This window comes from Tyto alba, unplaced genomic scaffold (genome assembly GCF_018691265.1).
Source record: "Tyto alba isolate M040663 unplaced genomic scaffold, T.alba_DEE_v4.0 Super-Scaffold_12, whole genome shotgun sequence".
NCBI lineage: Eukaryota > Metazoa > Chordata > Aves > Strigiformes > Tytonidae > Tyto > Tyto alba.
In genome coordinates, this window is record NW_024881274.1 from 1,107,061 (window position 1) to 1,244,729 (window position 137,669).

The window sequence follows — 137,669 nt, forward strand, 5'->3', positions numbered from 1 at the left end:
CATGGCATGGTGGTACCAACGCTACCCATGGTAGCAGTGGGACTACAGGGGTGGTTTCTGTGAGAAGATGACAGAATCTACCCCTATGTCAGACAGAACCAGTTCCATCTGGCTCCAAGACAGACCCATCAATGGCCAAAACTGAGCTAATCAGCAACATTGTTAGTGTCTCTTTGACAATATATTTAAGAAGGGGTAAAAAATGTTGTACAACAGCAGCCAGTAGAGCAGAGTGAGGATATGTGAGAGAAACAACTCTGCAGACACCAACGTCAGTGAAGAAGGAGGGGGAGGAGGTGCTCCAGACACTGGAGCAGATATTTCCCTGTAGCTTGTGATGAAGACGAAGATGACACAGCTTGTCCCCCTGCAGCCCATGGAGGTCCACAGTGGAGCAGATATCCACCCTGCAGCCCATGGAGAACCCTATGCCACAGCAAGTAGATGTGTCCTGAAGGAAGCTGTGACCCCATGGTGGGTCCACACTGGATCAGGCTCCTGGAAGGTACTGCAATCCCATGGAGAGGAGCCCACGCTGCAGCAGGTTTTATGGCAGAACATGTGGCCCCAGGGCATACCAATGCTGGAGCAGTTTGTTCCTGTAGGACTACAACCTGTAGAAAGGACCCACACTGGAGCAGTTCATGAAGAACTGCAGCCCATGGGAAGGACCCACATTGGAGAAGTTCATGGAGGACTGTCTCCCATGGGAGGGACCCTGCGCTGGATCAGGGAAAGAGAGTGAGGAGGAAGGAGCAGCAGAGACAATGTGTAATGAACTGATCACAAACTCCATTCCCTATCCCTTGTATCACTTGGGGTAGAGAAGCCCAGAGTAAAGCTCAGCCCAGGAAGAAGGAAAGGGTGGGAGGAAGGTGTTTTTAGATTTATTCTTATTTCTCATTATTCTACTTGGATTTGATCGGCAATAAATTCCATTAATTTCCCTAAGTCAAGTCTGTTTTGCCTGTGATGGTAACTGCTGAGTGATCTCAACGCACAAACCTTTAGTTATATTTTGTGCTCCTGTACAGTTTAGGAGGGGGACTGATAGAGCAACTTGTTGGGCACCTGATGTTCATCCAAGATCAATTCACTACAATTGGCTAGAATTCTACTGAACAGAGGGGTGACTCAGTGAGATGAAAACCTCTGTGCTATGAATACACTTCCACAGATGGAGTTGCTCCTATGTTGTGCACCTACTAGAAACAAGGAAGCCACACGTGGGAAAGGATCCATCACTGACCACCAGGCTATATGCCTAGTTACTGGATCAAAACACAGACTTTCAGCTGCTCTGCTTTTGAAGTCCTGAAATACCTCTGGCCATTACCTCTTTGCACCAAGGAGAGAGAAGACCACCTGAGCTGCAGGCTGATCATTGGCAATGGGGAGCTGGACTGATCCCCAATAAGACTTCTGCTCATGTAATGAGGCAGTGTTCTTCACTCAAGAACACTCCCAGAGACCTTGGAATATGCCTAGAAATTACCACTTCTGAACAGACAGATGTTTAGGTAACTCTGGCAGTTTGTCTGTGGGGAAGGAGAGGTAACAACCTATTTATCCAATGTAGGCTCCTGAAAACTAACTTTCTCTTCTGCCCAGGAACAGTAGCATTTTCACAGATTGAATTAGTCGATGGAAATCCTGGATTGGAGGACAGTTTTACCACTGTAAGAATGATGCCCTGCCTTGATCACATGGCACCCAAAGACTTGTTCACCACAACTGCTCCATTACAGCAGCAGAGACCCCCATAAGGTTTATGATGGTTGGCACTGTGGATCCTGGTCTCCAGCACTTCAGTAGGTGTCTTGGGAGCTCGAGAGGTTATTTCCCTGCTTCTAGTGAGTCGTAAATGGACACTGTATTACATGGCCATCATGAACAGCAGAGTGTGCCTCTGCATGGTAGCACCTTATTAGGGGACTGGCCCTGTCTTCATTTTAACCTCTCTAGTATTCAGGGTAAGGCTGCCAGTCTGGGGTCTCATTGTCATCAATCACTTCTTCTGGGACAGCAGCCCCTTGATGAAGCTGGTCTGTGCTAGCTTTTCTACACACTCCAGAGGTTGTTGCAAGAGGAGCCCATCAGGTTTAGTGGTGAGCCACAACCCCTGTTGACTGCTCTCTGTCCCACAGCTACTTGGTCCCAGGGCAGCAGCAAGAAATGGCCCTTTCACTCTCAACTGCCCAGGAAAGGACTGATGATGCCAAAGGCTTACAGCAGCCTCCTTCGGCTCCACATGCCCTGCCTGGATGCTGCACCCCAGGGACTGTGCTGGGCTGCTTGCTATTGGTTCATCTCCTTGTTGTGATCCCAATAAAGAAGCAGCCCTGTTTCTTCCCAGTGTGGGGGTACCTTTTGTTTATGGAAATAATAAGTGTGAAAAATGATGCCTGTTAAGAACAGGTTCGTCTGGGGGTGGAATGGTTCCCAGGGTTGTCTGCAGACCAAGCTAGCCCAGAACAATCAGATCCAATTTTTTTTGTTTGTTTGTTTTAATTCCCAGAAAAAGCCAGTATCTCCAATGGGCCCCAAAGTCTGAAGCATGGAAGAGAGCTTTAGCCAATCCAGAGACATCCTGGGGTAAGAAAAGACACCTGCTCTATGGAGAGCTTGCATCACACACCTTCTTTTGTCCTGGTGCTCAGCTGTGGCACCCTCTATCCCCCTCCCTCAAGACAAAGTGACAGAAGGAAGGAGCCTCCAGGCTGCCCAAATCCTTTCCAAGGGGAAGCTGCTCTCTGGGGCAGCACAGCTGTGGCCTCTCCAAATAAGGGGCAAAAGGAGGTGACATAAATAGACAATATGTCCAGAAGACAAGTAGGACTTCTGGGGAAAGAGGGACATGCATTGGCCCAGAGGATAGGATTCCACCCATAGCACAGGACTTTCGTAGGAAGTTGGGGATGTGGCACCTGTGACTTATTGTATGTAAAATTTGCTCTTATACTGCCAATTTTCTCCAGTGTTTTATTCTTTAATATTAAAAACAGAATTACTGAGACAAAGGAGTACAGTAAAAATCTGGATGGTTTCCTTTCTGGCCAGAACCTTCTGTGCCAGGTGGAATATTTTGTTCTCTCCCTCCACATGTATCAATGACTCTGTCAGCATAACCACCCATGCCAGCAGATTTATCCTGTTGCTTATGTCTGCAAGCTGCATAACCGAAACAGAAAAGTTGTCACAAAAACATTCAAGTTCTTCTAGACACAGGGAAACACTCTGTGGCAGGCTCTCTTACAAATGCACACACCACACACCGTTGCTACAGATATCTGCAAGGAGCTGCTATTGAATAATGGTGAAATACTGTGAAATGTTGGAACATATGTGGGTTTCTGACTTTTCTCGAAGTGTTGTTACTACTGGAAAAAAAAAAAAAAAAAAAAAAAAAAGAGAAGACAGAGAGGAAAAATGCATTTACTCCCTGATCCCAAAAAAACAATCTTCTTCTTCCCTTTCTCCCTCCATCCCTCTCTCTCTTATTGTCTCTTCTGATGGACCTGGGACCAATGTTTATAGATGTTGTATTGAGCTTATGTGGAAAGGTTTAGATAGTGAGGGGGGAAAGAAGGGAGAAGGAGGACAGGGGATTCTGTAAGAAGCTGTGCTGGGTAGAGCCAGTCTTAGCCTTCTCCAAGATGGGCTGCCACTGGCCAAAGCTAGCTCAATCAGTGGCTCTAGTATCACCTCTGTTATAACATATTTAGGAATGGGTAAAAACAGTTGTGCAACAGTTGAGAGAGAGAGAGATGAGAAAAGATGAGATAAACAACCCTGCCAGTGTCTCCAGTCAGTGGAGAAGGCGAGGAAGGAGGTGATCCAGGCACCCACGCTGGAGTAGTCAGCTCGTGAACAACTGCAGCCATTAGAAATGACCCATGCTGGGGAGCAGTTCATGAAAACTGCAGCCCGTTCATGAAAAGGCCCACACTGGAGAAGTTTGCGAAGGATTGTCTTTCATGGGAAGGACCCCATGCCAGAGAAGAGTAGCAGTGTGAGGAGGAAGGAACATTAGAGACAAAATGTTATGGCCTGATCACACACATTCCCTACCCCTTTACACAGCTCAGGGCAGTGAAGGAGGAGGTAAAACAGTCAAGAGTGAAGTTGAACCTGAGAAGGGAGTTGGGGGGAAAACGGCTTTAGGTAGGTTTTATTTCTCACTATCCTACTCTTATTTATTGGCATTCAATTAAATTATTTTCTCTAAGACAAGTCTGTTTTGACTGTGATGGTAATTGGGAAGTGATCTCCCTGGCCTTATCTCAATCCACCAGCTTTTTCATCATCTTTTCTCCGCCTGTCTTGTTGAGTAGAGGGACTGATAGATCAGCTTGGTGGGCACCTTGTAGCCAGCTGAGGTGTGCTGAGTTGGTCTGCTGGGGTTTTTGTAGCAAGGGGGTGCCTACAGAGGTGACTCCTGTGAGACACTTCCTGCAGCTCCCCCAGCTCCAAGTCAGACCCACCTCTGGTCACGGCCAAGCCAATTAGCGATGGTGGATACATCTCTGCTATAACATGTTTAAGAAAGGGAAATTGAGAGGAGGAGGAGGAGTGGTGAGGGACATACCTATGAAAACAACATTGTCAGTTGAAGAAAGGAGGAGGAGAGGATGGTGCACTGGAGCAGAGACTCTCCTACAGCCAGTGGTGAGAGGGCCGGCTGTGCCCTGCAGCCCATGGAGGTCACCAGTGGAACAGATGTGTCCTGGGTTGAGTGAGTGGTGGAGTTTTTTGGTGGCAGGAGAGGGGGCTATCAGGGAGGCCCCTTGTGAGAAGCTTCTCGAAGCTCCCCCAGCTCCAAGTCAGCTCCACTTCTGTTTGTGAAATTGAGCCAATCAGCTGCGCCTCTGCGATAACGTATTTAAGAAGGGACGTGGTGACGGGCAGTCGGACTGGTGAGGAGGAGTTGCTGCAGCTGCATGAACACCAAGGTCAGTGGAGGAATGGAGGAAGAAAGGAGGGGGGAGGTGTGCCAGAGCAGAGACCCCCCTGTATCCTGTGGGTAGATGGCAGGGCGGCCCCCCCCTGCCACCCATGAAGATCTACGGTGGAGCAGACATTGATTTATGGCCTGTGGCTCCTGCTCAACTGATCAAGGTGCTGTGCCCGAAGAAGGCTGGGGTCTCATGGGAAAAGGCAGCCCCGCTGCTGTAATTCAGTGCTGGGAGGATTGCAGCATGCGGGGGAGTCCCACACCGGAGGAGCTCGGGAAGGGCTGCAGCCGTGGGAGGGAATCCAGTCGGAGGAAGTTAGTGACCCATGACGGAGCACTGTGGGGAACGCTGCAGCCCGTGGGAGGAATTCAAGTTGGAGAAAGTTTGTGGAGGACTGTCTCCTGTGAGAGGGGGACCATGATGGAGCAGGAGGAACAAGTTTCGGACACTCCCCTCACTGAAGATGAAGGAAGTGGCAGCGCTGACTGCACCCCCCATTCCCTGCCCCTGCGCCACTGGGGGAGGAGGTAGAGATATCAGGAGCAGAACTGAGCCCGGGAAGAAGGGAGGGGTGGGGGGAAGGTGTTCTCAAGATGTGGCAATGCTTCTCACTGCCCTACTCTGTTATGTGTTGTTAGTGTCTGTAATAAATGTATGGGTTTTTTTCTTCCCCTAACGAGTCTGCCTCTTGCTCATGATCATAAAGGGGAAATTTTTCCCCATCCCAGTCCTATCTTGAACCCCAATCCTGGCTCTCTGTCCCTTCTCATTGCTGGAGGGGAAGGGAGAGAGAGCTGCTGTATTGTGGTTGGCTGCCAATCAGGCCTAAACCACGACAAGATGCCACCTCCAGCCTATGGAGGACCCCATGCCAGAGCAGATGGCTGCACTTGAAGAAGGCCAGGACTTTGAGGGCAGACCATGCTGGAACAGTCTGTTGCTGTGAAGATTTCAGCCCTTGGTAGGGGCATGAGCTGGAGCACTCAGGAAGAGCTGCAGCATGTGGGAAGGACTCATGTCAGAGAAAGTTCATGGAGGACTGTCTCCCGTGAGAGGAACCCCATGCTGGAGCAGGGGAAGAGTGTGAAGAGTTCTTCTCCTGAGGTGGAAGGAATGGCAGAGACAACAGGTGACAAACTGATCACAACTCACATCCCTTGCCCCCTACACTGCTGTGGGGAAGGGGGTAGAAACTGGGACCAAAGCTGAGCTTGGGAAGAAGGCAGGGGTGAGGGGAAGGTGTTTTTAAAATGGTGGTTGTATTTCTCACTGTGCTATTGTGTTTGATTGTTAAATTAAGTGGTCACATTTGAATCAAAATTATGTTCCTTTTCTTCCCCTATGGAGTCTGTCTTTTGCCCATGACCATAACGGGTGAGTCATCCCTCCCTGTCCTTGTCTCAATTCCCAAGGCTTTTGTTGTATTTTCTCATCATCATCCCTGCAGGGGAAGGAGTGAGCAAGTGACTTCGGGGTGCCCAGTTGCCCTCTGGGCTTAAATCACCACATGAGGTTAACCCACTACAAATGTGTATCACTGTGGGAACTCCCTGTTGTCCTGCAGATGTGAATTTTTCCTTTTACAACACAGATACATCAGCATTCTGCAGGGATAGCAGAAAATGGAAAGTCTTTTTCCTGATAAAAGTATTAGGATATCCCAATTTCTCTCTGTTGTGGTTTAGGCCTGATTAGCAGCCAACCACAATACAGCAGCTCTCTCTCCCTTCCCCTCCAGCAATGAGAAGGGACAGAGAGCCAGGATTGGGGTTCAAGATAGGACTGGGATGGGGAAAAATCCCCCTTTTATGATCACGAGCAAAAGGCAGACTTGTTAGGGGAAGAAAAAAAGACATACATTTATTACAGACACTAACAACACATAACAGAGTAGGGCAGTGAGAAGCATTGCCACATCTTGAGAACACCTTCCCCCCACCCCTCCCTTCTTCCCGGGCTCAGTTCTGCTCCCGATATCTCTACCTCCTCCCCCAGTGGCGCAGGGGCAGGGAATAGGGGGTGCAGTCAGCGCTGCCACTTCCTTCATCTTCAGTGAGGGGAGTGTCCGAAACTTGTTCCTCCTGCTCCATCATGGTCCCCCTCTCACAGGAGACAGTCCTCCACAAACTTTCTCCAACTTGAATTCCTCCCACGGGCTGCAGCGTTCCCCACAGTGCTCCGTCATGGGTCACTAACTTCCTCCGACTGGATTCCCTCCCACGGCTGCAGCCCTTCCCGAGCTCCTCCGGTATGGGACTCCCCCGCATGCTGCAATCCTCCCAGCACTGAATTACAGCAGCGGGGCTGCCTTTTCCCACAAGACCCCAGCCTTCTTCGGGCACAGCACCTTGATCAGTTGAGCAGGAGCCACAGGCCATAAATCAATGTCTGCTCCACCGTAGATCTTCATGGGTGGCAGGGGGGGGGCCGCCCTGCCATCTACCCACAGGATACAGGGGGGTCTCTGCTCTGGCACACCTCCCCCCTCCTTTCTTCCTCCATTCCTCCACTGACCTTGGTGTTCATGCAGCTGCAGCAACTCCTCCTCACCAGTCCGACTGCCCGTCACCACGTCCCTTCTTAAATACGTTATCGCAGAGGCGCAGCTGATTGGCTCAATTTCACAAACAGAAGTGGAGCTGACTTGGAGCTGGGGGAGCTTCGAGAAGCTTCTCACGGGGGGCCTCCCCGATAGCCCCCTCTCCTGCCACCAAAAAACTCCACCACTCACTCAACCCAGGACATTGAGGGGAAGGGAGACTCGCAGGCTGAGATAAGAACAGTTTAATAATGGCAATAAAATGAAAACAATAATGATGATGGGGGAAAACAAAAAGAAATATATAAACATTCAATGTACAGCATAATTGCTCACCACCCGCTAACCAGTATCCAGCCCATTCCCGGCCAGCGACCCCGAGATACCAAGATCCCACAATCGCAATCCTGGAAGCGAGAGAGCTCATTCCCAGCCACCCCTCCTTTATATAGTGAGCATGACGTTCCATGATATGGAATATTTCACTGGCCAGTTAGGGTCAGGTGCTGTGGCCGTGCTCCCTCCCTGATCCCTGTGCCCTTGCGCATGGGTAGGACATGGAGAGTCGGAGAGTCCTTGAAGTCTCAGTAGCAGCTGAAAACATCAGTATGCTATCAGCATTTTTCCCATACCAAACCCAAACCTAAATCCAAAACACAGCACTCATCTAGTCCCTGAAAAGGAATATTAACTCTATTTCAGCCCAAAGTAATACACTCTCATGGCTTACACATGCAATGGAGCTCACTTTGGGTACCACTTTCTTCCTGCACATCAACACCTCTAGGGCTTTCTGTTCCCCCCCTTCCTGCTGTTCTTTTTGAGTACTCAGGGACCCAGGAGAAACCCAAGATGACAGGGAATGGAAAGTGAGATTTAACTTTCACAGCAGCTCCCGATTCTCTCACCCTGCTGGAGGTGTCCTGGTCCCAGCACGCAAGCGCCAGGCACTACATGCTGTTCCCTGGGACTCTGGGCAGCAGCAGATCGGGGACCTGGAGCAGGGGCACAGCACAGCTTCCCTACCAGGCCATCCTGTTAGCGGTCGCAATCGCGAAAGAACTTATCTACACACAGCAGATAAGCAGGCACTTCTTTATTGCAGCGCTGGGGAACACAGGGGATAACTCCGCCAAAGACGTGTTCGCCGACAGGTACAAAGCACAACATATTTATACACTTTTTCAGCAGTCATAGTTACATGAGGTCAACAAAATTCATAAAGTTTAAGTTGACCTTAATAATGGTTGGCTTTCAGTTACCTCACCTTACCTATATTCCTATTCTACAGAAATCATTGGTCATCTTTACTGATTGATTTAAATAGAATGGGGGGAGGACAATGATTAGCATATTCATGTCATTTCCTGGAAATTATTATCATATGCAAAAGTCTGTAACGCATGCGTGGTTATATTGGACGGGGGTCCTCTGGTGGTCGTCGATAGTCTTTCTCACTGTGTCTGCTGATTGAACTCCATTCTTGCGCATGCTCACTCCATCTTTGGCTAATGCTCATTTCTCCTTTGGCCGATCTTCCCAACCAAAACCAGTTTCTTCTGCTACCTATTGTTTCAAGTCAACATCCATAACCAGTACTTATTGTGTTAATTCAGAGTCCATAACAATTGCTATAGTGTTCAAGGCACACAGCATACTAGTTGCTTAATCCTAAGGGCCTCAGTGTACTTTATATTCTCAGAGCTACTGTAGCTTCATGTTAAATGAAAATCATACTTTTAAACTAAAATCAAAATAATATTCTAGTCTTCAAACTGTTTTATTAAGGTATTTGCAACAATCCTACAAGAGGTGATGCACATTATTGTAGTGCAAGATGCACACTGAGCCAAGAGCTCTGAGCTTTTGCCCTAAAGTGATATAATACACTTCACATTTGCAGCTGGTCATAGTTAATAATTGATAAAAGTATACTCCACACTTGCAGGTGGCTATAGACAATAGTTTAGTATACATCAAATTTGATGGTAATCATAGTTACAGCACATATGGAGACAATTACAAAGCTTTAAAAATTGGTCAAGCAAGACTGAGAATCATGACCAAGACGACCCTGATTAGGTATAAGGAATTTAGGAGGAATGGACTTTGATCTCCAAACTCTGGAAAATAGGTAAATCATAAGATCATAACAAGAATGCCAGGGATTTATTGTGTTAAGGGTGAATTATTTGACAAAGTGACTAATCAATTAATTAACTTGGCAGGATAACTAACTTTTTAAATGTCCTGAGAGTGAACTACCTTCATTATAATATTAAAAACACACCCAAAGGTCAAAACAACCCCTGCCCAAGTTAAAGACCTGTCCCCTGAGTATGTGCAGTGATAAAAGCATTATGTAATCTGTATTGTAATCGTATTTTAATCACTAACCAATCAGTATCTAATAGGCATGTTTGGAAAAGTACTAACCTCTGATTTTTGTATATAAAAGAAACACCTAAACCTGCCGCTATGTGTGTCTGATTTGTGGAAAAGTCCACCAAGCACACAGGCCTGAATAAAATACAATACCTCTCCTGAGGGTCTTAAGATTGGTTTATTTCACGCCAGGCATGAAACTAATTTTCAACTAACAAAACCACTGTCCATCTTGCTGTCTCCAGCCTTCCAGATCTTGATGCAGAATCAAGAACATGTTGCCTTCTCCACATGTTGCCTTCTCCAGGATCATCTGGATCATGGAGTTTTTCTCTGTGCCACCACTGCCTCCCACGTTTTCCAGATTCCATGACAAAGACCACTGTCAGTCATCAGAAGGGACTAGTCATGGTGGAGGAAAGAGGTACCTTCCAAACCACTTGGTCTTTTCAGATACGCAACTTCTGTTCCGTGCTCTGTTACCAGCAGAGGGGAGGCCAAATCCCACATCTGTTCTCATATCACACATCAGCTGGCCCCAAGTGGAGCAGGCTACTTACCACCTGGCTGAACATCATGGAGAAATACAAACTCCAGTGGCTGCAGGAATTTGAGGTCTCAGATGCTGGTTTGTGCCTCTGTGCTGTCCATGATACCCTGGTACAGGGAGCTTTCTTGGCCGGGCAAAAGCCTGGAGAAGGGAGGAGGGGTACCTGTGCAAGGCTGAGATGTGGGGACAGGTGTTCCCTTGTTGTGCTATTTCACCTCCACAACCAGGCATGTCCAGTCAATGAACCTCTCTCTGAAAGTCACCACTCATCAGAGGATGAACAAAGTGGTGAGAAAGACTTTGCACTGGAAGTTTTCTCTCTCTACATCCCACATTAGGACTATACTCATTGTAGGCTACAGAGGGCTATTTTGACTCACTGGTCTCACTGCATGGTTCTAAGGGTTGAAAGAAACTGGTAAAGGCTCCTGCAAGTTCAGCAATCCTGTCAAAAACTTTTCAGGCCTCTGCAGAGGACTTTTTCCCACCACACTGTGGGGGTTTATGTGGCCCAGTGGCCGTATCAGGACCTATGATAAGAGTCACCGAGGCAACCAAGGACACAAGGAAACAAAAAGTGATGGTTCAACACAAGGAAACAAAGAGTGATGGTTCAACATTTGGAAACAAAAAGTGATGGTTCAACATTTAGAGAAGCTGGCAATGGACTGGGGCAAACAACAACCAATCCTCTAAGGCGCGTGAACAGCAAGTGGTCAGCCTGCAGCACCAATCACAAACTAACATATGTAATTAGTAGCCTATAGTCGTAATGTAGTATGCATGCTCGGCGCATGTACGGAACACAAAATAAGATAAATATGTATCACTGAGGCTTAATAAACGAGCGCTTTCTGCACACCATATAGGCATCTGGGACTGGCTCTGTCAACGACACGAGACCATGCTCTGCACGGGCATGAGAATTCACCACACACACAGAAGGAAGGGATTGTTCCCAGATGGAGCATTTATGCAGAACGAAAGGGGTCCTGGCACGCAGCTTCCATGGGAAGTAGGTCTCCAACTCACAACACAGTGGAAATTTTGTGTCATGAGAAGGATTGCCAGATGTTGACCAAGTTATCTTGGTGCACTGGAGAAACACAGTGTTGCTCTGTGCACTTTCCATCCACAGTTTAACATTGACCATGGATGTCATTCAGAGTAAAATCCATTTTGAAGCTGGAATATTATCAGTCTCCTGGTTCTAGAAATGTCAGACGTGATTAGAAAGTGAGGTGCGGAATCATGACTTTACAACCAGTAAGGTTATAAAGTCTGTTTATTCAGCGCTGGGCACAAGGGGGAATAATTTCCTCCAAATTCATGCCCACCAGGAGCCAAAAGGGGCTCCCTTTTATTGTATAAAATGTTACATATTCATTATCTATCCTAATACATATGCATCACTACTCCGAGGACAGGGAGGGAAAATTACAATTAGTTCTGAGAAATCATTAACATATCCACTCCACCCCAAATTCCTCCCATAGCACTTGTGCAGTGCTTCCTGGTGGTTGTGGGCAGAGGTCTTCAGATGAAGGCTCGTAGTCTTCTTCACTGTGTTCGCTAGCTGACCCTTACTTCTGCTCAAACTCAGTCCTGTGGTCACATTTGCAGCTCCTTTGTCTTTATGGCTCAGTGGTTTTAGTTCCCCACATATCTCAAGGACAAGAGATACCAGAGATGGCCCATCCTGTCTTCCTTCCATTCAATCACAAGGGAGTTACCTTACTTTGGTATGGACCATCAATGGCCCATCCTGTTCTTTCTCATTCCATTGCAAGGGAGTTACCATCCTCTTATGGAAGGAGGCCATCTGGTGAGCATCCCAAGAAGAGGGGGGCTATCAGGCTAGTGTGAGCATCCCCTTAAAGGGGGGGCTATCGGGTTACTGTTTCCTCAGATCAAAAGTACAGAGTACCCTAAAGCATTACAAGGCAGACTACATGCAAGCCTATATTAACAGTCACTGCACAACCAACCCCAAACACCTCCTACCAGAACCACCTCTGAGCAACACCTCTCTACCTGGGCACTTTGGGTCAGTGCTTGCAGGGAAAGGATGACACAGAGACATGGGCTGGGATGCAGCACAACTTTAAAGTGTGAAATGATGTAAATGAGGTCAGTGTGAGTGCTGTCTCCACGGAAAAGAGCAGTGGGGGCAGAAAGGAGCGTGCCCACCATGGCTGTGGCAGAGATCCCAACAGGTGTCCATCTTCAACAAGCCCGACAGAGGGAGCAGGGCCTCCCTAGGCTGGCTTTGTGGGGCTCCCAGCTCCGGGGAGCACAAGGCAACAAGGACACGGGAGGGAAAGGAGAGAGTGGAAGAAGGGGAGGGCAGCCGTGGGCCGTGATCTCAGAGAGCCTGGGCTGGCCCCATTCTTTCAGAAGGGGTGCTGATGTTGCTCAGCCGCTCTGAGAGCAAGAACCCAGTGCTCCGTCCGCAGTCCGGTAGCATCTTGTGGGTCCCTGAGGCCCTTCCCCAGGGCCGTCGCCGGCAGCTTTAGCAGGGGAGGCACCTCCTGCCGCAGTAGCGACTGCCCAAGCCAGAGAGGCCAAAGCCCCCGGAGGAGATGGGCACTCCCTCAGAGCTGAGGATGCTGCCGACGGCGGCGGAGGTGGAGGAGCCCATGGCGGTGCTCTGCGGGAAGGAGCTGAGGATGGGGCCGGGCAGGGTCACCACCACGGGGGAGGGCTGGATGACGACGGTGGAGTCCTGGCACTGCCTGACACAGGACTCATTACAGCTGTTGGCCAGTGGGGTCGGGCCGCAGGGCTGGCATGGCACGCAGGGCAGGCACTGGTTGTAGCAGGACATGTCTCGACAGTGGAGATGAACCTGGCAGCAGGATCAAGGGAAAACATAGCACAAGGTGTGTTTGAACAACAACGAGTCACTCCACCAGAAGAATGGAAAAATCAAGAAGTGGTGAGAAAAGGTGGGAGGATTGTAGGGAGGCCCGTGGGTTTCTCCTTCCCACCGGCTCAAAAGTCCCCTGCCAAAACTGACCAATTCCAGTGAAATCCCTTCCTAATTTAAGGCTCACTGTAGCCAAACCTCCGTCTCTCTCCATGCCACACCTTGTCCCCACCTCCCTCTTCCCTGGTAAGCAACACCACAACCCAGATAAGAGAGGAACGAGGAAGATGAGGAGGGAGAAAAGAAAGGGCTTCAGAGTCACCTTGTTCCCAAGGAGGTGGAGGTGAGAAGAGTGAATGAGAGAGTGAGGAGATGGGCCCGCTTTTATACTGCTCCAGAAATGCCCCAGGACCACAGTCGCTGCACCCAGGCAGTAATTTTCCAACAGACTCACCTCCAGAGCAGAATATCCTACCTGATGGCACAGTTTGTGTTTTGGCTTCTGTCACCACTGACATTTCATTTCCTCATCTCTGGCATGCCTGGCCTGCCATGCTGGCTCCTTTCATGTGGGAGGATGAGAGGCCCAAGGATTTCCTGGAGAGGGTTGTTTCACTGCGGGCACGAGGTGTTTCTGAAGTGCCGGAGGGGTCCATGTGGCATTGGTTCTGGGACAACAAGTGGAGGGCAAGAAGAAGTTTTCCTTCCAGGCTGGTCAGCACCAAAAGCAGGTTTGGTGAAAGGCAGTCCTTGGTGCTCCACAGAGCAGCTTCCCTCCGGACAGGCGTTATAGTGATGGTGGAGGTAGTGCAAGAGTTCTTGGCCTTGGTCTTTACTGGCAGCATTTGCCGTTGAGAGATCAGGCTCCTGACATTCCTTGGAAAGTCTGGAGCAGGGAAGACATGCCTGCTGTAGAGGAGGGTCAGGTGTGGGAGCATTGAATGAGCTTGGACTGACAGGAGTGCGAGGAACCAGAAGTCATGCACCCAAGGGAGTTGGTTAGTGTCACGACAAGGCCACTCTCTACTCCCTTTGAAAGCCACAGCAGTCAGGGAATGCATGTGAGGGCTGGAAGAAAGCCAGTGGGCTGCCTGTCTTCAAGAAGGGCACGAAGGAGGCTCCCGGGAATTACAGACCAGTCATCCTCACCCCCATCCCTGCAAAGGTGATGGAGCAAATCATCCTGGAAGCCCTTTCCCAAGATGAAAGGACAAGAAGGGGATTGTGAGTGGTCAGCATGGATTTATGGAGGGGAAAGCAGGCCTGACCAACCTCCTGGCCTTCTCTGATGCTGTGCGGGGCTCCAGTGCATGTGGGAAGTGCAGCAAATGTTACCAACCTCATCTAAAGCTGGCCTTTGAGTCTGTCTGCTATGAGAATCCTTGCAGGCGAAGTGTCAAAATAGAGTCTGGGGAAGATGGCAGTGCTGGGGATGGAAATCTGGCAGGGCTGCTTGTCTCCATGGGTTGTGACGAGTGGCACAAAGTCCAGCTGGTGCCCACTGTCTCCTGGTGCCCCGTAGGGGTCTAGACAGGGGCCAGTACTGCTTAAGCCCTCTATGCAAAGTCATGCAGTGGGGGAGGAAGAATTTCCTGCACCAGTACAGGCCGGGCCTGGTGGACTGCCCAACAGCTTTGCAGCAGAGGACATGGGTCCCGGAGGACACCATGAGGCAGCCTGGACCTCCGGAGAAATGGCATCTGACAGTGTCCTGGTCTGCATTAAGAAGATTGTTGCGATCACACTGCAGCAGGTGAGCCGTCTTCTTGGCTAAGCACTGCTGAAAGCACAATTTCTGTCCAGTTCGTGGCTGCTCAGTACGAGGGAGTCACAGCCATGCTGGCATGAGTCCAGCAAAGGGCCACAGAGCCCACGAAGCAACTGGAGCCCCTGAGGCAGGAGGGGCTGCGAGAGGTCTTGGTTGTTCACCCTGAAGGAGAGAAGGCCCCGGAACACGCTTCGTAGCACTGGGTTAAAAAAGCTGATGGGAGAGAGTCACGATCATGGTGCCAGACCGTCCCGAGTCCTATCGTCTGAAGGGACAAGCGGTAAGAGGCGCATACTGCAATACGGGAGATTCCACGAAAAGACGAGAAAAGACTCTGTTAGGGTGAGAGCGAGAAAGCACCATCTGGGATTGCCTGAACAGGTTACGGAGTCCTCATCCTTGGAGGTGTTCAGAGCGTGAGAGGACATGGCCCTCAGCATCGTCCAGGGGCTGACCCTGCTTTGAGCAGGGACGTTTGGACTAGACGATCTCCAGAGGTCCCTTCCAACCTGAAGGATCCTGCGATTCTGTCCTGGGCCAAAGACGGGTGAGGCACAGCTGCCCCCACGAGGGAAGGAATGATTTGGAACTTTGGAATCAAGGGCAGCCTTGGCTCTTGCACGTGAGAAACAGTGGAATGCAAGACCTGAAGGGAGGAAGGAAAGTGAGCAGCAGAGTACAGCCTCTGGACTTCAGGCATGCCAGATTTGGCCTATTCAGACAGCTGGTATGTAGTATGCCATGGAGGCGGCTGTGAAGTGCAAAGGAGCTCAGAAGAGCTGGCAGCACCATAGGCACACACACAGGCCTCATCTTCCTGTCCAAAGAGACAGGGCTGCGGTGAGGAGCTCTCCTGAATTCCCTGTGGAGGGAAAAAAAGGGCTTCAGAAAACTCCCCCCCACGGGCTTGGACTCATGATTGCGTGCCGCGTGGTATGTCTTTTCCCGACATTAGGGCTACATCACACCTCCCCTCCCGTAACCTAAAAGACTCCTCGGCGTGGAGTACAACCCAGCACCACTGGAGAGGCAAGGAAACTTCCCTCAACTCCCCAAGGAGTGAGGGCCGTCGGGACCCTGCAGAGCCACGTGCCGGAGGATGCTCAGGGCGGGGATGCGCTCAGTAGGGCCCTGGATACAAAACCACCTCTCAGACTACATCAAGTAGGCGATGTACTCCCCTGCCCTGCAGACATGGAGACGGCTGGGACGCATCCCAGGAAGGCAAGGGAATGTGTTCAGTAGGCAAGCTTCCTGGGATAGACTCTCCCTACCCATGGCGAGTCACGCTAATTTTGGATGGGCCATGTGTCAGCCTTTTGGTGTGAGGCCAAGCCAGGAGTGTGTGCTGTCTGCAGGTCCGTGTCCCACGCAGGGCTGAATTGCCCTGCAGCCAGGGCAGCTCCATCCCTGCCCTAGAAAACTATTCTCAGGCATTGGGCTGTATTTGAGTACACTGCTCGAGGCAGCCCCAACGGCCACTGCCCTCAGCATGACCTTGCCAGCACACCCACATTTCAGTGGGGGGATCACTTGCCCATCAGCTTGTTTTGGAAAAGTGGCCAGGCCTTTATGTCTCTGAGTGGTCAGAATCCGTATCGTTCAACCAAAGAGGATGGTGTTTAGAGGAGAGTGGGAGGACCTCAGTCACAGGAGCTTTTGGGCACCCAGGAGAGGACTGCTTTGTTGGGAAGAGAGGCCTACCTTCCTGCAGAGGGGTTTGCAAACTAACTCACCAGATTTCCTCAGACCCATGTCCTCCACCTGCACAGACCCCTCCAGTACTCGGAGGCACATCTTCTGCTTGTACTGACATGGTCGGGCTCAGGAAATCCTTGGGCCTCTCCTGCTGGTACTTCAAAGGAGCCTCAGCGGCGTAATGGTGATGTCAGAAATGAGGAAATGAAACAACAGTGTTGATGGAAACCAAAACACAACCTGTGCCACTAGGTAGGCTATTTTGCTTTGGAGGTGAGTCTGTTGGAAAATTACTGCCCGTGTGCTGCGACTCTAGGCCTGGGGCAGTGTAGTAGCAGTATAAAAGCAGGCCCTTCTCCTCACCCTCTCATCCATTCCTCTCACTTCCATCTCCTTGAGAACAAGGTGAGTCTGGAGCCCTTTGTCCTCTAACGCCTCCTGTTACTCCTTGTCCTCCTCTGCGTTTTCTCAGCGCACAGCTTGTCTCTTTCTCCTATGCTGGGTCTTGAGGCTGCTGCTATGGGAGAGGGAAGTGAGCAGAAGGAGAGGTTGGGGCTTGGCTGAGGTGTCTCCTGAGCTATGGGCTAGGTGGGGACCAGTGTGGTCATGGTTGCCCTTCGTTGGGCTCTATTAAGCTGAGGGTAAGGGTATTCCTCATGCTTGGGTACAGGCTGCTCTTCAACCACATCTTGTGTGCTGATTTCCACTGATCCTGCTGCCAGGTTTGTCTCCACCGTCAAGACATGTCCTGCTACAACCAGTGCCTGCCCTGCGTGCCATGCCAGCCCTGCGGCCCGACCCCGCTGGCCAACAGCTGCAATGAGTCCTGTGTCAGGCAGTGCCAAGACTCCACCGTCGTCATCCAGCCCTCCCCCGTGGTGGTGACCCTGCCCGGCCCCATCCTCAGCTCCTTCCCGCAGAGCACCGCCGTGGGCTCCTCCACCTCCGCCGCCGTCGGCAGCATCCTCAGCTCTGAGGGAGTGCCCATCTCCTCCGGGGGCTTTGGCCTCTCCGGCTTGGGCAGTCGCTACTGTGGCAGGAGGTGCCTCCCCTGCTAAAGCTGCCGGTGACGGCCCTGGGGAAGGGCCTCAGGGACCCACAAGATGCTACCGGACTGCGGACGGAGCATTGGGTTCTTGCTCTCAGAGAGGCTGAGCAACATCAGCACCCCTTCTAAAAGAATGGGGCCAGCACAGGCTCTCTGAGAACATGGCCCACAGCTGCCCTTCCCTTCTTTGACTTTCTCTTTTCCTTCCCGTGTTTCTGTTTTCTTTACATCATTTAATTTATTAAAGTTCTACTGCATCCCAGCCCACGTTTCTGTGCATCCTTTCCCCTGCAGATTCTCTCCCAAGATGCGCTATATTTCTCGGGTTGTTTTTTGGGAGGGGCTCGATTGGCGATGTTTATCCGTGATTACCAGCACAGGCTTCCACTAAGCCTGCTTAGTCATGTATCAGGTGATTTTCTAATTTCTAAATGTTTCTGTCAATTTTGGACTGAACAGAATTACCCTATGCAGTTCAGTGAATACCATCCACTTTGTTGTGCACACCTTTTCTTTTTCCTCAGTAAGCTCAACACTGTGATGCAAGGTGTCAGGCGGGAATGTGGTACTGACAAGGCATGTGCTCTAGCTTCCCAGGAGATGCCAGGACAACCCACCCTAACCGCAGCATTCTGAAAGGGAGGGACACAGTGCAGTGGGCTGCCTTGTCACAGAGTTTTATTATTATTATGCAATCCTAAAACGGTTTTGGTTGGAGGAGACCTTTAAAGACCATCTAGTCTGACCCCTCTGCCTTGGGCAGAGATATCTGTCGCTACATCTCATTACTCAGAGCTCCGTCAGAAGTGACTTTGATCACTTCCAGTGATGGGGCATCTCATCATTCTCTGGGCAACATTTGCCAGTGTCTCGCCACCTTCATCAAAATAAATTTCTTCCTTATGTCCAATCTACCTCTACCCTGTTTGACGGTAAAAGCGTTGTTCTTTTACTACAGGCCTTGATAAAGTCTCTCTTTGCCTTCCTTATAAGTCCCGTTTATATCTCTGAATGACTGCAAGAAGGTCTCACCAGAGCCTTCTCTACTCCCAAGTGAAAAAACCCAAGCCCCTAGGCATTTCTTCATAGGAGGGTTGGTGTATCCCTCCCATCATTTTTGAGGCCCTTCTCTGGACCTGCTCTAAGAGGCCCGTGTCTTTTCCATACTGGGGACCTGAGACTGGGTGTAGTTGTGCAGGTGGAGCCTAATGAGAAGGGACTAGAAGCGGAGAAGCTGGTGGGTGCTTAGTGCTTGCCGGGGTCAGGACCCCACACAGCCCCCCGGGCAGTGAATGTCCCCCTTGCCCTGCTCCTTGCCGGTCTGTGCCCGGGTCTTCGTGGGAAGGTTTCTGGAGAGAGGGAGGGAGGGAGAGACGTGGGGCAGGTGCTGGCTGGGTGTCTCAAAGGTCTGTCCAGGAGCTCTCCAAAGCAGCGCGGTGACCAGCAGCAAAGGCTTCAGAGAGGCTTGCAGGGGAGGAAGGGGGAGCTGCTGAGGTGCTGCAGGACACAGCTGGGCAAGATGACTCATGTGCACCCAGAGCCCCACATGTCAGCTGGCTTGGGATCAGCCAGCCCTGTCTCCCCACACGTCCTTCAGCCCCTGACAAGCACAGTCCCAAAGCAGGGCCGGGGAAAGGTGCTTTTGCAGTATCCCCATCAAAAGAGGTGTGACTGCCAGCACTGTTCCCAGGCACCACGGACTCTCATCAACATCCTGAGCTACCAGAGCCACACCGTAGCCAGGAGACCGATGGGTGCAATGATCCCACTCTGCTTCAGCACTTGGCTGGTGGCATCTAGAACACTGCGTCGAGGTTTGGGCTGTAACGCACAAACATCCTTGACCAAGCGGTGTGAGTTCAGCTGAGGGTGCACAGCATGGTGAGGAGGCCAGAGAGCTTCCTTGGGGAGGAAAGTCTGAGGGCCCAGGGCTGGCGGAATGTGGAGAAGTGAATGCTTTGGTGGGAGAGCTCAAAGCATCTTTGGGGGAGCTACGTCCATCAAACTAGCATTGGGTGATTGTATCCAGCCCCAGACAGGCAGAGAAGTTTGGAAAGCAATCGGATGTCCACCAGATGAATGACTACGTACACTCAAAGCAGGTCTGTGTCAACAGTCACTGCACAGCCATCCCTAACAACCCCTTCCCTAAACCTGTCCTGTGCACCATGTGTCTCCCTGGGCATCTGGGGAGAGCCTCTGCAGGGGAAAGGATGACACAGAGACATGGGCTGGGATGCAGCACAACTTTAATGTGTGAAATGATGTAAATGAGGTTAGTGTGAGTGCCGTCTCCATGGAAAAGCTCAGCGGGGGCAGAAAGGTGCATGTGCACCACGGCTGTGGCAGAGATCCCAGCAGGTGTCCATCTGCAACTAAGCCCCACAGAGGGAGCAGGGCCAGCAGGGCCTCCCTAGGCTGGCTTTGTGGGGCTCCCAGCCCCGGGCAGCACAAGGCAACAAGGACACGGGAGGGAAAGGAGAGAGTGGAAGAAGGGGAGGGCAGCCGTGGGCCGTGATCTCAGAGAGCCTGGGCTGGCCCCATTCTTTTAGAAGGGGTGCTGATGTTTCTCAGCCTCTCTGAGAGCAAGAACCCAATGCTCCGTCCGCAGTCCGGTAGCATCTTGTGGGTCCCTGAGGCCCTTCCCCAGGGCCGTCGCCGGCAGCTTTAGCAGGGGAGGCACCTCCTGCCGCAGTAGCGACTGCCCAAGCCGGAGAGGCCAAAGCCCCCGGAGGAGATGGGCACTCCCTCAGAGCTGAGGATGCTAGCCGACGGCGGCGGAGGTGGAGGAGCCCACGGCGGTGCTCTGCGGGAAGGAGCTGAGGATGGGGCCGGGCAGGGTCACCACCACGGGGGAGGGCTGGATGACGACGGTGGAGCTCTGGCACTGCCTGACACAGGACTCATTGCAGCTGTTGGCCAGCGGGGTCGGGCCGCAGGGCTGGCATGGCACGCAGGGCAGGCACTGGTTGTAGCAGGACATGTCTTGACGGTGGAGACAAACCTGGCAGCAGGATCAGTGGAAATCAGCACACAAGATGTGGTTGAAGAGCAGCCTGTACCCAAGCATGAGGAATACCCTTACCCTCAGCTTAATAGAGCCCAACGAAGGGCAACCATGACCACACTGGTCCCCACCTAGCCCATAGCTCAGGAGACACCTCAGCCAAGCCCCAACCTCTCCTTCTGCTCACTTCCCTCTCCCATAGCAGCAGCCTCAAGACCCAGCATAGGAGAAAGAGACAAGCTGTGCGCTGAGAAAACGCAGAGGAGGACAAGGAGTAACAGGAGGCGTTAGAGGACAAAGGGCTCCAGACTCACCTTGTTCTCAAGGAGATGGAAGTGAGAGGAATGGATGAGAGGGTGAGGAGAAGGGCCTGCTTTTATACTGCTACTACACTGCCCCAGGCCTAGAGTCGCAGCACACGGGCAGTAATTTTCCAACAGACTCACCTCCAAAGCAAAATAGCCTACCTAGTGGCACAGGTTGTGTTTTGGTTTCCATCAACACTGTTGTTTCATTTCCTCATTTCTGACATCACCATTACGCCGCTGAGGCTCCTTTGAAGTACCAGCAGGAGAGGCCCAAGGATTTCCTGAGCCCGACCATGTCAGTACAAGCAGAAGATGTGCCTCCGAGTACTGGAGGGGTCTGTGCAGGTGGAGGACATGGGTCTGAGGAAATCTGGTGAGTTAGTTTGCAAACCCCTCTGCAGGAAGGTAGGCCTCTCTTCCCAACAAAGCAGTCCTCTCCTGGGTGCCCAAAAGCTCCTGTGACTGAGGTCCTCCCACTCTCCTCTAAACACCATCCTCTTTGGTTGAACGATACGGATTCTGACCACTCAGAGACATAAAGGCCTGGCCACTTTTCCAAAACAAGCTGATCGGCAAGTGATCCCCCCACTGAAATGTGGGTGTGCTGGCAAGGTCATGCTGAGGGCAATGGCCGTTGGGGCTGCCTCGAGCAGTGTACTCAAATACAGCCCAATGCCTGAGAATAGTTTTCTAGGGCAGGGATGGAGCTGCCCTGGCTGCAGGGCAATTCAGCCCTGCGTGGGACACGGGCCTGCAGACAGCACGCACTCCTGGCTTGGCCTCACACCAAAAGGCTGACACATGGCCCATCCAAAATTAGCGTGACTCGCCATGGGTAGGGAGAGTCTATCCCAGGAAGCTTGCCTACTGAACACATTCCCTTGCCTTCCTTGGATGCGTCCCAGCCGTCTCCATGTCTGCAGGGCAGGGAAGTACATCGCCTACTTGATGTAGTCTGAGAGGTGGTTTTGTACCCAGGGGCCCTACTGAGCGCATCCCCGCCCTGAGCATCCTCCGGCACGTGGCTCTGCAGGGTCCCAACGGCCCTCACTCCTTGGGGAGTTGAGGGAAGTTTCCTTGCCTCTCCAGTGGTGCTGGGTTGTACTCCACGCCGAGGAGACCTTTTGGGCATAGGAAAGGAGGCATGATGAAGCCCTAATGTCGGGAGAAGTCATACCACATGGGACCCAAGCATGAGTCCCAGCTGGTGGGAAGCCTTTTTCTGCATTCCTTTCTTTCCCTCCACAGAGGATTCAGGAGACATCCCCATCACAGTCTGATCTCTTTGGACAGGAAGATGAGGCCTGTGTGTGTCTGTTTCCTTCCTCCCTCTCAGTCTATCCCCAAGTCTGACCCTGCCCTTGGTGGGAGACCTACCCAGAGGAGGTTTGTGGGCTCTAAGATCGTAACATAGTTCAGTCCCCGATCTGTACACATATACGAGTTTTTTCCTTTCCAGATCTTGGATAGACTTGCCATTTGTCATTCTTGAATGTCATGAGGCTCCTGTGTTTCCATTCCTAGAGCCAATCTAGGTCTCCCTTTACTCATCCTTCCTTGGAGTACACCAACTGGTGTGTACAGGTCAACATATTTCAGGCGGTCTTTAATTTGATGCCCACCCATGGTTAGGAGGGCTTCTCCTCTTCCCCTCAACTCTTTCAGAGGAAACAGCAGCCTGAGACACCTTGTAGGTGAAGATTGAGAGAGAGAAGACATTGACTCCCCCCAAACCTGTTCTCTATCCACTGTTCAGGAAATAAGCTGCGCCAGTCAGCAGTGGGCCCACATTTTCCTCCATTACTCTTGAGGTACTCATGTAGGCATGGATTTTGCTCTTTACATTTCTTGCCTGTTGTTCTTTATTCCCCTTGTAACCAGATTCTTTTTGTTGCCCAACATGCTGTCCAACACCTTGCCCCAAGGGTTCAGGCTGCCTTATGGTGACCACAAGGACTCACGTCCTCTGCTGCAAAGTTGTTTTACAGCCACAGTCTTTAGTGGTGCATGGTAGGTTGCCTTTCACCAAGCCTGCTTTTGGTGCTGACTTGTCTGGAAGAAAAACTTCTTCTTGCCCTCCACAATGTTGTCCCTGAACCAATGCCACATGGACCCCTCTGGCACTTCAGAAACACCTCGTGCCCGCAGTGAAACAACCCTCTCCAGGAAATCCTTGGGCCTCTCATCCTCCCACATGAAAGGAGCCAGCATGGCAGGCCAGGCATGCCAGAGATGAGGAAATGAAATGTCAGTGGTGACGGAAGCCAAAACACAAACTGTGCCATCAGGTAGGATATTCTGCTCTGGAGGTGAGTCTGTTGGAAAATTACTGCCTGGGTGCAGCGACTGTGGTCCTGGGGCATTTCTGGAGCAGTATAAAAGCAGGGCCCATCTCCTCACTCTCTCATTCACTCTTCTCACCTCCACCTCCTTGGGAACAAGGTGACTCTGAAGCCCTTTCTTTTCTCCCTCTTCATCTTCCTCGTTCCTCTATTATCTGGGTTGTGGTGTTGCTTACCAGGGAAGAGGGAGGTAGGGACAAGGTGTGGCATGGAGAGAGATGGAGGTTTGGCTACAGTGAGCCTTAAATTAGGCAGGGACTTCACTGGAATTGGTCAGTTTTGGCAGGGGACTTTTGAGCCGGTGGGAAGGAGAAACCCACGGGCCTCCCTACAATCCTCCCACCTTTTCTCACCACTTCTTGATTTTTCCTTTCTCCTGGTGGAGTGACTCGTTGTTGTTCAAACACACCTTGTGCTATGTTTTCCCTTGATCCTGCTGCCACGTTCATCTCTCAGGAATTCTAGACAAATGCCATCTGGAAGCCCTGTCACAGAGGGACTTTGACATGTTGGGTGCTTTTCCTGTTATATATTAGCCCAACCACCCACCCCAGTGGGATCCATTGCCTTATGAGGCAGCTAAAGAATTGAGGAAGTCAGCCGAAGAATAGGCCCTGCAATCAGCTTTCACTATCAACTTATTGCAAGCCATAGCTGATGCTTATATGATGACCCCTCATGGTTGGAAGTCACTACTCCAAATGATTATGACCCCTATGCAATACACGTTTTTTATGACAGAATATCGAAATCTTGCTACTGCTAAATCTTTGGATAACTTACAAAATCTGCTAGCTATAGGAATGGATGAACTAATGAGAGAAGGAGCCCAGGCTACTCCACAAGCTCAGGCACAAATCAACAGAGCAGGACTTGATCAAGTGAAAGACTTAGTGCTAAAAGCAGTTCAGCAAGTGCCTGTCCCCAAATCATCTGAGTCCTCATTTGAGACTATTCATCAGGGCCCCCAAGAATTATATTTAAGTTTTTTAGACTGATTCAGAATGCCCTTGAGCGGCAGAGAGAAAATGAGTCAGCAAGAGATATACTGCTTAAACAGCTAGCATTTGAAAATGCGAATGCTGACTGCCGAAATGCTCTTCAGTTAATTAAGCGAGCTAATCCCACAATTACGGACATGATCAAAGCATGTCAAAATATTGGGAATGAGTCACATAAAGCAACTCTTTTGGCAGAGGCCATGCAGTTGCAGCTAACAGTCACTGCTGTTCAGAAGCAAACTTGTTACAACTGTGAGAAGCCAGGGCATTTTTGTAAAGATTGTAAAGAAAAGAGGGGTGATTGCTGAGCTCCTGCCCTACCTTGCCCATGCTGTGGAAAAGGATTGCATTGTTTGAATGAATGTCATTCTAAATATAACTCTCAGGGTAAATCATTGGGAAAATCAGGAAACGGGAGAGAGAGTGTGAGGGTGTGCACTCTGCGCTCGGACAACAAATACACCCAACCCCCCACAGCAGCTGCACAGTGGGTCTCTGATTTACAGCCAGTAACCGTTGGAAGTGCAGGGATGGACCTGGCCATCAAAAAGTTAGTAACCATAAAAGATTCCCCAATTCACCTCCCCCCCACTGGTGTTATGGGGCTAATTGGCCATGGGAGAAGTGCCCTTCTTTTAGGGAGATCCTCCACAACATTAACAGGACTTTTAGTCCTCCCTGGGTCATTGATTCTGACCACCAAGGTGAAATCAAAATTATGGCATGGACTCCATTCCCGCCATGCTTTATACCTCAGGGGGAACAAATCACACAACTGATACCTTTTACAGTCCGAACAAATAAGGGAGGGGGAGAAAGAAAAGGGGGGTTCAGAAGCACAGGAAGAGCAGCCTTTTTTTGGACTACTCAGGTAACAGGGAACCCCCTCTTATTATCCTGTAAGATTAGAGGACAAATATTTAAGGAACTTGTTGACACGGGTGCGAATGTCACTATTATTAACACCTCCAGCTGGCTAGTTGAGTGGCCCCTGAAGCAAGCAGCGACAGCCACTGTGGGGGTTGGGGGACCACAACGGCCAAAACAGAGTGCTCATCTACTCACTATAGAAGGTCCAGAGGGGAGAGTGGCTCAGGTTGCTCCCTTCGTGCTCCCCATTCCCTGTACCTTTTGGGGGAGGGACATCCTGAAGCAACTTGAAGACAAATTTGTGATCAGGGCCATTGTTAAGCAGCAGCCTATTGCCCTCCCTTGGAAAACAGAAACACCAGTTTGGGTAGATCAATGGCCCCTGAAAAATGACAAGCTGCTGCACCTCCACCAGCTAATAGAAGAACAACTGGAAGCAGGGTATATAACTCCTACTACTAGCCCCTGGAACACTCCTGTTTTCACCATACCAAAAAAGTCTGGAAAATGGAGACTGTTGCATGACCTGCGTGACATTAATGCCGTAATAGAATCTATGGGAGCTCTTCAGCCTGGCCTACCCTCCCCTTCCACGATTTGTCAGGACTGGCTATTGATTGTTATCGATCTTAAAGACTGTTTCTTCACCATTCCTCTACACCCTAATGATGCTCTGAAATTTGCCTTCTCAGTTCTCTCAATAAATCAACAGGATCCACCATGACAATACCATTGGACTGTATTGCTGCAAGGAATTATGAATATCCCTACTATCTGCCAACTTGTAGTGGCTAATGCAATCCAGCCTGTTAGGAAACAGTGGCCTACAGTTATCATCTATCATTACATGGATGACATTTTGTTATTTCTGCTGAGAAAACAGAGGATCTACAAAGGGTGGTAAAAATGATAAGAGGAGCAATTCAAGACACAGGATTGCGAGTGGCAGAAGAAAAGGTACAAAACCAGGAACCTTGTAAGTACCTTGGATGTAAAATACTGTCGCAGTCAATACAATCTCAACCATTAAAACTAAACCGACAGATCTGCACTTTAAATGATCTTCAAAAATTACTAAGAACTATAAATTACATAAGACCGGTGTTGGGAATCACTATGGAAACTCTGCACCCTCTTTTCCAATTGCTGAAAGGAGATTCAGACCTCATTTCTAAACAACAGTTAACATCAGAAGCAGTCACCTGCCTACAACTAGTTGCTGACACGCTGCACAATCGACAAGGTCACAGATATTTTCCATCTCTCCCAGTATCACCGATAATAATACCCAACACTTTTCATCCATACGCCCTCTTATCGCAATGGCATAAAGAACAGAAATACCCCTTACTCATTTTGGAATGGATTTTCCTCCCTCATTCCTTTTCAAAAACAGTAATGTCAAAAATAGACATGTTCTCAGTTCTGATCCAAAAAGGACAGCTGCGCCTCCACAACCTTTTAGGGAAGGACCCTGCAGTCATATACCTGCCTATGAATGAAAGAGACCTGGAGTGGCTGATAAATGAATTGCTACCAACACAGACCGCACTAGCTGATTATATGGGCCAACTCTCCATACACCTGTCTAGGCATGCATTACTGAACTCTTTAGGTGATATCCTGTTACAAGCCCCTGTTCTTTTATCACATATCCCACTCCATAATGCTATTACAGCATTCATGGATGGATCTGGTCTCAAAGGTTGTTCTGTGGTGGTCTGGAGAGTGAATGACAGGTTGTGGCAGCAAGATGTGCGAGTGGTATCAGAGTCTCCTCAGGTCGCTGAAATAGCAGCCATCACATGGGCATTTGAGTTATTTGAACTTGTAAAACTAAATCTTATCTGTGATTCTCTTTGTGTTTCAGGAATAGTCCAGCAAATGGAAGGAGCTTTCCTGAAGGAAGTTACTAACCCTCTTTTTTTTTCACAGCTCAAAGGATTGCACCAACATATTCAGAACCACACGCTCCCTTATTTCATCTTACATACTCACTATCATACACTGCTGCCTGGACCCATCACAGAGGGAAACCGTAAGACGGACAGCCTTGCTCTTGCCCTTGCGACACCACAATTATTTCAACAGGCTTGCAACTTTCATGACTTTTTTCACCAGAATAGGAGGGCACTACAAAAGCAATTTCAACTGACAGCTGAGCAGGCACGCAGAATTATAACTGCTTGCCCAGACTGTCAGTCTATTTCTCCTCTACCACAGGTAGGGGTTAATCCACGTGGTACCTCTCCACTTCAAATTTGGCAAACTGATGTTGCACATTACCCTGCATTTTGGTGCCTGAAATGTGTCCACGTTATGGTAGACACATTCTCTGCATTCATGTATGCTTCCACCTATGCTGGTGAAAAAAGTCGTCATGCAAAATGACATTGGCTTGCTGCTTTTGCTTCAGTGGGAGTTCCCCAACATATTAAGACTGATAACAGCCCAGCCTATACCTCCTGCTCCATGGAATTTTTCTTACAAGAATGGGGTATATGCCATACAACTGGCATTCCACACTCTCCAACTGGCAAGGCCATTGTGGAGTGGGCCCATCAAACATTAAAGAATATGCTGCAAAAACAAAAAAGGGGAAGAGTAGGATGTCCCTCTTCTGAGCAATTATGGAAAGCAACCTTTGTACTCAACTTTTTAAATCACAATAATGACAACTTGACACAAGTAAAGAGATATTTTGGTGATAGACCCTCTTTCCCAGAAAAGCCATTGGTACACATTCGTAATATGGCAATGGGAAAATGGGAAGGCCTGGTACACTTGATAACCTGGGGACGCAGCTATGTTTGTGTCTCAACAGAATCTGGGCCTCAGTGGGTTTCCTCCCATTATGTCCAACCTAATCTGACAAAAGAGATGATTGTACCCTGTGAGACACCTCCCGAAAGTGAACCATGAGCCTTGTCCTTGTGGATATCACCTTGATTGTCATCATCACAGGATGGATAGTTCCCCAACCTATGAATAATGTTTGGGTAACGCTGGCCAATATCACTGGCCAAGACACCCTTTGTCTTAGCATGGCAACACCCACTAACCCATTTTCTACATGCTTAGTAGGAATCCCCATAAGCTTATTAGAATGGTTTGAGCTTTGTAACACAATGGCTGCAAGGCCCTCCTGCAATGATAGAGCTGTGCGAGAAAATGCTTGGCTCCCCTAGATGCCTTAAATTCCCTTAAAGCCACAAGAACTCAATCTATTGGGATCACTCACAGCTGCTTATTGTTTTTATCTGCATTACACCAGGAAGAATCAAAGCAATAGTTGGTCAGTGAATAGACCCCTAGCAATCTATAGAAACATGAGTGTATGGTGCAACTGTACCTTAGTCAATATCTCCAAAGGTGTGAATAGCCCTATTGGCCTTCCCCTTGGGATGTTCTTTATATGTGGTGAGCACACCTGGATGGGCACCCCCTCACATACTCAGGGCAGGGACCGTGCACCTTAGGGAAATTAACCTTGCTTCCCCCAAATGCTACATGGCAGAATAGAGCAGCTATTGACTTTCTGTTATTAGCTCAAGGACACAGATATAAAGACTTTAAGGAAATGTGTTGCATGAATTTATCTGACCATTCAGAGTCAGTTCACAAAAGCATTCAAGATTTACAAGGCCTTGCCCAACAGCTTAAGGTTAATAACTGGAATCCCTGCACTGACTGGGGTTCATGGAGAGGTCCATAGCTAAAAAGAATTATTCTTTGTTGTTTCGAGTTCTTGTATTGATTATGATGCTATCACTAATCATTTTCCTTCCTTGCTGTATTGGAATAGTTCGTGCCGTATTTAGCCAAATGATAGACAAAGCTATGAATGTACAATTGCAAACTGTGTTATACTTCAGCAAATAAATAAAAATGGGGGAGATGTGGGAAACAAGAGACAAGGAGTAGCTGCACAGCAAACAAAACACCAAATCTGAGTCCTGATTGGACATAGCTATGTACATCCCTTCAGCTGCAAGATAAGAAAATACCATCCGAGGAGAGCTAAAAGAGAAGTGGAAAACTACCAGCACTGCCCCACACTGCCTCAGAGATCTATATAAGATTTATTGTTCTATAAATAAACAATTCAGCTTGGATCTAAGCGTGACTCCGTGATTTCATATATTGCACCCCTGGCCACGCGGGAAGAACCAGAGAGGGACACACAGCATGCTCCTGCGTCTTCCTATCCTGCTGATAACAGTAGAAGGGGACTGGCTCCGTTGGTTACTCCTCACAGCTGAGGTGTTGGCCTATGGAGACAAGATGGGAGAGAGATTTTCTTCAAAATTTCAGAAGCCAGAAGATGCTCACTCCCCACTTGGTGTATCCAAATCTGGGCAATACCTTGATACCAATCTCTTAGAAAATGACATATTTTGGACAACATTTTCACATAGTATTTATACACAGAGCACTATCGAGACCTTGGAGACCTCACTGTCACTGAGGTCACTGTAGATGACTTCCAGCACCACTAATTGTCCCAGGAACTGGATGCGTTCCTATGGAGTAGTCCAACTTCATAGCCAAATCAGAACACCTCACACTTCAGAAGAGATACCTCCAGAGACCGCAATTCATTGTCTTTTTTCCAATTCCACTGTCAACTGCCTGGTCCCTGGAAAAGGATCCCAACTTTTGGGCTTCCTCACCAATCAGTGGCTGACTCTTGGCCCCACGCTCCCAGCATCGGAGTTGCCAGGCAGTACTCTGCTCACCTGGCTACCGTCTCTCATCTTTCCACATGTCTCAAAGTTCTCTCGAGGTCAGGGACTGGGTACTTTCCATCTCTGCAGCAATCTCTCTCACTTCTTCTTCCCACTTCTTTCCTGAAGGAACGACCAGCTTCCCAACCAGACGCTTCCTCCTCCTCACCCCCTTGTTATTCGATCATATGGAGGCATTCACTTGTCCATTTTTTTTTTTTTTTCTGCTGAAGCTATTACTGTAGGTGGTGTTTGGGTCCCTATCACAACCACAATGTTCTCACACGTGGCTTGGGTCTCTGCCTCAACTACTGTGTTCTTACCAGTATTTTGGACCCCTGGCTGAACCGGGACATTCACAGAGGTGGTTTGGGTCCTGCCGTAACCACGGTCCTCTGATAGTACTGAATCGTGGCTCAACAGACACCGGTCAAACCCCAGTACAGTGCTGAAAGCACCGGGTTTTCAAGCAGCTGCCACCCAGGGTCCGGCCAGCTCAGGGTGTGTTTCCCACCCAAAAGTTACCTGTCCCCAAAGTTACCTCTTCTTACGTCAGCAAGCCATCATATTCCACAAGCTCCGCAATAAGCCAACAGTGTTGAGCAGTAGTAGTATACGGCACACGTAAGGGTGAACAAGGACCCTGGGGGCCTACACAACAAAACATCCCACATCCATCCCGGATGGAAAGAGGGAGGTGTATTCCCCCATCCCCTCCAGAAGAGAGCTCCCCCAGCACAGGAGGGGAATCAATGGCAGGGCAGAGGCATAGCCTTTGGTTCTGTTACCTTGTGCCAAGCTCAGTCAAATAAAGCCATAAGCATCGCAGCAAGCAAAGCCCCTGACCTGCACTCAGGACTGCCGGTTAGTAGCTACTACAACTATAGCACTCCCTGTTCAGAACTGCCATTGTCTCGAGCCCCGCAACAACCAACAAAAAGGCTGAGGTGAGTTGACCTTGTCTGCTCATCAGGTGCCCACCAAGATGCTCTACTGCTGCCCCTCCTCAGAGAGAAAGGGAGGACAAAATGACATGAAGAACGCATGGGTGAAGATAAGGGCATTTTAATGAAGAAAAGCAAAGTGAAGCATGCAGAAGGAAAGCAAAGCAGGAAGATTTATTCTCTACTTCAAATCAGCAGGCGATGTCCAGACACTCCTGGCAAAGAGGGTCAGAGTGCAATTAGCGGTTCATTGGGAAGAAAAATGCCTTTAATAATGAATCGCCCACCACACTCCCTACTTCCCCTTTTCTCATAGCCATGATTGCTGTCCGTGATGTCATATGGTATGGAATATCCCCTCGCTTAGTCTGGGTCAGCTGTCCTGGCTCTGTCCCCTCCAAACTCTTGCTCACCACTAGACTGCTGACCCTTTGGAGACATGGTAGTGGCATGTTGCAGTCGCTCACTTCCCCTTTCCCCGAACGCTGAGAAAGAGGAAATAAACCAGCCTTGGGATTCAAAATAGGACTTGGAGGGATAAATCACCCGTTACGGTCACAGGAAAAATGCAGACTCGCTTGCAGAAGAAAATAAAGAACATAGATTTATTACAGCCACTAGCAACAGCAATGCTTCACAGAGTAGGACAGTGACAAGCATTACCACATCCTGAGAACACCTTCTCCCCACCTCTGCCTTCTACCCGGGCTCAGCTCTGCTCCCGATATCGCTACCTCCTCCCCTTGCAGCTCAGGGGGAAGGGACTGGGGGGTGTAGCCAGTGCTGCCGCGTCTTCCATCTTCAGTGTGGGGAACTTCTGGAAGTTCTTCCCCCTGCTCCAGTGTGGTCCTCCTCTCACAGGAGACAGTCCTCCACAAACTTTCTCCAACACGAGTCCCTCCCACAGGCCACAGTGTTTCCCTCACTGCTCTAGAGTGGGACACCAACTTCCTTTAACTGGAGACCCTCCCACGGGATGCAGCCCTTACTGAGATGCTCCAGCATGGGACACACCCGCGTGCTGCAACCCCTCCAGCACTGAACTGCAAGAGCGGGGGCTGCTTCTTCTCACAGGATCCCGGCCTCCCTCAGGCAAAGACACTGTAATTTACATATGAAGTCTCTCACAGGCCATAAAGAAGTGTCTGGTCCACCAAAGACCTTCATGGGTAGCAGGGGTGGCCGCCCCGCCATCTCACCACAGGTTAACAGGGTGGTCTCTGCTCTGGAAAACCTCCACCCTGATTTCTTCTGCTGTTCCTCCACTGACCTTGTAGTTCACGCAGCTGCTGCAACTCCCCCTCACAAGTCCAACACCTCCTTCTTAAATCTGTTCTTGCAGGGGCACAGCTGAATGGCTCGGCCTCGGTGAGGAGGTGGATCTGACTTGGAGGCAAGGAACCTTTGAGAAGATTCTCACAGGAGGACACTGCTGTAGTCCCCTCCCCTGCCACCAGAAAGCCCACCAATCAATCAAACCCAGGACATTTAGCAAGGCAGTCTTGCTGCTGTGCAAGCACTGCCCAGCAAAACCCAAAACATTGATGTGTCAGAAACACCATTCTACTTACAACTACAAAGAACAAGTAGAAGGGTAGTGGGGTGGAATTTAACTTCATCTCAGGTAGACCCCACACAATGCTGTTATCAATCACTGCCCGCTCATCCCCAACAACCCCTTCCCGGAGACACCCAGGCAAATCCTCTATCCTTGAGCAACCTGGGAAAGCATCTACAGGAGAAAGGATAACACAAAGGCGTGGGATGGGATGCAGCAGAACTTTAATGAGACAAAGGAGGAAATGAGGTTGCTTTGAGTTGAGGTGCCAGTGCAGGGAGCACCAGGGTGAGAAAGGTGCGTGCGCACCATGGCTGTGGCAGAGATCCCAGCAGGTGTCCATCTGCAACAAGCCCCACAGAGGGAGCAGGGCCAGCATGGCCTCCCTAGGCTGGCTTTGTGGGGCTCCCAGCCCCGCGGAGCACAAGGCAACAAGGATACGGGAGGGAAAGGAGAGAGTGGAAGAAGGGGAGGGCAGCCGTGGACCGTGATCTCAGAGAGGCTGGGCTGGCCCCATTGTTTCAGAAGGGGTGCTGATGTTGCTCAGCCGCTCTGAGAGCAAGAACCCAATGCTCCGTCCGCAGTCCGGTAGCATCTTGTGGGTCCCCGAGGCCCTTCCCCAGGGCCGTCGCCGGCAGCTTTAGCAGGGGAGGCACCTCCTGCCGCAGTAGCGACTGCCCAAGCCGGAGAGGCCAAAGCCCCCGGAGGAGATGGGCACTCCCTCAGAGCTGAGGATGCTGCCGACGGCGGCGGAGGTGGAGGAGCCCACGGCGGTGCTCTGCGGGAAGGAGCTGAGGATGGGGCCGGGCAGGGTCACCACCACGGGGGAGGGCTGGATGACGACGGTGGAGTCCTGGCACTGCCTGACACAGGACTCATTGCAGCTGTTGGCCAGCGGGGTCGGGCCGCAGGGCTGGCATGGCACGCAGGGCAGGCACCGGTTGTAGCAGGACATGTCTGGACGGTGGAGTCGAACCTGGGAGTGGGATCAGAGGAAATCAGCACACAAGGTGTGGTTGAAGAGCAGCCTGTACCCAAGCATGAGGAATACCCTTACCCTCAGCTTAATAGAGCCAACCAAGGGCGACCATGACCACACAGGTCCCCACCTAGCCCATAGCTCAGGAGACACCTCAGCCAAGCCCCAACCTCTCCTTCTGCTCACTTCCCTCTCCTATAGCAGCAGCCTCAAGACCCAGCATAGGAGAAAGAGACAAGCTGTGCGCTGAGAAAACGCAGAGGAGGACAAGGAGGAGGAACAGGATGCGGAAGAGGACAAAGGGCTCCAGACTCACCTTGTTCTCAAGGAGATGGAAGTGAGAGGAATGGATGAGAGAGTGAGGAGAAGGGCCTGCTTTTATACTGCTACTACACTGCCCCAGGCCTAGAGTAGCAGCACACGGGCGGTAATTTTCCAACAGACTCACCTCCAAAGCAAAATAGCCTACCTAGTGGCACAGGTTGTGCTTTGGTTTCCATCAACACTGTTGTTTCATTTCCTCATTTCTGACATCACCATTACGCCGCTGAGGCTCCTTTGAAGTACCAGCAGGAGAGGCCCAAGGATTTCCTGAGCCGACCATGTCAGTACAAGCAGAAGATGTGCCTCCGAGTACTGGAGGGGTCTGTGCAGGTGGAGGACATGGGTCTGAGGAAATCTGGTGAGTTAGTTTGCAAACCCCTCTGCAGGAAGGTAGGCCTGTCTTCCCAACAAAGCAGTCCTCTCCTGGGTGCCCAAAAGCTCCTGTGACTGAGGTCCTCCCACTCTCCTCTAAACACCATCCTCTTTGGTTGAACGATACGGATTCTGACCACTCAGAGACATAAAGGCCTGGCCACTTTTCCAAAACAAGCTGATGGGCAAGTGGTCCCCCCACTGAAATGTGGGTGTGCTGGCAAGGTCATGCTGAGGGCAGTGGCCGTTGGGGCTGCCTCGAGCAGTGTACTCAAATACAGCCCAATGCCTGAGAATAGTTTTCTAGGGCAGGGATGGAGCTGCCCTGGCTGCAGGGCAATTCAGCCCTGCGTGGGACACGGGCCTGCAGACAGCACGCACTCCTGGCTTGGCCTCACACCAAAAGGCTGACACATGGCCCATCCAAAATTAACGTGACTCGCCATGGGTAGGGAGAGTCTATCCCAGGAAGCTTGCCTACTGAACACATTCCCTTGCCTTCCTGGGATGCGTCCCAGCCGTCTCCATGTCTGCAGGGCAGGGAAGTACATCGCCTACTTGATGTAGTCTGAGAGGTGGTTTTGTACCCAGGGCCCTTCTGAGCGCATCCCCGCCCTGAGCATTCTCTGGCACATGGCTCTGCAGGGTCCCGACGGCCCTCACTCCTTGGGGAGTTGAGGGAAGTTTCCTTGCCTCTCCAGTGGTGCTGGGTTGTACTCCACGCCGAGGAGTCTTTTAGGTTACGGGAGGGGAGGTGTGATGTAGCCCTAATGTCGGGAAAAGACATACCACGCGGCACACAATCATGAGTCCAAGCCCGTGGGGGGGAGTTTTCTGAAGCCCTTTCTTTCCCTCCCCCGGGGAATTCAGGAGAGCTCCTCACCGCAGCCCTGTCTCTTTGGACAGGAAGATGAGGCCTGTGTGTGTGCCTATGGTGCTGCCAGCTCTTCTGAGCTCCTTTGCACTTCACAGCCGCCTCCATGGCATACTACATACCAGCTGTCTGAATAGGCCAAATCTGGCATGCCTGAAGTCCAGGGGCTGTACTCTGCTACTCGCTTTCCTTCCTCCCTTCAGGTCTTGCATTCCACTGTTTCTCACGTGCAAGAGCCAAGGCTGCCCTTGATTCCAAAGTTCCAAATCATTCCTTCCCTCGTGGGGGCAGCTGTGCCTCACCCGTCTTTGGCCCAGGACAGAATCGCAGGATCCTTCAGGTTGGAAGGGACCTCTGGAGATCGTCTAGTCCAAACGTCCCTGCTCAAAGCAGGGTCAGCCCCTGGACGATGCTGAGGGCCATGTCCTCTCAAGCTCTGAACACCTCCAAGGATGAGGACTCCGTAACCTGTTCAGGCAATCCCAGATGGTGCTTTCTCGCTCTCACCCTAACAGAGTCTTTTCTCGTCTTTTCGTGGAATCTCCCGTATTGCAGTATGCGCCTCTTACCGCTTGTCCCTTCAGACGATAGGACTCGGGACGGTCTGGCACCATGATCGTGACTCTCTCGCATCAGCTTTTTTAACCCAGTGCTACGAAGCGTGTTCCGGGGCCTTCTCTCCTTCAGGGTGAACAACCAAGACGTCTCGCAGCCCCTCCTGCCTCAGGGGCTCCAGTTGCTTCATGGGCTCTGTGGCCCTTTGCTGGACTCATGCCAGCATGGCTGTGACTCCCTCGTACTGAGCAGCCACGAACTGGACAGAAATTGTGCTTTCAACAGTGCTTAGCCAAGAAGACGGCTCACCTGCTGCAGTGTGATCGCAACAATCTTCTTAATGCAGACCAGGACACTGTCAGATGCCATTTCTCCGGAGGTCCAGGCTGCCTCATGGTGTCCTCCGGGACCCATGTCCTCTGCTGCAAAGCTGTTGGGCAGTCCACCAGGCCCGGCCTGTACTGGTGCAGGAAATTCTTCCTCCCCCACTGCATGACTTTGCATAGAGGGCTTAAGCAGTACTGGCCCCTGTCTAGAACCCTACGGGGCACCAGGAGACAGTGGGCACCAGCTGGACTTTGTGCCACTCGTCACAACCCATGGAGACAAGCAGCCCTGCCAGATTTCCATCCCCAGCACTGCCATCTTCCCCAGACTCTATTTTAACACTTCGCCTGCAAGGATTCTCACAGCAGACAGACTCAAAGGCCAGTAAAGACCAAGGCCAAGATCTCTTGGACTACCTCCACCATCACTATAACCCCTGTCCAGAGTGAAGCTGCTCTGTGGAGCACTGAGGCTGCCTTTCACCAAGCCTGCTTTTGGTGCTGACCGGCCTGGAAGGAAAACTTCTTCTTGCCCTCCACATGTTTTCCCTGAACCAATGCCACATGGACCCCTCCGGCACTTCAGAAGCACCTCATGCTAGCAGTGAAACAACCCTCTCCAGGAAATCCTTGGGCCTCTCATCCTCCCACATGAAAGGAGCCAGCATGGCAGGCCAGGCATGCCAGAGATGAGGAAATGAAATGTCAGTGGTGACGGAAGCCAAAACACAAACTGTGCCATCAGGTAGGATATTCTGCTCTGGAGGTGAGTCTGTTGGAAAATTACTGCCTGGGAAAATTACAGACTGTGGTCCTGGGGCATTTCTGGAGCAGTATAAAAGCAGGGCCCATCTCCTCACTCTCTCATTCACTCTTCTCACCTCCACCTCCTTGGGAACAAGGTGACTCTGGAGCCCTTTCTTTTCTCCCTCTTCATCTTCCTCGTTCCTCTTTTATCTGGGTTGTGGGGTTGCTTACCAGGGAAAAGGGAGGTAGGGACAAGGTGAGGCATGGAGAGAGATGGAGGTTTGGCTACAGTGAGCCTTAAATTAGGCAGGGACTTCACTGGAATTGGTCGGTTATGGCAGGGGACTTTTGAGCCGGTGGGAAGGAGAAACCCACGGGCCTCCCTACAATCCTCCCACCTTTTCTCACCACTTCTTGATTTTTCCTTTCTCCTGGTGGAGTGACTCGTTGTTGTCCAAACACACCTTGTGCTATGTTTTCCCTTGATCCTGCTGCCAGGTTCATCTCCACTGTCGAGACATGTCCTGCTACAACCGGTGCCTGCCCTGCGTGCCATGCCAGCCCTGCGGCCCGACCCCGCTGGCCAACAGCTGTAATGAGTCCTGTGTCAGGCAGTGCCAGGACTCCACCGTCGTCATCCAGCCCTCCCCCGTGGTGGTGACCCTGCCCGGCCCCATCCTCAGCTCCTTCCCGCAGAGCACCGCCGTGGGCTCCTCCACCTCCGCCGCCGTCGGCAGCATCCTCAGCTCTGAGGGAGTGCCCATCTCCTCCGGGGGCTTTGGCCTCTCCGGCTTGGGCAGTCGCTACTGCGGCAGGAGGTGCCTCCCCTGCTAAAGCTGCCGGCGACGGCCCTGGGGAAGGGCCTCGGGGACCCACAAGATGCTACCGGACTGCGGACGGAGCATTGGGTTCTTGCTCTCAGAGCGGCTGAGCAACATCAGCACCCCTTCTGAAACAATGGGGCCAGCCCAGCCTCTCTGAGATCACGGTCCACGGCTGCCCTCCCCTTCTTCCACTCTCTCCTTTCCCTCCCGTATCCTTGTTGCCTTGTGCTCCGCGGGGCTGGGAGCCCCACAAAGCCAGCCTAGGGAGGCCATGCTGGCCCTGCTCCCTCTGTGGGGCTTGTTGCAGATGGACACCTGCTGGGATCTCTGCCACAGCCATGGTGCGCACGCACCTTTCCACCCCTGGTGCTCCCTGCACTGGCACCTCAACTCAAAGCAACCTCATTTCCTCCTTTGTCTCATTAAAGTTCTGCTGCATCCCATCCCACGCCTTTGTGTTATCCTTTCTCCTGTAGATGCTTTCCCAGGTTGCTCAAGGATAGAGGATTTGCCTGGGTGTCTCCGGGAAGGGGTTGTTGGGGATGAGCGGGCAGTGATTGATAACAGCATTGTGTGGGGTCTACCTGAGATGAAGTTAAATTCCACCCCACTACCCTTCTACTTGTTCTTTGTAGTTGTAAGTAGAATGGTGTTTCTGACACATCAATGTTTTGGGTTTTGCTGGGCAGTGCTTGCACAGCAGCAAGACTACCTTGCTAAATGTCCTGGGTTTGATTGATTGGTGGGCTTTCTGGTGGCAGGGGAGGGGACTACAGCAGTGTCCTCCTGTGAGAATCTTCTCAAAGGTTCCTTGCCTCCAAGTCAGATCCACCTCCTCACCGAGGCCGAGCCATTCAGCTGTGCCCCTGCAAGAACAGATTTAAGAAGGAGGTGTTGGACTTGTGAGGGGGAGTTGCAGCAGCTGCGTGAACTACAAGGTCAGTGGAGGAACAGCAGAAGAAATCAGGGTGGAGGTTTTCCAGAGCAGAGACCACCCTGTTAACCTGTGGTGAGATGGCGGGGCGGCCACCCCTGCTACCCATGAAGGTCTTTGGTGGACCAGACACTTCTTTATGGCCTGTGAGAGACTTCATATGTAAATTACAGTGTCTTTGCCTGAGGGAGGCCGGGATCCTGTGAGAAGAAGCAGCCCCCGCTCTTGCAGTTCAGTGCTGGAGGGGTTGCAGCACGCGGGTGTGTCCCATGCTGGAGCATCTCAGTAAGGGCTGCATCCCGTGGGAGGGTCTCCAGTTAAAGGAAGTTGGTGTCCCACTCTAGAGCAGTGAGGGAAACACTGTGGCCTGTGGGAGGGACTCGTGTTGGAGAAAGTTTGTGGAGGACTGTCTCCTGTGAGAGGAGGACCACACTGGAGCAGGGGGAAGAACTTCCAGAAGTTCCCCACACTGAAGATGGAAGACGCGGCAGCACTGGCTACACCCCCCAGTCCCTTCCCCCTGAGCTGCAAGGGGAGGAGGTAGCGATATCGGGAGCAGAGCTGAGCCCGGGTAGAAGGCAGAGGTGGGGAGAAGGTGTTCTCAGGATGTGGTAATGCTTGTCACTGTCCTACTCTGTGAAGCATTGCTGTTGCTAGTGGCTGTAATAAATCTATGTTCTTTATTTTCTTCTGCAAGCGAGTCTGCATTTTTCCTGTGACCGTAACGGGTGATTTATCCCTCCAAGTCCTATTTTGAATCCCAAGGCTGGTTTATTTCCTCTTTCTCAGCGTTCGGGGAAAGGGGAAGTGAGCGACTGCAACATGCCACTACCATGTCTCCAAAGGGTCAGCAGTCTAGTGGTGAGCAAGAGTTTGGAGGGGACAGAGCCAGGACAGCTGACCCAGACTAAGCGAGGGGATATTCCATACCATATGACATCACGGACAGCAATCATGGCTATGAGAAAAGGGGAAGTAGGGAGTGTGGTGGGCGATTCATTATTAAAGGCATTTTTCTTCCCAATGAACCGCTAATTGCACTCTGACCCTCTTTGCCAGGAGTGTCTGGACATCGCCTGCTGATTTGAAGTAGAGAATAAATCTTCCTGCTTTGCTTTCCTTCTGCATGCTTCACTTTGCTTTTCTTCATTAAAATGCCCTTATCTTCACCCATGCGTTCTTCATGTCATTTTGTCCTCCCTTTCTCTCTGAGGAGGGGCAGCAGTAGAGCATCTTGGTGGGCACCTGATGAGCAGACAAGGTCAACTCACCTCAGCCTTTTTGTTGGTTGTTGCGGGGCTCGAGACAATGGCAGTTCTGAACAGGGAGTGCTATAGTTGTAGTAGCTACTAACCGGCAGTCCTGAGTGCAGGTCAGGGGCTTTGCTTGCTGCGATGCTTATGGCTTTATTTGACTGAGCTTGGCACAAGGTAACAGAACCAAAGGCTATGCCTCTGCCCTGCCATTGATTCCCCTCCTGTGCTGGGGGAGCTCTCTTCTGGAGGGGATGGGGGAATACACCTCCCTCTTTCCATCCGGGATGGATGTGGGATGTTTTGTTGTGTAGGCCCCCAGGGTCCTTGTTCACCCTTACGTGTGCCGTATACTACTACTGCTCAACACTGTTGGCTTATTGCGGAGCTTGTGGAATATGATGGCTTGCTGACGTAAGAAGAGGTAACTTTGGGGACAGGTAACTTTTGGGTGGGAAACACACCCTGAGCTGGCCGGACCCTGGGTGGCAGCTGCTTGAAAACCCGGTGCTTTCAGCACTGTACTGGGGTTTGACCGGTGTCTGTTGAGCCACGATTCAGTACTATCAGAGGACCGTGGTTACGGCAGGACCCAAACCACCTCTGTGAATGTCCCGGTTCAGCCAGGGGTCCAAAATACTGGTAAGAACACAGTAGTTGAGGCAGAGACCCAAGCCACGTGTGAGAACATTGTGGTTGTGATAGGGACCCAAACACCACCTACAGTAATAGCTTCAGCAGAAAAAAAAAAAAAAAATGGACAAGTGAACGCCTCCATATGATCGAATAACAAGGGGGTGAGGAGGAGGAAGCGTCTGGTTGGGAAGCTGGTCGTTCCTTCAGGAAAGAAGTGGGAAGAAGAAGTGAGAGAGATTGCTGCAGAGATGGAAAGTACCCAGTCCCTGACCTCGAGAGAACTTTGAGACATGTGGAAAGATGAGAGACGGTAGCCAGGTGAGCAGAGTACTGCCTGGCAACTCCGATGCTGGGAGCGTGGGGCCAAGAGTCAGCCACTGATTGGTGAGGAAGCCCAAAAGTTGGGATCCTTTTCCAGGGACCAGGCAGTTGACAGTGGAATTGGAAAAAAGACAATGAATTGCGGTCTCTGGAGGTATCTCCTGTTGACCCTGAGGGCAAGATGAAGGTGGTCACATCCCAGTAGTAGTGATCAATAACATCTGTATCCTCACCAATCTGGCAACAAGACAACAATAACTGATTACAAGAAAGATGATTAACAGCCTCTGCATGGTCCATTCTTCTGCAGGACACTGCAGCCTCAGTGGTGAGGGAAGCGTTGCCCTGGGGAAGCTATGGGTGTACGGGTACCTGGGGAGCCTTCGCCATTCCCAAAGTGAGGCGAGGGTGAACCGATGCATGACTGTGGATAATCAAAGCAAGCCCGTGTCACTGCACAGCCATCCTCAAGAAGCCATTGCCAGAGCCACCCCTGAGCAACCACATCTCTCTTGCTCATGAACAAGGGAGAGCCTCTGCAGGGGAAAGGATGACACAGAGGCATGGGCTGATATGCAGCAGAGCTTTAATGAGACAAAGGAGGAAATGAGGTTGCTTTGAGTTGAGGTGCCAGTGCAGGGAGCACCAGGGACAGAAAGGTGCGTGCGCACCACGGCTGTGGCAGAGATCCCAGCAGGTGTCCATCTGCAACAAGCCCCACAGAGGGAGCAGGGCCAGCAGGGCCTCCCTAGGCTGGCTTTGTGGGGCTCCCAGCCCCGCGGAGCACAAGGCAACAAGGACACAGGAGGGAAAGGATAGAGTGGAAGAAGGGGAGGGCAGCCGTGGGCCGTGATCTCAGAGAGCCTGGGCTGGCCCCATTGTTTCAGAAGGGGTGCTGATGTTGCTCAGCCGCTCTGAGAGCAAGAACCCAATGCTCCGTCCGCAGTCCGGTATCATCTTGTGGGTCCCTGAGGCCCTTCCCCAGGGCCGTCGCCGGCAGCTTTAGCAGGGGAGGCACCTCCTGCCGCAGTAGCGACTGCCCAAGCCGGAGAGGCCAAAGCCCCCGGAGGAGATGGGCACTCCCTCAGAGCTGAGGATGCTGCCGACGGCGGCGGAGGTGGAGGAGCCCACGGCGGTGCTCTGCGGGAAGGAGCTGAGGATGGGGCCGGGCAGGGTCACCACCACGGGGGAGGGCTGGATGACGACAGTGGAGCTCTGGCACTGCCTGACACAGGGCTCATTGCAGCTGTTGGCCAGCGGGGTCGGGCCGCAGGGCTGGCATGGCACGCAGGGCAGGCACCAGTTGTAGCAGGACATGTCTCGACAGTGGAGATGAACCTGAGAGCAGGAGCAGAGGAAGGCAAAGCTTGAAGTGTGTTTCAACAACAAGTCACCCCAGCACAACGGAGGAAAGACATCAGCTGTATACAAGAGGCAAAGGCATTTTGGGGAGGCCGTAGCGTTTCTGCTTCCCATTACCCTAAAAGAGCCCGGAGAAGAGTGAACACGTCCATTGAGGTCCATGCTTACCCAGAGGTCACTTCAGTTGACCCCAGCCTATCTCCATGTGATATTTTCGTCCCCTTTCCCTCTCTCATGATAAGCCGTCCTATCACCCAGCTTATGACAAAGGGGCAAGTATTTGAATGAGAAAACTTGAGGGCGAAGAGGAGGAGAAAGGGGAGGAACAGGAGGAACAGCTTCAAACTCACCTTGTTCCCAAGGAGATGGAGGCGAGAGGAGTGGATGAGAGAGTGAGGGGAAGGGCCCGCTTTATACTGCTCCTGCACTGCCCTGGGGCCTCCATCACTGCACACGGGCAGTAATTTTCCAAAGGACTCACCTCCAAAGCAAAATAGCCTACCTAGTGGCACATGTGGTGTTTTGGTTTTTCTCAACACTGTCCCTTCATTTCCTCATTTCTGACATGACTATTAGGCCACAGAGGCTCCTTTCAAATATCAAGACGAGTGGCCCAAGGACTTCCCGGACACAAACACATTGGTACAGGCAGAAGCTCTGCTCCAAGTGCTGGAGGGGTCTGTGCAGGAAGAGACAATATAATGGGTCTGGGGAAATCTGGTGATGCTGTTTTCAACTCTCTTTTCAGGAAGGTGCACATAGCCTCCCACCAATGCAGTCCTCCCCTGTTTTTGTCAGTTTGCTTGCCAAAGACGTTGCCGCTCAGGGCAGTCTCTGTGCCTCCCCAACCAATGCTGTCAGCAGGCTTGCAGAAGGACAATGTAATCCAACCAAGTCCCGTGATTCCACAACAACCCTGTGGAGTCAGTTCCCTTCTCACTTCATGAGTCGTGTGCTGAGGCTCAGAAAAGGGCCTTGGTCCTCCCACTCACCTCACACCACCATTCACCTTGGTTGCACGCTTTGTACCCTGACACACAGAAGACACTTTTCCAAGTCAGGCTGATTGACCTGTAAGCCCCCCAAGCTCTGGTTGAGCTGACATGAAGGTGGTGCTGAGGGCAATGGCTGTTGGGGCTGCCTCGAGCAGTGTACTCAAATACAGCCCAATGCCTGAGAATAGTTTTCTAGGGCAGGGATGGAGCTGCCCTGGCTGCAGGGCAATTCAGCCCTGCGTGGGACACGGGCCTGCAGACAGCACGCACTCCTGGCTTGGCCTCACACCAAAAGGCTGACACGTGGCCCATCCACAATTAGAGTGTGACTCGCCATGGGTAGGGAGAGTCTATCCCAGGAAGCTTGCCTACTGAACACATTCCCTTGCCCTCCTGGGATGCGTCCCACCTGCCTCCATGTCTGCAGGGAAGACTCCTTGATGTAGTCTGAGAGGTGGCTTTGTACCCAGGGCCCTTCTGAGCACATTCCTCCCAGAACATCCTCTCTACAGCACACTGTCTTTGTTTAGGAAGATGGGGCCTGGCTGTCCATTCCTTTCCACCCTCAAAGTCTCTGCTTGTTTGTCTGAGTATTGTGCTGGACCCTTCTTGCTGTTGGAACACGACGTGCCTAAGGTGCTGCCAGATCTTCTGAGCTCCTTTGCACTTCACAGCTGCCTCTGTGGCATACTACCTACCAGCTGCCTGAATAGGCCAAATTTGGCATGCCTGAAAAGCAGGGCTTGTACTCTGCTACTCTCTCTGCTACTCTCTTTGAGATCAACATTTGCTGCGATTCCCTCATGCACCTGAACCAGCCACCTCCACAGGGAAGGCCGGGAGCTTGGTCAGGCCAGATTTCCCCTCCATAAATCCATGCTGACCACTCACAATCCCCTTCTTGTCCTTTCATCTTGGGAAAGGGCTTCCAGGATGATTTGCTCCATCACCTTTGCAGGGATGGAGGTGAGGATGTCTGGTCTGTCACTCGCGGGCTCCTTCCTTGTGCCTGTCTTGAAGACAGGAGGACCACTGGCTTTCTTCCAGCCCTCACATGCATTCCCTGACTGCTGTGGCTTTCAAAGGGAGTTGAGAGTGGCTTTGTCGTGACACCAACCAACTCCCTTCGGTGCTTGACTTCTGGTTCCTTGCACTCAGGTCAGTTCAATCTCTTTCAGTGTTCCCACAACAGTCCCTCCTCTACAGCAGGCATGTCTTTCCTGCTCCAGACTTTCCAAGGAATGTCAGGAGACTGATCCCTCGACAACAAATCGTGACAGTAAAGAACAAGGCCAAGAACCCTTGGAGTAGTTCCACCTTTCCTGTATCCACTGTCCTCTGCGAAGCTGCTCCATTCAAAACTGCTGCTGCCTTTCACCAAAACTGGTTTTGCTGCTGACCTAAATGGAAGAAGACTGTCTTATTGCCCTCCACATCCTTCACCTGACTGAATGCCAGTTGGACTTTGGCTTTCCTAACCCCAACCCTGCATACTCAGTCCAACTAGCAAATGCTCTCCACCAAGAAAAGAGCATTGAGAGGAAGATGGCTGAAACAATTGGCACAGCCTGGTTGCTTGGAGATGCCACAGCTAGTGACCGTTGGAGCAACCCGAGAGAGAAGCACATGGTACGTCCTTGGAAAGCAGTGCCTTTGGGTGCTCTGCGGACTGGTGCAGCACAGGGCAGAGCTGGGCGTCTTCCTGCCAAAGGGATTGCAAACCGTCCCTCTTCACTGCCCCACGCCAACATCCCCTGCCTGCATAGGACCCCTCCACCAGTTGGGAGGTATCTTCTGCCCAAGTTGACATGGTCCTGCCATGGAAATTATTTGGCTTCTCAGCCCGGCACATGAAAGGAGCCTGCATGGAAAACCAGGCATGTCAAAAATGTGGAAATGAAGCAACAGTGTTGACGGAAACCAAAACACAACCTGTGCTACTAGGTACGTTATTTTGCTTTGGAGGTGAGTCTGTTGGAAAGTTACTGTCCATGTGCAGTGACTGTGGGCCTGAAGCAGTGCATGAGCAGTATAAAAGCAGGCCCTTCCCCTCACTCTCTCATCCGTTCCACTCGCCTCCATCTCCTTGGGAATAAGGTGACTCTGAAGCACTTTCTCCTCCTTCTCCTTCTCCTCTGGAGTCTTCAACACATACGTGTTCCTTTTTCCCTTCTGGGTGTTGGAACTGCATCTTTTAGGAGAAAGGAGGGGACAGAAGGTGTGGAAATGTGACAAGCTGGGCCATGGTTGAGATGTCTCCTGAGCTATGGTGTAGGTGGGGACCTTCCCTGGGCTTGGTCACTCTGTGCAGGGCTCTTTGGGGCTGACAGGAAGGAGAAACACATGGGACTCCCTACAATGTCTCTTGTATCCAGATCATGTCTTTCCTCCCTCGTGGTGGGGTGACTCGCTGTTATTGAAACACCCTTCATGCTTTGCTTTATCCAGCTACCACTCCCAGGTTCGTCTCCACTGTGCAGATATGTCCTGCTACAACCAGTGCCTGCCCTGCGTGCCATGCCAGCCCTGCGGCCCGACCCCGCTGGCCAACAGCTGCAATGAGCCCTGTGTCAGGCAGTGCCAGGACTCCACCATCGTCATCCAGCCCTCCCCCGTGGTGGTGACCCTGCCCGGCCCCATCCTCAGCTCCTTCCCGCAGAGCACCGCCGTGGGCTCCTCCACCTCCGCCGCCGTCGGCAGCATCCTCAGCTCTGAGGGAGTGCCCATCTCCTCCGGGGGCTTTGGCCTCTCCGGCTTGGGCAGTCGCTACTGCGGCAGGAGGTGCCTCCCCTGCTAAAGCTGCCGGCGACGGCCCTGGGGAAGGGCCTCGGGGACCCACAAGATGCTACCGGACTGCGGACGGAGCATTGGGTTCTTGCTCTCAGAGCAGCTGAGCAACATCAGCACCCCTTCTAAAAGAATGGGGCCAGCCCAGGCTCTCTGAGATCACGGCCCACGGCTGCCCTCCCCTTCTTCCACTCTCTCCTTTCCCTCCCGTGTCCTTGTTGCCTTGTGCTGCCCGGGGCTGGGAGCCCCACAAAGCCAGCCTAGGGAGGCCCTGCTGGCCCTGCTCCCTCTGTGGGGCTTGTTGCAGATGGACACCTGCTGGGATCTCTGCCACAGCCGTGGTGCACATGCACCTCTCTGCCCCCGCTGAGCTTTTCCATGGAGACGGCACTCACACTGACCTCATTTACATCATTTCACACATTGAAGTTGTGCTGCATCCCGGCCCATGCCTCTGTGTCATCCTTTCCCCTGCAGAGGCTCTCCCAAGATGCCCAGGGAGACACATGGTGCACAGGACAGGTTTAGGGAAGGGGTTGTTAGGGATGGCTGTGCAGTGACTGTTGACACAGACCTGCTTTGAGTGTACTTAGTCACGCATCTGGTGGACATCCGATTGCTTTCCAAACTTCTTTGCCTGTCTGGGGCTGGATACAATCACCCAATGCAGTTTGATGGACGTAGCTCCCCCAAAGATGCTTTGAGCTCTCCCACCAAAGCATTCACTTCTCCACATTCCGCCAGCCCTGGGCCCTCAGACTTTCCTCCCCAAGGAAGCTCTCTGGCCTCCTCACCATGCTGTGCACCCTCAGCTGAACTCACACCACTTGGTCAAGGACGTTTGTGCGTTACAGCCCAAACCTCGACGCAGTGTTCTAGATGCCACCAGCCTGTTGGAGAATGGCTCAGAGACAAGGGTCCTGTGCCTTTAGCCAATAGATTGTAAGCCTGCATGCCTAAGTTGTGCCTTGTCATGTATTAAGAAAATCTTTGAACGAACGTTAGCGCAGGCTCTGCTCCTACAAAAAGAAAAAGGGGGAATTGTTGGAGAATGGCTCAGAGACAAGGGTCCTGAGCCCACCGAGCAATTGTATGATCAGAGCCTGCTCTAGCTGCTGATGCTGAGCCTCACTAGGGTTTGCCTGCAGCTGCTCGCAGCTGCTGATACATGAGGAATGTCAAGGACGCTTCAGCCCTGTGTACCGTGGTGTGTCGAAAACAGGTTAAGGGGAATTAGGAATAGTGGTCTGAGAAACCTAGTGTTATGATAACGGTGGTCTGAGAAACATTGTGTTACGGTACGGTCGTGTATTGAAAACAAGTCAACAGGAATCAGAAATAGTAGCATGAGAAACTTAGTGTTATGAGAAGCTTGTGCTGTAAGCTAACTGCAAGTATGCGGACCGTGCGAATACGACCTTTAGAGCTTAAGCCAATCAGCTAGTGACTAGTAGGCATAATAATTATCATTGTCTGTATAAATATATGTAACATGGACCAATAAAGACACACGTTGATTGATGCTCTATCACCCACACTGAACCCGTCTCGGCGTGTCGTTCGTCCGTGGCTCCGCACCAGCCAAGTGCTGAGCAGAGTGGGATCATTGCACCCATCGGTCTCCTGGCTACGGTGTGGCTCTGGTAGCTCAGGATGTTGATGAGAGTCCGTGGTGCCTGGGAACAGTGCTGGCAGTCACACCTCTTTTGATGGGGATACTGCAAAAGCACCTTTCCCCGGCCCTGCTTTGGGACTGTGCTTGTCAGGGGCTGAAGGACGTGTGGGGAGACAGGGCTGGCTGATCCCAAGCCAGCTGACATCTGGGGCTCTGGGTGCACATGTGTCATCTTGCCCAGCTGTGTCCTGCAGCACCTCAGCAGCTCCCCCTTCCTCCCCTGCAAGCCTCTCTGAAGCCTTTGCTGCTGGTCACCGCGCTGCTTTGGAGAGCTCCTGGACAGACCTTTGAGACACCCAGCCAGCACCTGCCCCGCGTCTCTCCCTCCCTCCCTCTCTCCAGAAACCTTCCCACGAAGACCCGGGCACAGACCGGCAAGGAGCAGGGCAAGGGGGACATTCACTGCCCGGGGGGCTGTGTGGGGTCCTGACCCCGGCAAGCACTAAGCACCCACCAGCTTCTCTGCTTCTAGTCGCTTCTCATTAGGCTCCACCTGCACAACTACACCCAGTCTCAGGTCCCCAGTATGGAAAAGACACGGGTCTCTTAGAGCAGGTCCAGAGAAGGGCCTCAAAAATGATGGGAGGGATACACCAACCCTCCTATGAAGAAATGCCTAGGGGCTTGGGTTTTTTCACTTGGGAGTAGAGAAGGCTCTGGTGAGACCTTCTTGCAGTCATTCAGAGATATAAACGGGACTTATAAGGAAGGCAAAGAGAGACTTTATCAAGGCCTGTAGTAAAAGAACAACGCTTTTACCGTCAAACAGGGTAGACGTAGATTGGACATAAGGAAGAAATTTATTTTGATGAAGGTGGCGAGACACTGGCAAATGTTGCCCAGAGAATGATGAGATGCCCCATCACTGGAAGTGATCAAAGTCACTTCTGACGGAGCTCTGAGTAATGAGATGTAGCGACAGATATCTCTGCCCAAGGCAGAGGGGTCAGACTAGATGGTCTTTAAAGGTCTCCTCCAACCAAAACCATTTTAGGATTGCATAATAATAATAAAACTCTGTGACAAGGCAGCCCACTGCACTGTGTCCCTCCCTTTCAGAATGCTGCGGTTAGGGTGGGTTGTCCTGGCATCTCCTGGGAAGCTAGAGCACATGCCTTGTCAGTACCACATTCCCGCCTGACACCTTGCATCACAGTGTTGTGCTTACTGAGGAAAAAGAAAAGGTGTGCACAACAAAGTGGATGGTATTCACTGAACTGCATAGGGTAATTCTGTTCAGTCCAAAATTGACAGAAACATTTAGAAATTAGAAAATCACCTGATACATGACTAAGCAGGCTTAGTGGAAGCCTGTGCTGGTAATCACGGATAAACATCGCCAACCGAGCCCCTCCCAAAAAACAACCCGAGAAATATAGCGCATCTTGGGAGAGTATCTGCAGGGGAAAGGATGCACAGAAACATGGGCTGGGATGCAGTAGAACTTTAATAAATTAAATGATGGAAAGAAAACAAAAACACGGGAAGGAAAAGAGAAAGTCAAAGAAGGGCAAGGCAAGCGTGTGCCATGTTCTCAGAGAGCCTGGGCTGGCCCCGTTCTTTTAGAAGGGGTGCTGATGTTGCTCAGCCGCTCTGAGAGCAAGAACCCAATGCTCCGTCCCCAGTCCGGTAGCATCTTGTGGGTCCCCGAGACCCTTCCCCAGGGCCGTCGCCGGCAGCTTTAGCAGGGGAGGCACCTCCTGCCGCAGTAGCGACTGCCCAAGCCGGAGAGGCCAAAGCCCCCGGAGGAGATGGGCACTCCCTCAGAGCTGAGGATGCTGCCGACGGCGGCGGAGGTGGAGGAGCCCACGGCGGTGCTCTGCGGGAAGGAGCTGAGGATGGGGCCGGGCAGGGTCACCACCACGGGGGAGGGCTGGATGGCGACGGTGGAGTCCTGGCACTGCCTGACACAGGACTCATTGCAGCTGTTGGCCAGCGGGGTCGGGCCGCAGGGCTGGCATGGCACGCAGGGCAGGCACTGGTTGTAGCAGGACATGTCTGGACGGTGGAGACAAACCTGGGAGTGGGATCAGTGGAAATCAACACACAAGGGGTGGTTGAAGAGCAGCCTGTACCCCAGCGTGAGGAATACCCTTACCCTCAGCTTAATAGAGCCAACCAAGGGCGACCATGACCACACTGGTCCCCACCTAGCCCATAGCTCAGGAGACACCTCAGCCAAGCCCCAACCTCTCCTTCTGCTCACTTCCCTCTCCCATAGCAGCAGCCTCAAGACCCAGCATAGGAGAAAGAGACAAGCTGTGCGCTGAGAAAACACAGAGGAGGACAAGGAGGAGGAACAGGAGGCGGAAGAGGACAAAGGCTCCAGACTCACCTTGTTCTCAAGGAGATGGAAGTGAGGGTAATGGATGAGAGAGTGAGGAGAAGGGCCTGCTTTTATACTGCTACTACACTGCCCCAGGCCTAGAGTCGCAGCACACGGGCGGTAATTTTCCAACAGACTCACCTCCAAAGCAAAATAGCCTACCTAGTGGCACAGGTTGTGCTTTGGTTTCCATCAACACTGTTGTTTCATTTCCTCATTTCTGACATCATCATTACACCGCTGAGGCTCCTTTGAAGTACCAGCAGGAGAGGCCCAAGGATTTCATGAGCCGGACCATGTCAGTGCAAGCAGAAGATGTGCCTCCGAGTACTGGAGGGGTCTGTGCAGGTGGAGGACATGGGTCTGAGGAAATCTGGTGAGTTAGTTTGCAAACCCCTCTGCAGGAAGGTAGGCCTCTCTTCCCAACAAAGCAGTCCTCCCTTTGGGTGCCCAAAAGCTCCTGTGACTGAGGTCCTCCCACTCTCCTCTAAACAGCATCCGCTTTGGTTGAACAATATGGATTCTGACCACTCAGAGACATAAAGGCCTGGCCACTTTTCCAAAACACGCTGATGGGCAAGTGATCCCCCCATTGAAATGTGGGTGTGCTGGCAAGGTCATGCTGAGGGCAGTGGCCGTTGGGGCTGCCTCGAGCAGTGTACTCAAATACAGCCCAATGCCTGAGAATAGTTTTCTAGGGCAGGGATGGAGCTGCCCTAGCTGCAGGGCAATTCAGCCCTGCGTGGGACACGGGCCTGCAGACAGCACGCACTCCTGGCTTGGCCTCACACCAAAAGGCTGACACGTGGCCCATCCAAAATTAGCATGACTCGCCATGGGTAGGGAGAGTCTATCCCAGGAAGCTTGCCTACTGAACACATTCCCTTGCCTTCCTGGGATGCGTCCCAGCCGTCTCCATGTCTGCAGGGCAGGGAAGTACATCGCCTACTTGATGTAGTCTGAGAGGTGGCTTTGTACCCAGGGCCCTTCTGAGCACATCCCCGCCCTGAGCATCCTCCAGCAGGTGGCTCTGCAGGGTCCCGACGGCCCTCACTCCTTGGGGAGTTGAGGGAAGTTTCCTTGCCTCTCCAGTGGTGCTGGGTTGTACTCCATGCCGAGGAGTCTTTTAGGTTACGGGAGGGGAGGTGTGATGTAGCCCTAATGTCGGGAAAAGACATACCACGCGGCACACAATCATGAGTCCAAGCCCGTGGAGGGGAGTTTTCTGAAGCCCTTCCTTTCCCTCCCCCGGGGTATTCAGGAGAGCTCCTCACCGCAGCCCTGTCTCTTTGGACAGGAAGATGAGGCCTGTGTGTGTGTGTGTCTGTTCCCTCCCACCCTCCAAGTCTCTCCCCAAGGCTGACTCTTCCCCCAGGGCCAGATTGTCCCAGAGGAGGTTCTTCCTTTCCCCAGGCAGGACTTGACATTCTTTCTTTGTAATGCCATGAGGCTTCTGTGGGACCAGTCTCCCGGCCCCTCTCCTTCTACCTCTATGGCAGCCCTGCCCTGGGGCACATCAACTGGTATGAATGGGTTGACTTTTCTCAGGCAGTCCTTGATTCGATGGCCACCCATGGCTGGGAGGTCTCTCCCTCCTTCCTTCAGCTCTTCCAGAGGGCACAGCAGCCTGGGAGACATTCTAGGTGAACACTGAAAGAGTCAAGGTGTTGACTCCCACCAGCCTACTGTCTCTCTACTCTTTGTGAAATCAGATGTCCCAGCCAGCTGTTGGCCCACACTTTCCTCCATCAGTCTTTGGCTACATTTGTAGGGCTCAATGTTTGCCTGAAGTTTCTTGCCTGTTGCACTCGATACCTCTTGCAAGACTCAAGGCAGGATGAGCTCTAGCTTTCCTAACATGATCGCAACATGCCTACTTATTCTTTCCACATTTGAAGCTCACCCCTCCTCCCAAATAGAGGATGTGGCTTGTTCTTCCTGGTGCTCCACCAGGAGCAAAACGCTTACCCAGTTCGGATCTCCTGAAATGCCTGTTTGATTTCTGACTATTGGGATGGACCCTTCTTGCACTTGGACCATGAGGTGCCTAAGGTGCTGCCAGCTCTTCTGAGCTCCTTTGCACTTCACAGCCACCTCCATGGCATACTACATACCAGCTGTCTGAATAGGCCAAATCTGGCATGCCTGAAGTCCAGGGGCTGTACTCTGATGCTCGCTTTCCTTCCTCCCTTCAGGTCTTGAATTCCACTGTTTCTCACGTGCAAGAGCCAAGGCTGCCCTTGATTCCAAAGTTCCAAATCATTCCTTCCCTCGTGGGGGCAGCTGTGCCTCACCCGTCTTTGGCCCAGGACAGAATCGCAGGATCCTTCAGGTTGGAAGGGACCTCTGGAGATCGTCTAGTCCAAACGTCCCTGCTCAAAGCAGGGTCAGCCCCTGGACGATGCTGAGGGCCATGTCCTCTCAAGCTCTGAACACCTCCAAGGATGAGGACTCCGTAACCTGTTCAGGCAATCCCAGATGGTGCTTTCTCGCTCTCACCCTAACAGAGTCTTTTCTCGTCTTTTCGTGGAATCTCCCGTATTGCAGTATGTGCCTCTTACCGCTTGTCCCTTCAGACGATAGGACTCGGGACGGTCTGGCACCATGATCGTGACTCTCTCCCATCAGCTTTTTTAACCCAGTGCTACGAAGCGTGTTCCGGGGCCTTCTCTCCTTCAGGGTGAACAACCAAGACGTCTCGCAGCCCCTCCTGCCTCAGGGGCTCCAGTTGCTTCGTGGGCTCTGTGGCCCTTTGCTGGACTCATGCCAGCATGGCTGTGACTCCCTCGTACTGAGCAGCCACGAACTGGACAGAAATTGTGCTTTCAACAGTGCTTAGCCAAGAAGACGGCTCACCTGCTGCAGTATGATCGCAACAATCTTCTTAATGCAGACCAGGACACTGTCAGATGCCATTTCTCCGGAGGTCCAGGCTGCCTCATGGTGTCCTCCGGGACCCATGTCCTCTGCTGCAAAGCTGTTGAGCAGTCCACCAGGCCCGGCCTGTACTGGTGCAGGAAATTCTTCCTCCCCCACTGCACGACATTGCATAGAGGGCTTAAGCAGTACTGGCCCCTGTCTAGACCCCTACGGGGCACCAGGAGACAGTGGCCACCAGCTGGACTTTGTGCCACTCGTCACAACCCATGGAGACAAGCAGCCCTGCCAGATTTCCATCCCCAGCACTGCCATCTTCCCCAGACTCTATTTTGACACTTCGCCTGCAAGGATTCTCACAGCAGACAGACTCAAAGGCCAGCTTTAGATGAGGTCGGTAACATTTGCTGCACTTCCCACATGCACTGGAGCCCCGCACAGCATCAGAGAAGGCCAGGAGGTTGGTCAGGCCTGCTTTCCCCTCCATAAATCCATGCTGACCACTCACAATCCCCTTCTTGTCCTTTCATCTTGGGAAAGGGCTTCCAGGATGATTTGCTACATCACCTTTGCAGGGATGGGGGTGAGGATGACTGGTCTGTAATTCCCGGGAGCCTCCTTCGTGCACTTCTTGAAGACAGGCAGCCCACTGGCTTTCTTCCAGCCCTCACATGCATTCCCTGACTGCTGTGGCTTTCAAAGGGAGTTGAGAGTGGCCTTGTCGTGACACTAACCAACTCCCTTGGGTGCATGACTTCTGGTTCCTCGCACTCCTGTCAGTCCAAGCTCATTCAATGCTCCCACACCTGACCCTCCTCTACAGCAGGCATGTCTTCCCTGCTCCAGACTTTCCAAGGAATGTCAGGAGCCTGATCTCTCAACGGCAAATGCTGCCACTAAAGACCAAGGCCAAGAACTCTTGCACTACCTCCACCATCACTATAAAGCCTGTCCGGAGGGAAGCTGCTCTGTGGAGCACCGAGGCTGCCTTTCACCAAGCCTGCTTTTGGTGCTGACCGGCCTGGAAGAAAAACTTCTTCTTGCCCTCCACATGTTTTCCCTGAACCAATGCCACATGGACCCCTCCGGCACTTCAGAAGCACCTCATGCTAGCAGTGAAACAACCCTCTCCAGGAAATCCTTGGGCCTCTCATCCTCCCACATGAAAGGAGCCAGCATGGCAGGCCAGGCATGCCAGAGATGAGGAAATGAAATGTCAGTGGTGACGGAAGCCAAAACACGAACTGTGCCATCAGGTAGGATATTCTGCTCTGGAGGTGAGTCTGTTGGAAAATTACTGCCTGGGTGCAGCGACTGTGGTCCTGGGGCATTTCTGGAGCAGTATAAAAGCGGGCCCATCTCCTCACTCTCTCATTCACTCTTCTCACCTCCACCTCCTTGGGAACAAGGTGACTCTGAAGCCCTTTCTTTTCTCCCTCCTCATCTTCCTCGTTCCTCTCTTATCTGGGTTGAGGGGTTGCTTACCAGGGAAGAGGGAGGTGGGGACAAGGTGTGGCATGGAGAGAGACGGAGGTTTGGCTACAGTGAGCCTTAAATTAGGCAGGGACTTCACTGGAATTGGTCGGTTTTGGCAGGGGACTTTTGAACCGGTGGGAAGGAGAAACCCACGGGCCTCCCTACAGTCCTCCCACCTTTTCTCACCACTTCTTGATTTTTCCTTTCTCCTGGTGGAGTGACTCGTTGTTGTCCAAACACACCTTGTGCTATGTTTTCCCTTGATCCTGCTGCCAGGTTCATCTCCACTGTCGAGACATGTCCTGCTACAACCAGTGCCTGCCCTGCGTGCCATGCCGGCCCTGCGGCCCGACCCCACTGGCCAACAGCTGCAATGAGCCCTGTGTCAGGCAGTGCCAGGACTCCACCGTCGTCATCCAGCCCTCCCCCGTGGTGGTGACCCTGCCCGGCCCCATCCTCAGCTCCTTCCCGCAGAGCACCGCCGTGGGCTCCTCCACCTCCGCCGCCGTCGGCAGCATCCTCAGCTCTGAGGGAGTGCCCATCTCCTCCGGGGGCTTTGGCCTCTCCGGCTTGGGCAGTCGCTACTGCGGCAGGAGGTGCCTCCCCTGCTAAAGCTGCCGGCGACGGCCCTGGGGAAGGGCCTCGGGGACCCACAAGATGCTACCAGACTGGGGATGGAGCATTGGGTTCTTGCTCTCAGAGTGGCTGAGCAAAATCAGCACTTCCTCTAAAAGAATGGGGCCAGCCCAGGCTCTCTGAAATCACGGCCCACAGCTGCCCTCCCCTTCTTCCACTCTCTCCTTTCCCTCCCGTGTCCTTGTTGCCTTGTGCTGCCCGGGGCTGGGAGCCCCACAAAGCCAGCCTAGGGAGGCCCTGCTGGCCCTGCTCCCTCTGTGGGGCTTGTTGCAGATGGACACCTGCTGGGATCTCTGCCACAGCCGTGGTGCACATGCACCTCTCTGCCCCCGCTGCGCTTTTCCATGGAGACGGCACTCACACTGAACTCGTTTACTTCATTTCACACATTAAAGTTGTGCTGCATCCCAGCCCATGCCTCTGTGTCATCCTTTCCCCTGCAGAGGCTCTCCCAAGATGCCCAGGGAGACACATGGTGCACAGGACAGGTTTAGGGAAGGGGTTGTTAGGGGTGGCTGTGCAGTGACTGTTGACACAGACCTGCTTTGAGTGTACTTAGTCACGCATCTGGTGGACATCCGATTGCTTTCCAAACTTCTCTGCCTGTCTGGGGCTGGATACAATCACCCAATGCAGTTTGATGGACGTAGCTCCCCCAAAGATGCTTTGAGCTCTCCCACCAAAGCATTCACTTCACATTCCGCCAGCCCTGGGCCCTCAGACTTTCCTCCCCAAGGAAGCTCTCTGGCCTCCTCACCATGCTGTGCACCCTCAGCTGAACTCACACCACTTGGTCAAGGACGTTTGTGCGTTACAGCCCAAACCTCGACGCAGTGTTCTAGATGCCACCAGCCAAGTGCTGAGCAGAGTGGGATCATTGTACCAATCGGTCTCCTGGCTACGGTGTGGCTCTGGTAGCTCAGGATGTTGATGAGAGTCCGTGGTGCCTGGGAACAGTGCTGGCAGTCACACCTCTTTTGATGGGGATACTGCAAAAGCACCTTTCCCCGGCCCTGCTTTGGGACTGTGCTTGTCAGGGGCTGAAGGACGTGTGGGGAGACAGGGCTGGCTGATCCCAAGCCAGCTGACATCTGGGGCTCTGGGTGCACATGTGTCATCTTGCCCAGCTGTGTCCTGCAGCACCTCAGCAGCTCCCCCTTCCTCCCCTGCAAGCCTCTCTGAAGCCTTTGCTGCTGGTCACCGCGCTGCTTTGGAGAGCTCCTGGACAGACCTTTGAGACACCCAGCCAGCACCTGCCCCGCGTCTCTCCCTCCCTCCCTCTCTCCAGAAACCTTCCCACGAAGACCCGGGCACAGACCGGCAAGGAGCAGGGCAAGGGGGACATTCACTGCCCGGGGGGCTGTGTGGGGTCCTGACCCCGGCAAGCACTAAGCACCCACCAGCTTCTCTGCTTCTAGTCCCTTCACATTAGGCTCCACCTGCACAACTACACCCAGTCTCAGGTCCCCAGTATGGAAAAGACACGGGCCTCTTAGAGCAGGTCCAGAGAAGGGCCTCAAAAATGATGGGAGGGATACACCAACCCTCCTATGAAGAAATGCCTAGGGGCTTGGGTTTTTTCACTTGGGAGTAGAGAAGGCTCTGGTGAGACCTTCTTGCAGTCATTCAGAGATATAAACGGGACTTATAAGGAAGGCAAAGAGAGACTTTATCAAGGCCTGTAGTAAAAGAACAACGCTTTTACCGTCAAACAGGGTAGACGTAGATTGGACATAAGGAAGAAATTTATTTTGATGAAGGTGGCGAGACACTGGCAAATGTTGCCCAGAGAATGATGAGATGCCCCATCACTGGAAGTGATCAAAGTCACTTCTGACGGAGCTCTGAGTAATGAGATGTAGCGACAGATATCTCTGCCCAAGGCAGAGGGGTCAGACTAGATGGTCTTTAAAGGTCTCCTCCAACCAAAACCATTTTAGGATTGCATAATAATAATAATAAAACTCTGTGACAAGGCAGCCCACTGCACTGTGTCCCTCCCTTTCAGAATGCTGCGGTTAGGGTGGGTTGTCCTGGCATCTCCTGGGAAGCTAGAGCACATGCCTTGTCAGTACCACATTCCCGCCTGACACCTTGCATCACAGTGTTGAGCTTACTGAGGAAAAAGAAAAGGTGTGCACAACAAAGTGGATGGTATTCACTGAACTGCATAGGGTAATTCTGTTCAGTCCAAAATTGACAGAAACATTTAGAAATTAGAAAATCACCTGATACATGACTAAGCAGGCTTAGTGGAAGCCTGTGCTGGTAATCACGGATAAACATCGCCAACCGAGCCCCTCCCAAAAAACAACCCGAGAAATATAGCGCATCTTGGGAGAGTATCTGCAGGGGAAAGGATGCACAGAAACATGGGCTGGGATGCAGTAGAACTTTAATAAATTAAATGATGGAAAGAAAACAAAAACACGGGAAGGAAAAGAGAAAGTCAAAGAAGGGCAAGGCAAGCGTGTGCCATGTTCTCAGAGAGCCTGGGCTGGCCCCGTTCTTTTAGAAGGGGTGCTGATGTTGCTCAGCCGCTCTGAGAGCAAGAACCCAATGCTCCGTCCGCAGTCCGGTAGCATCTTGTGGGTCCCCGAGGCCCTTCCCCAGGGCCGTCGCTGGCAGCTTTAGCAGGGGAGGCACCTCCTGCCGCAGTAGCGACTGCCCAAGCCGGAGAGGCCAAAGCCCCCGGAGGAGATGGGCACTCCCTCAGAGCTGAGGATGCTGCCGACGGCGGCGGAGGTGGAGGAGCCCACGGCGGTGCTCTGCGGGAAGGAGCTGAGGATGGGGCCGGGCAGGGTCACCACCACGGGGGAGGGCTGGATGACGACGGTGGAGTCCTGGCACTGCCTGACACAGGACTCATTACAGCTGTTGGCCAGCGGGGTCGGGCCGCAGGGCTGGCATGGCACGCAGGGCAGGCACTGGTTGTAGCAGGACATGTCTGGACGATGGAGTCGAACCTGGGAGTGGGATCAGTGGAAATCAACACACAAGGGGTGGTTGAAGAGCAGCCTGTTCCCCAGCGTGAGGAATACCCTTACCCTCAGCTTAATAGAGCCAACCAAGGGCGACCATGACCACACTGGTCCCCACCTAGCCCATAGCTCAGGAGACACCTCAGCCAAGCCCCAACCTCTCCTTCTGCTCACTTCCCTCTCCCATAGCAGCAGCCTCAAGACCCAGCATAGGAGAAAGAGACAAGCTGTGCGCTGAGAAAACACAGAGGAGGACAAGGAGGAGGAACAGGAGGCGGAAGAGGACAAAGGGCTCCAGACTCACCTTGTTCTCAAGGAGATGGAAGTGAGGGTAATGGATGAGAGAGTGAGGAGAAGGGCCTGCTTTTATACTGCTACTACACTGCCCCAGGCCTAGAGTTGCAGCACACGGGCGGTAATTTTCCAACAGACTCACCTCCAAAGCAAAATAGCCTACCTAGTGGCACAGGTTGTGCTTTGGTTTCCATCAACACTGTTGTTTCATTTCCTCATTTCTGACATCATCATTACACCGCTGAGGCTCCTTTGAAGTACCAGCAGGAGAGGCCCAAGGATTTCATGAGCCGGACCATGTCAGTGCAAGCAGAAGATGTGCCTCCGAGTACTGGAGGGGTCTGTGCAGGTGGAGGACATGGGTCTGAGGAAATCTGGTGAGTTAGTTTGCAAACCCCTCTGCAGGAAGGTAGGCCTCTCTTCCCAACAAAGCAGTCCTCCCTTTGGGTGCCCAAAAGCTCCTGTGACTGAGGTCCTCCCACTCTCCTCTAAACACCATCCGCTTTGGTTGAACAATATGGATTCTGACCACTCAGAGACATAAAGGCCTGGCCACTTTTCCAAAACACGCTGATGGGCAAGTGATCCCCCCATTGAAATGTGGGTGTGCTGGCAAGGTCATGCTGAGGGCAGTGGCCGTTGGGGCTGCCTCGAGCAGTGTACTCAAATACAGCCCAATGCCTGAGAATAGTTTTCTAGGGCAGGGATGGAGCTGCCCTGGCTGCAGGGCAATTCAGCCCTGCGTGGGACACGGGCCTGCAGACAGCACGCACTCCTGGCTTGGCCTCACACCAAAAGGCTGACACGTGGCCCATCCAAAATTAGCATGACTCGCCATGGGTAGGGAGAGTCTATCCCAGGAAGCTTGCCTACTGAACACATTCCCTTGCCTTCCTGGGATGCGTCCCAGCCGTCTCCATGTCTGCAGGGCAGGGAAGTACATCGCCTACTTGATGTAGTCTGAGAGGTGGCTTTGTACCCAGGGCCCTTCTGAGCACATCCCCGCCCTGAGCATCCTCCAGCAGGTGGCTCTGCAGGGTCCCGACGGCCCTCACTCCTTGGGGAGTTGAGGGAAGTTTCCTTGCCTCTCCAGTGGTGCTGGGTTGTACTCCATGCCGAGGAGTCTTTTAGGTTACGGGAGGGGAGGTGTGATGTAGCCCTAATGTCGGGAAAAGACATACCACGCGGCACACAATCATGAGTCCAAGCCCGTGGAGGGGAGTTTTCTGAAGCCCTTCCTTTCCCTCCCCCGGGGTATTCAGGAGAGCTCCTCACCGCAGCCCTGTCTCTTTGGACAGGAAGATGAGGCCTGTGTGTGTGTGTGTCTGTTCCCTCCCACCCTCCAAGTCTCTCCCCAAGGCTGACTCTTCCCCCAGGGCCAGATTGTCCCAGAGGAGGTTCTTCCTTTCCCCAGGCAGGACTTGACATTCTTTCTTTGTAATGCCATGAGGCTTCTGTGGGACCAGTCTCCCGGCCCCTCTCCTTCTACCTCTATGGCAGCCCTGCCCTGGGGCACATCAACTGGTATGAATGGGTTGACTTTTCTCAGGCAGTCCTTGATTCGATGGCCACCCATGGCTGGGAGGTCTCTCCCTCCTTCCTTCAGCTCTTCCAGAGGGCACAGCAGCCTGGGAGACATTCTAGGTGAACACTGAAAGAGTCAAGGTGTTGACTCCCACCAGCCTACTGTCTCTCTACTCTTTGTGAAATCAGATGTCCCAGCCAGCTGTTGGCCCACACTTTCCTCCATCAGTCTTTGGCTACATTTGTAGGGCTCAATGTTTGCCTGAAGTTTCTTGCCTGTTGCACTCGATACCTCTTGCAAGACTCAAGGCAGGATGAGCTCTAGCTTTCCTAACATGATCGCAACATGCCTACTTATTCTTTCCACATTTGAAGCTCACCCCTCCTCCCAAATAGAGGATGTGGCTTGTTCTTCCTGGTGCTCCACCAGGAGCAAAACGCTTACCCAGTTCGGATCTCCTGAAATGCCTGTTTGATTTCTGACTATTGGGATGGACCCTTCTTGCACTTGGACCATGAGGTGCCTAAGGTGCTGCCAGCTCTTCTGAGCTCCTTTGCACTTCACAGCCACCTCCATGGCATACTACATACCAGCTGTCTGAATAGGCCAAATCTGGCATGCCTGAAGTCCAGGGGCTGTACTCTGATGCTCGCTTTCCTTCCTCCCTTCAGGTCTTGAATTCCACTGTTTCTCACGTGCAAGAGCCAAGGCTGCCCTTGATTCCAAAGTTCCAAATCATTCCTTCCCTCGTGGGGGCAGCTGTGCCTCACCCGTCTTTGGCCCAGGACAGAATCGCAGGATCCTTCAGGTTGGAAGGGACCTCTGGAGATCGTCTAGTCCAAACGTCCCTGCTCAAAGCAGGGTCAGCCCCTGGACGATGCTGAGGGCCATGTCCTCTCAAGCTCTGAACACCTCCAAGGATGAGGACTCCGTAACCTGTTCAGGCAATCCCAGATGGTGCTTTCTCGCTCTCACCCTAACAGAGTCTTTTCTCGTCTTTTCGTGGAATCTCCCGTATTGCAGTATGTGCCTCTTACCGCTTGTCCCTTCAGACGATAGGACTCGGGACAGTCTGGCACCATGATCGTGACTCTCTCCCATCAGCTTTTTTAACCCAGTGCTACGAAGCGTGTTCCGGGGCCTTCTCTCCTTCAGGGTGAACAACCAAGACCTCTCGCAGCCCCTCCTGCCTCAGGGGCTCCAGTTGCTTCGTGGGCTCTGTGGCCCTTTGCTGGACTCATGCCAGCATGGCTGTGACTCCCTCGTACTGAGCAGCCACGAACTGGACAGAAATTGTGCTTTCAACAGTGCTTAGCCAAGAAGACGGCTCACCTGCTGCAGTATGATCGCAACAATCTTCTTAATGCAGACCAGGACACTGTCAGATGCCATTTCTCCGGAGGTCCAGGCTGCCTCATGGTGTCCTCCGGGACCCATGTCCTCTGCTGCAAAGCTGTTGAGCAGTCCACCAGGCCCGGCCTGTACTGGTGCAGGAAATTCTTCCTCCCCCACTGCATGACATTGCATAGAGGGCTTAAGCAGTACTGGCCCCTGTCTAGACCCCTACGGGGCACCAGGAGACAGTGGCCACCAGCTGGACTTTGTGCCACTCGTCACAACCCATGGAGACAAGCAGCCCTGCCAGATTTCCATCCCCAGCACTGCCATCTTCCCCAGACTCTATTTTGACACTTCGCCTGCAAGGATTCTCACAGCAGACAGACTCAAAGGCCAGCTTTAGATGAGGTCGGTAACATTTGCTGCACTTCCCACATGCACTGGAGCCCCGCACAGCATCAGAGAAGGCCAGGAGGTTGGTCAGGCCTGCTTTCCCCTCCATAAATCCATGCTGACCACTCACAATCCCCTTCTTGTCCTTTCATCTTGGGAAAGGGCTTCCAGGATGATTTGCTACATCACCTTTGCAGGGATGGGGGTGAGGATGACTGGTCTGTAATTCCCGGGAGCCTCCTTCGTGCACTTCTTGAAGACAGGCAGCCCACTGGCTTTCTTCCAGCCCTCACATGCATTCCCTGACTGCTGTGGCTTTCAAAGGGAGTTGAGAGTGGCCTTGTCGTGACACTAACCAACTCCCTTGGGTGCATGACTTCTGGTTCCTCGCACTCCTGTCAGTCCAAGCTCATTCAATGCTCCCACACCTGACCATCCTCTACAGCAGGCATGTCTTCCCTGCTCCAGACTTTCCAAGGAATGTCAGGAGCCTGATCTCTCAACGGCAAATGCTGCCAGTAAAGACCAAGGCCAAGAACTCTTGGACTACCTCCACCATCACTATAACGCCTGTCCGGAGGGAAGCTGCTCTGTGGAGCACCTAGGCTGCCTTTCACCAAGCCTGCTTTTGGTGCTGACCGGCCTGGAAGAAAAACTTCTTCTTGCCCTCCACATCTTGTCCCAGAACCAATGTCACATGGACCCCTCCGGCACTTCAGAAACACCTCGTGCCCGCAGTGAAACAACCCTCTCCAGGAAATCCTTGGGCCTCTCATCCTCCCACATGAAAGGAGCCAGCATGGCAGGCCAGGCATGCCAGAGATGAGGAAATGAAATGTCAGTGGTGACGGAAGCCAAAACACGAACTGTGCCATCAGGTAGGATATTCTGCTCTGGAGGTGAGTCTGTTGGAAAATTACTGCCTGGGTGCAGCGACTGTGGTCCTGGGGCATTTCTGGAGCAGTATAAAAGCGGGCCCATCTCCTCACTCTCTCATTCACTCTTCTCACCTCCACCTCCTTGGGAACAAAGTGACTCTGAAGCCCTTTCTTTTCTCCCTCCTCATCTTCCTCGTTCCTCTCTTATCTGGGTTGAGGGGTTGCTTACCAGGGAAGAGGGAGGTGGGGACAAGGTGTGGCATGGAGAGAGACGGAGGTTTGGCTACAGTGAGCCTTAAATTAGGCAGGGACTTCACTGGAATTGGTCGGTTTTGGCAGGGGACTTTTGAACCGGTGGGAAGGAGAAACCCACGGGCCTCCCTACAGTCCTCCCACCTTTTCTCACCACTTCTTGATTTTTCCTTTCTCCTGGTGGAGTGACTCGTTGTTGTCCAAACACACCTTGTGCTATGTTTTCCCTTGATCCTGCTGCCAGGTTCATCTCCACTGTCGAGACATGTCCTGCTACAACCAGTGCCTGCCCTGCGTGCCATGCCGGCCCTGCGGCCCGACCCCACTGGCCAACAGCTGCAATGAGCCCTGTGTCAGGCAGTGCCAGGACTCCACCGTCGTCATCCAGCCCTCCCCCGTGGTGGTGACCCTGCCCGGCCCCATCCTCAGCTCCTTCCCGCAGAGCACCGCCGTGGGCTCCTCCACCTCCGCCGCCGTCGGCAGCATCCTCAGCTCTGAGGGAGTGCCCATCTCCTCCGGGGGCTTTGGCCTCTCCGGCTTGGGCAGTCGCTACTGCGGCAGGAGGTGCCTCCCCTGCTAAAGCTGCCGGCGACGGCCCTGGGGAAGGGCCTTGGGGACCCACAAGATGCTACCAGACTGGGGATGGAGCATTGGGTTCTTGCTCTCAGAGTGGCTGAGCAAAATCAGCACTTCCTCTAAAAGAATGGGGCCAGCCCAGGCTCTCTGAAATCACGGCCCACAGCTGCCCTCCCCTTCTTCCACTCTCTCCTTTCCCTCCCGTGTCCTTGTTGCCTTGTGCTGCCCGGGGCTGGGAGCCCCACAAAGCCAGCCTAGGGAGGCCCTGCTGGCCCTGCTCCCTCTGTGGGGCTTGTTGCAGATGGACACCTGCTGGGATCTCTGCCACAGCCGTGGTGCACATGCACCTCTCTGTCCCCGCTGCGCTTTTCCATGGAGATGGCACTCACACTGACCTCGTTTACATCATTTCACACATTAAAGTTGTGCTGCATCCCAGCCCATGCCTCTGTGTCATCCTTTCCCCTGCAGAGGCTCTCCCAAGATGCCCAGGGAGACACATGGTGCACAGGACAGGTTTAGGGAAGGGGTTGTTAGGGGTGGCTGTGCAGTGACTGTTGACACAGACCTGCTTTGAGTGTACTTAGTCACGCATCTGGTGGACATCCGATTGCTTTCCAAACTTCTCTGCCTGTCTGGGGCTGGATACAATCACCCAATGCAGTTTGATGGACGTAGCTCCCCCAAAGATGCTTTGAGCTCTCCCACCAAAGCATTCACTTCACATTCCGCCAGCCCTGGGCCCTCAGACTTTCCTCCCCAAGGAAGCTCTCTGGCCTCCTCACCATGCTGTGCACCCTCAGCTGAACTCACACCACTTGGTCAAGGACGTTTGTGCGTTACAGCCCAAACCTCGACGCAGTGTTCTAGATGCCACCAGCCAAGTGCTGAGCAGAGTGGGATCATTGTACCAATCGGTCTCCTGGCTACGGTGTGGCTCTGGTAGCTCAGGATGTTGATGAGAGTCCGTGGTGCCTGGGAACAGTGCTGGCAGTCACACCTCTTTTGATGGGGATACTGCAAAAGCACCTTTCCCCGGCCCTGCTTTGGGACTGTGCTTGTCAGGGGCTGAAGGACGTGTGGGGAGACAGGGCTGGCTGATCCCAAGCCAGCTGACATCTGGGGCTCTGGGTGCACATGTGTCATCTTGCCCAGCTGTGTCCTGCAGCACCTCAGCAGCTCCCCCTTCCTCCCCTGCAAGCCTCTCTGAAGCCTTTGCTGCTGGTCACCGCGCTGCTTTGGAGAGCTCCTGGACAGACCTTTGAGACACCCAGCCAGCACCTGCCCCGCGTCTCTCCCTCCCTCCCTCTCTCCAGAAACCTTCCCACGAAGACCCGGGCACAGACCGGCAAGGAGCAGGGCAAGGGGGACATTCACTGCCCGGGGGGCTGTGTGGGGTCCTGACCCCGGCAAGCACTAAGCACCCACCAGCTTCTCTGCTTCTAGTCCCTTCACATTAGGCTCCACCTGCACAACTACACCCAGTCTCAGGTCCCCAGTATGGAAAAGACACGGGCCTCTTAGAGCAGGTCCAGAGAAGGGCCTCAAAAATGATGGGAGGGATACACCAACCCTCCTATGAAGAAATGCCTAGGGGCTTGGGTTTTTTCACTTGGGAGTAGAGAAGGCTCTGGTGAGACCTTCTTGCAGTCATTCAGAGATATAAACGGGACTTATAAGGAAGGCAAAGAGAGACTTTATCAAGGCCTGTAGTAAAAGAACAACGCTTTTACCGTCAAACAGGGTAGACGTAGATTGGACATAAGGAAGAAATTTATTTTGATGAAGGTGGCGAGACACTGGCAAATGTTGCCCAGAGAATGATGAGATGCCCCATCACTGGAAGTGATCAAAGTCACTTCTGACGGAGCTCTGAGTAATGAGATGTAGCGACAGATATCTCTGCCCAAGGCAGAGGGGTCAGACTAGATGGTCTTTAAAGGTCTCCTCCAACCAAAACCATTTTAGGATTGCATAATAATAATAATAAAACTCTGTGACAAGGCAGCCCACTGCACTGTGTCCCTCCCTTTCAGAATGCTGCGGTTAGGGTGGGTTGTCCTGGCATCTCCTGGGAAGCTAGAGCACATGCCTTGTCAGTACCACATTCCCGCCTGACACCTTGCATCACAGTGTTGAGCTTACTGAGGAAAAAGAAAAGGTGTGCACAACAAAGTGGATGGTATTCACTGAACTGCATAGGGTAATTCTGTTCAGTCCAAAATTGACAGAAACATTTAGAAATTAGAAAATCACCTGATACATGACTAAGCAGGCTTAGTGGAAGCCTGTGCTGGTAATCACGGATAAACATCGCCAACCGAGCCCCTCCCAAAAAACAACCCGAGAAATATAGCGCATCTTGGGAGAGTATCTGCAGGGGAAAGGATGCACAGAAACATGGGCTGGGATGCAGTAGAACTTTAATAAATTAAATGATGGAAAGAAAACAAAAACACGGGAAGGAAAAGAGAAAGTCAAAGAAGGGCAAGGCAAGCGTGTGCCATGTTCTCAGAGAGCCTGGGCTGGCCCCGTTCTTTTAGAAGGGGTGCTGATGTTGCTCAGCCGCTCTGAGAGCAAGAACCCAATGCTCCGTCCGCAGTCCGGTAGCATCTTGTGGGTCCCCGAGGCCCTTCCCCAGGGCCGTCGCTGGCAGCTTTAGCAGGGGAGGCACCTCCTGCCGCAGTAGCGACTGCCCAAGCCGGAGAGGCCAAAGCCCCCGGAGGAGATGGGCACTCCCTCAGAGCTGAGGATGCTGCCGACGGCGGCGGAGGTGGAGGAGCCCACGGCGGTGCTCTGCGGGAAGGAGCTGAGGATGGGGCCGGGCAGGGTCACCACCACGGGGGAGGGCTGGATGACGACGGTGGAGTCCTGGCACTGCCTGACACAGGACTCATTACAGCTGTTGGCCAGCGGGGTCGGGCCGCAGGGCTGGCATGGCACGCAGGGCAGGCACTGGTTGTAGCAGGACATGTCTGGACGATGGAGTCGAACCTGGGAGTGGGATCAGTGGAAATCAACACACAAGGGGTGGTTGAAGAGCAGCCTGTTCCCCAGCGTGAGGAATACCCTTACCCTCAGCTTAATAGAGCCAACCAAGGGCGACCATGACCACACTGGTCCCCACCTAGCCCATAGCTCAGGAGACACCTCAGCCAAGCCCCAACCTCTCCTTCTGCTCACTTCCCTCTCCCATAGCAGCAGCCTCAAGACCCAGCATAGGAGAAAGAGACAAGCTGTGCGCTGAGAAAACACAGAGGAGGACAAGGAGGAGGAACAGGAGGCGGAAGAGGACAAAGGGCTCCAGACTCACCTTGTTCTCAAGGAGATGGAAGTGAGGGTAATGGATGAGAGAGTGAGGAGAAGGGCCTGCTTTTATACTGCTACTACACTGCCCCAGGCCTAGAGTTGCAGCACACGGGCGGTAATTTTCCAACAGACTCACCTCCAAAGCAAAATAGCCTACCTAGTGGCACAGGTTGTGCTTTGGTTTCCATCAACACTGTTGTTTCATTTCCTCATTTCTGACATCATCATTACACCGCTGAGGCTCCTTTGAAGTACCAGCAGGAGAGGCCCAAGGATTTCATGAGCCGGACCATGTCAGTGCAAGCAGAAGATGTGCCTCCGAGTACTGGAGGGGTCTGTGCAGGTGGAGGACATGGGTCTGAGGAAATCTGGTGAGTTAGTTTGCAAACCCCTCTGCAGGAAGGTAGGCCTCTCTTCCCAACAAAGCAGTCCTCCCTTTGGGTGCCCAAAAGCTCCTGTGACTGAGGTCCTCCCACTCTCCTCTAAACACCATCCGCTTTGGTTGAACAATATGGATTCTGACCACTCAGAGACATAAAGGCCTGGCCACTTTTCCAAAACACGCTGATGGGCAAGTGATCCCCCCATTGAAATGTGGGTGTGCTGGCAAGGTCATGCTGAGGGCAGTGGCCGTTGGGGCTGCCTCGAGCAGTGTACTCAAATACAGCCCAATGCCTGAGAATAGTTTTCTAGGGCAGGGATGGAGCTGCCCTGGCTGCAGGGCAATTCAGCCCTGCGTGGGACACGGGCCTGCAGACAGCACGCACTCCTGGCTTGGCCTCACACCAAAAGGCTGACACGTGGCCCATCCAAAATTAGCATGACTCGCCATGGGTAGGGAGAGTCTATCCCAGGAAGCTTGCCTACTGAACACATTCCCTTGCCTTCCTGGGATGCGTCCCAGCCGTCTCCATGTCTGCAGGGCAGGGAAGTACATCGCCTACTTGATGTAGTCTGAGAGGTGGCTTTGTACCCAGGGCCCTTCTGAGCACATCCCCGCCCTGAGCATCCTCCAGCAGGTGGCTCTGCAGGGTCCCGACGGCCCTCACTCCTTGGGGAGTTGAGGGAAGTTTCCTTGCCTCTCCAGTGGTGCTGGGTTGTACTCCATGCCGAGGAGTCTTTTAGGTTACGGGAGGGGAGGTGTGATGTAGCCCTAATGTCGGGAAAAGACATACCACGCGGCACACAATCATGAGTCCAAGCCCGTGGAGGGGAGTTTTCTGAAGCCCTTCCTTTCCCTCCCCCGGGGTATTCAGGAGAGCTCCTCACCGCAGCCCTGTCTCTTTGGACAGGAAGATGAGGCCTGTGTGTGTGTGTGTCTGTTCCCTCCCACCCTCCAAGTCTCTCCCCAAGGCTGACTCTTCCCCCAGGGCCAGATTGTCCCAGAGGAGGTTCTTCCTTTCCCCAGGCAGGACTTGACATTCTTTCTTTGTAATGCCATGAGGCTTCTGTGGGACCAGTCTCCCGGCCCCTCTCCTTCTACCTCTATGGCAGCCCTGCCCTGGGGCACATCAACTGGTATGAATGGGTTGACTTTTCTCAGGCAGTCCTTGATTCGATGGCCACCCATGGCTGGGAGGTCTCTCCCTCCTTCCTTCAGCTCTTCCAGAGGGCACAGCAGCCTGGGAGACATTCTAGGTGAACACTGAAAGAGTCAAGGTGTTGACTCCCACCAGCCTACTGTCTCTCTACTCTTTGTGAAATCAGATGTCCCAGCCAGCTGTTGGCCCACACTTTCCTCCATCAGTCTTTGGCTACATTTGTAGGGCTCAATGTTTGCCTGAAGTTTCTTGCCTGTTGCACTCGATACCTCTTGCAAGACTCAAGGCAGGATGAGCTCTAGCTTTCCTAACATGATCGCAACATGCCTACTTATTCTTTCCACATTTGAAGCTCACCCCTCCTCCCAAATAGAGGATGTGGCTTGTTCTTCCTGGTGCTCCACCAGGAGCAAAACGCTTACCCAGTTCGGATCTCCTGAAATGCCTGTTTGATTTCTGACTATTGGGATGGACCCTTCTTGCACTTGGACCATGAGGTGCCTAAGGTGCTGCCAGCTCTTCTGAGCTCCTTTGCACTTCACAGCCACCTCCATGGCATACTACATACCAGCTGTCTGAATAGGCCAAATCTGGCATGCCTGAAGTCCAGGGGCTGTACTCTGATGCTCGCTTTCCTTCCTCCCTTCAGGTCTTGAATTCCACTGTTTCTCACGTGTGAGAGCCAAGGCTGCCCTTGATTCCAAAGTTCCAAATCATTCCTTCCCTCGTGGGGGCAGCTGTGCCTCACCCGTCTTTGGCCCAGGACAGAATCGCAGGATCCTTCAGGTTGGAAGGGACCTCTGGAGATCGTCTAGTCCAAACGTCCCTGCTCAAAGCAGGGTCAGCCCCTGGACGATGCTGAGGGCCATGTCCTCTCAAGCTCTGAACACCTCCAAGGATGAGGACTCCGTAACCTGTTCAGGCAATCCCAGATGGTGCTTTCTCGCTCTCACCCTAACAGAGTCTTTTCTCGTCTTTTCGTGGAATCTCCCGTATTGCAGTATGTGCCTCTTACCGCTTGTCCCTTCAGACGATAGGACTCGGGACGGTCTGGCACCATGATCGTGACTCTCTCCCATCAGCTTTTTTAACCCAGTGCTACGAAGCGTGTTCCGGGGCCTTCTCTCCTTCAGGGTGAACAACCAAGACCTCTCGCAGCCCCTCCTGCCTCAGGGGCTCCAGTTGCTTCGTGGGCTCTGTGGCCCTTTGCTGGACTCATGCCAGCATGGCTGTGACTCCCTCGTACTGAGCAGCCACGAACTGGACAGAAATTGTGCTTTCAACAGTGCTTAGCCAAGAAGACGGCTCACCTGCTGCAGTATGATCGCAACAATCTTCTTAATGCAGACCAGGACACTGTCAGATGCCATTTCTCCGGAGGTCCAGGCTGCCTCATGGTGTCCTCCGGGACCCATGTCCTCTGCTGCAAAGCTGTTGAGCAGTCCACCAGGCCCGGCCTGTACTGGTGCAGGAAATTCTTCCTCCCCCACTGCATGACATTGCATAGAGGGCTTAAGCAGTACTGGCCCCTGTCTAGACCCCTACGGGGCACCAGGAGACAGTGGCCACCAGCTGGACTTTGTGCCACTCGTCACAACCCATGGAGACAAGCAGCCCTGCCAGATTTCCATCCCCAGCACTGCCATCTTCCCCAGACTCTATTTTGACACTTCGCCTGCAAGGATTCTCACAGCAGACAGACTCAAAGGCCAGCTTTAGATGAGGTCGGTAACATTTGCTGCACTTCCCACATGCACTGGAGCCCCGCACAGCATCAGAGAAGGCCAGGAGGTTGGTCAGGCCTGCTTTCCCCTCCATAAATCCATGCTGACCACTCACAATCCCCTTCTTGTCCTTTCATCTTGGGAAAGGGCTTCCAGGATGATTTGCTACATCACCTTTGCAGGGATGGGGGTGAGGATGACTGGTCTGTAATTCCCGGGAGCCTCCTTCGTGCACTTCTTGAAGACAGGCAGCCCACTGGCTTTCTTCCAGCCCTCACATGCATTCCCTGACTGCTGTGGCTTTCAAAGGGAGTTGAGAGTGGCCTTGTCGTGACACTAACCAACTCCCTTGGGTGCATGACTTCTGGTTCCTCGCACTCCTGTCAGTCCAAGCTCATTCAATGCTCCCACACCTGACCCTCCTCTACAGCAGGCATGTCTTCCCTGCTCCAGACTTTCCAAGGAATGTCAGGAGCCTGATCTCTCAACGGCAAATGCTGCCAGTAAAGACCAAGGCCAAGAACTCTTGCACTACCTCCACCATCACTATAAAGCCTGTCCGGAGGGAAGCTGCTCTGTGGAGCACCGAGGCTGCCTTTCACCAAGCCTGCTTTTGGTGCTGACCGGCCTGGAAGAAAAACTTCTTCTTGCCCTCCACATCTTGTCCCAGAACCAATGTCACATGGACCCCTCCGGCACTTCAGAAACACCTCGTGCCCGCAGTGAAACAACCCTCTCCAGGAAATCCTTGGGCCTCTCATCCTCCCACATGAAAGGAGCCAGCATGGCAGGCCAGGCATGCCAGAGATGAGGAAATGAAATGTCAGTGGTGACGGAAGCCAAAACACGAACTGTGCCATCAGGTAGGATATTCTGCTCTGGAGGTGAGTCTGTTGGAAAATTACTGCCTGGGTGCAGCGACTGTGGTCCTGGGGCATTTCTGGAGCAGTATAAAAGCGGGCCCATCTCCTCACTCTCTCATTCACTCTTCTCACCTCCACCTCCTTGGGAACAAGGTGACTCTGAAGCCCTTTCTTTTCTCCCTCCTCATCTTCCTCGTTCCTCTCTTATCTGGGTTGTAGGGTTGCTTACCAGGGAAGAGGGAGGTAGGGACAAGGTGAGGCATGGAGAGAGATGGAGGTTTGGCTACAGTGAGCCTTAAATTAGGAAGGGATTTCACTGGAATTGGTCAGTTTTGGCAGGGGACTTTTGAGCCGGTGGGAAGGAGAAACCCACGGGCCTCCCTACAATCCTCCCACCTTTTCTCACCACTTCTTGATTTTTCCTTTCTCCTGGTGGAGTGACTCGTTGTTGTCCAAACACACCTTGTGCTATGTTTTCCCTTGATCCTGCTGTCAGGTTCATCTCCACTGTCGAGACATGTCCTGCTACAACCGGTGCCTGCCCTGCGTGCCATGCCAGCCCTGCGGCCCGACCCCGCTGGCCAACAGCTGCAATGAGTCCTGTGTCAGGCAGTGCCAGGACTCCACCGTCGTCATCCAGCCCTCCCCCGTGGTGGTGACCCTGCCCGGCCCCATCCTCAGCTCCTTCCCGCAGAGCACCGCCGTGGGCTCCTCCACCTCCGCCGCCGTCGGCAGCATCCTCAGCTCTGAGGGAGTGCCCATCTCCTCCGGGGGCTTTGGCCTCTCCGGCTTGGGCAGTCGCTACTGCGGCAGGAGGTGCCTCCCCTGCTAAAGCTGCCGGCGACGGCCCTGGGGAAGGGCCTCGGGGACCCACAAGATGCTACCGGACTGCGGACGGAGCATTGGGTTCTTGCTCTCAGAGCAGCTGAGCAACATCAGCACCCCTTCTAAAAGAATGGGGCCAGCCCAGGCTCTCTGAGATCACGGCCCACGTCTGCCCTCCCCTTCTTCCACTCTCTTTTTCCCTCCCGTGTCCTTGTTGCCTTGTGCTGCCCAGGGCTGGGAGCCCCACAAAGCCAGCCTAGGGAGGCCCTGCTGGCCCTGCTCCCTCTGTCGGGCTTGTTGCAGATGGACACCTGCTGGGATCTCTGCCACAGCCATGGTGCGCACGCACCTTTCCACCCCTGGTGCTCCCTGCACTGGCACCTCAACTCAAAGCAACCTCATTTCCTCCTTTGTCTCATTAAAGTTCTGCTGCATCCCATCCCACGCCTCTGTTATCCTTTCTCCTGTAGATGCTTTCCCAGGTTGCTCAAGGATAGAGGATTTGCCTGGGTGTCTCCGGGAAGGGGTTGTTGGGGATGAGCGGGCAGTGATTGATAACAGCATTGTGTGGGGTCTACCTGAGATGAAGTTAAATTCCACCCCACTACCCTTCTACTTGTTCTTTGTAGTTGTAAGTAGAATGGTGTTTCTGACACATCAATGTTTTGGGTTTTGCTGGGCAGTGCTTGCACAGCAGCAAGACTGCCTTGCTAAATGTCCTGGGTTTGATTGATTGGTGGGCTTTCTGGTGGCAGGGGAGGGGACTACAGCAGTGTCCTCCTGTGAGAATCTTCTCAAAGGTTCCTTGCCTCCAAGTCAGATCCACCTCCTCACCGAGGCCGAGCCATTCAGCTGTGCCCCTGCAAGAACAGATTTAAGAAGGAGGTGTTGGACTTGTGAGGGGGAGTTGCAGCAGCTGCGTGAACTACAAGGTCAGTGGAGGAACAGCAGAAGAAATCAGGGTGGAGGTTTTCCAGAGCAGAGACCACCCTGTTAACCTGTGGTGAGATGGCGGGGCGGCCACCCCTGCTACCCATGAAGGTCTTTGGTGGACCAGACACTTCTTTATGGCCTGTGAGAGACTTCATATGTAAATTACAGTGTCTTTGCCTGAGGGAGGCCGGGATCCTGTGAGAAGAAGCAGCCCCCGCTCTTGCAGTTCAGTGCTGGAGGGGTTGCAGCACGCGGGTGTGTCCCATGCTGGAGCATCTCAGTAAGGGCTGCATCCCGTGGGAGGGTCTCCAGTTAAAGGAAGTTGGTGTCCCACTCTAGAGCAGTGAGGGAAACACTGTGGCCTGTGGGAGGGACTCGTGTTGGAGAAAGTTTGTGGAGGACTGTCTCCTGTGAGAGGAGGACCACACTGGAGCAGGGGGAAGAACTTCCAGAAGTTCCCCACACTGAAGATGGAAGACGCGGCAGCACTGGCTACACCCCCCAGTCCCTTCCCCCTGAGCTGCAAGGGGAGGAGGTAGCGATATCGGGAGCAGAGCTGAGCCCGGGTAGAAGGCAGAGGTGGGGAGAAGGTGTTCTCAGGATGTGGTAATGCTTGTCACTGTCCTACTCTGTGAAGCATTGCTGTTGCTAGTGGCTGTAATAAATCTATGTTCTTTATTTTCTTCTGCAAGCGAGTCTGCATTTTTCCTGTGACCGTAACGGGTGATTTATCCCTCCAAGTCCTATTTTGAATCCCAAGGCTGGTTTATTTCCTCTTTCTCAGCGTTCGGGGAAAGGGGAAGTGAGCGACTGCAACATGCCACTACCATGTCTCCAAAGGGTCAGCAGTCTAGTGGTGAGCAAGAGTTTGGAGGGGACAGAGCCAGGACAGCTGACCCAGACTAAGCGAGGGGATATTCCATACCATATGACATCACGGACAGCAATCATGGCTATGAGAAAAGGGGAAGTAGGGAGTGTGGTGGGCGATTCATTATTAAAGGCATTTTTCTTCCCAATGAACCGCTAATTGCACTCTGACCCTCTTTGCCAGGAGTGTCTGGACATCGCCTGCTGATTTGAAGTAGAGAATAAATCTTCCTGCTTTGCTTTCCTTCTGCATGCTTCACTTTGCTTTTCTTCATTAAAATGCCCTTATCTTCACCCATGCGTTCTTCATGTCATTTTGTCCTCCCTTTCTCTCTGAGGAGGGGCAGCAGTAGAGCATCTTGGTGGGCACCTGATGAGCAGACAAGGTCAACTCACCTCAGCCTTTTTGTTGGTTGTTGCGGGGCTCGAGACAATGGCAGTTCTGAACAGGGAGTGCTATAGTTGTAGTAGCTACTAACCGGCAGTCCTGAGTGCAGGTCAGGGGCTTTGCTTGCTGCGATGCTTATGGCTTTATTTGACTGAGCTTGGCACAAGGTAACAGAACCAAAGGCTATGCCTCTGCCCTGCCATTGATTCCCCTCCTGTGCTGGGGGAGCTCTCTTCTGGAGGGGATGGGGGAATACACCTCCCTCTTTCCATCCGGGATGGATGTGGGATGTTTTGTTGTGTAGGCCCCCAGGGTCCTTGTTCACCCTTACGTGTGCCGTATACTACTACTGCTCAACACTGTTGGCTTATTGCGGAGCTTGTGGAATATGATGGCTTGCTGACGTAAGAAGAGGTAACTTTGGGGACAGGTAACTTTTGGGTGGGAAACACACCCTGAGCTGGCCGGACCCTGGGTGGCAGCTGCTTGAAAACCCGGTGCTTTCAGCACTGTACTGGGGTTTGACCGGTGTCTGTTGAGCCACGATTCAGTACTATCAGAGGACCGTGGTTACGGCAGGACCCAAACCACCTCTGTGAATGTCCCGGTTCAGCCAGGGGTCCAAAATACTGGTAAGAACACAGTAGTTGAGGCAGAGACCCAAGCCACATGTGAGAACATTGTGGTTGTGATAGGGACCCAAACACCACCTACAGTAATAGCTTCAGCAGAAAAAAAAAAAAAATGGACAAGTGAACGCCTCCATATGATCGAATAACAAGGGGGTGAGGAGGAGGAAGCGTCTGGTTGGGAAGCTGGTCGTTCCTTCAGGAAAGAAGTGGGAAGAAGTAATGAGAGAGATCGCTGCAGAGATGGAAAGTACCCAGTCCCTGACCTCGAGAGAACTTTGAGACATGTGGAAAGATGAGAGACGGTAGCCAGGTGAGCAGAGTACTGCCTGGCAACTCCGATGCTGGGAGCATGGGGCCAAGAGTCAGCCACTGATTGGTGAGGAAGCCCAAAAGTTGGGATCCTTTTCCAGGGACCAGGCAGTTGACAGTGGAATTGGAAAAAAGACAATGAATTGCGGTCTCTGGAGGTACCTCCTGTTGACCCTGAGGGCAAGATGAAGGTGGTCACATCCCAGTAGTAGTGATCAATAACATCTGTATCCTCACCAATCTGGCAACAAGACAACAATAACTGATTACAAGAAAGATGATTAACAGCCTCTGCATGGTCCATTCTTCTGCGGACACTGCAGCCTCAGTGGTGAGGGAAGCGTTGCCCTGGGGAAGCTATGGGCGTATGGGTACCTGGGGAGCCTTCGCCATTCCCCAATGGAGGCGAGGGTGAACCGATGCATGACTGTGGATAATCAAAGCAAGCCCGTGTCACTGCACAGCCATCCTCAAGAAGCCATTGCCAGAGCCACCCCTGAGCAACCACATCTCTCTTGCTCATGAACATGGGAGAGCCTCTGCAGGGGAAAGGATGACACAGAGGCATGGGCTGATATGCAGCAGAGCTTTAATGAGACAAAGGAGGAAATGAGGTTGCTTTGAGTTGAGGTGCCAGTGCAGGGAGCACCAGGGACAGAAAGGTGCGTGCGCACCACGGCTGTGGCAGAGATCCCAGCAGGTGTCCATCTGCAACAAGCCCCACAGAGGGAGCAGGGCCAGCAGGGCCTCCCTAGGCTGGCTTTGTGGGGCTCCAAGCCCCAGGGAGCACAAGGCAACAAGGACACGGGAGGGAAAGGAGAGAGTGGAAGAAGGGGAGGGCAGCCGTGGGCCGTGATCTCAGAGAGCCTGGGCTGGCCCCATTCTTTTAGAAGGGGTGCTGATGTTGCTCAACCGCTCTGAGAACAAGAACCCAATGCTCCGTCCCCAGTCCGGTAGCATCTTGTGGGTCCCCGAGGCCCTTCCCCAGGGCCGTCGCCGGCAGCTTTAGCAGGGGAGGCACCTCCTGCCGCAGTAGCGACTGCCCAAGCCGGAGAGGCCAAAGCCCCCGGAGGAGATGGGCACTCCCTCAGAGCTGAGGATGCTGCCGACGGCGGCGGAGGTGGAGGAGCCCACGGCGGTGCTCTGCGGGAAGGAGCTGAGGATGGGGCCGGGCAGGGTCACCACCACGGGGGAGGGCTGGATGACGACGGTGGAGTCCTGGCACTGCCTGACACAGGACTCATTGCAGCTGTTGGCCAGCGGGGTCGGGCCGCAGGGCTGGCATGGCACGCAGGGCAGGCACTGGTTGTAGCAGGACATGTCTGGACGGTGGAGACAAACCTGGGAGTGGGATCAGTGGAAATCAACACACAAGGGGTGGTTGAAGAGCAGCCTGTTCCCCAGCGTGAGGAATACACTTACCCTCAGCTTAATAGAGCCAACCAAGGGCGACCATGACCACACTGGTCCCCACCTAGCCCATAGCTCAGGAGACACCTCAGCCAAGCCCCAACCTCTCCTTCTGCTCACTTCCCTCTCCCATAGCAGCAGCCTCAAGACCCAGCATAGGAGAAAGAGACAAGCTGTGCGCTGAGAAAACGCAGAGGAGGACAAGGAGGAGGAACAGGAGGCGGAAGAGGACAAAGGGCTCCAGACTCACCTTGTTCTCAAGGAGATGGAAGTGAGAGGAATGGATGAGAGAGTGAGGAGAAGGGCCTGCTTTTATACTGCTACTACACTGCCCCAGGCCTAGAGTCGCAGCACACGGGCGGTAATTTTCCAACAGACTCACCTCCAAAGCAAAATAGCCTACCTAGTGGCACAGGTTGTGCTTTGGTTTCCATCAACACTGTTGTTTCATTTCCTCATTTTTGACATCATCATTACACTGCTGAGGCTCCTTTGAAGTACCAGCAGGAGAGGCCCAAGGATTTCCTGAGCCCGACCATGTCAGTACAAGCAGAAGATGTGCCTCCGAGTACTGGAGGGGTCTGTGCAGGTGGAGGACATGGGTCTGAGGAAATCTGGTGAGTTAGTTTGCAAACCCCTCTGCAGGAAGGTAGGCCTGTCTTCCCAACAAAGCAGTCCTCTCCTGGGTGCCCAAAAGCTCCTGTGACTGAGGTCCTCCCACTCTCCTCTAAACACCATCCGCTTTGGTTGAACGATACGGATTCTGACCACTCAGAGACATAAAGGCCTGGCCACTTTTCCAAAACAAGCTGATGGGCAAGTGATCCCCCCACTGAAATGTGGGTGTGCTGGCAAGGTCATGCTGAGGGCAATGACCATTGCGGCTGCCTCGAGCAGTGTACTCGAATACAGCCCAATGCCTGAGAATAGTTTTCTAGGGCAGGGATGGAGCTGCCCTGGCTGCAGGGCAATTCAGCCCTGCGTGGGACACGGGCCTGCAGACAGCACGCACTCCTGGCTTGGCCTCACACCAAAAGGCTGACACGTGGCCCATCCAAAATTAGCGTGACTCGCCATGGGTAGGGAGAGTCTATCCCAGGAAGCTTGCCTACTGAACACATTCCCTTGCCTTCCTGGGATGCGTCCCAGCCGTCTCCATGTCTGCAGGGCAGGGAAGTACATCGCCTACTTGATGTAGTCTGAGAGGTGGTTTTGTACCCAGGGCCCTTCTGAGCACATCCCCGCCCTGAGCATTCTCTGGCACATGGCTCTGCAGGGTCCCGACGGCCCTCACTCCTTGGGGAGTAGAGGGAAGTTTCCTTGCCTCTCCAGTGGTGCTGGATTGTACTCCACGCCGAGGAGTCTTTTAGGTTAAGGGAGGGGAGGTGTGATGTAGCCCTAATGTCGGTAAAAGACATATCTCGCGGCACGCAATCATGAGTCCAAGCCCGTGGGGGGCAGATTTCTGAAGCCCTTTCTTTCCCTCCCCTGGGAATTCAGGAGAGCTCCTCACCGCAGCCCTGTCTCTTTGGACAGGAAGATGAGGCCTGTGTGTGTGCCTATAGTGCTGCCAGCTCTTCTGAGCTCCTTTGCACTTCACAGCCACCTCCATGGCATACTACATACCAGCTGTCTGAATAGGCCAAATCTGGCATGCCTGAAGTCCAGGGGCTGTACTCTGATGCTCGCTTTCCTTCCTCCCTTCAGGTCTTGCATTCCACTGTTTCTCACGTGTGAGAGCCAAGGCTGCCCTTGATTCCAAAGTTCCAAATCATTCCTTCCCTCGTGGGGGCAGCTGTGCCTCACCCGTCTTTGGCCCAGGACAGAATCGCAGGATCCTTCAGGTTGGAAGGGACCTCTGGAGATCGTCTAGTCCAAACGTCCCTGCTCAAAGCAGGGTCAGCCCCTGGACGATGCTGAGGGCCATGTCCTCTCAAGCTCTGAACACCTCCAAGGATGAGGACTCCGTAACCTGTTCAGGCAATCCCAGATGGTGCTTTCTCGCTCTCACCCTAACAGAGTCTTTTCTCGTCTTTTCGTGGAATCTCCCGTATTGCAGTATGCGCCTCTTACCGCTTGTCCCTTCAGACGATAGGACTCGGGACGGTCTGGCACCATGATCGTGACTCTCTCCCATCAGCTTTTTTAACCCAGTGCTACGAAGCGTGTTCCGGGGCCTTCTCTCCTTCAGGGTGAACAACCAAGACCTCTCGCAGCCCCTCCTGCCTCAGGGGCTCCAGTTGCTTCGTGGGCTCTGTGGCCCTTTGCTGGACTCATGCCAGCATGGCTGTGACTCCCTCGTACTGAGCAGCCACAAACTGGACAGAAATTGTGCTTTCAGCAGTGCTTAGCCAAGAAGACGGCTCACCTGCTGCAGTGTGATCGCAACAATCTTCTTAATGCAGACCAGGACACTGTCAGATGCCATTTCTCCGGAGGTCCAGGCTGCCTCATGGTGTCCTCCGGGACCCATGTCCTCTGCTGCAAAGCTGTTGAGCAGTCCACCAGGCCCGGCCTGTACTGGTGCAGGAAATTCTTCCTCCTCCACTGCATGACTTTGCATAGAGGGCCTAAGCAGTACTGGCCCCTGTCTAGACCCCTATGGGGCACCAGGAGACAGTGGCCACCAGCTGGACTTTGTGCCACTCGTCACAACCCATGGAGACAAGCAGCCCTGCCAGATTTCCATCCCCAGCACTGCCATCTTCCCCAGACTCTATTTTGACACTTCGCCTGCAAGGATTCTCACAGCAGACAGACTCAAAGGCCAGCTTTAGATGAGGTCGGTAACATTTGCTGCACTTCCCACGTGCACTGGAGCCCCGCACAGCATCAGAGAAGGCCAGGAGGTTGGTCAGGCCTGCTTTCCCCTCCGTAAATCCATGCTGACCACTCACAATCCCCTTCTTGTCCTTTCATCTTGGGAAAGGGCTTCCAGGATGATTTGCTCCATCACCTTTGCAGGGATGGGGGTGAGGATGACTGGTCTGTCATTCCCAGGAGCCTCCTTCGTGCCCTTCTTGAAGACAGGCAGCCCACTGGCTTTCTTCCAGCCCTCACATGCATTCCCTGACTGCTGTGGCTTTCAAAGGGAGTTGAGAGTGGCCTTGTCGTGACACTAACCAACTCCCTTGAGTGCATGACTTCTGGTTCCTCGCACTCCTGTCAGTCCAAGCTCATTCAATGCTCCCACAACTGACCCTCCTCTACAGCAGGCATGTCTTCCCTGCTCCAGACTTTCCAAGGAATGTCAGGAGCCTGATCTCTCAACGGCAAATGCTGCCAGTAAAGACCAAGGCCAAGAAATCTTGGACTACCTCCACCATCACTATAACCCCTGTCCAGAGTGAAGCTGCTCTGTGGATCACCGAGGCTGCCTTTCACCAAGCCTGCTTTTGGTGCTGACCAGCCTGGAAGGAAAACTTCTTCTTGCCCTCCACATGTTGTCCCTGAACCAATGGCACATGGACCCCTCTGGCAGTTAAGAAACACCTCGTGCCCACAGTGAAACAACCCTCTCCAGGAAATCCTTGGGCCTCTCCTGCTGGTACTTCAAAGGAGCCTCAGCGGTGTAATGGTGATGTCAAAAATGAGGAAATGAAACAACAGTGTTGATGGAAGCCAAAACACAACCTGTGCCACTAGGTAGGCTATTTTGCTTTGGAGGTGAGTCTGTTGGAAAATTACCGCCCGTGTGCTGCGACTCTAGGCCTGGGGCAGTGTAGTAGCAGTATAAAAGCAGGCCCTTCTCCTCACTCTCTCATCCATTACCCTCACTTCCATCTCCTTGAGAACAAGGTGAGTCTGGAGCCCTTTGTCCTCTTCCGCCTCCTGTTCCTCCTCCTTGTCCTCCTCTGTGTTTTCTCAGCGCACAGCTTGTCTCTTTCTCCTATGCTGGGTCTTGAGGCTGCTGCTATGGGAGAGGGAAGTGAGCAGAAGGAGAGGTTGGGGCTTGGCTGAGGTGTCTCCTGAGCTATGGGCTAGGTGGGGACCAGTGTGGTCATGGTCGCCCTTGGTTGGCTCTATTAAGCTGAGGGTAAGGGTATTCCTCACGCTGGGGAACAGGCTGCTCTTCAACCACCCCTTGTGTGTTGATTTACACTGATCCCACTCCCAGGTTCGACTCCATCGTCCAGACATGTCCTGCTACAACCAGTGCCTGCCCTGCGTGCCATGCCAGCCCTGCGGCCCGACCCCGCTGGCCAACAGCTGTAATGAGTCCTGTGTCAGGCAGTGCCAGGACTCCACCGTCGTCATCCAGCCCTCCCCCGTGGTGGTGACCCTGCCCGGCCCCATCCTCAGCTCCTTCCCGCAGAGCACCGCCGTGGGCTCCTCCACCTCCGCCGCCGTCGGCAGCATCCTCAGCTCTGAGGGAGTGCCCATCTCCTCCGGGGGCTTTGGCCTCTCCGGCTTGGGCAGTCGCTACTGCGGCAGGAGGTGCCTCCCCTGCTAAAGCTGCCAGCGACGGCCCTGGGGAAGGGCCTCGGGGACCCACAAGATGCTACCGGACTGCGGACGGAGCATTGGGTTCTTGCTCTCAGAGCGGCTGAGCAACATCAGCACCCCTTCTAAAAGAACGGGGCCAGCCCAGGCTCTCTGAGAACATGGCACACGCTTGCCTTGCCCTTCTTTGACTTTCTCTTTTCCTTCCCGTGTTTTTGTTTTCTTTCCATCATTTAATTTATTAAAGTTCTACTGCATCCCAGCCCATGTTTCTGTGCATCCTTTCCCCTGCAGATACTCTCCCAAGATGCGCTATATTTCTCGGGTTGTTTTTTGGGAGGGGCTCGGTTGGCGATGTTTATCCGTGATTACCAGCACAGGCTTCCACTAAGCCTGCTTAGTCATGTATCAGGTGATTTTCTAATTTCTAAATGTTTCTGTCAATTTTGGACTGAACAGAATTACCCTATGCAGTTCAGTGAATACCATCCACTTTGTTGTGCACACCTTTTCTTTTTCCTCAGTAAGCTCAACACTGTGATGCAAGGTGTCAGGCGGGAATGTGGTACTGACAAGGCATGTGCTCTAGCTTCCCAGGAGATGCCAGGACAACCCACCCTAACCGCAGCATTCTGAAAGGGAGGGACACAGTGCAGTGGGCTGCCTTGTCACAGAGTTTTATTATTATTATTATGCAATCCTAAAATGGTTTTGGTTGGAGGAGACCTTTAAAGACCATCTAGTCTGACCCCTCTGCCTTGGGCAGAGATATCTGTCGCTACATCTCATTACTCAGAGCTCCGTCAGAAGTGACTTTGATCACTTCCAGTGATGGGGCATCTCATCATTCTCTGGGCAACATTTGCCAGTGTCTCGCCACCTTCATCAAAATAAATTTCTTCCTTATGTCCAATCTACGTCTACCCTGTTTGACGGTAAAAGCGCTGTTCTTTTACTACAGGCCTTGATAAAGTCTCTCTTTGCCTTCCTTATAAGTCCCGTTTATATCTCTGAATGACTGCAAGAAGGTCTCACCAGAGCCTTCTCTACTCCCAAGTGAAAAAACCCAAGCCCCTAGGCATTTCTTCATAGGAGGGTTGGTGTATCCCTCCCATCATTTTTGAGGCCCTTCTCTGGACCTGCTCTAAGAGGCCCGTGTCTTTTCCATACTGGGGACCTGAGACTGGGTGTAGTTGTGCAGGTGGAGCCTAATGTGAAGGGACTAGAAGCAGAGAAGCTGGTGGGTGCTTAGTGCTTGCCGGGGTCAGGACCCCACACAGCCCCCCGGGCAGTGAATGTCCCCCTTGCCCTGCTCCTTGCCGGTCTGTGCCCGGGTCTTCGTGGGAAGGTTTCTGGAGAGAGGGAGGGAGGGAGAGACGCGGGGCAGGTGCTGGCTGGGTGTCTCAAAGGTCTGTCCAGGAGCTCTCCAAAGCAGCGCGGTGACCAGCAGCAAAGGCTTCAGAGAGGCTTGCAGGGGAGGAAGGGGGAGCTGCTGAGGTGCTGCAGGACACAGCTGGGCAAGATGACACATGTGCACCCAGAGCCCCAGATGTCAGCTGGCTTGGGATCAGCCAGCCCTGTCTCCCACACGTCCTTCAGCCCCTGACAAGCACAGTCCCAAAGCAGGGCCGGGGAAAGGTGCTTTTGCAGTATCCCCATCAAAAGAGGTGTGACTGCCAGCACTGTTCCCAGGCACCACGGACTCTCATCAACATCCTGAGCTACCAGAGCCACACCGTAGCCAGGAGACCGATGGGTGCAATGATCCCACTCTGCTCAGCACTTGGCTGGTGGCATCTAGAACACTGCGTCGAGGTTTGGGCTGTAACGCACAAACGTCCTTGACCAAGTGGTGTGAGTTCAGCTGAGGGTGCACAGCATGGTGAGGAGGCCAGAGAGCTTCCTTGGGGAGGAAAGTCTGAGGGCCCAGGGCTGGCGGAATGTGGAGAAGTGAATGCTTTGGTGGGAGAGCTCAAAGCATCTTTGGGGGAGCTACGTCCATCAAACTGCATTGGGTGATTGTATCCAGCCCCAGACAGGCAAAGAAGTTTGGAAAGCAATCGGATGTCCACCAGATGCGTGACTAAGTACACTCAAAGCAGGTCTGTGTCAACAGTCACTGCACAGCCACCCCTAACAACCCCTTCCCTAAACCTGTCCTGTGCACCATGTGTCTCCCTGGGCATCTTGGGAGAGCCTCTGCAGGGGAAAGGATGACACAGAGGCATGGGCTGGGATGCAGCACAACTTTAATGTGTGAAATGATGTAAACGAGGTCAGTGTGAGTGCCATCTCCATGGAAAAGCGCAGCGGGGACAGAGAGGTGCATGTGCACCACGGCTGTGGCAGAGATCCCAACAGGTGTCCATCTGCAACAAGCCCCACAGAGGGAGCAGGGCCAGCAGGGCCTCCCTAGGCTGGCTTTGTGGGGCTCCCAGCCCCGGGCAGCACAAGGCAACAAGGACACGGGAGGGAAAGGAGAGAGTGGAAGAAGGGGAGGGCAGCGGTGGACCGTGATCTCAGAGAGCCTGGGCTGGCCCCATTCTTTTAGAAGGGGTGCTGATGTTGCTCAACCGCTCTGAGAACAAGAACCCAATGCTCCGTCCCCAGTCCGGTAGCATCTTGTGGGTCCCCGAGGCCCTTCCCCAGGGCCGTCGCCGGCAGATTTAGCAGGGGAGGCACCTCTTGAGCGACTGCCCAAGCCGGAGAGGCCAAAGCCCCCGGAGGAGATGGGCACTCCCTCAGAGCTGAGGATGCTGCCGACGGCGGCGGAGGTGGAGGAGCCCACGGCAGTGCTCTGCGGGAAGGAGCTGAGGATGGGGCCGGGCAGGGTCACCACCACGGGGGAGGGCTGGATGACGATGGTGGAGTCCTGGCACTGCCTGACACAGGGCTCATTGCAGCTGTTGGCCAGCGGGGTTGGGCCGCAGGGCTGGCATGGCACGCAGGGCAGGCACCGGTTGTAGCAGGACATGTCTGGACAGTGGAGTCGAACCTGGGAGTGGGATCAGTGGAAATCAACACACAAGGGGTGGTTGAAGAGCAGCCTGTACCCCAGCGTGAGGAGACACACTTGTTGCTCAGGGGTGGTTCTGGGATGGGGTTGTTGGGGATGGCTTTGCAGTAGCTTTTACCGCAATGATTGTTAACTCTCACTGCATGGTCCTTCCCTCTGTGGACACTCCAGACACATACAGTCAGGAAGACGTGTGTTTCTCTGTGGAAGTTATGGCTGCATGGGGCACATGGAGATCCTTCACCATTCCCAATAGAGGAGAGGGTGGGATATGGTGCAGTGGGCCCCCTTCATGCACCAACATTTGCAGGTGAGGAAGGCATCCATGGCTCCTCCTGTGTCCCTTGCCATCAGGCCCAGCTTTGTTGAGCCTCTGTCCAGAATTGCCCTCTTGGCCTCAGTCCACATGCTGTGAAAGCGGTGTGTGGCCACTCCCAAGCTTGGTTGAGGATCCTGGTCTATGGAAGTCCCTGGGACAGCAGCAGGCCAAGATCTTGTGGAGGGGAGAAAAGGGAATTCCTCTTGCTCTGGATGCCACTGTGCTGGAGGGGAAAGGCTCAGGTAGAAAACGTTCCCAGAGAGTAGCAGGAGTGAGAATGAGGTGAATAGGTTCACAGTGCACATGATCCTCCTGCTTCCATTTATGCAGTGGGTTTCCTGGGGGAAGTTTCTGGAGAGACACTGAGGGTAAGGAGAAAGGCAGGGGCTTGTTGCCAATTATTCTTTAAGGGGAGCCTGGAAGGTCTCCAAAGCAGTGCTGTCACCAGCCGAAAAGACTGCATAGAGGGTTGCAGCTGAGGAAGGCAAGCTGCTCAACTGCTTCAGGACATTCCCGAGCATGATGATGCAGGAACCTTTCAGAGACCTAATCAGCAGTTGTCTTGGTAGCAGAGACACTGTCAACCTTCTCCACACACATCTTCCAGCCCCTTGCAAGCTGTCCTGGTTTAATTCCAACCAGCAACTAAGCACCACTCACTCACTTCTCACCCCCCACCAGTGTGGGATGGGGATAAGAATCAGAAAGAAAATAGAAATGTTGAGATTAAAAGTTTAATAATTGAAATAAAATAAAATATAATGATAATAACCATAATATCAATGAAAAGGAAGATAACAAAAAGAGAAATAAAACCCCAGAAAAGACAAGTGATGCACAATGCAACTGCTCACCACCTGCTGACCAATCCCCGATCAGATATTGGCCGCTCCCAGCCAACGCACCCACCAGTTTTTATACTGACCGTGACACCCTATGCTATGGAATACCCCTTTGGCTAGTTCAGGTCAGCTCCCCTGACTACGTTCCCTGCCAGCTTCTTGTGCACCCCCTTACTGGCAGAGCATGGGAAACCAAAAAATCATTGATTTAGGATTAGCACTACTTAGCAACAACTAAACCATCAGTGTGTTATGAATATTAATCTTATACTAAATCCAAAATACAGCACTGTACCAGCTACTGGAAAGAAAATTAACTCCCTCCCAGACAAAAACAGGACACAAGAAAATGCTCAAATGCGAGTCAAGAAAAAGTGTTCTGCTGGAGAACTACATCAATATAAGCATGTCCTTCAATGGAGAGATATTCCCACTGTGGGCAGGGTCTGCTGTGGGGGCAGGCGCTAATCAGTCTAAGAAGCAGACACACATGGCTCAGCTTCCTTGGCTGAATTCACACCACCATGTACCCCTGAATTTGGGAGATCCTTTTCTCTATCTCCATAGTTGGAGAGCAAGACATAGTATCCAGCACTTCAAGGCTTGTCAAGACAGACTGCCAGCAAGCGAGGAGCTGCTTTCCCTTCTGCTTGCCTTTTTCTGCAAGAAAAACAAGAAGAGGTGAAGGTCAAATGTGGAAAAAAGAAAGGCAAAGGCAAGGCAAGATGCACTGCTGCTCAGGATGAGTTTTGCAGAAATCATGCATGCTCTGTCACCGAGTGATCTGTGACTGTGAAGAGGCAGTTTCCTGTCGGTTCTCCCAGTGACTTTGAGAGTGGAGCACAGCTCATCCTTGTACCAGCAATGGCTGTTTTAGATTCTGCAGCCCAACAGGCAGCTCAGGGGACAGGTATCCAAGAAACATGTCAACCATTCCCTGACTGGGGACCATTCTGTAAATGAGGATAAAAAGAGTCATGCCTGTGTGCAGACGCTTGAGTTTACATAATGGTCAGAGTTGGTTTATGGTCTACATTTGTGAAGATGAGAGATACGCCACTGCAAGATCAAGCATGCAGGGAGACATCTCAATCCTTTGGCAGACTTAGTCCATCTTGGACTCCTGGAAACTAAGATTTTACATATCTTTGCAGATAAAAGGACAGGAAGAGGCAAGCCTCTCTGTGCTTGAAAATGGCTTGTTAATATTTCCATTCAAGAGAAGCCTATGCTGTTCTTCTGATCTACCATTATGATTCTATAAAAGCACTATCTCTTGTACTTTAAGATGATTCTGCTGTTGCTACTAACAGAGAGCACTGGTAAATCTTCAGTTACTTCCTGTAACTAAATTAGGCAGGGCAGGACCTGAAAACCTTGGCCAGTAACTTCTAACTAAAACAGTGGGAAACCCTCTAGTGTATCTTCTTCCACTCAAGGAAATCTAAGGATTGAAGGTCAGTTCCTTTTGCTCACAACCCTATAAGTCTCCTCATTTGAAGTCAGTTCCTAGAAGGGGCTATTGCCTTGAGGACATGTGGGCTGTGAGCATATATTGTCCAGGAAGGATAGAAGTAGAGGCAGAATGATGGAGAAGAGAATGTTTTCGGCTCTATAGCAAATGGTTCCCAAAATCTCATTTAGAGCAAGAAAATTAAAAAGTGTTGGTGTTGTTGAAGAAAAACTACCTAGGTCCTAAGTTAGAAGCTGTTCACACTCCCATCCCTTCCCTGTCTCACTACTGAGAAAACCAGTTCAGCTGCATCAGGTATTCATTCACTTTAGATGGAGTGGGGAATGTGTAGGAGGACATACCAATGGAAAGCAAGTTTTGTAAGAAAATACTGACCATGATGCTGGCCAGGATTGTGTGTTGGTGCAGCATATGTCAGAGCAGTGACCATGAACATCACTGTCATGGATATAATCTTCCTAGCATGATGAATGCCAGGAGGACCATGCAGTAAAAAATATTTGCGGTGTGTGACTTACCCAGCAGAATGGTGGATGGGAGTAGATGAGTTCCATGCCACCATGCTGTGATGCTGGCCTGTTTTTACCAGGAAACTTTGCAGTGGAGCAACACTGTGGAATCTATACTGACCTCCAAAGAGCAGCAAACTCTTTTCAGATGGTGGTTGTCTCTTCCTGCCCTGAAAAAAAAAGCAGGGACTGGAGGGAGAAGTGAAGACCACACAGCAGTGGAAAACACCTCTTTGTTGTAAAAAGAGCAAAAAATTAGCAAAAGACAAAACCCCAGTGTTTCCCATACGATCTGCAGCTCAGAATCTAAGTTTTGTAACCATGATCACTATTGCTATAACCAAATTTGTGGTTGCTTAGTTCTAGGGTAGAACTATTGTATTGTTAAGATTTATGACCAACACAATGTTGATCTGAAACCATGCTGTAGAAAATACCTATTTCTGTGTCCTTTAAGTGAACTTAGCTCATGTCTTGGTTTGGGCTGAAATAGAGTTAATATTCCTTTTCAGGGACTAGATGAGTGCTGTGTTTTGGATTTAGCTTTGGGTTTGGTATGGGAAGAATGCTGATAGCACACTGATGTTTTCAGCTGCTACTGAGACTTCAAGGACTCTCTGACTCCCCATGTTCTGCCCGTGCGCAAGGGCACAGGGAGCAGGGAGGGAGCACGGCCACAGCACCTGACCCTAATTGGGCAATGAAATATTCCATATCATGGAACGTCATGCTCACTATATAAAGGAGGGGTGGCTGGGAATGAGCTCTCTCGCTTCCAGGATTGCGATTGTGGGATCTTGGTATCTCGGGGTCGCTGGCCGGGAACGGGCTGGGGATTGGTCAGCGGGTGGGGAGCAATTACGCTGTACATTGCCTGTTTATATATTTCTTTTTTTTCCCCTATCATCGTCATTGTTCTCACTTTATTGCCATTATTAAACTGTTCTTATCTCAGCTGGCGAGTCTCCCTTCACCCCTCTAATCGCCTCCCCCATTCCCAGGCTGGGGAGGGGGAAGGGAGGGTGACCAGCTGCGGGGGTTGGTTGCCAACCAGGCTCAAACCACAACAGCTCATTATAATATGAAGACCACACCTCTGTATCTTAAGTTACCCCCCTCTTCATGAAGCCCCTCACCCTCTGTGCATGTGTACATTAATAGGTAGATCCTATGACTTTAAATGAAAGCAAGGAAAAAAACTGGCCAATAGATGATATTGTGATAAAATACTAACCAATAGTTATGCACAGAGCCACATGTTTGCGTGTTCAGAATCAAAAAAATATGGGGTGTGTGTGTATGTAACAGTGTGCTGGCCACTTTGGATGCCTAGCACCCTTTTCTGTGCAGAACTGTAACAAACACAAGTATCTCAACTCTGTGTTGATTGGCTCTTTGCAGGCCGGGTGAAGAGCCTTGGTTTTGGGACATCTTCCAGTCATTCAGGTTTTCTTCCCTCATCCCTGAAAGGCAGTATGTATCATCAGGGCAGGGAGCAGAGCATGTCTGTGTCCCTGGGAGCTCATGAACCCCGTAACCACCCATCTTCCACGCGCGTTCATCCTCTCCAGGCCTGTGTGTGCAATCCACATGAGCCAGCGCTCAAGCAGATGCTGTGCTCTAACCCCTGGGCTGCACCCCCATCCTGCAGCTGAAGGGACCGGGGTGGCGGTTTGCAGAATCCAGGTGCCTGCGTCGGCAACATTCTGTTTCAAAAAAGTGTCTCTCCATTCATTTCTACATTCACTGGACATTCCTATTTTGGTTGCAAAATGAGGCACTCAAAAGCAAGTGGTTTTGAATGGGGAGAGGAAGCTGCAGGGATCTCTGATTTAATTCGACAGTAAAACCTCTGGTTTTTTCCTCCTGCGTCGCGCGTGCCAAAGAGCAGGGTGTAAAAACACGGCCCTTCTTTGAAGCTCTTCGCTCAGAGCCTTCAACGTAGGAGCCCTGTGGGAGCTGAAATCAAGCAGGGGTAACCAAACCACCTTGTTCCAAACATCTGGAAACAGTCGTGTGATAAGTAATAGAAGAATTTTGCTTTCACTAAAAGTAATTAAACAATTACTTCTTAGGCTAAAGCTATTATTAGTACAATGATCCAAATTTTAAGAAAAGTAAAAGACTTTACTACTGGGAAAAGGGTGGAATTGATCTGAGGAAACACCAACCCAACAGCCCGCCCTCTTGGGATGCTCATCAAGATGGTCCATATCACAGGGCGGTAACTCCTTTGCAATGGAATAAGAACAGAATGGGCCATCTCTGGTATCCCTTGTCCTTGAGATAAGAGAGGAACTGAAACCACTGAGCCATAAAGACAAAGGAGCTGCAAATTGGCCCAGACTTGAAGGACAAGGTGTAGGTGACCACAGGGCTGAAGAAAGAAGATTGTAGAAGCCAGGAGGCGTGCCGAAGGTGTTGAAACCTGTAGCTGGGTGGATAAAAGGGGGTTTGAAACTTAAACAATTTGGTGAGCCTGGATGGAGCTGCGACTCCTCGGCCACCCCAGCGCTGCATTTGCTCTCTTACCTTAATAAAGATTCATTAATCCGTATTTGGATGTGATTGGCCTTAATCTACCTGTAACAGTCGGGCGGGTCAGGGCACCCCCCCGGGCTGCGGGGCTCCACTGTGCCCGTGGCCGCCTTCCAGCCCCCTCTCGGCGGCAGCCTCCTGCGAGACTTCCAGGGCACGGACACCCTCCCCCTCCCCCGGGAAAGGGTTTCGGGCTCGCAGTCCCCGCCTCGGGCGCCGGTGCCGAGGGGGCCGGCGACCCTCGGGGCGCGGTTTGGGTTGAGGGAGGCGGGCGGGCCCGCGCCGCCGGGGCCGCGGCAGGAGGAGCCCGGCACAGCCCCACGTCGCCGTGTTGCCCCGGCAACCGCTCCACGGCGGGAGGGGGGAGGGCGCTAGGGAACAGTCGCTCAGGCGTAAGGGCGGCGAGTGGGACGAGGGCCCAGTTCTGTGAGGGGCAGGAGTGGCCCCGGCCCCGGCCCCTGACCCTGACCCTGACCCTGACCCTGACCCTGACCCTGACCCTCTCCGCCATGGAGCTGGAGGATGATTTCGGTGAGGCGCGAGCTGGGGTCTGTGCGGAGGGAAGGCGGCCCCCCCCCCCCCCCCCCCCCCCCCCCTCCCTTCGTGGTCGATCTGGGCCCGTCTGTGCGTGCTGTGTCTGAGCCAGGCAGGCTCCGGTGAGGTTGTTGTTTGTTATAACTAGACCGCTGTTATATGTGTTTTCCAGACCAGGTGCGTTTCTGGTGTGGATGGGGTCTGGCCTTTAGGAAATAGCAGGGTAAATTCACTCGGTTTGGTTAAAGAGCTGCTCCTGTCCGTCATAAGCCTCGGCTGACTCCAGGCACATCTTCAGGGTCGCTGTGGGTTTGTGTTCGCGTGTGGAGTGGCTGGGGACCGGGATCTGGTTTGCACATGGCATTGCTGTGGTGCTGCTGAGGCTTTGCCCGCTGCAGCCGTTAACTGCATCCATTTACCTGATCAGGGCTGCTCCTGTGATTTTTTTTTTTTTTTGTTTGCTGTTTTATGTACTGTTGTGAGGGCTTTCCTCTTCCTCTGGTACTTGTCTGTCTCCTTTCTTTTACTGATAATGCACTTAGAGTGATCTTGTGTTGAGCCACTTCACTGAGAGAAGCCATTTCTGATTGCTCTTCTAGGGGCACTTGAACCAGTAGAGAGTTTGTCAGCTCTTCATGATTAAGTCTTTAGTTTCCATCTGTTCTAATGACCTAATCTGGCTGATGGAGGTGAGAGATGCTCACAGGTGACAGAGCTGACAGCAGCACTGCACAGCTGAGATGGAAAGAAGCGTGAGGTCTGCCCTTCCTTCCTCACAGCATGAAGTCTGCTCACTCTGACCTGTGGAACATCTTAACTAGTGGTCAGCCTGTGGCCTGACAGAGTTCCCTGACTTGGCTGTTGAGGCAATTGAGCATCAACGCATGTGTAAGAGAAGGGGAGAGGCTAAAACAGCAGCGGCCCATACTTAGATCTGTTTAAGCTACTGCATAATCCTAAATGTGCTAAAAGCCTGTGCAAAAAGAGGGGCAGAGCAGAAAAGATGAAGGAAGCCTGGTCTGGCTCCCTGGTGTGTACCCCACAAACAGACCCACAGGCAGCAAAGGGGATCTGTGTCATCTTCTGGCTGTCTCTCTTCCTCACAGAGAATATGGAAATATGCTTTTTTAAACAGATATGTTAATATGTTAATGTATTTTATCTATAGATAGATAAAAAATATATATCACATATGCATGCACTCATGCTGCTTCACTGTTCATTCTTAGGTGTTTTAGCTGGTTTAGTAACTCCTCAGCTTCTAAATAATTGTATGGCTTATGAAAAATTTAATTTAGAAGTCACGTGCACCATGTTAGGCACACTGCTTCGTCTGAAATGAAACTAAATTGCCTGGCATTCCTCCTCCAGCAAAAGTAGCTGTTGATGAAAAAAATACTTGGTTCAGACTGACAATGTTCCTGAAGGCACTGATGGGTGTGTCATCATCCCACTGATTCTCCTTTGAGATAGCTGGAAAAGTACTGCTGTTCTCATTCACTTTGAGTGTGGTTACCTACCTAATATGGTAATTTAAAGAGTTGTTATGCTCAGTGCTACTGACTATTACCTGTTTTGACTAACATCCCAGTCACCACAAACTTCAAAATGAATTTGTTTGGGTATGCAAAACAAGTGCCTGCCCTAATGAATGGTTTCAAACTAAGAACAACTGGTTTAACTCCCTGAGATCATAGCACTGATGTGATGGTATGTTTTTTTTCTTGCTTAGATATATTAATGATGCTAGATCTTGTCTTTCTAATTAGTTTTTTTTCTCTCTGTTTTTCTGGTTTACTAGATGTTTTGGATCCAGAGAGATTAATACAATGTCCATATAATAAACATCATCGAATCAGAGCCTGTCGGTTTCCCTATCACCTTGTAAAGTGTAGGAAGGTAAGCTGGACTGCCAAACACGGCACTGAATGGGAGCAATTATGTGCGTGAAAATATGATGTGCATGTTCTCATTCTTGTTGCATTTTCTGGCTGACTGGAGTAAGTTCCCAACAAATATCCTTGTTTATCCTTTATTTCATATAGCGTTATTATTTGTTTAGTAATAGCTTCAAGCATGTTATTTTACCCAAGACCGGTGTGGCTCTGTTGGGATAGAGATTCTTCACAGTTAGGTCAGGGACGAAATTCTGGTCTCTTCCAGCAGTTCACATGGAGGCCAGGGACATTTTTCCACTTAAAGTTGAAGAGAGAACTCCCGTCTGAGTTGTGTGCACCCCTTCTGGCTAGTCAGGGTAGAAGTGTTGTGATGTTGCAATTCATTAAGTGCTGGAGATGCAGCTGCCTAGCAGAGGGGTTATTTGAAGGTTTCACTAGTAACTATTTAATGTCCATCTGCAGAAACTGCACATCCTATGCTCAGCACATATGGGAGAGGTTTTTTCCCCCCTCTCCATCTTTTATGCAGAATTTGAATACAAATAATTTATTAGGAAGCATTCTTTCCTATTCTGTGTTGTCCTGATCATTTGTTTTCTTTAAACCTGTCAAGTGCTAGCATATGACTGGGTTTTTGCTGAGACCTTTTAAAACCCAATTGTTCCTCTTTAAGATTACCAAGAAATTTGCCAGAGTTTTTAAAATAGTGTAACAGTACTGTGCCTTCCAGTTAAGATGCAGTTGTGCGGTGTGTGTCCTGGTATCAATACTTATAAACAGTTCACTCTGGTAGAGCTAATGCCTTGAAAAATATTAAGTAACAAATGAAAATAGTGGGCAGAGCTAAGTGGCAAGTACCTCCATCTTTCCAACATTCAAGAGGGCTGAAATGTTTCTTGCTGACCCCCTGCAAACTCTTACAAGAATGTGCATGTGAGCTAGGTGAACAGTGTTGGCAAGTAAGCTTTTAACCATGTTGGTTTTGTCTTTGTGTTGCATAACTGATGACCAGACAGTTTTGGCAAGCCTAGTTAGGAGGGTAAGGTAAGATAGTAATCACCAGTCAGACAGTTGGTGTCTGTAAACCATTAGCAGAAGGGCTCAGGGATTATCATCTCATCCATCTGAAGATGCCACTGTGTGACTATTTACTGTGGCAAGCATCTGGGCTGAGGTTGTCCTTCTTCCTTGGTAATTTGCTGACTTTCCTTTGTGTACCCTATGCATAAAATCCAATTAAATGCTTCCACCTGGCTCAGCTTCCTATTGATTTGTGCGGAATGCAGCCCAGCCACACAAATGGGGACACTGCAAGCAGAACAAGTTGAATCCTCTCAGCCTGAACTGCATAGAGAAGCTTCTGCTACATGGCCAGAATAGCTTACTCAGGCTAGTTGAAGCAAACAATGGACACGAGGGCACAGCAACCCTGGCTGTATAGACCAGGCAATGACAACTGCCATGGATGTGCCTGCAGCCTGTGCTGCAGTCCTGTATCGGCCACAGTGAGCAGCACCTGTACAAGGCACTTCTGCCCCTGCATTTGCTGCAGGCGCCAGGTCTGACCCCTGACCAGCAGAGCTGCATCAGCCAGAACCAGGCAGGCACTGGTACAGTGGCACAGTTGTGCTTTTCCCAATAAAGGCTGTATCTTTGCAGGGAGTGGGCTAATTTACCATAGTGACAGCTGAGCGCTTCCAGAGGAACCTGTGTCTGTGATAATGTTGTACTTGAATGTTAATCCTGCAGTGCTGAAGTCTGCAGGTGGAATGCTACCAAACCCCCTAGCTGTTTTGAAAGGTTTAAGGAATTTCTCTGCCTTTGTGCCTGCTTATTTAAAAAATACCTGAATGGTTTAGATTTGCCTGACATCTCCCCCACATTGTTTTTAAAATAGTTTAATCTGTGCTTTAAACCATGCAGCCATATTTCCAGTGTTGCAGCAAATTATGGGGAGTTTAGCTGAGGGTGTATTTCATTTCAGTGAACTCAAGGGTGGCTGAGCTTCACAGTGAATTGTGGTTTAAAGAACAGTCATGTTAGTTTCCCCTTGCATTTTTAGCAAATGTCCGAACAATATATTGCCATTCCTTGTTTAGTCTTGTTTTTTTTTTTTTTTTCAAAGTGATATCACAAATATTCTTGTTTGTTTTTTTTTTTTTTCTATGGGCTAGCAAGAAATAAGTGAACTTGAGAGATATGACACGTGATTTTGTTTTTTTCTTGTCTAGAGCTACCCTGAAGTTGCAAAGAAATTGGCCACATGCCCCTTCAATGCTCGCCATCTAGTTCCTCAGGCTGACCTCAGCAATCACATATTGAAGTGCAATGACAAAGGGTTAATTGAGCAAGATATAGGTAAGAGAACCACCTGTGCCCTGAGATGTTTGTTCACCCTGGGGACTGAGGTCTCCTGTTTGTGAGGCTAGCTCATAGAATAACTGAAAAGTGGGAGCCAAATTACTGTCTATAGTTTTGTGTGACGTAGCATCTTTGGGGAAACTTGAGTCTTACTTGCTTTGATTTATTGGTTACATTCATGAGACTATTGCAGAGACTATTGCAGAAGCTCCTGGTAGGCCTTGCACATATTTTGTTACCAGGCTTGTTGAATAAAAAGGTTTTACACTAGACTGTGCATGTTGAAGTACCTCCAGCAGGAGCTGGGGTGCTTTAATGACCACAAGGACAGGCCTGTCTTCTTCTAGAGCTGATCTCCCTTTGTTGAGGCTTGACCACTGATGCCATGTGAAAAGTTCATTTCTACCAGACAAGTATCTGAGCTATGGAAACCCCTGCAGCTGTTCTCCAGGGCAACCTGCATAGTTCACCAAGAGATGGGGCAGCTCCTCTTCCAAGCTGCTCTTCTGCTGCACTTGCTTCATCTGCCCTACAATTAAGACTTCAGTCTTCTGCCCAGTGAGACAAGGTGGGAGGGGGGCTGTCCAAAACGCCCAAAATATTAGGAAGGCATCCTGTGCTGTGCAGTGTCTTTTCCATCCCCTGCAGTGGCTCTTTAAGTATTGCCACGCTGAAGACCAGATATATCGTTTTCTTTATTCTGTAGAGTTGCACCAAGGCTAGCAGTGATGCCTGCATTCATGCAAGCAGGCTTCCTCTTCACTCAAGCATTCCTGCCGCAAAGTTCCAGGGAGCAGAGTCTTCTCATGTTCACTGAAAAAGGCTAATTCAAAGTTGCTTAATTTCATATCAACACCTGGCTCTTGGGTGTACCTAACCTGTTTGCATTGTGCAGGATTTCCTCTAAAGCCAAGAGGTGTTTTACAACTTGATCCAAAGCACTTAATGTCTCTGAAGCAGGATTGACTGCCAGTCACTGAGTTTTCTCTCTTCCTGAAGTGAATCAGTCCTCTGGCTTCCAAAGAGAGCAGATGAGTGCTACGAGCACATGGCAGGCACCTCCATGTGATGAAGACTGGGAAACAGGTGAGGAACTTCCCCATCTGCCACACTGCTGCTTTCTCCCTGGTCCTGTCCTTCCCCTCCACTTGGAACCGTGTGAATCCAGAGATGCTGTTCACTTAGGTCTCGCTTGTAGGATACTTTGCTTACACTCATTCCTAAAAACACACATCTCTCCACCCAGCAGGCTTTTGGTATGGAGAACTGTTCAACATGCCTGCCATAACCAGTATGGAGATGTCTTCCAAGCATCTGCTCTTTCTCAGATCAGCTTTTGTACCATATGTGCAATGATGACAACGAAGACATAATTTTTAAGTTCCTTAGTTAAATGACAGTGAAGCAAACCCATTCATCATTAGACCAACTTTTATTCCCTCTTGAACATGCAGAAATATGGCAGAGATATTCCTGATCTGATAGTAGTTGCTGGAGTTTCTTAGTTCTGAGCCACAACATTCCTTTCCTTTTGCAGAGTCGTTGGAGTCAGATTGTCCTTTTGTTTGGGGCATGACCAATTCTGGCATAAACAGGTAGTGAATGCGAGTTTGATTCTTGTCAACAGTGTTTTGTGTGGAGGAGTATTGCAACTTGCTCCCTACTCAGCCTTGATGGATGGATGTGGGCTGACTCTGCTGCTGTACAAACCCTGGGAGGAGGGATACTGATTAACAGTGAATGTTGTTAGGATGCTGGTTCAGTGTTACTTGCTGTCTTGTGTGACTGGCTGGTATAAGAAAAGGAAGCCCTTAGGAACAGAGATGCTTCCTGCTCTTGTATGCATGTGGCAGGGTGGTCTTCCTGCCTGTGGCCTGTGTTCTGATCCTGCTGGATGTCTGGGCAGTGTGCAGGGGAGAAAGGTGCTGTGCCTTTCTGCTGATGTTGGAAGTGTGGCCAGGTGCCTCTTCCTGGAGCCCTTTCAAATGGTTACCGAGCTTCTGTTGAGCTAATAGCTAGCAGCCTCTTGTGACCTCCTGTCACCTTAGATTTGGCAGATATGCTGGCACTAGGCCCCTATATTAGCAGAAATCTCCCCCTCTTGTCCTTTACAAAGCAAAATCACAGTGTGGGTTTGGGGGAGTGAGGAGTTTAATGGCCAGCTACGATGTGGATGGAGCAGCCTTGACTGGTTTCTTTGATCTGATAGGCTGTACACAAGATGTGATGGCAGCACCAGGCTTGCCAAAGCATATTTTAAGGTTTGTCCAAGCCTGTATGCAGCAGCAGTCCTGCACTTGACAGCTCTGCAGTTCTGCATGAGCTCAACCCTGATATACCTCTCCTTCCATAAGGGGTGACAGCCGTGCTATCTCATTTCACTTCTTACGCTTCTTGGGGAACTTTCTAGTGGTTAGAGCACATATAGCTCTTCTAAGCACCACCACCTCTGAGTGGCAAAGTTGAATCCCCTTATGTTCCTGCTCTCCTCCATGCTATAGTAAAATGCATAAATTTGAGCAAGTGCATTTGTCAGGAGAAGTAACTGAAGTCTTTCAGTTTCAGTACCACCTTTGAACAAAAGATTTGCTTGCCTGCAAGAGTACGTGTCCCTGAGTCCTTGCCGGATGCCTTATCATTGTAAGTACTATGCATATGGTTTTGGTACTGTGGCCTCTGTGGATTGTGACAGTTGCTGAAATCTCTGGCTGCAGCAGTGCATTCTGGCCAGCGCTGCACGGACAGGAGAGGTAGTATATAGCACCTGCCTCCTTTGAGAGCAGCTTCTGAGGGAATCTGATGCTTGGATCATCCTCTGTATCCTTTCTTTGAAGCATCCTCTATATTTATTTCATATTCTTGACAGGCCCCTCATTACAGTGGTCCAGTTTAAGCAACTGCTTCCCAGCCACCTTGGCTGTATCTCTAAACAAGTCCTTCTACACTATCTACACTAACTCCTTTCACCCCCCACTTTTGCCTGATTAAACCAAATTATTTCCTTGCTATGTGCAACTCTGCTGTCAGACACAACTAAGTCAGAGCAGAGGTAAAACTAGGGCTGCTTAAACCAGTACTACTGGGGGAAGAAAAAAATAATTAAATTGCATCTGGAGGTGGGAGAGAGGGAGCTTCTGTGTTGCTGTCTGATGCTGAAATCACAGACCATTATTTGCCATGAGCAGCAAAGTGAAAGCTTAAAGGTGCTTGTAGATAAGCCTTGTTGCCAAGGTGACAAGTGCTGCTTCAGCAAAGGCCATTCTCACTCAGGGGAGTAGAGGAAATTCTTATATTTTTCTCTGTCTTGTGCAAAAAACATGTCTTGCTCTTTTCGGAGTTTGGAGTATTAGCATCTCTTTCCCCTGGAATTCCATTCCCCCAGCACTAGATGACTCCCTTTCTAGGACAGTTGAGCTCCTGCTGATGGCAGATATTCTCTGAATCTGATGACAGGACTCTGTAGACTTGGCTGTTGCTGCATGATGTGTTTTTGCAACAGCTGAGTTGGTAAAACCATCCTTGGTTGCCAAATCTTTCCCAAGCATTCATTTCATAAATTACCCTCATCTTCATTTGGTCATCTGTATTACTGTTAAATGGATCGATAAATTTGCACACCTTCCCTCCTCAGACAGCAGTGAGTAGTTAATAGAAAAAAACACAGGGATTAGCAAGTCTCTGTTGTTTCACTTGTGAATGGCAGTGATGATGATCTGTGAAGTTCTGTTTGCTCCAGTGATTTGGAAACAGCAGGAGAGCTCTTTGGAAGTGATGATGGCTTTTAAGGGGTGGGAAGGGGGCTGATTTTAAGTAGAGGAGGTTAGGTTCCTAATCAGAGAAGTGATAGTGGGAAACAGAACATGGGGGGGGGGGGGGGGGGGGGGGGGGCTGTTGCATATACCACTAAAATCTTGTCCCTAGCTTGATGCTTGAAAACAAGCATGCACTTTTGCAAAAGAGGCCCTTTCAAAGTTGTGTTCTTCAGATGTTTTGTGCTAACCGTCCATGAAGGGATGCAGTTATGCTGGGGACATGAGGTAGAGGAAATGCCCTGCAAAAATGGCAGATTTGTGTGAATTCAGGGGTTGGTGTAGCAGGAACTATTATAGCCCCATTTCAGTGGAAGTCAGGAACCACACAACAGAGGAATTTCCAGGAATTTCTGCCCTTATCTTGGTTTGGGCTGAAATAGAGCTAATACTCCTTTTCAGGGACTAGATGAGTGCTGTGTTTTGGATTTAGCTTTGGGTTTGGTATGGGAAGAATGCTGATAGCACACTGATGTTTTCAGCTGCTACTGAGACTTGGACTCTCCGACTCTCCATGTCCTGCCCGTGCGCAAGGGCACAGGGAGCAGGGAGGGAGCACGGCCACAGCACCTGACCCTAATTGGGCAATGAAATATTCCATATCATGGAACGTCATGCTCACTATATAAAGGAGGGGTGGTTGGGAATGAGCTCTCTCGCTTCCAGGATTGCGATTGTGGGATCTTGGTATCTCGGGGTCGCTGGCCGGGAACGGGCTGGGGATTGGTCAGCGGGTGGGGAGCAATTACGCTGTACATTGCCTGTTTATATATTTCTTTTTTTTCCCCTATCATCGTCATTGTTCTCGTTTTATTGCCATTATTAAACTGTTCTTATCTCAGCTGGCGAGTTTCCCTTCACCCCTCTAATCGCCTCCCCCATTCCCAGGCGGGGAGGGGGAAGGGAGGGTGACCAGCTGCGGGGGTTGGTTGCCAACCAGGCTCAAACCACAACAACTATAAGCATGTGTCTTGGATCCACAAAGCAATGCTACATATTACTGTTCTCAGGATTATATGGTGACTTATGTGGAACAGAGTGATTTCTGTGGAACTTCTGCTAGGCATTTGGGAGAACATTTGGTTCTTTGCTGGGGAGGTGCAGAAAACTTTCTTTGCAGTAAGCTGTGGTCATAACATCTGTAGCTAGCAAAGTCATATTTGAGGGCCTGTTACAGCCTAGAGAGCATAAAGTAATTTCTGAGAGTTTCTCCAGCCTGTGAAGAGGCTGAGACTTCCTACTGCATAATATTTAATTAAAATCATCTGGATCAGCCAAACCTAGAAATACTTTTTCTGTGAATTAACATTTTATCTTGTCAGCATCTGAGTTTGTCCATATAGGATATGTAAGTGGACACTTTTGGTTTAAAACTACTTTGTCATTTACAGAGATTTCTGTTTTCTTCCTAGAAAGCATCCTGATCGCACCTTTGCAACTTCAAGCCTTAAGCCTTAACTTTATCATGTGGGTGCATGGTGGTTCAAGTCATACAATAATGGGGAGTCCTCTGTGAATTCCGTACAATGTGCATAATACCAAACAAGTGAAGTTTAAAGAGTACATTTAAGTACTTGTCTAGTTTCCATTAGAGTTGTGTAGTTTTCTAAGACTTGAAACACGTTTGAGAATTCTAACATAACTGTTCTTTGTTGGGGGGGGGGGGGGGGGTATGGCAGGGAAGGAGGAGGCAGGAATAGTTTAAATCACTAAAAGTACGTTTGGGACTCTGTAAATATTTGGATCCAGCAGTATATTTCTAAAAATTGATGTAAAGTACAAAATGGAATCTAAATATACAAATATGAAGAACTTAGAAACCAGATGTGGTACTTGTCTAGAAAGAAATCAATGCCTTTTACATCTTTAAAAGAACATTCCTCAAAATACTGAATTTCTACCATTTGTATTACTACCAATATAGAATAATACATGTTGACTAAAATGTGCAAAATTAGGTTTATTTTAAACTTTGATTCTCTCAAGATTCTTGTTGACAATATGAAATAAAAAGGTTATGAATACTCTTGGACTCATTTTATATTTCTAAAATGACGTCTGCAGTGATTTGTTACACTCCTGTTAAGTAAATGCTTACAGAGTAAGCCCTTCATTCAACCTCTATTTGATTTTTTTGTTGTCACTCTGAATGAAAGTGGTGACAAATGTCAGCTCTCTGATTGTTTCTGGTTTGACTGCATTATAATTTTACAGATAGATGCCATAATTGGGTCCCATTATCCTAAGCTTATTTAATTGCCCGCTGGTGAAAGACTGGCAATACTTCGTGCAGTAACAGTCTGCTTTTTGTTGGGTCTTGCCACTTGCCTGCACTGCAGGGGTGAGCTTCAAGTGTACCTGCTCCCAGGAGGCTCATTATCCCAGGCCCCAGCTCTTTGTCAGGTTGAGTCCTGGGAGATCACTGTTCTCCAATAGCCCTGCCTTCCTGGAAAGGACCAGATGGGCTTGGAAGAACATCCCCTGGCCACAATAATCAGGGGATGAGGGACCACAAGAAGTGGGTTTGTCTTGTAGAGTAGGTGTTGCCAACAGCTGACAGAGCTCTGACATCTGAAATCCCATATCCTTCTGGGCTACTTCCTCAAGCACATCCTGCACATGCCACTGCCTGTGAAGAGCAGAAAACATCATTTTACTGTTCCCTGCAGTGATTTGGGAATGTAAGATTAGCAGGCCATAAGGATGTAAATCACAAGGATGACCCTCCTCCTGCATTATGACTATTTAAAATCCCAGTATCATCTTACTGTGGGGCTGTTCTTACTGTTTTGTATATACTACAGGACAAGGAATATTTTTAAAAGTATGCCAAATGGCACCTACTCTTGAGTTGTCAGAGTCAGGGCTTTCATGTGACTATCACGGTAGTCACAGCTGCATATTCCTTTATTAAATCCTCAGTGTCTCTTGGGATGGGCAGGCTGTGCAGTGCTGCAGCCTTCACCCCCTTCCCAAGACGTAGATGTGTCCCTTGCCAGGAGAAGCTGATGCATGTGGGGAAATACCATCTGCTTTTGGCTGACTAGGGAGGGTCTGGCAGCACATGCCTGGGTGACTGCCCTAGCCTGAGTCTCTTGGTAGCTCAGCAGTGCCTGTGCCCACTGCGAGCACTCCTGTGAGTGCACCCTGCCTGCCAGGCCAATTCTGCCTTGTCTGAGTTAACAGCTCTGTGGCAATAGGACTGCTCTGACTAGAAATGTCTATGGAAAATCAGGATAGAAATGGTTTTGTGTTTGCAGTTGCTATGGGTGATTCAGGAGGGAGGGAAGGAGACAGCATTTACCTGTAGGCACAGATCCCTGTGTTGGGGAGCCTGGACACACTGGAGTGCCTTGTTGTTTTTCCTGGTGCCCACAGCCCTCTCTGGTGTCCGATGGGTCTCCCCACCCCTGATTTGCACCAGGCCACAGAGGTGCAGCAGCTCTGCTCAGTGGTGAGGTGCAACCCATGCTGGTGGTGCAGGTCCTGAACCCACAGACATCTCATGCTCTGCTTTGTCCCTGGGGCTCACTGTATGGCTCTGCAGAGGCTTTCTTGCACTGAAGGGCTCAGCCTGCAGTGCAGGACACTCCTGTGCTGTTGCTGTGTCCCCGCGGGGTTGGAGCACAGCCAGGTGCACAGGTTTGTGTGGGTCAGTGGGGAACCAGGTTGCTTGCACTTCGTGGGCTCAGTGCTCCCCATGGGCTGTGCTCTGGGCAGCGCAGCCAGCTCCCGACAGTCCCCGCTCTGGGGGCCCTGGCTTGCTGGGTCTTTGCTGAGTCATACCCTCCTCCACACCTTGGTGGCCTCATCTAGGGTACCCAGCACCTCTCTGCTTGGCCACTGGCTGCAGATGGAGCACGGACACCATGTGCAGGGTCTTCTGCCACTTCCCACACTGTCCCTGCTGTTCTCATCTGCAGGATGCAGCCCACGCTTTACCTCAGCAGAGCTGCAGTCCACTGGCACGGGAAAGTGTCCTTTCTCCAGCCTTCCATCTCCTCCCACCAGTTCCAGAGCCCTGAGGAAGTGATAAAGTCCCTTCTCTCCCCGCTCGCATGGCCAAAGCTAAGTTTGTTTGCTTTTCACTTCATTGTGTTGGGGGAAGAAGGGGGAGCTCTACCTTCAGCTGCACATCCTTTCAGAGTCAAGGTCTGGGTGGATGCCTTTGGTTCTTTCAGATTGCCCTTCTGGCACTCAGCAGTTTGCACCCCTGAGGCCTCTGGGCCCTCTGTTGCTGACTCCAGAAATCCATGCAATCCTCTGGTCGCAGCCAGTGGCACCCCTTTCTCCTCCTGTTTCCCTCCACTTTCCCCATGATCTAGACCTGACCACAGTGCCTGTAATCCCACGGCGATGCACTCGTGGCTGCAGCATGTCTGCGTGCATGGTTCTCATCCAATGTCTCTCCCTCCCCCAGCAGTTCAGACTGTGCTCTTTCCTCAGTGCTGTCTTCAGCTAATTGGGATTTGGGGTTGTTGCATTTGTTCCCAGGTGATGTCCAGGAGACCAGCACTGTCAGGTGTCCTCCCATCAAAGGTGGCAGCAATCCTTGTTACTGCAAATAAGCAGCTTTGAATATGATCGGTTAAATCCTGATTAGTCACTCTTGTAACCTAATCATCACACGTAAATACAGAGTCCTAGCCTGTATTGGCTCCCAGCCAGCGCAAAAGGGGAGAGGGTGAGAGAAAGGGAGGTAATACAGCAGAGTTTCCATCATGAGGGTGTTCATGAGCAAACATAAGGTGCTGGAGGTGGGAGAGAAGGGAACAGGTCTACCCGGTGGGGCCAGGAAACACCAGGTGCAAAAATACCCCTTCACACATATTGTGGAAGGTGAACAAACTCCTAGTGTTGTTTTGCCTTTGGAGTTCAGGGTCCACCTCCTTTGTTTGTGCTGTGGTCAGGAAGGCTAGAAGAGAAGAGCTGGGTGGTGCTGGGGACCCGGCTGTCCAGGGACTCTCCAGTTTTTGTGTTCTAGGTGTACCCCCCACTTTGCAGCAGCAGTTCAGCCTGAGTTACGCTGAGTTGCATGTGCGGTTTCCTTTAGCTCCCCAGGGAACCACCTCCTGCTTCTGACCTTCAGGTTCCAGCAGGAGAGACCGCCTGGGGTTACTGAAGGCAGCACAAAGTCTCCTTTTTCTGGCAGACCAGGCTCTGGCCCCAGATCTCAACTTTACAACCAAACCACAGTTAAGAAGTCATTTCCCCTTTCCTGGATTTCAGTCCAGGTTATAACTCATAAAACCAAAAGCATGGTTTCATCTTAGAGATCATTTACAAGTGCTTGCTCAGCAATAGGCTGGAGATCAAAGCAGCGGCTGCCTGGGCTGCCCACACAGCTGCAGAGCTGAGCATATTTCCTTCCGTAGCCAAACCATGCAGATGGGGTGTCTCCTGATGAGCCCCGACATGCACATTCCAGAGCAGATAGATTGAAACAGCCCATTTGCCTCCTGTCCAGTGTCTGGGAAGGACCTTCCTACACAGAGTTCCCAGCCCTGCCAGCGTGGGTGCCTCGTTGCAGCTCTTCCCCGTTCTCTGGCATGCACAGGTCACCGTGCGAAGGACCATGGCCATCATGTCTCATCCTTGATGCTGCGATGTCCCTGTCCTGGGAATGCTGCCCTGAGGCGCTGGGATCGCCGGTGTCACCCACCCGCTGCCCAGGCAGCTGTGCCTGGCCCAGCCAGCCCCCGCCACTTGGGCACCAGACCAGACAGGCACTTGCACGCTCATCCCAGAGCCCTGTCACCAAACCGGGCGGGAACCCAGGCTCTGCAGACAAAGTCCCTGAGGATTTCCACAGGGTTTTTCCCACCTGCGACTGGCCAGCCTGGCCGGGCCCTCGTCCCTGCCCGTGGGGAGGGGATGCACCAAGCCAGCTCCTGCGTCACTTTGGAGGTACCGTGATGGCCAAGGGCAGCAGCACGCCTTTGGTATGGCCGGCACAACTAATGTCTCGGACAATATACCTGCCCTATATTTTGCACGTCTGATAGCATCTGAAGTCTAGCCAGACTGTCATTTCTACTGCCCATTTCCAGAATGTTGATACGACTTACTGTTCTTCTCTGGTACCCAGTCGCTGTTTTATTCCACCCCCCCACTTCGCTCTTAGCTTTTCACTTCCCTAAATTAAGGTTCAAAGGGAAGTGGTAGAAGAACAAGAGCCAAATGATTGCCTGGGGAGTAGGAGGGCAGATTGCTGCCAAGAATCCCTCCAGGACAGAAGCAGCTCATGCTTGCTGGGTACAGAGAGAGCTGGCATTGGGCTGAGGGGCTGTGGGGGATGGGAGGGGTGCAGGGAAAGGCTTCAGCACCCAGAGGCCTTGGACAAGACAAAACAGTGAGGCAGAAGCACCCTCTGCAGACCAACCATAAAAATCTTTATATTATTTACACAGCTATTGTGAAAAACATGATACCATCACCTTTGGATTGTGTTACAGCTCACAGATTTTTTTCTTCCTCAGTTGAGGCATTCAATATTGCTACTATAGTCATGGGTGGTGTTACCATCGGTTTTTACTCTAAAGGAGGTTTTGAATTTGAACACATATTAGTTGTCATCGTGCATTATAGGGTTAACATTTGGAAACTGTATACATACATAGGCATACCTATTAAGCTTTGGTTACTAGACAAGTACTAACATCCTCTAGTACCTACCTGTACTATCTTCCTTCTAAATTAATTCTATCCCATTCAATCATAATCTATTATTCATTATCTCCCCCTCTAATCTCCATATACATTAAACAATTCACTCTGATTTTAACTGCTAAAGCTCTTTGTTTCAAAACTTTTACCCCTCTTATAGCACACTGCTGAGGCAACAACACTGCTTCTAGGCTTGAGCTGCTGCTTATACTGAAGTCCTTTAGGGACCACCCTAGAAGATAAACTGTGAAGACCTGTCTCAGCAGACCGCCAAAGGCCAGTTTATACCTGCATCACTGGATGAATTTTTAACTTTTGGCATTCTTTGCTGGATATTTTCTGCTTTAATAAGTGTTTTGTAGCTGTGGGGAACTTCAGTTACTACAAAACGTAACTGCAGGAGAAAGATAATCTAACCCTTTGATCTCACATTTTAAATCCACAATCTCATTATCAACAGCCATATTTTGCCCTCCCAGTTCTTCCTTCACTATCCTTCAGCAGCACCTAGGGGAAAGGTTGAGCAGGACACCGGGGCTCCAGCCCCCACCACCCACATCGCAGCAGGTGGAGAGCAGGGGAGGGGAGGGTCTGGCCCCTCTCCAGTGCCAAAGAGGGAGCAGGCAGAGCACGCGGAGTCCTGGGTCTCCTCCCCACAGCACAGCTCCCACCTGCACCCAGCTCCTCCCCACCCCCCTGTTCCACCACCACCATTTCTACCACCCTTTTGAGCCACCACCACTTCCAGAGCCATACAAGCCTGCAGGGTCACCACCAGTGTCACCAGTGAGAGCCATCACTGGGAGCGCCTGGCCTGCAGCCAGCACTCACTGTCCCCCACCTTCCAGCCCCACAGAGCAGTGGGACCCACTTCCTACCCAGAGACACAGACTGGGGGCTACTCCCCAGCATCCCTGTGACCCTCTCCCTGCTGGTGCCTTCTCTGCAGAACCTTCCTCCTCTCCACTCTCAGTGAACCGGGAGCAAAATCCAACCCGTGTTTCCCATCTCCTTTCTCCTCCTCGCACAACCTCCCTCCACACACGGGACTTCCCTGGTTTATGCCTCCCTGTCTTTCCATCTGGCTCTGCATTCCCCCACTTGATGGAAGCCTGAAGAGCTGGTCATCTGCCACCACACACCTTCCTGCACGGGCAAACAGCGGGACAGATGCAGGAGGAACAAGAGCCACCCAGCTGCCTCCTCTAGTGTCCCTCCCGTGCAGCTGGTGGCTTTGGATCCTTCTGCTACCCAGGCATTTTTACAAGCTGCCCTTGTCCCGCACTAGTTTTGATACCAGCTGAGCTTCGGCTTTGACCCTTGAGTAACATCCATCCCTTCCTCTGGGGTAGCTGACCCCCCGCTTCCCCTTTCTGTGAACTTCCTTGTCCTGTGAACATCGGAGCTCAGGCAGGGGTTCCCCGTTTGGCCAAGCCAAACCTGCCTCCATATTTCAAATATTGGAATTTGTCCAGCTTGTTTAACTATTTGGGCACATTACATATTAGTCAAGGTAAAAAAAAACTTTGTTTTGGTTGACAAATCTTTATTCCCATAACACATCCCGTGAATCATATCATGTCCCACCCTTGCCCCTTTGTGTATAAAATACTGGTAAAAAGGTTTTTTCCCAGAGGCAAGTTAATTTCCTGTGCTCCTACTGTGGCACACTGTAATGACCGAGGCTTGGAGGGCATTACACTAAACGTGTGAGATGCCACAGATGCTCTTGTAAATCATTTTGGACTTAACATGTAATACAAATTTGAAGTTGCACATCATCAAATCCAGTTATCTAAGTGGTTCCTTCAAGCCCCACATTTCACCTTTAGTCATAGTAAACAGCAAGGACACTTGGCTTACAGAAGGGAAATTAGCCTACACAAGAACAAGAAGACTCTAAAAGAGCAAAATAAATGAACAGAGAAACATGTATTAAAATGTCAAGCTAATGTCAAAAACAGAACAAAAATCCAGTTCCAATAATTTTATGGCTCCTAGCACAAGCCAAAAAAGGAAACAAATTTGCTAGAGTCCCACCTTGGTGTAAGACAAAACCTGCTACACCAGGTCACAACTATATCAACTTTAAACACTGTCAAATGACATCCTTTAAACACTAAAACATAAAGTTGTAAAATCAAGGTGGAATAGGACCAGTTTATCAGAACAGAAAAAAATTGCTAGGGATCACAGAATCATAGAACAATTTGGGTTGGAAGGGACCTCAAACACCACCCAGTGCCACCCCCCGCCCCGGGCAGGGCCCCCTTCCCCCAGCCCAGGGGGCTCCCAGCCCCGTCCAACCTGGCCTTGAACCCTTCCAGGGAGGGGGCACCCACAGCTGCTCTGGGCACCCTGGGCCAGCGCCTCACCCCCCAAACAGGGAACAATTTCTGCCTTAGATCTCATCTAAATCTGCCCTCTGTCAGTTTAAAACCGTCCCCCCTCATCCTATCCCTACACCCCCTGATCCAGAGTCCCCCCCCCCCTCTCCTGCCCCCCCTTTAAGCCCTGGGAGGCCGCTCGAAGGTCTCCCCGGAGCCTTCTCTTCTCCAGGCTGAACCCCCCCAACTCTCTCAGCCCGGCCTCCCAGGGGAGCTGCTCCAGCCCCCCCACCATCTCCGTGGCCTCCTCTGGCCCCGCTCGAGCAGCTCCGTGTCCTTCTGCTGTTGGGGGCCCCCGAGCTGGCCCCAGCACTGCAGGGGGGTCTCCCCAGAGCGGAGCAGAGGGGGGAATCCCCTCCCTGGCCCTGCTGCCCCCCCTGCTCTGGCTGCAGCCCAGGGCACGGGTGGGTTCTGGGCTGCCAGCACACGGGGCTGCCTCACGGGCAGTTTTCCCCCCACCAACCCCCCCAGTCCCTCTCCTCGGGGCTGCTCTCCAGCCACCCCTCACCCAGCCTGGGTTTGTGCTGGGGATCGCCCCGACCCACGGGCAGGACCTTGCACTTGGCCTTGTTGAACTTCATGAGGTTTGCATGGGCCCACCTCTCCTGCCTGTCCAGGTCCTTGCAAGGACCCCTTACAAGGTGCCCAGCTGATCTCACACAGGACGATCTTGCAAGTTCACAGCATGCCAAATTTAGTAGGTTTCATATTTAAAATAAATTTAAGGTAAATTTAGTTTTAAGATTTAGACTAAAGATACAGCAAGGCAGATCTATCACTGCAGACTTCCTCCTTTCAATTCCCTAGACCCTCAGGCTCAAACGAGAACCAATTCTGTACATGGGCTGCTAATGTGTTTCCTTAGGAAAGCCTAGCAGACTGAGGAACAACAAGAGCACAAAATACTTCTGAAGCATCAAACACACCGAGAAGCACAAAATGGACAGCCAGAAGGTATCAGCACACAGGATATTCAACAAGCATTGATGCTTTCCTGCTTTCTTCTGCTGAACCATCCGACAGGATGATGCAGGCACTGAGAGCACCTCGGCCTCCGCTCTGGTGCCAGCAGTGCAGCCAGCTCATGCCCCGACTGCTGACTCTTCTTTTGCTCTGGCTTCCAAGCATGAAGCTGCCCAGCCTGTGACAGCTGATCAAACCAGATGCTCTCATCTGGGCTTTAAATCTGCCACGGCACACAGGTCAGTCAATACTTTAGTTATGCAGCTGTAAAGGAGCACGGCTAAAGCCCATTTCACTTGTCCATATTAACTGAAGTTCATTTTTTACAGTTATTAATACCATTTAGCCAACTTTGCAACAGGCTACATAATAAAAGCAAAGCTTATTGCAGCAAAGATATAATGCAGAACTTTTAATCTGTTACGAATTAAGAGACCCACAACCATTTCAGAGAGAAAAAATGAAGGAAATGGCAGCATTATGCCACATCACCTGAACATGACACTTCTGTGCCACTGCCAGACATCTGGAAGTGCTCCAGACTTGTACACAAATCAGGATGGGAATGTATGCGAAGGCTGATTGACCATTCTAACAGAACCCCCAGAGCCTACAGGGAAAGGAGTGCCATATTTAAACAATGAGGCATTTCATAACTGTGAATATTTAAATGTGGATAGATATCTACAACCAAGGAGATACGTCTAAGTTGGCTGTCAGCTCCATGATATGATCTGTATGAGAATGTCTATCGCAGTAATTTTGCGGGTACAACAGATAATGCAAAGAACACCCTTCCGAAGGATGAGGGATGTTTACCATCCCAAGGCACGTAACTTCAGGAGGCTCTTCTGACGACAACTGATTTTAAGTGGAAGGTCTGTTGCCCTGATGCCAGTTATTCTGCATGTAAAGAAGAGCAGAGCTCCCGTTCCAGGTCTATGAACATAAAAATCACAAATCTGAATCTGAGCACAGCAAGGACTTGCCTGTTTCAGCAATTCAAAAAATACCAGCTACAGAGCATAAAACCTCAACCAACCACCTCAGAAAAATAATGAAACTCACCAAAACGTGATGTGCACTAGCATTAAAAAAATGTCAGTCTTACAGATTTCAGGGGCTAGATTTGGTACTAGGCAGAGTGAAGTGACACAGGGCTCATGCAGCTGACAAAGCAGGCAGTAGAGCATTCAGCTTCCACTGGGAAGCAGCAGGGCATTAAAAGGTACCAAAACATACCTTGAGTAAGATAAGAAGCATTTCAGCCTGAAACGGGAAGATTTGTGCTGGTTAATACTGTATGCGTAAACAAAGAAGTTTGCTGGGGTTATAACTGTGCTTTAAGACCCTTCCCCACAAATCCTTCTCCCTCCAAGCAAAACAGTGAGCTTGCAGATGGGAACCCCTCACTTTTTGCACACTTACTCCGCAGGAGCGTGCCCACAGACAGTGCGACATTCTCCTTAGTGGCGTTATTTCATTGAAAAATACAGTGATCAGGTCACTTCTCCCTAGCACATGAAAGGCTCGTTACGCCTTATGCTCTGCCTTTGCATCCTCTTACCCCTCGCTACCCAAAAGGTCACTCCCACCTTGCAGTACAGCTGGGCAAAATTTTCACTTCTGCTTCCTATTTAACCAGATTCTTGAACTCGCAGGCAATAAGGTGAGAGCAGTAAAGGACGGGGTTATTTCTATAGGGCCATTCTCAACTACAGCATCCCCAGAAAAATTTGTTTCCCTACGTGCTTTCCACATGACATGTCTGAGTGTGATTTGTAAACTCTGAAGTTCACAGAAAGGGCTCATCCAAAGCAGAACTCAGAGGAAAGTACAGTTTGGAGGACAGTCCATCTTGCTCCAAAAGACAATCTCCTCTGGGAATAGCTGAGTAGCTCATGTCAGATACTGCACGACGAGAAACATAATTACACAAGTCAAAATCATTCCCCCAATCATGAAGTATTTATCTTGAAAGGCGCGCTTCTCAATCAGCCGCATTACTGTATTGGATAAGCCCAGCATGTTGGCAACATCCAGGATCTTCTTGTGAGTACCCTATGAAAAAAAAAGACAGCAAAGAAACAATTAACCTCATGGTCCAACACTCTTATACCACAGTCCAAGAATATTTCATCATGGGTGGCAAGTGATGAATTCTGATCAATGGAACTTGCTATCACCCAACAGTTCCTACAGTTTAGGAGGAGATGGCCACAGGACCCTGGAAATAGCTGGATGATGAGACTAATTAATTCACACACATGAACAGGAATGTGATTAAAAATAGAAAGCAATCTCTCCGGACACAGATGTCAAAGAATGGCTCAAACAAAACACACTCCCTGTGGAGACATTAAGAATCTTTCTGGTTCTTTTTCAGACACACGGTCTAATAAGAGCTTGAAGCATCTTGATCAGACAACCCTTTATTGCAGAACTTCCCTCCTGCTGAAGTAGAGTTCATACCAACAAGAGACTGAAAAGGAGGCCCAGAAACTTGTAAGGCCAATGGTAGAGTGCAATGAAAAGGCATATAAAAGTGTAATTAATGCAATTTCAAGAAATCCGTCTGGAGAAAAGCGCTGAACAAAGACTGCTAGCAGGTGTACTGCAAGAAAGCCCACACCTCAGTTTTCTTTCACTGCTGAAGCAGTTGGTATCATTAAGAATGTGGATTCTTAATAATAACTAATTAATTCCACCAGTTACCACATCAGCAGTAAGCATATGACAGAAAAACACAGCAAGCTACAGAACTGGAGGTACCAGGAAATGAGCTGGGGGAGCCACTACTGCAGTGCAGCAGGAATACTCTTCCTTTATTTCAGACCAACAGTTAAAGGAAACTGTAAAAATACAGGCACATAGGTGTACTCTGGGCATCGTCCCATCTGGGAGGGAGAGAACTCACAGCTACGGAGGTGGTAAGGTAGGTGAGACAGACCTTTCTAGATAAGCTGACAAATGGGGAACATACGGATGGGCAGGCAGAGCTGCTGAGCACCGCAGCTCAGCTCCCAGCACGCAGGCAGACACTGGCCAGGACCAGCCTCCACCGCACCTCCAGGGGCACAAAGATGGGCACTGCTACAAAACAGCCTTGTTACACCACGGTAATGATAAGGGACAGTCTCTCGAGTTGAATTCTGGGTCCAAGTCCTTAACAGAACACCCTGCTTCACAAAGATGTAAAGACTTAAGTTATTTCTTCCCTGGGCAAGGTCAACAGCACAGATTCCCATTGCAGTGATCTACTACCATGCTTTAACTTTAAAAAAAAAACCTCTAGCTTCTGTTTTCACAGTCCACTGTATCTTTGGTCTCAGACGACTAAAAAGGTGAAATTAGGGAACTTTTTTGAATATAAACCTGACTTAAGATCAGAAAAGCTGAGGACAGAATTTATATCAACTATATGAGACATACATGCACAAACATTTTCTCAAGCCATAAACCATGCAGATTTCCAATACCAACTTAGATAATCAGTTTCTTCTGTAGAAGACTGTGTAGGTATTCAGGCCCTTTGCTGAAATCATGTTATGTATCTGCTAGTAAAACAATCACATTTTTCACCTTCATTTCATACACCTCAGACTAAACCCCTGGATACTACACTTACAAGTTCAGCACTTTTCCTGTCTCTGTAACAACCTTTTCACACTACTTCAGAACAAAAGAAAACCTTGGAGAAGAGAAACCAAATATGAAGCTTTAAAATGAAAACAAACCATAGGAAAAGCGAAGGAAGACTCTTCAATTCTTGCAGTCAGAACACTGGAATTGTACAAGTAGAACAGCTAAAGCCTTGTGACAATTTGGTAATACTTGGTTCATACCCGTCTATCTATATGCAATACCCAAGAAGTTACATAAAATGCTTCCAAAGTAACCCATTTACCTTTGTAAGCTGTCTCTATGCTAACTGCTTCTGCCAGATTTGTAAAGGGGCAATGAAATCCTTGATAGTGTAAGAAAAACTCAGCTAAGGGGAAAAGGAATACGAAGAGATGTTTCCTCATCTGTAAGTGAGAAGAAATAATCCCCTGAAAATGTAGGAACATGATGCTCCCAGAAGAACTGACTATTAGTAGCACTGGGCAGAGACACACTAACAACTTTACTATTACAGTTCTGACCTGAAGTATGCTTGACTTGCTACAAGCTGGCAGCTATCGTAAGGCCTGCTTACACTTGTAGAAGGCCCGTCATCATCTAATGGGAATCCAGGCACGTTACTGCAACCTAACTAGCAAAAGAAGCAAGATGAGACTACAAGAAGAAACAGTATTCCCTCTCAATCTCTTTGATGCAGCAGGTTCTGCAAGTGTTCCTTTCTCACATTTGCCAACTGTAGTTAAATTCTCCAGATTGGGGATGCATGCACTTCCTTCTCAGGAACCCTCCAGAAACCAAGTGCTTCAGTCACTCATCAGAGATTACCTCGAATCAGTGACTTACCATCCTACAGAACCAACAACTCAGACTCCCTGGGTGCAGCACAGGTACCCTCATGCACTTTAATGACTGGATGCCCCAAGCCAATGTGATCAGCCACCAAAGCCATCCACAGCTAAACACAGAGGACAAATGGCTCCTCTGCCGTTACACCCCACAGTGGTCCTGCCCAGTGCTTGTGAGTGCCAGGCAGCCTGGAGCTCTGTGATCAGGATAGGAAGTCCCTGGCTTGGGAACTGCAAGACATTAGGATTACAAAAAGCACCTAGCCACTCTGCCCTGTGAAGCCCCCCAGCTCTGGTAACTCCTAGGAAATGGTACCACAGGTACTAAAAGTGGCTCCAGAAAAATGCCTGTGCCCTTGAAGAGTGAGACCCAGACGGGTGTGCGGTTCAGGTATCTGTATGTAAACTGGCTAGACTGCCCTCACAGCCAGTGAAACCCTGGTCTGCAATCTGTGGAGATCAAGGCGTGACTCATCTGACCAAACGTAGGGATTTATGTCCGCAATTAAAAATGCCCAAATCCTCTGGCAGATACATCCCAAAACAAGCAGTATCACAGACAACAATAGTTATCCCCATCAGAAGTTGCATACAACAGACACAGGAAATTCCCCACATTTTTCAGAAATCCAGCTTTCCCCCATCACACATATTAAAGCTTTTTATACTTTTCAGCTGTTTGCTCAAAATTTAACATCACTTTGAAAAGTCTTTAAAATAAAAGACAAGTATTTTTTATTAAGAGGCATGAAGAAATACAACTGTCATTAACGGTATTCAGGGAAGGATATATTGCTAAGGTGCATGAGACCTGAGAGAGTATTATCTTAATTACTACTCTTAAGTACTTCACACCAGCTTTGTGATTGCTCTGAGTGATGTTCAACTGAATCAACATCGACCTGTGAGCTAGCCATTACTTCCCATTCTTCACTTGAAAAAAAAAAAAAACAAACACCCAAAACCCCACAACCAAACAACAAAAAAAAAAAACACAAGGACATAACATTCAGCACTCCAAATACTAACTACCATGCAGGTGAAGGCTGCTAGGCCATCCAGCCACAAAGAGAGCTTAAAGATGTTCCTAATAAGATGATAAAATGTAAAGATTTCAGGTATAGTTAAAATGGAGTTTGGGCCTTTCCCAGCATTCTCAGCTTGACACAGTGTACTGAAACAAACTTATGTATTTATTTTACTTAGCCTAGTCATCATAAACACGGAAAAAAGTGGGGTCTTTTCGGTAAAAAACGATGCCCCCACCTTTAGTGTCACTCTCTGGTCCCTCAGCCCCTGAAGGATGTTGGTCCCACTGCCAATAAGATCATCCATGCCACGATGGGCATTCTGGAGGGATTCATTAAACTGTAATGTTTCGTCGATCGGTATGGTGGTGTCAGAGTCCTGTAGGGGAAATGCAGGGTCTTGGTTACCTTGCCTGCTCATTCATACTGCTCATACAGAGTTAGACCCAGAAGAGAACATGCAGAAATAAATGTGGCAAAAACTTGACAAGACTTGAAGGATTGTTTTAAACATTTTTTCATAAGGGTATTACATACAACATGAATATTTGAGTGAAAAAGTAATTTAGAGAAGCCTACAGGAATCAAGCCAAAAGGCAAAGTTGATCAGCTGTTCAACTGCAATTGGATCTTGAAGGACAGAAAGTCAGATTAAAAGTGGAGAATATCTCAGTTTATGATATATGTAGGAAAAGGTTTTACAAGAGAGAACATCAAAACTAACAGAAGGTGTTTAACAAGGAGTCATTTGATCATTGCAAGTGAAAGACTTTTGAAAGATTTAATATCACATTTCTAAGCGACAAAGACCTGTAAAACACGACTGGGAGATGACACTCTATAAATTTACAACATGGTGCAAATTTCTGATAGTGAGGGCAAACAGACATGAACCTAGTTTCTTGAAGGTCTGACTCGCTCAACACCCAAGGCCTTATAAAAAACAAAACAAAACAAAAAAAACACCAAAAAAAACCACCCCCCCACTTTTTTCCAGAAAAGATGCATTAGCTCAACTAGAAACTATGAATCTTCAAACGGAAACAACTGGAGAAAATTCTGTAATCTGGATTGCACAAGAGGTCAGAGGATGTGATCACTTATCTTCCAAAGGCCTCCATCTTCTGGGGAATCAAGATAATAGCTCATCGCTCCCACACTGTTTTACAAACAGGAATCGTGATATTGGTAAGAGATAAAGTGTGGAAACACTGGCTTACATGCTTCCACGTACTCAGAACAAGAACTACCAAAATGCAGAATTCATATTTAAAGATGATGGCTAAAATCCTACATCTGACTGTCAGCTGTAGGTTACATGCATGTAACAATACCAAACTTGCTCTGAATGGACTCCAATGGTTATTGTTAAAAAAAAGAAATGTTAATGCAGGAATGACATGTACGATCCACTGTTAGATGCTGTACTGTCTATGCGGGTGTTCTGCTTACTGTAAAAGAATGAAGACAGAGCTGTTAGCAGTTGCAGGGTCAAAGTTACTGGATGAAGAAGCAGACACATCTCTTCGATCAAATGTTAATGAAGCACTAAGGTTGAAACAGGTGCCTTGTCTTAGATGAGTCTGCAGAGCAGAAGCATCTGAATGGCTATTATTTCAGATATTTATTAAACTTCAAATCAGCAGGGATTCCATGTCCTATACAAGGAGCTTGCAGAGTTTTTTTTATACACCACAAGGCAGCAAGAAAAATATCTTAAGTAGATTTTTGACATTCCTCACAGGGAGACTTGATGGCATCATCTTTCTTTTGCTGTTAGTGGTTTTCTGCAGAATGGTAAAAGGAAAGGCTCTAAAGATAAAGACCATATTTATGTTCAAAATAAGCAAAATGTTCAGAACATTGCTACAGCTTTCAAAAGCTGTTATGTGTGTTACAGTGATTTGTTAAGGATGCTTACATGCTCAGCTAACATTTCTATTTAACAGAATAGGGCAGCATATAAATAGAAACTGTGTAAACTTCTAACCAAAAAGATAGGCCATAACTGACAAATCATCATTTTCCTATTAAAGTGTCATTCTACTTTAAAAGTCACATTTTTGTAACAAGTTAAAAGAAATACAAAGTAATCATGCATTTTTTTTCCCATCGTGAGACACCTTTCAACATCTAAAGGAGAAAAAAACCTATTTGCCATTTATTTTGCACTTGCAAGCCTGCTACTCTCTTCAAAACTGTTCCACTTAAATATCTGTTTTATATCTGGAGAAGTTTTCCTATAGCAAAATTTCTCCATATTTGCAGAGTAACACCAGTGTTTTGAAAACAAATCAGGTTTCAAATTTCAGTGTTCCTTTCAAGTCTTGTTTATAATTTCGAAATGGCCAACAAAATGCTAGGTGTCACCTGTATGTCAAGCTTTGAGAAGTACATCAAACTTCCAAAATCTCAAGAAAATAAGACCGCTCACATTCATTATTCCTTGCCCTAGCAGTGAATGACAACACAGATAATGAATGTTAGGTTATATGCCTTTAACAAAAAAAAAAAAAAAAAACAAAACAAAGACTAGCTTTTGAATTACAGGAAAGTGAAATCTGAAAGCAAACCCACATTATTCAGAGCAAAATTCCTCTAGAAATTTGGGGGGACTTCCCAGTGAAGGAACTAAGAATTAACAAGAAAGGTAGAAACACATTCCTGTTATTAAAAACTTTTGAATCATTTACAGGTAAAAAGCAAGGAGTTTTTTTCCCCAGTTGTGTGATCTGTATTTGGACTTGCTGACATCTACTGACAGCAGGGTGTATAAAAGCCAGGCATTTTACAAATCTCAGGATTTGACAAAATATCTGGCACAAATCTAAGTAAAATGTATTACTTTGGTACCTACCTCATTCACCCTTTTCAAAATGCTATTAAAGTCAGGTTGAACTGCACTGGATAAAACAGGAACTTTTCCTCAAGAGACTTGTACTTTTTCAACATGTATTGTTATTATTTTCTGCGTTTATTCCATTTACATCTCACAGCAGCAATCTAATAGTCATGCCTATGTCTTGCCTGAAACCTCTCTGAAAGACTACAGCTTCTAGAACCCAGAGATCTAAAATAAAGAATATTTACATTAGTAGTGAATGTACGAGCAAGCAACTCTTCTCGCTGTCGCTCCTGCTGCTCCCGAATGTAACGGCGATGTTGAAAGTTCCTCAGAGCTGTCTGCAGATGCTGAACATCATACTTCAGCTGATCAACTCGGCTAGAAAGGATCAACAACAGGAAGACATTTCCAGGGATAAAAATACCATTATTTTCTGGTGGTTTTATATGAACAATGGAGCATTATAAATTAATAGTGACGAGTAATAAAGAATGATGGGTTCTACTTATCTAGAAGATAAAGAGCATTCAATGTTAGGCCTATATTCCAGACTTAGATCTTCTGTGCCTCACTTTTCTACTAAACAGGCAGTTATTTAACTGGAGGCTAACGACAGAATGTGAAGCAGAATTCTTGAGCTATCTTGGACATCCTATCCATGACTGGTCTCTTCAGTAATTATATAACCCTCATTTAACGCAGATTTGGAAAGATGGTAGGATTTTAACAGTTCCTATTTTATGACCCTCATGCACACAGAAGATTAAGCTTTCAAGTTTCATTAATTAGCACCATGTTCTTAAGTCTGAGCTTTTATTACAAGGAGTTTCAAAGTCAGTGGGCAAACAGGAGACATCTCCATTAGGCTAAAACAAATAATGTCCAGAACTCCCATTGCCTCTGATTAAATGTTTGATGACTACAAAGAAAGCCTAGGATGATTATTTCAGATACTGACCTCTAATACAGGTGACGTGAAATCCAACCCTACAAAGGCATTCTGAGACTAAACATTAATTACAGAATAAGAGTTACAGAATAAATTAAAACAGAAGTCCTGAGGTCTCTGGTCCAACCTCCTACTCAAACCAGGGCTAACTTTAAACACCTCCTCATTTTAGTCACCAACAGCTAGGAAAATGGTCTAGAAAAGGACACCAACTGAAGTAATTTTACTCCTTACCTCCACAAATGGCATTAAAAGCAAATGCCATATAGAGTAAAATTTTTTTAAGCCTCGAAGTGTCACGTTCTGCTTATCTCAGAACAGAGCCATGAATCCAGTTCCATTACCAGTCTGTGGTTAAATGCAGGAAAGTGATTTTGCCTCTGTGCCTCATTTTTGCTACTGTAGAGCACAGAGATAAGTTATGCAAAATATAAAGGTTTCACTCAAATCAAAAGGCAAAGGGCTTCAATAAAAGTAATGAAAATAATTACAAGACTACAGTACACTATCATAGCGAAGAAGGTGAACTTACAGTTTAGCATTCTGTCGTTTATTGGGAGGTTCTTTGCTGGACAGGATTTCAAGTCGTTCCAAATTGCTGAATATATTGTCTATTCTTGCCTGAATCTCATTTTCTACTACTGCAAGGAAATAGAAATGTGATTTGATTTCAATTTAAGAACTGCAATCTGAGTGAAACATTCAAAGCAGTATTTAAAACCTGACAGATCCAAGTCCTTACTGGATGGAAAAAAAAAAAAAGAAATCAGATAACTGAGAACTATAAATATCACCAAAAAACACTTAAGTCAGTAATTTGAGGCTCTTGCCTTTCCCTCCTCTGAGAAGGCAGCTAGAAATGTTCCTCAAGATATCTGAGCCTCTTTCCCTACGAGGTCCATGAATTAGGATTTACAGCTCCCACCTTCCCCCCTTGCACTCCCTTCTTCTTCCCTTGGCAGGATTTGCTCACACAAGCTAAGAGCAAAGATAACTCTCACAACTTAATATACATCATCCGTATCTATAGCAGGGGAGATTGACAGAGCATGGGAAGGATTCAGAGTTGACAGGAATTAGCAGACTGGACAAACAGCTCAGAAAGACATGGCCAAAACAGGACTGACGCCCTTGAAAGTGGGAAAACAAGGCCAAAAAATAATTGCCTCTGTAATCATCTAAATTGAAATTGATTCTGATAATCTGCATAGAAATAGCAAGAGTACACAACACAAACTCATATACTTGTAGTTTAACGAGGTGGGAAACTGATACAACTGGGGAGAGTCCTATGCTTTCAGTTACTGTAGTCATTGTACAGCAAAACACGGTACAAGCCACAACCCCCTTCCTCATTTGACAACCACATTTTCTAACGATGTCACAATCCAGCGTTTCACAACTTCAGGAATTGCACAGAAGGGCAAAAGACAGGAGCACTATTAATCATCTGACATTCTTGTGTTTGAAGAAGGTGAGTTGTAGACTGAAGGTACGCACCCTCCCGAGCACGTCCTTAGGCTGGTTATTAGGGGACAGAAGCACCGTGCAGCCATGAGGGCAGTCCTGAAGTCTCAGACTGCCATGGTTAGACCTGGTATAAATAATCACCAAATCCTGCAGACTCCATTTGTTCTCATTTTGCAGTCAGACTAAAGTCTAAACTAACTACTCCACAGTATCTCAGAACTTTCCAGAAAATTGCATTCAGCAGAACCCGGAAAAGAAAACAGCACATGCAAACCCTTTTCTTTGCCCTTTGATCTCACAGAATCAAAGACTAACTCACATACAGACACACAAATCAATCAAACTGTCCTAATTCATCTCTCTATCATTTAGTACAATTAAAATTAACAGAAAAGCAACCAGGAGAGCAGACAATTACATCAGCTTTTGCCAGTCCAAACAATGGTATTCCTATCCTGGCCATCTTGCGCTTTTCTGAGCTAGAAGTGATTATTTGCCTGAAGTTGGACAAGGAAAGCTGCAACAGAAAATTTTATTTCCTGGCTCCTATTCCTGCTCTTCAGACAAAAGCTAATCCTTCTTCCAATAAATTCTGAAATACACACTAATATCTAAAGTACATATCTGTATCTTTACATATATATATAGAAGCAGTATGTTCATTTACTGACTGTTTGAAGTGGTACATAATCCTATCTCCTGAAATGGTCTCAAGTAGCAGAGGCAAGATGGCAAATTTGCTAATTTTCCAGAGGTTCCAAAATCACATCCAGTGAACAGCAGTTCAGGAAGTCCAGCATTGTACTAGGAGTAGTACAACCACCACAAAAAAACAAAACCAGTAGACAAGTCATTATTTTTTGATAGGAAAGCTATCATAGCCCTTTCTACAGTGAGGTCATGCTTCACAAATATATTTAGGGCAATAGAAGTCAGTCAACATGTGCATAAAAGCATCCAGTCAATGCAGTGTCCTTTCACTTCTGAAATTCCTGGTGAGGCCCATCAACAATTACTCATGCAGGAATTGAGTCTTCAAATACAGGTCTAAAATACATTTGCCAATTCTGCACTGGGGTAAAAAGTCCTGCCACAATATATCATAGCATTTTATTACAGTCATTTTATTAGCACAGGGTTATAGTCCAAATGTACTAAAGCAATTTCAGACCTAGTTTTTCTACATACTTCTCATAAGCAGATGGAATTACAGGTTCTGACTCTGATGCAAGCAGGAACTATCAGAACCATCCTGTATAAATTCCTGCATTCAGCAGCATTTTCCCCAGAAACTGGACTAAGCATCTTTTGGAAAAGACTGCCAATTAGTGGATGCTTAAGGAATAGCAAGCCAACAGGACATACACAACCACATTTCTGGCTTTTGAGCTTCTAACAAACTAGCCTGGTGATGTTCTGAATCTGCAGTTCTGTCCACAGCAGTGTGTTCATTACACCTTCATGACTGCATTAGTGTGAGGTTTTTTAACCTGTTTATGCTGAAGGCCTCCACAGCATACCATGACAAGGAGTTCCAAAATTTAACAGCACCAAAAAATATCTGGCATTGCCATACCAAGACATCATAGAAGCATCCTCAGTAAGCACTATTTGTCAGTTAAAGAATTACATTACAAAGGTGATTTTAAGTAAATTCTTGTTCTCTTCTGCTCTGTCCTTCATACAAAACATCATCTTATTGAAGTCAGAGAGTAAAATAATTTTAATGCATTCCAAATTGGCAATGTGTCTCACCAGTTGATCACAATGACTTAATGAGCCAAACTGGTTCCAATAATCATTGTAAATACAGTGATAAAGCATACAAGGTCAATGATGCAAGCTAAATCAAATCAGTACTGGAGTGGAACTTTCCTCACTAATTACTTACTTACAGTGTACTAACTCTTTGTCTGAAGTCTCCAGGCGTCCCATGTAAGACTGGACCTCATGGACTTGCCTATGAAAAGATAAACAGAAGCAGCCAGTTAACAGCTATAACATCAATTCATTTTTCAATACCTCAATTTTTGGCTTCTTTTAAGTAAAAGTGCTTTTTATAACAAAATAGGAATCAGTTATATAGTATTCAGTGCAGAGAGCCCATCACTGAACACAAAAAAACCCTCAATTCTTCAGTATGAAGTAAGCTGTGCTTTCACTTAACATGCATCTACAAAATAATTTTCAACTTCAAAAAAAATAAAAAAACAAGGTGAAAGGGATGGGGTTTTTTCTTCGAAGATTTCCAGTTCTAGCTCCCTTTTCATATGTATAACCCACACTGGGGCTTTCCCCATGCCACACACCTAGCATGCTGCAAGCCATTAAGATCTACCTACTCCAAGACAACCATGGAGACAAGAGTTCAGGTTAACACTAGGAACTCCCAAGGTGGTGAGCACAGCAGAGGGAAGATCTGACTGGGAGAAGAGCTGGTACAAGTGAGACCTTTATAATAGATCTGCAGTGAAATGCTACCTACACACACCATGGAAGTCAAGAGTGCTGATGAGATGCCACACCTTTATGTCACTACATAAATGGGTAGTATGCACCTTCAACACCAAACACAGGTTTTGCCCTTCCCCTCTCAAAAACAAAACAGAAGCACTGGGAAAGGCTCAGAGAAAGACAGTAAAGATTATGAAAAGTAAAGAACAGCTTCTATACAAGAAACAGGTGTTCAGTCTGTAATGGAGATGACAGCGGGGAGCTATTCTAGAGCATAAATGGCGCGGAAGGTGAATAAGGAATGATTTTCACTGTCTGTTAAAACATAGCTATTACAGAGGCATCAAATGAAATTAAAAGCTTAAAATTGAAGAGAAGAAACTACTGTTGCTGGACAAGCAGTGGCCAAGGTAAACAAAAATAAAACACCAACCACTGACGACTGTTAAATTCCTCTGTTTCAAGAAGCCCCAAAGCCTCACATTTCTGGGAGACTAGGACAGTATTTAACAAAAGTATCACATATGTTTGCCTGTTTCTTATGGTCTTTCCTAGAGATGTGCAGTTAGGCATTGCTGAACATACACCAGGACAGATGGACCTTTGGCCATACTTGGTGTGAACAATCACAATCTCAGAGCAGCTGGGATTCAGACTTCAAGAAACAGACTTAAAAAGTTACAAAAATATCATGACCTTTTTTCAAAAAAAAATTAAGAGATCTTAATTTTGGTCACACTAGTGGCTCTTTTTCTGGTGTATGTACCGCTTTATAACTACAGCACAAATGTTTATGAAACATGACCTCTGAAACCAGCTTACCTTACAGAGAAATAAAATATGTATTTTACAGTTATAAGATTTTTGAATAACTACCTGGGCTACCTTCCAAATCACAGCACTGTGCTGCTGAAGAGATCACAGAGTATGTCATAAGTACCACATGATTTGGAATTAACCAGAGAACCAATTCAATATCCAGTATCTTGCAACACACATTTGTCCTACAGTTTTGTTTTCAGTTTCTTGAGGATGCCCCAGACAGCCTGCAACTCACATTGCTCTTAAAATGTTCTTAAAATGCCTGTTTAGAAACCCAGGTGTAGGAACCAAATCAGACATGTGCAACTGGATCAGAAAAACAACTGCATGCTCACCAGGACTCTTCCCATGCCAGAAAGTACAGTAAGACCGGAGAAAAGAGTTTAAAAACTCAGAATATCCCCAGGCTGACAACAAACACGTAACTCAGTGACTACAGTCTCCAGAGCAGCTGTAGCTGCCCCCTCCCTGGAAAGGTTCAGGGCCAGGTTGGACGGGGCTGGGAGCCCCCTGGGCTGGGGGAAGGGGGCTCTGCCCGGGGCTGGGGGTGGCACTGGAGGGGCTTTAAGGCCCCTTCCAACCCAAACCAGTCTGTGATCACAGAATAAGTCAATATTGAAACAGGAACAAGACAAGATTATTCCGTTAACAGTTACTGTTATGGGTATGCATTTCTAAATTAAGGGCAGGACTTCCTGCTCTTCCCTGCAGGGTCACTCTGTATCGTTATTCCATTAAAGTCTCTGACTTACCACACTACCTCCTTCAACAGAACTCAAAGAAACCCACTGCCACAGAAATTTGGAACATTTGGATTAACTCTCTCCTTTGGTCCCTTTCCCACGCATTATTCCACATCACACAGAGCTGCACGATTTCTTGCCTTATTTTGCAATTTTCATACCACTTCTACTTCACCCGATCAGCATTATCTGTGAAACAGGGCAAGTTTTATCGGCAAGGAGTCACACATTTCCCGAGTTGGTTTAAATTGTGTCTGCTAGCCACCCCCAAATCCCTGTGGCCATTAAATGCTACTAAATTAGTATACCTTCAATGTATACACACTTAATAAAACAGAATCACTTCTTTCCAGTGAATACTTGCAATCCTGTGCTTTAAAACCCCAAGGCGAGCAGGCTCTGCTCGCTCTCGGCCTGACGCGGCTAACAGCACAGGCTCCGGACAGACAAACGGCCAGCCGGGACAGGCTTCTGCTCCCTGCCGCGGCCGACACACAGTCCCCAGGGCAGCACTCCGGGGTGGCGGACGAGATTTTCTTACACGGGAAAAGCTTTTACAGGGCGCTGAGGGCGCGCTGGGCCGCAGGCTGCGTGCACGCCCTCCACCTCCTCCCCCCGCGGCCCGCAGGCAGGACGCTACGGCCGGGGCCGCCGGCGGGGACCGGGAAGCTGCAGGCCCAGGCCCCCCCCCCCGTCACCTCACGCACTTGTTGGTCTGGTGGTAGAGCCCCTCCATGCCCGCCCGCCGCCGCCGCCGCCGCCCACGTCGCCGCCGGCCGCTTCCGGCGCCGCTTCCGCTTCCGCCGGCCACGGACACCCCGCCCCTTCCCCCCCCACCCCGTCCCTTCGACGCATGCGCCGCCCGCAGGGCCACGCGCGGCCGCCAGGGGGCGCTGCCGTCCCGCGCCGCCGCGGCGGGGGGGGGGGTGGTGGGGGGGGCGATGGCGGGAAGCGAGGGCGGGGCGTGGGCAGGTAATGGTGTGTCGCGGCGTCCCGGTGTGTGCAGGGAGAATTCCGAGCCTCTGCCCGTCGCCTGGCACCGGCCGGGCTGTCACCCCCTCGTTCGCCTTTCCTGCCCTCATGTGCCCTCACGTTTCCCCCCCACCGCCATCTCCGCCAGGCTGCCGGGAGAGGGGGATCATCCGCGGGCGGGAGTCGGGGTGCACCCAAACCGCGCTGTGACTCTGCCGGGGAGCTCTGGATGCCTCGTCCCCGAAAAGGTCCCGGGCCAGGTCGGACAGTGCTTGGAGCAACCTGAATGTGGTTGAAGGTGTCCCTGCCTTCCCAACGGGGTTTGCGCTGGATGAGCTGTAAATGTCCCTTCCAACCCAAACCAACCCACGAGTCTATCACCCCTCCACACCACGAAGTAGTTGCTTTAAATTCCCATCATGGTCAGTGAAGATTTTGCCAGCTAAGACAACTGCCTTTGCTTATGTGAACTGACCACTGAATCGCAGAACAGTTTGCGTTGGAAGGGACCTCAAACACCACCCAGTGCCACCCCCCGCCCCGGGCAGGGCCCCCTTCCCCCAGCCCAGGGGGCTCCCAGCCCCGTCCAACCTGGCCTGGAACCCTTCCAGGGAGGGGGCACCCACAGCTGCTCTGGGCACCCTGGGCCAGCGCCTCACCCCCCGCACAGGGAACAATTTCTGCCTTTGATCTCACCTAAATCTGCCCTCTTTCAGTTTAAAACCATTACCCCTCATCCTGTCCCTGCACCCCCTGATCCAGAGTCCCTCCCCACCTTCCCTGTCCCCCCTTTAAGCCCCGGGAGGCCACTCTCAGGGTCCCCCCCGACCCTTCTCTTCTCCAGGCTGACCCCCCCCAACTCTCTCAGCCCGGCCCCCCAGGGGAGCTGCTCCAGCCCCCCCAGCATCTTCGTGGCCTCCTCTGGCCCCGCTCGAGCAGCTCCGTGTCCTTCTGCTGTTGGGGGCCCCCGAGCTGGCCCCAGCACTGCAGGGGGGTCTCTAGAAGTCAAGTCATCTCTAGAAGTCTAGCTGGGTGGCACACATGGAGATGTAGACACTGAACAGGAAGCCTACATCTAGGCATCCCTTATAAAATAGCCGTTCCATCTCTCTGATCGTCATTGCCATCTTCTGTGAACCTTGCCTAGCTGTCCCATTCAGTCTTTCATTTTCATAGAACCACTTTAACTCCAAAAGCTCGTTCATAAGTGGTCATGGTCAGCTCAGGGCATCCATTGTGAAAATAGCTTTGCTTTCTTAATAATCCTGGGTTTTCCCCTTATCTTCAGATACAGTGAATTCCCTGCACCAGGTTATCACCCTTTCATTATGCAACAGCAGATTCCTCTGTCCTTTTTCTCGGGGATGGCAGTTTAGGCCTTGCTCTGGGGTTGCATGAAAGACTGCTTTCAGTTAGCTCATCTGTACATAGTTTCTTAATTGTTTTGACCAGATAATCAACACAAGTTGAAGCCACAACCCTTTATTTCTTGCTAGACTATAAAACCTGACATGCTTTATGGTCATAGTCTCCTGAGCCACCTGAACTCCTGCAACCTTTTACCTTTATGGGAGAATGAAGGAGAAGGGAGATTATTTTAAAAAAAAAAAAAAAAGAAAAAGTAGATATAGGCCAGTTAGTCAGGGCACTAGGACATAAGAAATACAGATACAAAAATTTATTAAAAAGCTAAAATTAAGACTATAAATCATTCTTGTCAGTGTACTTTAATGGAAAGTAGTTCTTGTCAAGAAACATAACTACATTCTAAGCAGAGCTTGATTGTGAAAAGTTGGGAAAGACATGTATTCTCTAAAGCATTCAACTTAATACCACAAGATCGGTCATTTAAACATTAGTAAGAGTAATCTCTGCCCTGACAGACCAGACAAGCACTCAACTCTTTGCTCTCCACTATTTATTCCCTCTCTTAAATGTTGCCTTTTTCTCTTGTTCCTCAGCCTTTGAATTGTCCCTGATGTTCGGTTGATACTACCCTTTTCTAGGTTCATGCTACCTGGCCCATTTGTGGTATGGAGAGAAACCTGCTCTATCACAAACGATAATGTGGTAAACTGGGTCCATCCAAATAAAATGCTCTAATACAGTTAAATACAATGTTTTCAATCATAAACTGTCTTCAGCAACCTCATCCCTACGCCGCACTTTTCTTCACTTAGGCAAAGCCTAAATAACTTTACAGCAAAAATTCAAGATACTAAAGGATGACAGACATTGGAGGAAAGATGAGAAAATATGTTAAGAGGTGGGGAAGCTTAAGCCGAACACCTTATGTGACACCACACAAAATGTGAAACCTTGAGACTGGCACAGTCTCCAAAGTGGTCGTGTTTTATCTGGTGTTGCTCATTTACTGTTAAGGGTGTGCACCTGAAGAATATGGTCTAGTCACATCAGAACAAGTCACTGGGCATCATACAGATATAAATGAGTGAAATAACTACACATCTTTAATTAATAAGAGATCCTTGTTCCTGTGGATTCATTCCTTGCATCTTGGGATGATGCATGAAACTTTCTTTGTCTGCCCTGCCCTGCCATGCAGCAAGCCAGGTGTCTGGAAAAAGTTTATCCCCTATCTGATATCTAATAGTAACTCAAGCCACATAAATCACATCAATTTAAGAATAAACAGTGTATCAATAAAAAAACATTAACTGCATCAGTAACAAATATATTCAGTCCTTGTTCTTTGCTCTCCCTTGTCTGAGCCATTATACCCTGCTTTCAAACACTTTCAGGAAATACAGAGGTTGAATGAAAATAGATGCTGGGATTTCACTCCTGGCCAGGGCTGTAAGAATTATCACAAGAGTTTTGATGAAGTGGCAAGCACTGAAATACAAGAATGAATTTCTGTTCTTTTATGAAGAAATTGATTTTTGCCAGAAACAACATGCTGCAACCAGGCGTCTGTTCTTGTTAGACTTCAAGTCCTTCCAGGAGGAGTTCTTCAGCAAATTGGCTCCTTTAGACACAACAGCCAGGAGCATGGAGAGTAAAAAAAAAAAAAGGTTTTGTTCAAGGAAAGCCTCTGTATTGTAAACAGGATAAAAGGGGATGGAGAGAGTCACTTATCACTGTCTAATGTGTCCCCAGGTCATTCCTGTGTAGCACCTACTGGAGAAAAAGGATTTCATATTCACTGCTCTCTTAGAAACCCCAAGCCAACTGTGGGGATTTTTTCTATCAAATAATCTACAGACATCATGTGCATTCAACAGCAGTATTCAGCCCTCCATGGGTGCATTCCCCATTGCTCTCATCTGGCTTGTAGTTTAAAGCCTTGCAGCACCAAAGGGAAAGCTGGATCCTTGTAGGGTCTCCTTTGTTCTGCCTACACCAGCCCGTTTTCCCCTCACAGCTACGGGACTTTGTTCTCTTTCCGAAAAAAACAGACCCTGATGCTCTATTTAAACCAGACTCTACTAATGTGTCTTTCTCTAAGCATGATCCCAACAGGCATAGAAACTCTCTTCCCCTCCTCCTCTCTCCCTCCCTCTCTTTTTCGGGCACACAAAGTATTCCCCAGCTCTTTGCATGCTTTCTTGATACTAATAACTGTGGCTTTAAAAACAAAGGAGTGCCGAACCTGAGGGCATGCCGCAGAGACAAGACATTTAGATGAATGCTTGATGGAGACTCCTCACTTAGTCCAGCTGCAGGCCATGGGGCTGCATGTCCCAGCTCTGACAGACTCCCTTACACAAGCCAGACCTCACAGCACGCCTCTCAGCATTTTGAGGCTGTAGAAGTAGAGAAAAAGAGAAGGGGAGACATGACAAGAATATTGGAGACTCATCTATCATATTTCTTGGACTGTTGGGTGAAGTGCTGGACCCAGGTCTTCCTGGGCAGTAAGCTTTTTAAAGACATATTGCACCTTCCTTCTCATCTTCCCAAAATAAGAATGTTTCTGCACTACAATCATGGTCAGTTTTGAGATTAATCTGTGTCCAGAAGAGTCACAGCTGCTTGGACTATCATTCCCTTCTTCATAAACATACTAGGTAAAGGGATACTGCAAGGGTGGGGAAGGTCAGGCCAACGGAAAAAGAAATCAAGCAACATTTTTACCATTTCACTAATTCCCTTCCTTCTGCAGTGACACCAGGGAAATATAATAGAAATAGAAGGGAAAAAAAATCACACAATGGTGAGAAACACTACAGCATGCCACAGTCTTAGGGATTTTTGAGACAGAAATGGATGGAGGATTGGAGAATATCCTGGGCAAGTATGTTTGCCTCATGCTTTTATTATTCCCTGTGAAACAGCCACACGTGACTGCTGGAGATTAAATACTGACCTCGATGGATTTTTGGTACATGCACTACACAGGATAGTGCATGTAGTACATTTGGTAGCTCCATGCCTCCACTGCAGTATAACGTGTTATATTATCGTAATAAACGGTAAACATGACTTGGTTCTCTATGTGGGACTGAGTTACTTGTGCCTTTTCCCTGACAATCACATCTCAGTTTGACCTTATAGATGAAATTCAGAAAACAAGAACAGAAGAGCCTCCTCCAACAAAGCCAGGGAGGCACAATGGGCAAGAAATTACATTGCTTTCCCCAGTCAGTGAACAGATGAAATTACAATAATCCTGGCAAGAAATGTCGCACCTTGCATCCATTTGCCCAGCATCAGGGACTTGTCAGGAGCCTCAACTGCCTTCTACTGAGAGAGCATTTCCCCCCAGTCCCAAATCCCATAGCAAACTCTGGGTCCAGGCTTTAAAAGCTCTGGGTTTGAAAATCTGAATCTATTTACTGGGCAGCCCTGTTTGATACATAAATATATTAAGACAGATTCTGTTTTGGCACTAATGTAGCCCTGAATTGTATGCACAATTTAACACTTACATAGGAAAATCTTAAAATATATGAACAAAACTCTCTGCAATTATCCTGATTTTTCCAGGGGTCATTTCCCTGACAGCCAGTCTCTGAAACGTGTCAGGTTAAGAATCCCATCAGAATTAGACAAAACCATCAGCTGCTTTGGGAAATTTTAGGCATAGATCTTTTATGTGCTACTCCTTTCCACTGAATAAACACATATTTGCTAGGTATAATTTTGGCAAACCAATCCAAATAACTGAGCTTCTTTGTTCATTAGTTTAATAGGCTAATTCTGAGCTGTGTTCCAAGTCAAATCAGGATGTAAATCTGCCTCATGCTCACATGTTATCAATATGGGGGATTTCAAAATCAAAAAAAAAAAAAAAAGTAAAAATAATTTAATCATTTTCATCCAAGTTTCATCAACTGGCTAATCCAGGCATAAGTAAATGGACGTGCCGGAATACCTCTCTCTGCTTCTCACATGCTGGACTAGATGCTCCAGGGGCTGTGATATGTTTGTTGTTAAAATAGCCTGACACAAAGAGGCCCCAGGAGCTGCATGCATCCACAGGATAGATGTCTTCTTCTGTCAATCCAGCTGGAGTCCCCCAAGAGGGAAAGCTGGATTGTCTGTATGGGTGAGGGGAGAGCAGGGAGAGTCCTCGGAAGAATGTCATAGAGGAATTTCCCTAAAACCTTCTCCAGTGATCTGAACAAAACCTTTCCAAGTCTTTCGCCATTAATGCCAGGCCAGGAGAAAGTGTGAGGTGTGAATGCAGACATAAAAGATGCAATTCGCCGTGCAGTCCAGCCTGGTAGCTGCCATGCCAAAGAGTCCACGGTAGCCAGCTTGTTTGGTTGTTGCTCCGATATAGTGTAATTACAACGGTGTGGTGCTTTTGGGGCCATTTTCCAATGCCCAGGTAAGACTGATGCTCTACTCAGAGAGGTCCCAAGAGTTTCCTATGGTCCAGTAAACTATGGACTACAGTGGCATTCGGGAATGTATAGCATAGGCTCCAGATAGGGATCTCTTCAGCGGTGTTTCTTTTTACCCAGTCTGCACTCATCATCCAATGCACTCTGCTATTTAGAAAATCTAGCCCTAACGATGAATTTTCTGGTACTTTTGCAAACTTTCTCCTTGAGAATTTAATTTTGCTGTCTCCTCACAAAATGGTTCTGGTACCTGTAACATAAATCATATTTCTTTGGGGCTGGAAAATACCTGAAAATGGATGGAGAAGCAGATTGTATCTGATTAGCTTTTATATTCTTTAAGAGTGAGGCTGAGCAGCATTCTTTGCATCAGTTTGGTTCAGCCTGCTTGACAGCAGCAGTGGACCAAGGACTGATTCAGGCAGCTGGAGCTGCAGATGTCCCCTTGGAAGTGAGGTCACTCCACTGGTGTGGTGGCATTTACTCTCTTTCCAGGATGTCTGCAGAGAGAGGAAAGGTGCCACAGCAGGAGATGTTAGGCTGCCTGACCCATCACTGTGTTGGAGATCTTATCTCCGGTGATTAGTGTGGCCGTGGCCCTGCTGTACTGCTCTGTTCACTATCCTGAGCTATCTGTCAATTTGCTACTTCTATTTCAAATTCAAAGAAGGGCTTGTTTTTTTCCAAAGCTTATCTGCTTTTTCTGACCAGACTGGATGGTCTAATTGCAAAAAAATCTACCTCCAGCAGTCAAGCTTGCACCTCTTATTTTACAATTCAGTCTTCTTCCAGGTTCAGTTGCATTTGCCTACTCCAGTCATTGGTTGCATCGGCAGCAGGGTTTTATTTCCCCCAGTACAAGGCAGGTAGGTTTAACAAAAAATGAGATCTGCAAAATTACATCTACCAGTCTTCACTGGTTTAATGAAATGGATTTACTTTACTGCTCCTTCAAGCTTCCCAACACTATTCCAGTGACCCAAGCGTCATGATACAGCATGGTGCAGTGGCTGGGGCTATGAGGGGTGGCATAAGACATCCAGGACTTGTTGCACCCTTCAGGTGATTTGGAATTGCCTGTGTTGGGAGGAATCTATAATCACTTTAGTCCCTGGTAAACCAATGTCTCATGAGACTGGCCAGAGGTGTTCACCTCCCCAGTCATACTGACAATGAGCAATATGCCCAGCAAGGTAAAGTGACCGTGAAGTGCAAGTGAAAGGTGTGGGAGTCTATGGAAGAAGTGGTAGTGCTGAATATGAAAGGTGACCAGTGTAAGATAACCAACACATCATGAAGAGATTAATTTTTTTAACATGGTTTTTATTGGTTTTTCTTCCTGTTTTTGGAAAAGTACCTGAAATTCAAAATCATTTTCTGTTGGCCATATCCATCACTGAATTGGCAGTAGCTTACTATCCTTGTGCATCTGATTTTCCCAAGATACAGTTTGGGCTCCTCATGGATGATTTGATGAATTATAAAAATTGCATATTAAAAACTTACATAATATAATTATATATTTATAGAATATTATAAAACTGTGTTGGTAACAGGCATTCACAGCTTATCTCTACCTATCCAGTCACAGATCTTTCTGTATCACTTCCCTGCAGCCTCCAAACCAGGTAAGTTCTTTGTTCACAACAAGTGATGCAAAATCAGCCCTTCTCCACTGATGGCAAAAGGTTTTGGTGCATTTCCACCTGCCAAGACTCTTCTCCCCAATGTCCATATCACAAGCTGGTGAGAGAACCTCTCTTGCTTCCCCAAGCCCATTTCACTTTCCTGCTACAGCTGTGGTAAAGCATCTGCTTTTCGAGCATTTCAGATACCACAAGCTTGACTTCCATGATTATGAGTTAAAACTAGAAATATGACATGTATTTTTAGGGAATCTTTATACTAGAAAGAAAGATATCTTATAATTTTTTTTGCAAATGCTGAGGTTAATTCCTCTGGCCTGTGTCAGGTAACGTGATCTCTCAAACCTGCATGTTAAAATAACATTATTTCACTTGTAAGGCTGAACACAGGGGTGCTCACAAAGTCTCCACTTTTTCTCTGAATCACAGACCATCTGTCTGAAATGAGATAGATGAAAAGCAGAAATAAAAGCGACATCAGTATGTAATTACCAGCCACATCACTCTCAGCAGGGAGAGCTGTGTTTGCCAAGATCACGTTAATGACTGTGTGCTGGCCCTGAGCGCTTGATGCTCAAGCTTGTAGAGATTTGCAATGTAAATCTCTTTACCTCATCCTAACCAGGATTCCTTTACCTGTATCTACAGCAGCATCGGGTCTACTCCTGCATTCTGGCAGCTATGATGTGGAAGCCCTGCCTTTCGTGTGCTCAAGCTGACACTGCCCTTGCCCACACTGCAGGGCTAAACACATAAAGGACTGGAGTATTTGTCAGGCAGATGCAAACTCTGCCTGTGCTCTGCCCCGAGCAGAAAGGACATGGCTGTGGGTGGCTCAGCATGAGGTACAACACTGCCCAACGTGGCACATAGCTCACCTTGGGGTCCCATACTGCCCATTGACAAGACTCACTGAGGCTCAGCAGGAGAGCATCATGGCAATACAGCTGTCTTGGCATCAAGAAGCCACATTTGCCTGCAGAAACACTAGCTATTTCTTCCCTCAAAATGGTCCTGAGGATGTGTGTCACCAGGATGTGACAGAGTAGCCAGCAACAGCATGCCTTCTCCTCTCCATCACCCTCTTGTGAAGGGAGGATGCTCCTTTCGCCACACTGTCCCAGACTGGGAGGTTCTCTGCTGAAGCTGAGGGCTGGAGCTAGAAATTTAGTCAGCAGCATCCTTACCTGAGTGACAGTCACCTTCTCCTGACCCTCAGCAAGGTTTCAGCCTTGTGGGTGCTACTGCATGTAGAGTTGGAGGGAGAAACAGCAAGCACAAGGGCAGGAGAAATCCTTTGAGAGGGGAGGCCAAGACCATTAGTTCTGTGAGCAACTAGAGACCAGTGGTGGACTTGGAGACTGTGGGGTTCAGCAGAGGTCTCCAGCTCTTCTTTAGCTGCTGACAGTTCCTGCATGTTCCCAGTGAAAGACAGGATGGGCTTAGTTTTGGACCGCTGGGTAAGGCCTGTCTGTACTGGATGGGAAGAACTCAGCAAAAGGAGGGAGATGGTGACTGCACAAGTTGACCAGAGCACAGGAACACACTTCTGCAGTGTGGAAGCCTGTTCCAGGCTGTGGTCTTGCTTTCAGTGTCTATGTATGGTCCTGTACAGCAACACTTCACCTTCTTCCATCATTATACTACCTGCAGATATCAAAATACTAGCAGTTTCTTTGTTGGAGAATTTGAGGCAGAAGGAGGACACTCAAGTTATCTAGTAGTAGATTTGAGGAAAGACTAGAGCACAAATCTCTTGTCCTTGCTGCTTTGACCACTGGTCCCCACTGGTATCTCCTCCTCTCATTACTAAGGTGCTGAGTATACCTGCAGCCCTGAACTGAGATGTTTTGCCCAGTTGCAGACTGGGGAGAAGCAGCACTGCAACTCCGCCCAGAGAGCTCAAGGAGCGGCAGTGCCTCAGGGCACTCAGTAAATGAATAAAAAAACAGAGTCAGAACTGATTAGGGAGCTCAGGTTTTGGCTCAGAGTCTAGAGCCTCCAAGGCATTGCAGAGACTCAGAACCTCATTACTTCTATAAAGTGAATTCAGTAATTAGCTCAGGTCAAAAGTTTACAGCTTGAAGACTGCTGCTGGGGAAATGGTTCCTCCTGGATGTTAGAAATCAAACTGCAGAAAGCAGCAGTAGTTGGCATCAAGGCAAAACATTTAATCAAGAATCGTTTTGATAAGCCTGTCTTGCCTTAAAGTCTTATTGTACAGTGAGTGTTGCAGTGGTGTCCTCTCAGAAGGAAATACATCACACTGGAGACGTAGACAGGACATTGCCACAAATACTTGTGAACGTAGGAATTGCCTAACTGGATGGGTCCTGGTCTAGCTCAGCCAAAATCCCGCCGTGGCCAGAACAAGGTTTTTCAAACAAGGCTGCCAGTAGCTGTTACAGGCTGTATCCTACCCGTGTTGCCTCCAAACAGTCTATCTAAAGAGCAGCTGAGACCTAAAGCAGTAATTCGTTCCAGTGGGATAGTGTTGTCATCAATTTAAATAGCCAATCTCTACTTAAATGTTTCTATGTTCCTGCTTTCAAAGATAGCCCAAAGCAGCAGTTCTACATACTTGATTTGTCCTACGTAAAAAAGCCTTTCAGTGGCTGAAATTTTTTTGTTTTCCAATTTCATATAATATTTCCCAATAATATGCTATGAGACAGGAAAGTCCAGTATCATTTGCTGTTTCATTATGTTTTTAACAATTTATCTGACTCACAGACAATTAATTTGCCTTATAATGATCAGACCTCTTGGTCTTATCCCACTCTTAGAGGCTTCTACAATTCTGCTACATCCCATGGGATGCAAAGTATGGATTGCCAGCAGTCAGAGCTGCACTGCTGCACTCTGATGTGGTACTGAAGGGTTTTCCATCCTAGCCTTTACCTGGGATTACGCATCCTCACATCCTTCCCATTTCAAGACCAAAACACAGAGATTGTACCACACTGCCCAGCATGACATCCTGCCTCCTTGCCTGTCTCTGCCAGAGACAAAGTAGGATGGGGAGGAGGGAAGGGAGGGGCTGAAGGATTAAACAAGACAGACCAGAAAGCCTTGAATTTTTCCCCTAATACTCAGCCATTTAATGACTAGTTTGATGATAAGCATGAAATTAAATAGACAAAGAAAATTCTCTCATGTCTAAAAAGTCAGCAGATAATTAGGCTTTGATGGGGACATTCTGAGATACTTTCTACTTATTTTGTGTCTGATTTAATGCTGTGGCTGTTTTAGTTGTCCCTGCAGTTGAACTCTGCTGATCTCTTCTGGCCAGACCTTGGATAGATAGATGTTAGTGCTGGCTGATACCTCCTTTATTCACAGAGGTATCTTCCTCTGGAAGAACCTTGCTCAATAGGGATAAGCTTTCTGTTCCTCTCAGTTTCCTTTTCCCATGTTCCTCCTCTTCTAGACTCTTTATAGCTCACTTCATCCAGAGCAATATTAACATAAAGCTGTACAAATTTCATATGCATACTTGTCTTCTCCCGTTGTGAGGGTAGCAGCAGTGTGAGGAGCAGTCTTCAGCAGCTTGAAAACTCAAATGCATTGTTTCTGTACCTACTTACAGATGTAAGTGCTTCATTTTAAGTCCAAAAATTTTGAATGCCAGAAAAGAATTAATCAGTTTAAAGAGACAGACCCAAACCTGCCAGCTCCAGGGATGTGAGGGCTATTTAGATAAGAAAATCATTGCACTCCAGATAGTGTGTGGATTCACAGTATCTCGGTCCTTCCCAAGGTAGCCATAATTTGAGCACTCCTAAATTCTGGGAAAAAAATCCCTTTTCTCACATGTAAACACTCTTAAAGACATATTATGCTATATTTTCAGTCAAATGTCAGCTCATTATGCCAACAGTTCAAGACAAAATCACCAAATCCAAACTAGGTGGCATGAAATCACAGGTGGTACAAGGCTGCCTGCAAAGTAAGGCACATTAGCTGTTTGCCAGAAGCATCTCTAAAACCTTGAGGTAGGACAGAGGTGATTAAATGAGGGAGAATTAAAAAATAGGGGAGAAATGGAAGGAAGTACATAAGAAATTGCAGTGGATAGCATGTCTTTTGACACAGGATTTAAAAAAACAATGCAAAGATAACTGTGTGAGAGAGGGCAGGTGAACCTGAGGCTGCTGACTTTTTCACAGTAAACTTTGGACTTGGAGAAAAGTGACTTGCTCTGGCACACAGCATCAATAAACAAGTGTCATCTGAGAGCATAGAAAGCACAAGCTTTGATAAAGTCACTGTCCCTAAAAGAGCATCGCACCAGGATTTGAAAACAAGTTGTTCTCATCATTTCATTTAAAATGTTCCCAAAATGACAAATGTGAATGGCCCCATTGGAAAATCAGACCGTCAAGTCACCTTGACACTCCACAGTTTTTGCTTTGATCACAATATATGATGGGAAAAATTCCAAATCTTTGAAATCTTGCCCTGGGAGGGAAAGAAAACCATTTCCTACTAAGGTCTGATCTCAAATATGTTTTGCTGTTTATTTTTGGAGGGAGAAGAACAGTAAACTTGTCTGTGCCCATAAGGAATGTCCAGCTGCCAGCAAGCTGTTCATGGCTTTCAGGCTCCTGGAGGAGTGATGGGAGGCAGGGAGGGAGAGTCCACTTCAGGAATGCTGCTCAGGCGTTTAGGAAGGCTGAGCTGTGTTTGACAGTGTAATAGACCCCCAGAGAAGCACCAAGTCTTATGCATAGCCCGCAGCTATTCAAGAACTCAAAGCTCAAACATACACACAGAAAGGTTAGCTTTTAATGGATGGTAAATGTTTGGAGAGACCTTTGACCAGCTCTAATACTGCAGCTGACCGTTCAGAAAGTCAGTAATGAATGACCACGCATTAGGCTCGGCTGCTCACTTTAGCGGACAATAACTGTCAAACCTTGCTGCTTAACCCCGCAGTGAGCTCTCCTGCCTGTCAAGTGGTGACTGAGCAGGTTTCGAGGGGGTTAGACCTGGCTTTGGATCACACTTGTTCTGTACAACCATCAAAGCAGTCCAAAGCACCATGCTGAGATGGGGAAGATGCAAGAATACATTTGGATGATTCCAAAAATGCTTTTTTTCATGATTTTTCAAAGGAGATAAATCTGTTTCAGCCCTGGTCATTGTCAGTATCTTCATCTGCTCTGTCAAGGATAAGAAAGCAATCAAGTGCCTAGGACCTGGATCCTGTCTTGATCTCCCTGAGGAAGCTGTGAAAGGAGACATTTTGCTTTCCATGTTCTTAGCATATACAACGGGGCTCAAATTCCCCAAAGAATCTCACACTTGAGGATGTTCAGCATAGACACGTGTGCGGATTTCCTGAAAATATTCATGTTATTCACTGCAGAAATTTGCACAGGCATTTTTTGTCAAACTGGAAACTCCTGGAGCCCCCAAGTAAAATATTACTCACAGTAGCTATATTTCAGTGCCCTCTTCACTACTCTTCCATGTCAGACTTTTAAATTTGTCCTCTTTAAAGATTTAAACACTTTCAGGAGACTTTTAGCTTGCCAAAAATCATTCTGATAACCTGAGGCAAAGCCACTGATACAAAATGAGTTTTCATTCCTACTGCCATACACTGTCCACAGAGCAATGATTCCCTCCATTTATAATGCCTATGGCTGGTCTGTTTGGAGGACTGATAGGACAGCAGTCTCCATGGCTTGCTGTCAGTATTTTCTACTAGGAATTCCAGGAAAAAATATTTTACAGAAAGGGACATGTGAATGTCTCATCAGGGATAAGTGAGTAGGAAAGAATGCACCATATTCCATGATGATGTATCATGGAGGCAACTTAATTAAAATGAATAAGAAACAGCAGAGAATAGTCTCCAGGCCTTGGGCCAGTTCATTAAGAGACTCCTTGAAGCAAATACTAGCTTTCTCCTCTCTGTGGTTACAGGATCATTATGTGGTTTCATGATCCTATTGCCAGTCCCTTGTCTTGGGAAGCTTGGAGACTCTGTAAGTCTTCTGAAGTGCCACCAAACTGCATAACAAATCAGGAATATTTCAGCTTAGTAAACATCTCAGAACTCTTCAGAATGCTTAGTGTTGAGATCAAGTAATGTGAGTGTGTCACAAAGCCTTACAAAAGGGGTGTCATAGCAGTAGCAACCGTTGTTAAGCCCACCTAGATCAACAGACCCACCATGCTTCTTTCAACATCAGTCATCCTGCCTACCAGTAGTCTCAGTCCCTTGAACCTCCTTAAATATCACCTCAGGTGCTCTGTATGACTGTGCAGTGTGCATGGTCATCTGAAGGGTATCAGATTTGACATTGATCATCCTTTTCATCCTGCATATGACAATGGCAGCAAAGAGCATTCAGCAGAATAGGTAGGATTAGGGTCAGGGAGGTCACCTGAAACTACCAGCAACTAAACAAGCTGTTGCTGGGTGTCTCTACTTCAAGAACCAGGAAGGAAAATCATCATGATGATTTACAGAGAATCCCTGATGAACGTTTCCTATAGTCTGACATTTTGCACAGAGTGGAGAGAAACAATAAACTCACAATTTTTCTATATTTCTTACTGGCAGGTGGTATTTTCCCTTGCAGGATCTTGGATCAACCCTGCAGGTTCTGCCAACCAAATCCTTATGACTTTTAAAATCCAAGCCACAGAAATAAACTCAATTCACATGAGAATTGAGGTATTAACTGGTACTGAAGTGCTAGAACCAAATCTAGTGATGTGCAAAAGTTGACTGGAAAGGAGTGCCTGAAGGGTGTCTCTACAAGAGTCACTGTAGTGAATGTACAGAGCTTCATG

The 137,669-nt window shown here is 49.8% G+C and overlaps 12 protein-coding genes and 6 pseudogenes across 13 annotated transcripts; 8 read left to right on the forward strand and 10 right to left on the reverse strand.

Moving 5' to 3' along the window:
* Positions 1-12,516: 12,516 nt before the first annotated feature.
* Positions 12,517-16,882, reverse strand: LOC122152793 (feather keratin 3-like). The gene is made up of 3 exons (XM_042787096.1): positions 16,803-16,882; positions 13,621-13,687; positions 12,517-13,277 (listed from the first exon to the last, which is right to left on the reverse strand). Exons 1-3 carry the CDS (start codon positions 16,880-16,882, stop codon positions 12,942-12,944), a joined length of 483 nt encoding a protein of 160 aa, XP_042643030.1. The 3' UTR covers positions 12,517-12,941.
* A 103-nt stretch (positions 16,883-16,985) lies between these two features.
* LOC116962536 lies at positions 16,986-17,894 on the forward strand (annotated as a pseudogene).
* A 2,301-nt stretch (positions 17,895-20,195) lies between these two features.
* On the reverse strand, positions 20,196-21,317 carry LOC122152794 (annotated as a pseudogene).
* An 11,459-nt stretch (positions 21,318-32,776) lies between these two features.
* Positions 32,777-36,042, reverse strand: LOC122152795 (feather keratin 3-like). The gene is made up of 3 exons (XM_042787097.1): positions 35,983-36,042; positions 33,865-34,017; positions 32,777-33,545 (listed from the first exon to the last, which is right to left on the reverse strand). Exons 1-3 carry the CDS (start codon positions 36,040-36,042, stop codon positions 33,210-33,212), a joined length of 549 nt encoding a protein of 182 aa, XP_042643031.1. The 3' UTR covers positions 32,777-33,209.
* Positions 36,043-36,563: 521 nt separating this feature from the next.
* LOC122152796 lies at positions 36,564-38,013 on the forward strand (annotated as a pseudogene).
* Positions 38,014-41,283: 3,270 nt separating this feature from the next.
* Positions 41,284-42,521, reverse strand: LOC122152797 (annotated as a pseudogene).
* A 1,954-nt stretch (positions 42,522-44,475) lies between these two features.
* Positions 44,476-45,963, forward strand: LOC122152798. Its single transcript, XM_042787098.1, has 3 exons — positions 44,476-44,700; positions 45,016-45,168; positions 45,533-45,963. Exons 1-3 carry the CDS (start codon positions 44,476-44,478, stop codon positions 45,866-45,868), a joined length of 714 nt encoding a protein of 237 aa, XP_042643032.1. The 3' UTR covers positions 45,869-45,963.
* Positions 45,964-48,962: 2,999 nt separating this feature from the next.
* LOC122152799 lies at positions 48,963-53,266 on the reverse strand. Its single transcript, XM_042787099.1, has 4 exons — positions 53,245-53,266; positions 52,716-52,894; positions 49,869-50,021; positions 48,963-49,550 (listed from the first exon to the last, which is right to left on the reverse strand). Exons 1-4 carry the CDS (start codon positions 53,264-53,266, stop codon positions 49,215-49,217), a joined length of 690 nt encoding a protein of 229 aa, XP_042643033.1. The 3' UTR covers positions 48,963-49,214.
* Positions 53,267-53,286: 20 nt separating this feature from the next.
* Positions 53,287-54,918, forward strand: LOC116962538 (feather keratin 1-like). Its single transcript, XM_042787100.1, has 3 exons — positions 53,287-53,319; positions 53,993-54,145; positions 54,489-54,918. The coding sequence occupies exons 1-3, from the start codon at positions 53,287-53,289 to the stop codon at positions 54,822-54,824; spliced, it is 522 nt and encodes a 173-aa protein (XP_042643034.1). The 3' UTR covers positions 54,825-54,918.
* Positions 54,919-57,226: 2,308 nt separating this feature from the next.
* Positions 57,227-58,166, reverse strand: LOC122152848 (annotated as a pseudogene).
* Positions 58,167-62,757: 4,591 nt separating this feature from the next.
* LOC122152847 (feather keratin 1-like) lies at positions 62,758-63,133 on the forward strand. Its single transcript, XM_042787364.1, has one exon. The coding sequence runs from the start codon at positions 62,775-62,777 to the stop codon at positions 63,087-63,089; it is 315 nt and encodes a 104-aa protein (XP_042643298.1). The 5' UTR covers positions 62,758-62,774; the 3' UTR covers positions 63,090-63,133.
* A 2,358-nt stretch (positions 63,134-65,491) lies between these two features.
* Positions 65,492-66,431, reverse strand: LOC122152856 (annotated as a pseudogene).
* A 254-nt stretch (positions 66,432-66,685) lies between these two features.
* On the forward strand, positions 66,686-71,786 carry LOC122152800 (feather keratin 3-like). Its single transcript, XM_042787101.1, has 3 exons — positions 66,686-66,765; positions 70,609-70,675; positions 71,019-71,786. Exons 1-3 carry the CDS (start codon positions 66,686-66,688, stop codon positions 71,352-71,354), a joined length of 483 nt encoding a protein of 160 aa, XP_042643035.1. The 3' UTR covers positions 71,355-71,786.
* Positions 71,787-75,051: 3,265 nt separating this feature from the next.
* On the reverse strand, positions 75,052-78,452 carry LOC122152801. The gene is made up of 3 exons (XM_042787102.1): positions 78,258-78,452; positions 76,140-76,292; positions 75,052-75,820 (listed from the first exon to the last, which is right to left on the reverse strand). Exons 1-3 carry the CDS (start codon positions 78,450-78,452, stop codon positions 75,485-75,487), a joined length of 684 nt encoding a protein of 227 aa, XP_042643036.1. The 3' UTR covers positions 75,052-75,484.
* A 376-nt stretch (positions 78,453-78,828) lies between these two features.
* Positions 78,829-80,594, forward strand: LOC122152802 (feather keratin 3-like). Its single transcript, XM_042787103.1, has 3 exons — positions 78,829-78,861; positions 79,535-79,687; positions 80,007-80,594. Exons 1-3 carry the CDS (start codon positions 78,829-78,831, stop codon positions 80,340-80,342), a joined length of 522 nt encoding a protein of 173 aa, XP_042643037.1. The 3' UTR covers positions 80,343-80,594.
* Positions 80,595-82,901: 2,307 nt separating this feature from the next.
* Positions 82,902-83,306, reverse strand: LOC122152803 (feather keratin 1-like). The gene has a single exon (XM_042787104.1). It carries the CDS (start codon positions 83,304-83,306, stop codon positions 82,902-82,904), a length of 405 nt encoding a protein of 134 aa, XP_042643038.1.
* Positions 83,307-89,419: 6,113 nt separating this feature from the next.
* Positions 89,420-99,273, forward strand: LOC104366693 (gametocyte-specific factor 1). The gene is made up of 7 exons (XM_032996540.2): positions 89,420-89,561; positions 91,366-91,463; positions 93,694-93,820; positions 94,823-94,909; positions 95,361-95,418; positions 96,383-96,463; positions 99,045-99,273. Exons 1-7 carry the CDS (start codon positions 89,540-89,542, stop codon positions 99,088-99,090), a joined length of 519 nt encoding a protein of 172 aa, XP_032852431.1. The 5' UTR covers positions 89,420-89,539; the 3' UTR covers positions 99,091-99,273.
* An 8,722-nt stretch (positions 99,274-107,995) lies between these two features.
* Positions 107,996-123,213, reverse strand: GOSR2 (golgi SNAP receptor complex member 2). Of its 2 annotated transcripts, XM_042787492.1 has the most exons (6): positions 123,136-123,213; positions 120,305-120,369; positions 117,472-117,580; positions 116,236-116,368; positions 113,384-113,524; positions 107,996-109,709 (listed from the first exon to the last, which is right to left on the reverse strand). In XM_042787492.1, exons 1-6 carry the CDS (start codon positions 123,162-123,164, stop codon positions 109,548-109,550), a joined length of 639 nt encoding a protein of 212 aa, XP_042643426.1. In that variant the 5' UTR covers positions 123,165-123,213; the 3' UTR covers positions 107,996-109,547. The 2 variants fall into 2 exon arrangements, with proteins under 2 accessions (XP_042643426.1, XP_042643427.1); XM_042787493.1 differs by lacking the exon at positions 113,384-113,524.
* Between the last annotated feature and the right edge of the window lie 14,456 nt (positions 123,214-137,669).

Bases quoted from the DNA above. Each gene is read 5' to 3' on its own strand.
- LOC104366693 (XM_032996540.2), top strand. From the start codon at position 89,540: ATGGAGCTGGAGGATGATTTCG. The intron at 94,910-95,360 runs GTGAGGAACTTC...TTCCTTTTGCAG, and splicing joins TGATGAAGACTGGGAAACAG to AGTCGTTGGAGTCAGATTGT. The intron at 95,419-96,382 runs GTAGTGAATGCG...GAAGTCTTTCAG, and splicing joins ACCAATTCTGGCATAAACAG to TTTCAGTACCACCTTTGAAC.
- LOC122152795 (XM_042787097.1), bottom strand. From the start codon at position 36,042: ATGGCATCTGACAGTGTCCTGGTCTGCATTAAGAAGATTGTTGCGATC. The intron at 34,018-35,982 runs GTGAGCCGTCTT...CTGTGCCACTAG, and splicing joins TTGCGATCACACTGCAGCAG to GTAGGCTATTTTGCTTTGGA. The intron at 33,546-33,864 runs GTGAGTCTGGAG...TCCCACTCCCAG, and splicing joins TCCATCTCCTTGAGAACAAG to GTTCGACTCCACCGTCCAGA.
- LOC122152847 (XM_042787364.1), top strand. From the start codon at position 62,775: ATGTCCTGCTACAACCAGTGCCTGCCCTGCGTGCCATGCCGGCCCTGC.
- LOC122152793 (XM_042787096.1), bottom strand. From the start codon at position 16,882: ATGTCAGTACAAGCAGAAGATGTGCCTCCGAGTACTGGAGGGGTCTGT. The intron at 13,688-16,802 runs GTGAGTTAGTTT...TTTCTGGAGCAG, and splicing joins CATGGGTCTGAGGAAATCTG to TATAAAAGCGGGCCCATCTC. The intron at 13,278-13,620 runs GTGACTCTGAAG...TCCTGCTGCCAG, and splicing joins TCCACCTCCTTGGGAACAAG to GTTCATCTCCACTGTCGAGA.
- LOC122152800 (XM_042787101.1), top strand. From the start codon at position 66,686: ATGTCAGTGCAAGCAGAAGATGTGCCTCCGAGTACTGGAGGGGTCTGT. The intron at 66,766-70,608 runs GTGAGTTAGTTT...TTTCTGGAGCAG, and splicing joins CATGGGTCTGAGGAAATCTG to TATAAAAGCGGGCCCATCTC. The intron at 70,676-71,018 runs GTGACTCTGAAG...TCCTGCTGTCAG, and splicing joins TCCACCTCCTTGGGAACAAG to GTTCATCTCCACTGTCGAGA.
- LOC122152802 (XM_042787103.1), top strand. From the start codon at position 78,829: ATGATTTGCTCCATCACCTTTGCAGGGATGGGG. The intron at 78,862-79,534 runs GTGAGGATGACT...CTGTGCCACTAG, and splicing joins TCACCTTTGCAGGGATGGGG to GTAGGCTATTTTGCTTTGGA. The intron at 79,688-80,006 runs GTGAGTCTGGAG...TCCCACTCCCAG, and splicing joins TCCATCTCCTTGAGAACAAG to GTTCGACTCCATCGTCCAGA.
- LOC122152801 (XM_042787102.1), bottom strand. From the start codon at position 78,452: ATGCAAAGTCATGCAGTGGAGGAGGAAGAATTTCCTGCACCAGTACAG. The intron at 76,293-78,257 runs GTGAGCCGTCTT...CTGTGCCACTAG, and splicing joins TTGCGATCACACTGCAGCAG to GTAGGCTATTTTGCTTTGGA. The intron at 75,821-76,139 runs GTGAGTCTGGAG...TCCCACTCCCAG, and splicing joins TCCATCTCCTTGAGAACAAG to GTTTGTCTCCACCGTCCAGA.
- LOC122152803 (XM_042787104.1), bottom strand. From the start codon at position 83,306: ATGTCCTGCTACAACCGGTGCCTGCCCTGCGTGCCATGCCAGCCCTGC.
- GOSR2 (XM_042787492.1), bottom strand. From the start codon at position 123,164: ATGGAGGGGCTCTACCACCAGACCAACAA. The intron at 113,525-116,235 runs GTAAATATTCTT...TTTCCCCTACAG, and splicing joins CTCGTACATTCACTACTAAT to GACTCTGACACCACCATACC. The intron at 109,710-113,383 runs GTGGGGGCATCG...TTTTTTTCATAG, and splicing joins ACCAGAGAGTGACACTAAAG to GGTACTCACAAGAAGATCCT.
- LOC122152798 (XM_042787098.1), top strand. From the start codon at position 44,476: ATGGAAGAAGACTGTCTTATTGCCCTCCACATCCTTCACCTGACTGAA. The intron at 44,701-45,015 runs GTACGTCCTTGG...CTGTGCTACTAG, and splicing joins ACCCGAGAGAGAAGCACATG to GTACGTTATTTTGCTTTGGA. The intron at 45,169-45,532 runs GTGACTCTGAAG...TACCACTCCCAG, and splicing joins TCCATCTCCTTGGGAATAAG to GTTCGTCTCCACTGTGCAGA.
- LOC116962538 (XM_042787100.1), top strand. From the start codon at position 53,287: ATGATTTGCTACATCACCTTTGCAGGGATGGGG. The intron at 53,320-53,992 runs GTGAGGATGACT...CTGTGCCATCAG, and splicing joins TCACCTTTGCAGGGATGGGG to GTAGGATATTCTGCTCTGGA. The intron at 54,146-54,488 runs GTGACTCTGAAG...TCCTGCTGCCAG, and splicing joins TCCACCTCCTTGGGAACAAG to GTTCATCTCCACTGTCGAGA.
- LOC122152799 (XM_042787099.1), bottom strand. From the start codon at position 53,266: ATGAAAGGACAAGAAGGGGATT. The intron at 50,022-52,715 runs GTGAGCCGTCTT...CTGTGCCACTAG, and splicing joins TTGCGATCATACTGCAGCAG to GTAGGCTATTTTGCTTTGGA. The intron at 49,551-49,868 runs GTGAGTCTGGAG...TCCCACTCCCAG, and splicing joins TCCATCTCCTTGAGAACAAG to GTTTGTCTCCACCGTCCAGA.